General features: G+C 44.0%; 4 protein-coding genes across 8 annotated transcripts; 1 reads left to right on the top strand and 3 right to left on the bottom strand.

The window, feature by feature from the left end:
- Positions 1-18,640: 18,640 nt before the first annotated feature.
- Positions 18,641-21,148, top strand: Cxcr3 (C-X-C motif chemokine receptor 3). The gene is made up of 2 exons (XM_038316901.1): positions 18,641-18,714; positions 19,713-21,148. The coding sequence occupies exons 1-2, from the start codon at positions 18,703-18,705 to the stop codon at positions 20,799-20,801; spliced, it is 1,101 nt and encodes a 366-aa protein (XP_038172829.1). The 5' UTR covers positions 18,641-18,702; the 3' UTR covers positions 20,802-21,148.
- Positions 21,149-29,332: 8,184 nt separating this feature from the next.
- On the bottom strand, positions 29,333-37,038 carry Gcna (germ cell nuclear acidic peptidase). Its single transcript, XM_038317339.1, has 4 exons — positions 35,903-37,038; positions 33,218-33,356; positions 30,524-30,728; positions 29,333-29,696 (listed from the first exon to the last, which is right to left on the bottom strand). The coding sequence occupies exons 2-4, from the start codon at positions 33,318-33,320 to the stop codon at positions 29,447-29,449; spliced, it is 558 nt and encodes a 185-aa protein (XP_038173267.1). The 5' UTR covers positions 33,321-33,356; positions 35,903-37,038; the 3' UTR covers positions 29,333-29,446.
- A 4,912-nt stretch (positions 37,039-41,950) lies between these two features.
- On the bottom strand, positions 41,951-62,086 carry LOC119804288 (pinin-like). The gene is made up of 7 exons (XM_042054323.1): positions 62,075-62,086; positions 60,327-60,364; positions 49,143-49,264; positions 48,665-48,695; positions 45,295-45,515; positions 44,425-44,652; positions 41,951-43,150 (listed from the first exon to the last, which is right to left on the bottom strand). Exons 1-7 carry the CDS (start codon positions 62,084-62,086, stop codon positions 42,306-42,308), a joined length of 1,497 nt encoding a protein of 498 aa, XP_041910257.1. The 3' UTR covers positions 41,951-42,305.
- Ogt (O-linked N-acetylglucosamine (GlcNAc) transferase) lies at positions 61,026-104,541 on the bottom strand. 5 transcript variants are annotated; one of them, XM_038315976.2, is made up of 23 exons: positions 104,455-104,541; positions 104,242-104,347; positions 101,298-101,478; positions 100,285-100,528; positions 92,799-92,867; positions 89,281-89,397; positions 83,495-83,574; positions 81,263-81,458; positions 80,866-81,006; positions 80,317-80,417; positions 77,060-77,213; positions 76,875-76,976; positions 76,400-76,579; positions 74,488-74,646; positions 74,291-74,380; positions 72,176-72,301; positions 71,536-71,706; positions 71,311-71,427; positions 71,051-71,221; positions 68,445-68,597; positions 64,869-65,121; positions 64,492-64,615; positions 61,026-63,251 (listed from the first exon to the last, which is right to left on the bottom strand). In XM_038315976.2, the coding sequence occupies exons 2-23, from the start codon at positions 104,276-104,278 to the stop codon at positions 63,077-63,079; spliced, it is 3,141 nt and encodes a 1,046-aa protein (XP_038171904.1). In that variant the 5' UTR covers positions 104,279-104,347; positions 104,455-104,541; the 3' UTR covers positions 61,026-63,076. The 5 variants fall into 5 exon arrangements, with proteins under 5 accessions (XP_038171904.1, XP_038171907.1, XP_038171905.1 ...); XM_038315979.2 differs by having other exon boundaries at positions 101,298-101,448; XM_038315977.1 differs by having other exon boundaries at positions 104,242-104,505.
- Between the last annotated feature and the right edge of the window lie 39,301 nt (positions 104,542-143,842).

Genomic DNA, 143,842 nt, shown 5'->3' with positions numbered 1-143,842 from the left:
ATTTCCATGCGGGAGAGTTGCTGGATGCTTCTATTTATAACACGTACTCACTCACTTGTCCATTTTCAAACTCAATCAACAAAAACTCATTGAGCCCAGTGTGGAATCTCATACTCATAATCTCAGCACTTGAAAGACTGATGCATGAGAATTGCCACAATTTTAAGGCCAGTTGAGCCACATAGTAAGTTCTAGGTTAGCCTTGAATACAGAAAGAGGTCCTCTCTCAAATGAGCAACAAAATGGCTGGGGAGGTGGCATTCAACTGGCAAAGGACTTGTCTTTGCAAGCCTGAAGACCTTCTTTCCATCCCCAGAATGTACATGAAAAAATTGTCAGGTGTACCACATGATGGTGACACACGCCTTTAATCCCAGCACTTGGGAGGCAGAGGCAGATGGATCTCTGTGAGTACAAGGCCAACCTTGTCTGCAAAGCAAGTTCCAGAGAAACCCTGTCTCAAAAAACTAAAATAAAATAAAATGTCAGGTGTGGTGGTATGTACCTTGAGCACGGGGAAGCAGAGAGACTGATCCCCAGGGCTCACTGGCTAGCCAGCCTAGTTTATTTAGGTGAATTTTGGGTCAATAAGAGACCCTGTCTCAAACAAAGGTGGACAACACCTGGTAATGACACCTGAGGTTGACCTCTGGCTACCACATACATGGGCACATATATGCACATGTACCCAATCATAAACGTACACACACAGAAAGTGACAAAAAAATCTTCATTGAGTACATAAATAAATATTTATTTACTGAATGAGGACTTAAAAGTTGAGGCACTGACAGACAATGGGAGAGCTCCCAGAGAAAGAGAGTCACACCCCTGAGAGGGCGAGGGGGCTTTTACATCAGTTGAGAGAAGTGACTACATCTTATCTCCTGGACCACTTGTGGGGCCATTCATCTTTAAGTACATAAGAGGTGGACAGCTTATCTTGTTAGGTCAAAGTCTTCCTTCTTTCCTTCTTTCCTTCTTTCCTTCCTTCCTTCCTTCCTTTTTCTTCTTTATTTCTTTTTTTTCTGAAACAAAGTTTCGCTGTGTAGCCCTGGCTGTCCTAGAACTTGCCCTGTAGACTAGGCTGTCCTGGATCTCAGAGATCTGCCTACTTCTGCCTCCAGAGTACTGGGATTAAGGGCATGAACCACCACCATCTGGCAGTCAAAAGTTTCCTAATACTACTTGTGCTTCATGACACTGGCCCCTTGGGGTAAGGTGCTGTCGTGGTTCGAGTGAAATTTTCCCCCATAGTCTTAAGACTTTGAAGACTTGGTCCCCAGTTTTTAACACTGTTTAGGGGAGGTTCAGTTGATGCACAGCCTTGATGAAGGAAAACAAAAGTTGAGGCATTGGAAATATAGAAATTTAAAAGCCCTAAATCTTGGGTCAAGACTAGCCCAGCCACATAGTGTAGTCTTGTCTCAAAAACTAAAAACAAATAAAAACTCTAAATCATGGGTATCTGAAAGCAAGGCATGTATTTAAAATGTACAAGATCCTGTGTTTCATTCCCAGCACTAGACACACACACACACACACACACACACACACACACACACACACACATACACACAATAAAATTATAATCTTGTTGAGCAGTGGTGGTGCACACCTTTAATCCTAGCACTCGGGAGGCAGAGGCAGGTGGATCTCTGTGAGTTTGGGGCCAGCCTGGTCTACAAGAGCTAGTTCCAGGACAGGTTCCAAAGCTACAGAGAAACCCTGTCTTGAAAAAATAAGGAAAGGAAAGGGAGGGAAGGAAGGAAGGAAGGAAGGAAGGAAGGAAGGAAGGAAGGAAGGAAGGAAGAAAAGAAGCAGGGAAAAGTCAGGTACTGGTCAGGACCATAAACAGGGGCTATTGTTAGGCCACAGCAAATACAGCTTCGTAATTCTGTTCCAGGGAAGGTGTAGCAAGGAATGGCCTGGTCTCTTCAAGTCGTCAAGTCGTGGGATCTTACAAGAGTGAACCACTTTGTCCTTCTTCCCAATGCTGCCACATTGAATTCACCTCCTTTCTCAGCTTTCCCCTTTATTTGTCTGTGTTTTAGCAAGCAGAAGCTAGGGTTGTGGCTCACATCTGTAATGCCATCCCTCCAGATGCTGAAGCAGAAAAAGCACAAGTTCAAGCCCAACCTGGCCTAGATAGTGAGTTCAAGGCCCACTTAGGCTACAGCGTGAAACCAAACCAAACCAAAATCTAAATGATCTAAATAAGCGCAGCCAGCAGATGGTTAAGCAAGCTATGAGGGATATAAACCAGGTTGAAAGGATAGAGAGGGATGGGTTTTCCAGAGTGGGTGACCAGACAAGAGCAGATGCTTCACAAGCTGATTTACATTTGCAGGTGAGAGCAAGGACCACATAACTACTAACATGGGGACTGAATACCAGGCCGGACTCCAAAAATAGTCCATTAACTTACATGCCATACATGTCCTATGTTTGGCTTATTACTGGAGTTGTTAGGGTCAGAGCCTGAGCCCTGGCACCCCCAACAAGCTAGGCTGGGCCATGTATTTTAATAGGTTAATTAAACAGACAAAGTGTGAAGCAGAAAAGAAGGATCAATGTGGCACCACTGGAAAGAAGGACAAATAAAGAGGTTCAGTGACCCCCAATTTCACCTTCCGTGAAGTCTAGGTGTAAGTGGAGGCCAGAGGTATGAATAACTAAGAAGTCCTGGTCAAGGTGTGATCCTGCCCATCAGCACTTGCTGTGGAACAGTCTTTTTGTACACTGTGAATATGTGTTGCTCTCATTGGTTTAATAAAGGGCTAACTAGCCAATAAATAGGCAGGTGGAGGTTAGGTGGGACTTGAGGACAAAAGAGTGGGGATGAAGAAGAATGACATCACCAGCCAGATGCAGAGGAAGCAGGACATGCAGAAAATAAGGTAACAAACCATGACCCACATGGCAGTACATAAATTAAAAAATACGGGTTAATTTAAGCTGTAAGAGCTAGTTAGTCACAAGCCTAAGCTATTGACTAAGCATTTATAATTAATAAGTCTCTGTGTGGTTATTTGGGAACTGACTGGCAGAACAGAGAAAGTCTACAGACAAGCACTCACTTCGTTCCCTCCAACCTCCCCTGCAGGGTGATCTGAAGTCATCAGAACTGTGGGAAATCTCTGCCTACAAGACTATCTCCTCTTCCTTTGACTGGCTCCAGGCTTCAATCCTTTCCTTCTCCCATCATAAGATTCCTGGGGAAATTACAATTTCTAATAGTCAAAGGAAGAGGCACAGATGTCTCCATAGAATATCTTCATTCCTGCAAGGACAGAGTAATTCACAGATCCTGACTTAGTCTTTCTATTTTTGTTTGCTGATACCCAGAAGAATCAAGGAATAAGAGTGTTCAAAAGCTAGAAAGCAGAAAATCAGATGGCAAAGGCATTTCTAGTCAAGGGACTTGCCCCACAGTGCAGTACTGAAACTGCCTGTTCCTCCCCTGGGTCTCCTCACCTCTGGCCTACCCTATCACACTTGGCCCTTGAACAAAGCCACAGAGTCCATCTAAAGCAATTATTTGTGTCTTTGAGGCTCTGAACTGTATCTCTGAGTTCTGAGGAGCCGGTGGGACTGAAACAGACACCAACCAAGCAGTGGAATATAGGGACAGGTTTCCAATGCCATGGAGCCCAGTGTGAGTAGAATAGAAGGGGGAGAGAGCAGAGTGAGGAATTATGCTGGGCAGGCAGCTGGGGCCAGATCATGGAGGACCTTGATGGACAGGCCAGCAGCCAACCTCCATGTTCTGACTGGTGTTCACTGATGTCTGCTGAGATGTGTCCTGCAGACAGCTTGAATTTTGACATCGTGAAAAGAAGCAGAAATGGGCTTTGGTAAAAAAAAAAAAAAGAGAGAAAATGCTTTGCCAAATAAACTGGAGATTAACGCTGCGGGGATGCATTTTTCTGACAATAGCTCTTAACTCCAAAGAGACTGAACCATTACCAGACTGTAGTCAAGTTCATAATATGCCTTGAGATCATTTAAGGCTATATATTTAACCTGTTAGCCAACTGTGCACCCAGCCAGCTAAAGTTTAACCTGCCTTTAAGAGAACAATGTAACCAACCTGACTATGCCTGGGATTTCCCATGCAATCAGCTTTTACAACCTAAGCTAACACATAGCTGCAATCTTGAGTTATGTTCTCTTTTATGTCCCTGACCCAGAATATTACATATGTGTTGTAATCGTTTGCTAAAAGTAGCCAAGAGGTTGAAAAGCAACCTTGTCCAACAAATACACCAGGAATGTTGAGGCCCCCATGTGGACAGGCTGAAAGCATCAGTTTGTGTTCATGGATGCTATTCTGGGTAAGGTAAGGGTAACTTAGTCCTTTGTAAAAATTCTGTGAAAGATTTCTGTAAAGAATCTTTCATTCCCATGCCATGTTTTCTATGCTGGTCAATAAACACAGAGCAAAACCCTTTGTTCAGGACAGGTGCAGATTCAGACCAACAGGCACAACACAGAGAAACAGACAGATCTGGCGCTCAGAACAGACACACCAGAAACCACCAACTACAGAAAGATGGAAGACATAGGGAAAGACACGGAGAATTCAAATTTGGGTTCCCTCTTGGTCAAACCAACCCAGGAGGAAGTTACTTTGTTTTCATTCCTAATGTGCATAATGAGGCTAAAAATTTCTCTCTTTTTAACTTTTTTTATTGAAAATAGATTCTTCTCTCATACAATACACCCTGATCACAGTTTCCCCTCCCTGCATTCCTCCCATATACCCCCACCTCCCCTTTTCCCCAATCCACTCTCCCTCCATTTTCCTTCAGAAAGGAGCAGGCTTCCAAGAGAAACAAAACAAAATACAATAAGGCAAAGCAAAAGCCCTTACATTGAAGCTGGACAGGGCAACTGAACAAGCGAAAAATAGTCCCAAGAGCAGGCAAGAGTCAGAGACATACTCACATACCCGTTCCCACAGTTAGTAGTCCCACCATACACCAAACTAACAGCCACAACATATACCCAGAGGACCTGATGTAATGATCTGTTCTGTCTCTTTAAGAGACAAGCCATGCCCACTCCCTCCCCATCTGCTGAGGCAGGCAGATCTTCCTGCCTGCTTTCAGCCTGAGTCTCCTTCCTTTGCCCTCTCCCCCTCCCCCTCTCTGCTCTTTTCCTTCTCCCTCTTCCTTTCCATAACCCACTTAATAAATATCCAACCTCACTCTGCATGGCATGCTTATCCATCTGTCTCTCACCCGCTGCCCAGGACCAGCCACCTTTGGAGACCTGCCTGGGACTGGATGCTCTGGGGCCCACTGCCTGCCCCAACTCAGGGACCTGCAGTGTTTCTGATGCTGCAGCCAACAGGGATCCTGCAGCATGGCACGAATAAAATAGATTAATAAAAAATGCTGCAGCGTCGGGAGTAGCTGCAGCGGGCCATGTGGCGGCAGGCAGTGGGCAGAGGGTCCTTGAGAGCAGCCAGTCCCAGGCAGGGGTGGCTGCAGGTCCCCGAGCAGTGGCTGGTCCTGGGCAGGGAGACACATGGCCAGCGAGAGGCAGAGACATGGATAGGCACACCATGCAGAGTGAGGTTGGATATTTATTTAGTGGGTTATGGAGGGAGAAGGAAAAGGGGGAGAAGAGGAGAGAGAGAGAGAGAGAGAGAGAGAGAGAGAGAGAGAGAGAAACAGAAGGGGGAGGGGAGAAGTAGAAGCTGCCTCTTTGACAGGGAGAGGGGAAAGAGATTCAGGCTGCAAGCAGGAAGGAAAATCGGCCTGCCTCAGCGGATGGGGGAGGGAGTGGGCATGGCTTGTCTCTTAAAGAGACAGAACAGATCATTACACCTGGTACAGACCCATGCAGGCCCTGAGATTGCTACTTTAGTCTCTGAGCCCATATGAGCCCTACCTAGTTGATTAGGTAGGTCATGTTCTCCTGATGTTCTCCATCCCCTCTTACTCCTACAATCTTTCTTCCCCCTTTTCCACTGTGTTTCCAAACCTCCGAGGGGAGGGACCCAATGGCAACTTTCAATTTAGATTCCAATTTAGACATAATATCTGGCTGTGGGTCTCTGCATCTGCTCCCACCTGCTGCCAGAGGAAGCCTCTCTGATGACAACTGGACAAGGCACTGATCTGGTCTTCTGGCAGGTGTCAACATTGACTTTTCCTAATTGGTGAAGCTGGGGAATGAAGACAGATCCTGCATGGAGTGTGGCAGGAGCTACACTGCCATCCCTAAGGCAAACAGAAAGACTGAGAAAATAGCATGATACCGTGATGCTTATCTATATCTCCAGCACTTTGAAAGTGGAGGCAAGAACATCAGAAATTCAAGGTCATCTTTGGCTACATCAGGAGTTATAGTGGTATATTATTTGTGTTTTAATAAACAAAGCTTGTCTGAAGATCAGAGTGCAAAGCAGCCACACTAGTCAGCCGTACAGGCCAGGCAGTGGTGGCACACTCCTTTAATCCCAGCAGCCACACTAGTTAGCCATAGAGGCCAGGGGGTGGGTGGTTGTGGATACCTTTAATCCCAGCACTAGAGAGCAATATAAAATGGGAGGAGACAGCTCTCAGTCTCAGACTGAGTATTCATGGATGCAGGATGGCCCATTTTGGTCTAAGGTAGAGGTAAGAGCCAGTGGTTGGCTGCTTTGCTTTTCTGATCTTCAGATTGAACCCTAATATCTGTCTCTGAGTTTTTATTATTCCTGCTACAGGGAGTTTGAAGCCAGCCTGGGTTATGTGAGACTGTTGTGAGAATGGGGGTGGAGGAAGAAACAAACCAAAATAAAGGAAAGGCCCTTGGCCCTGGGATCTAGTTTGCATTTTTAAAAATTTTATTATTTATTTATATATATTATGTGTATGTCAGTGTATGAGGAGGAACTCAGAGGGACATCGGATCCTCAAGAACTGGAGTTACAGGTAGTTGTGAGCTGCCTGATGCATGCTGGTTTATCAAACCATCCTACGTGTCCTGTGCAGAACAATGTGTGCTCTTAACCAGTGAGTCATCTTTCCAGCCCGTCTAGCTTGCATTTCTGCTGGTACGAGTTGACTTCAACAGAACTGACGAAGGCAAATTTGTCCACTCCAGCCAGAGATGTATATTTTTCTAAAGACATTTGTGGCAATCAGTTTTAATTGTCAACTTGGCACACTCTAGAGTCACACTGAAGTCTCTCAATGAGCCTTTCTCTAGATAAGGTTGGTCTGTGGGTGTCTCTGGGGGCGGGGAATGTCTTGATTACTATCTTAATTGATGTGAGAAGATCCAGTCCATTGTGGGTGGTGCCATCCCCTAGCTTTGGCTTCTGGGTTGTATAAAAGCGGAGAAAGTGAGCTGAGTACTAGCGAGCATGCTTGCATTCATTCTCTCTGTTTCAAGCTCCTGTGACTCCCTGTTAGGATGGACTATGACCTGGAGTTATGAGCTAAAACTAAATTCCTTTCTCCCCTTCATTGCTTATGTCAAGGTATTTCATCACAGCAAATGAAACTTGGACAGCATCACAAAGGGATATTCAGAACAATAGAAGGACTGTGGTTTCTACTAATTTAAGTCCTCTCTCACACCAAAACCTAAACAAAGACCCTCATAAAACCACTTTAGGAGCTGGGCAGTGGTGGCTCATGCCTTTAATCCCAGCACTCAAGAGGCAGAGACAGGTGGATCTCTGTGAGTTTGAAGCCAGCCTGGTCTACAAGAGCTAGTTCCAGAACAGGCTCCAAAGCCACAGAGAAACCCTGTCTCAAAAAACAAAACAGAACAAAACAAACAAACAAAAAAACCTTACAATTTCACTTACAAAAGAAAAAGAATTGTTGCTGTTGTTGAGACAGGGTCTCTAATAGCCCAGGCTGGCCTTGAGTTTGTGACAGACTAGAAGATGATCTTGAACTTTTGATCCTCTTGCCTTTGCGTCCAGCGCTAGGATTACAGGCCTGAACCACCAGATCCAGTCTCTGCTGTCCTGACTGAACCCAGGGCTTCAAGCCTGTTACACAAGCTCTTATCAACTGAGCTCCATTCCCAGTCTTCAGAGTCCAGCAAGGCTGCAGGGACAGACCTGAAAAGATGGCAAGAGAATGAAGAAAAGACCAGACGGACACTCTGACAGAAAGCTAGGATTATGTGGTCTGGGTTCTCAGAGAAACCTCATCAAGCATGGGGTGTTTATTATAGACAGTTAAACAAGGAGACAAGGTTATTGCATACAGACAAACAAGGAGGCAGGGTTTGTGGTAGCCGGCTGGATCAAGGGGTAGGATTAGCTAATCAGTCTCAGTAGGAGCAGGCTCTGTAGGGGAGCTGTCTTCAGGCCATAAACATCTCTGCAGGGAGAAAGCTACTCTGGACATTTTCTGCACACACTATTAGCATTGGCACATGGAACCCAGCAGTGATGGCGCACACCTGTAATCCCAGCAGAGGCAGAGGCAGAGGCAGGCAGACCCCTGAGTACAAGGCCAGCCTGGTCTACAGAACAGCCTGCGCACTACGCAAGGAAACCCTGTCTTGAAAAAACAAACTTATCTGGAAAAACAACAACAACAGAAAATCCACACGTGGTCCAGAGGAAGCTTTTGCCATTTCCGTCTGGATTGGAGGCCAGGGTCCTGGTCGTGGTCATGCACTGATCAACAGTACACAGTCAGTACCTCACACACTCAGAACTTCCTACAGCAGCCTCAAGGAAATGGCTGTTTTTTATTTTTTAGTTGTTGTTTTTGGGGGGGAGGGGAGTTCAAGACAGAGTTTATCTAACAGCCATAGCTGTCCTAGAACTGGCTTTGTAGACCAGGCTGGCCTCGAACTCACAGGAATCCACTTATCTCTGGCTCCCAAGTGCTGGGATTAAAGGTGTGCGCCACCACCGCCTGGCTGGAAATGTTTTAAGATGGATGAAATAAGTAAACTACATCCATTTGAAAGGATTTATTTTATTTTTGAATCATATGTGTGTGTCATGTGCAAGTTTATGCCCTAGGAGGCCAGAGGAGGGTTTCGGATCCCCTGGAGCTGGAGTTGCAGGCAGCTATGAGCTGTCAGACATGGATGCTGGGAATCAAACTCAGGTCCTTTGCATTCTTAAACACTGAGTTATCTCTCTGGGCCGCTAGTAAACCATGTACTTTTACTTAACCTTTCAATTTTGCTTCATGCGTAACCCTTACTGTAAATCGTATCCTTTGAGTAATGTAACTTAGAAAGCCACATGAAGAGCCATTGTGAAACACAGAAGCATCACTCTCTGCTGTCGCTAGCTCCAAATGCCCATGCGTAAATCTGAAAAGGATGCTTTCTGTGGCTTTCCTTAGTTTGCTTCACTCGAAGAGCAAGATCATGGACCACAGTGGAGCCATCTCCACAGGGAATGGCAAGTGTGCCTGGAGACGGCTAAGGGCAGAGCGGAGCCGGAGTCAATCACCATCCTGTGGATTCATCCCTAAGTCAGCTTCTCTTCCTTCCCTTCTGCTCTTGATTCAGCTAACACCCCCAAAACTTACCTCCCTAGCCCTACCTCCCTCCAAGCTGGGCCATGTAACCTAGGCTGGCCTAGAACTTGAAATCGTCCTACCTCAGCCTCTTCAGTGCTAGAATTACAGGTGTACATCACCGCACCCAACTCACGTTTCTTCCTGACTGATGTTCTTCTTTTCTGGCGTGGGGTGTATCGCGGAGCCGGAGGAAGGGAGACCCAGGATGCGACCACGTGCGTGGGAGGATTATTTATTAAGGGAAGGGGGTGCTCCACAGTGCGGGTCAAGGGAGGGAGGAAAAAGAGAAGGGGATAGAGAGAAAGAGAGAGAGAGAGAGAGCAAGAGAGCAAGAGAGCACATGGCGGGGGGTTTTAAACTTAAAGGGGCACAGTGTTCTTGGGACTTGAGAGCTAGGTAAAAGAAAGCAGAGACATATATTAGTTCTTTACATCTGCTTGTGCGATGGCAGTGATTGGCTAACTCCCGTAAAATATCGGGGTCACAGTGTTTGATGAACACTTGGCATTAGAGCGTGGGGCTTGAGTGTTTCTAAGAGCTGCCCCAGTGGGGAGGCAGGGGGGATCGGTTTAGACTGCTTGGCTCCCATAGCTAGACCGTGAACACGCCCGCAAAGAAAAACCGTAGCACTTCAAACCTGAAGGACCACTCCTGGCAGGTGAAATGCATGCAGATGGAACGAACATTCAGGCGCGTGACCCAGCGTCCCGGTGCCACGCGCGGAATGTTATGCTTGGCTGGCTGAACCCACAAGTGTACGAGAACCGTTTCTCAGACAGGAGGGGTGCAGCAAGGCCAAGCCTCCGTCCTGGACGGGAGATCACACCGTAGTGATCACGTGGAGAGTCAGAAACAGGGAAGGAAGAAAAGAAAAGAAAAGAAAAGAAAAGAAAAGAAAAGAAAAGAGAGCCAGGAGCCCCGGGCCCCGGGTGCGAGCGGAGTGAGAGGCTTTCTTGCCGTCTCAATCACGGTCAGAGCTGGGAACACAAGCCGGATTGAAGGCCAGAGAAGGGGACCAGAGAAGTCCCCCCCCCGGACCCTAGAAACAGCCAGCAGGCCGGCGAGCGCTCAGTGGCGACCAGTGGGTAGACCAGGGTCGTTTGACCAGCTGGAAGGGAACTAACTCATGGTTGAAGCCGGTGTTCTCTCGCTCACTCCCTGCTTTTTTATCCCACTTCTTTCATTTTTTTTTTAAATTTCTGAGATAGGGTCTCAAAAACAATGACATCTTGAATTTTGCAGGCAAATGGATGGAAATAGAAAACACTATTCTGAGTGAGGTAACCCAGACCCAAAAAGATGAACATGGGATGTACTCACTCATAATCGGTTTTTAGCCATAAATAAAGGACATCGAGCCTATAATTCATGATCCTTGAGAAGACAATAAGAAGGTGAAACCAAAGAAAAACATATAGTTATCCTCCTGGATATTGGAAGTAGACAAGTTTGCCGAGCAAAAATTGGGAACTTGGGGGTGGGGTGGGTTGGGGGCAAGAGGAGATGGGGAGAGAAAAGCGTGAAGGGGAGGATGGGGAGAGCTTGGGGGAATGGGATGCTTGGGATATAGGAAGGGTGGATATGGGAGTAGGGAAGCATATATCCTAATTAAGGGAGCCATCTTAGGATTATTAAGAGGCTTGACTCTAGAGGGGTTCCCAGGTATCCAGGGAGATGCCCCCAGCTAGTTCCGTGGGCAGCTGAGGAGAGGGAGTCAGAAAAGGCCAGATCCTATAGCCATACTGATGATTATCTTGCATATCTCCATAGAACCTTCATCTGGCGATGGATGGAGATAGAGACAGAGCCCCACATTGGAGCACCAGACTGAGCTCCCAAGGTCCTGACGAGGAGCAGAAGGAGGGAGAACATGAGAAAGAAAGTCAGGACTGTGAGGGAACGTTCATCTGGCCATGGATGGAGATAGAAACAGAGCCACACATTGGTGCACCGAACTGAGCTCCCAAGGTCCAAATGAGGAGCAGGAGGGAAAACATGAGCAAGGAAGTCTGGACTGCGAGGAGTGCTCCCATCCACTGACATGGTGGGGCTGATCTATTCAGCGGGACTGGGACTGAAAAAGCATAAGATAAAACCAGTCTCCCTGAACATGGCGGACAATGAGGGCTGCTGAGAAGCCAAGGACAATGACACTGGATTTGGATCCTACTATGCATACTGGTTTTGGGGGGGCCTGGCCTGTTTGGATGCTCACCTTCCTGGACCTGGATGGAGGGGGAGGAACTTGAACTTCCCACAGGGCAGGGAACCCTTACTGCTCTCTGGACAGGAGAGGGAGGGGGGAGTGGAGGGGGGAGGGGGGGTAAATGGGAGAGGAGGAGGTGGAAATTTTTAATAAAAATTAAAAAAAGAGATAGGGTCTCATGGATCCCAGGCTAGCCTCAAACTTACTATGTAGCTGAGGGTGCCTTTGAATTCCTGAGCCTCCTGCCACCTCCCAAGTGCTGGGACTGCAGGCATGCCAGCAGCCAGCATGCCCTGCCTTCCTACTCGTCTTCCCATGTGAGCCCTTTCTCAGCTAGAGCAGAAGCCATTGTGATTTATAATATTCAGGGTAATTACATGAAATCACCGTTCTATTCACTAGCAAATAGCTGAAAATTAATCTGAGATCCACCAGGTGTGTGAGTGGGGGCAGGGGGGCTGTCCTAAGCCATCCTCCAAAGCAACTTGAATTTTAAATAATATAATTTCCTTTTTCTTTTCCGCCCCCTCCCCCAACCAGCCAGGCTCAGCTTTGAGCTTCACCACATTACTGGTTTCCTTGGTAACCACCTCCGGTTCCCACTCCAGCGTCTCTTGTTCTTCCTATTCTATCCTCTCTGTGAGTGTGGCAGTCAGGAGGAGCTCTCCTGATTCCAGAAGGGAATGGCTTTGGCTGTGGCCCAGGCCCCCGTTGGGGATTTGTGTAGTGAGCAGTAATGCCCCACCCAGCACCCCATGCCAGGCACAGCACTCAGGGCTTCTCTACTCATCCTAAATTCACACAAAAGGCCTTTCAAATCCTGTTGAATTTCAAAGCAAGTGTTCACCAGATGAAATGTGTTCCCTGGTCAGAACCAGACAGGCTGGGTAGGGGTGGATTTTGAAGCCAGCCTGGCTTGACATCTGGTTCTGAGATTTATTTGCTGTGGACCCTGCAACTTACTGAATCTTTGGGGCTTGCTTCCTATCTCTAAAGAACAGAACATATATTGAACTTTTCTGAAGACGTGTGTGTGTGTGTGTGTGTGTGTGTGTGTGTGTGTGTGCCTATATTCCCAAATATATAAGTACAACCTACTCTGTGTAATGTTACTTCCATGTTATGTTTGATATGTTTTCAGGGCTGACCAGTTAGTATTGGATAACCAATTGGTGTGCTCTGATGTCTCCCACACTCGGTATTCCTTGGTTGCCCTGCAGTTCTTTGTCTAGAGTTGAGGTCTCCTGGGCTTTCCCTCAAGTTCCTTTTTAGTCCTGAGTCCAGGGGCAAGGCCCAGTTTCTGGGCTTTGACTTTACTGCACTTGGCATCTAGCTGACCTGACATCTGTCAGGCACCCTGTCTGGAGGGACTGCCCACCCCATCACCTATAAACTTGGGTGTGGGAATTCAAGATGGCACTCAGGCCCCAAGGTCAAAGTCCTTCACACTTCCATAGAAGACCTAGGCTTTGATTCTTTAGCATATGGCGACTCAAGGCAAATGAAGCTGTTTTCTTGGCTGTGTTCAGTTCTGGTAGGAAGCTAAGCAGCCACAACCAGGTGAGGAGCCTGGGACTGACTGCCGGGCAACTGTCCCGAGTGCCTTTACACAGACAGTATATGTTTTTTTTTCAACCCAGAGGAAAAAAAATAAGACACAGGGAGACGAAATCTCCTATGTGTGGTTATGCAGCTAATAAATGGAAGAGCCAGTAAAACAACTCAGCCTGTTCCCGAATCTGTGGGCTAACTTACCATATACCTACCACACTGCCTCACAGGGACAGCTGGGCTCTGGCAGAGACAGCCCTGATGTCTGTGCCTATGCAGATGATTCCTGCCTGGATGAAGAAATATGAGCTCAATTGTGCTAGGAGGCAGAGCTAGTGCGGCAGCACCATGCACAGAGCCCCCGAGGCTAATACCCCACTCTGCTAGAATTGTAGGAAATTAGCTTTGATTACTCGAGTCATTTTCCAGCAGTTCAGAGAGTTCAAATGAGACAGGCTAGAAAGACAGGGAAGATTGAAAAGACGTGGGAAGGAAAATGAGTCCCTCACCACTGGTGAGAAAAAGAAAAGCTCACATACAGGATTACAAGCCAAGTTTTTGGCAAAAACATATGCCTTGAGCCAGCTAGGTGGTTGTACGTGAGGGCACGATGAAAACACCGAACGGAACCACTCCATGAGTGGAAAAAAGAAAGGGTGCTTGAGGAAGTCCAAAGCAGCCATGGCGACCTCGCATGGGAAAGAGACTAGCCAAAGGCATTTGGGGGTATCCAAAGTTACATGGCTACCTTTCAGAGACAGGGAAAGCAGCAAAAAGGTGGGGACAGCCTTGCCAGTTATAAAGGGTGAGTAGCTGCTTGGAGGGAGGTGTGCAAGCTAGAACAGCCAAGAAATTTAGAGCCGCTTGGGGGAGATGAGAAGAATCAGGAAGCTAGTGTGAGGACTTTCACGTGTGCTACAGGTGTGTGATAATAGGAACTCACGTGTGCTACAGGTGTGTAGTAACAGGAACTCACATGTGCTACAGGTGTGTGCTAATAGGGAATAACATGTGCCACAGGTGTATAGTAACAGGAACTCACGTGTGCTACAGGTGTGTGGTAATAGGGAATAACATGTGCTACAGGTGTGTAATAACAGGAACTCACGTGTGCTACAGGTGTGTGCTAATAGGGAATCACATATGCTACAGGTGTGTGGTAATAGGAACTCACGTGTGCTACAGGGTGTGGTAACAGGAACTCATGTGTGCTACAGGTGTGTGGTAACAGGGACTCAGATACCCCATTTGCAGAGGTTGCCAGAGGTAGCGAAGTACTGGCTCCTCCTGACAACAGAAATGGTTCTCCGAGGAATGTTGAGTACAAGCTTTTGACTACCCACCAGAAATTCTTCTGTTTACCCTGTCAGAGTCCAGCCTGAGCTGAGCCCAGACTGCTATTTGGGGACACAATCAGTGCCATTTTGGAGGGTTTGAGATCTAACAGTGGTGCGAAGCCAGCCTGGGCTACATAGACTTTATGTCAAACCTAACACAATAACAACAGCAAACCACTTAGCACAGCCCCTGAGAGAAAATTATCAACAAACGTCACATGTTTGTATCATCCTGCTGGGGTTCATCCACTCCCAAGGTAGCATCAGCCTTGGCACAGCTGCCAAATACCTGATCCACGCAGTCCCTGGGCCCTGCACTACTATGGGCAGAGGAAAGGACCCGGCACACACTCCACCCCTTGTCCTTGTCCCTGGGCCTCCTTGTGACTTGAGTGTTCCTTCCCTTGGGAAATTTGGGGTCAAGGGAAGAAAGCCTCAAGACCTAGGAGTATGAGAGAAAGGTGCCCAGACATTTCAACCATCTCTGGTCTTGCCTAGGCAGATTCTCATGGCGGCTTGGGGCTGGCAGCTGCGGCTACTCGGGAGCTTTTGGGAGCTTGGCTAGGGGTCTGTTGTGAGGACCTCAGGAGGCTGTGAAGCAGGAGGCTAGAGGACAGAAGGAAATGGCCCTTGTTCCTAGTGTAGGGGCCCTCTTTCCTGTGAGGGCCTGGGCACAAGGGTGTCTATCTCCCAGCCTCCTAGCTCCCCAAACCACAGCTCAGAGGTGTGAAAGAATGAAAAACAACAGGGGGAGGGGAGGCAGAGATGAGCCAGGTGCACAGTTCACACCTTGACCACTGCTGAGGCCCCAGGCAGCTTCGCTCTGACTAACTTCCTCCTAGGCTCTCCCTGCTGCAGAAGAAGGAGGGCCCAGAGACCAGAACACAGGCTGTGAGCTTTTGGTTAGGTAGCTGGCTCTGACCTAGTCTTGGGGCCAGGTGAGGGCTTGGTTCAGTTCTGTGACACAGGAACCTTCCAGGCTATCTAAGATGCAAACAATGGACAAAGCCCCCAGCTCTGCAATTTTGAGGCTTGGGAGTTGGTTTGGCACCAGAAGCGTAGGAGCGAGCTCCTAACTGGGCACCCACTTTTGGCACATACTTTCCACGCATAGGGTGTACAGTTCACAGGGAAGCCCCACCAAACGCATGCTATCCTTAGACCCACTCTTCAGACAAAGAAGCTGAAGCAGAAAGATGAACCGCTTTCCCGGAGTCGCACAGCTGAACAGCCAGGGAATCTGGCTAGAACTGGCAGGGCCCCCTCTGTCAACCAAGGCCAAGGACCACTTTTATGGAGGACTAACCCTCTGGCCCTGGATCAAGCCACACTTACATGCCTCATAAGCTACTACCCTCTATCATGGGCTTTCTTGGTATGGAAGGTTCCAGGCGGCTCTGGTATTCACGTGGAGCTCTCAGCCCTTGGCCCAGCGCTAGAGGACTAGCTGCGCAAGCCTGTGATTACCCCAGCTAATCTTAGAGCAACTCTGCTGAGGGCGCTGCCTGGGTTTGGTTCTGATCTCTCCAAGGTCACAGCAGTGGGATGGGACCTGGAATCCAGACAACTTCAGTCTTCTGCCCATTATACAGCAGTTGCACAGGTCTCTCAAGAATAGCGAGAGCCCCAGCTGGTCTATCAGGACCTGATCCCCATGCCTGGTAGCCGGGCCTCAGAAAGGAAGGCTCTCCACCCCTGACTGTCAGTCTGGCATCCCTCCCAGCAACCTGGGATGAGGATCATTTTCCCCTAGACAAATGAGACTGAGCCCCAGGAAGGAGACCAGGGATCCACAGACCAGCACACTGGTCCAGCTTCTGCCAACACAAGGTATTTCTAAAATGACCATCTATTTCCACCGCCACTTCCTTCATAAAGCAAAAGCCCCCTTTAATACCAAAACTGGGACAGGGAATACAATGGCAGACTAAGTCCTTGAAAATAAACAAGTAGCGGGGGCATACACCTTTTATCCGGGTTCTCAGGAGGCAGAGGCAGGCAGATCTCTGTGAGTTCGAGGCCAGCCTGGGCTATAGAATGAGTTCTGGAACAGCCAGGGATACACAGAGAAACCCTGCCTCAAAAAAAAAAGCAAAAAAGAAAGAACAAGTATATGATCTTTGCAGTTATGTTTCTCTTCTGTGTAAGTCACAAACAGGCATGGAAAAACTGTGGCCCTTGTAGGCACACAGGGATTTTGTGGTGTATCCCAGGCTTCTGTCTGTTCTGCCCCTACAGGTAGTCAAATGCCGGAGTCCTATACATCCTCACTGTCCTGGCCTCAGGAATCCTCCTACTCCCCTCTGTTCACACAGCTCCTGACCTCCTCTAAGACCTCAGTTCCCTTTGACTTGAGCCCTGCAGGTGACAGGTTAGTTCAGAAAAGTGTCTTGTCTGTTCACAGAAAGAGAATGGGCATTGATTCTTGACAGGTGCCATGTCATGTCAATACACTTGGACTGAATTGGTGGAGCGATTTGCTTGAAAACTGTAGGCACAGTGTGGTGGCTCACACCTGTAATCTCAGTATTCAGAAGGCTAACACAGGAGGGTCATGAATTCAAAGCTAGCCTGGGCTACATTGCAGTCCTTTTCTCAAAAAAAAAAAATCACGTTAAGCCAGACATGGTAGCCCACAACTTTAATCCCAGCACACAGAAGGCAGGGGTAGGCAGATCTCTGAGCTTGAGGCCAGCCTATTGAGTTCAGCCAGTATCACAAAGACCCTGAAAAAATTCTACAGTCCTTGCTTCCATTACCCAGCACTGATGCATGCAGACTGTTGCTTTGTGTGGCAATTTCAACAATGTACACAAGCAGTACCCAAGTATATACACTATTCTATGACTTGCCTCTTCCACCATGTAGGAACTGGTTCCTCTGCATTTAGCCTCGTGACAGCTATGTGGATCGCCACTTGTTTGCAGCTGGATGAATACATCAGTTTATTCATTTACAAGACAGTGGACTACCCCACCCTCCTGCCAAATGCTGTGTGCCATGGTACACACCAATAGTCCCAGTGTTCAGGAGGCTGAGCCAGGAAGACTGCTGTGAATTCAAAGCCAGGCTGGGCTACAGACCGAGGCTGTCGCAAAGGAACCAAAACACCAACAATTCTATGAGTGCTCACATCCTTCCCAGAGCACCCACTTTGAGATGGGTCTTGAAGAGCGGACACAACCCCAGACCGACCAGCACATGGATGTTGAGCAATGAGCGAGAAGCGTGATGCAGAAGCAGTCCCTGCACCTGGCAGCAGGGCTACCCTCCACTTCCCCATTGTGTGGCTTCAGACCTCTCCTCTCTCCTCCAAGAGCCTCCCCCCACCCAGCCACCCCAGACCCTTCCCTGGGGCCCAGCCTTTCTTGCTCTGTCACCAGATGGAACTCCAATGTTTCTGATAGCCTGTAGCCCTGTCAGCTGTTCTGCTGGTCTGCACCGCGCAGTCCCAGCTGCGAACCACTACATTATCATGTATTTCCCAGTTCCCGAGTGTGCTCTGACCGGCTCCACCTGATCCAGACACTATAGGGCATTCTGGATGACACAGCTCATTATAATCCATAATGGTTTTTTATATATCCACCCATGCCAGGTCAGAACCAGCCATCCCCAAATCATGCTGCTCCTGGAGACCTCCTCCCTTCCCATGCAGTGATGACAGCAGTATCCCCGTCACACCCCACTCTAACCCAGTCCTAGTGAGCCTCCAGTCCCAGACTTGCTGGGGAGAAGGTACCCTCGGAAGGTGGGCTTCCCCTCTCCAGTCACTGCCATCAAATGACACTTCCTGCGTGCTCCTAGACATGCTTAGTTGTTCGTGCGTGGTATTGAGTAGGACCAGAACTGCAGACTTGGTAGCAGTCTGAGGTTCCTGGCTAACTCCTTCCAGATGTATTCACCTGGCCACAGGAGTGGCAGCAGAGGGACCCTGTGGAGGGCTGATGTAGATAGATTACCCTTTGGAAGAGGTTGTGCTGAGCCGTGAAGTCTTCACTTCCTCTGTTCACTGTAAGTTCCCAACCACAAGTGCCAAAGCAGAGAAGCAGGCAGCACGCGACCTGACCCCAGCAGCCGCAGCCAGAGCACCAGCCTAGCCATGTACCTTGAGGTAAGTTCTGCTGCTCAGCTCAGCTACATTACAGTACCAAGTGGCCAAGCTTCTCTGCCAGGGACAAGTCTGGTCTGGTCTGCAGCCCAGGCAGGGGTACCAGAGAGTTGAGGAAGCCACATGGAATGCAGAGGTTATGAGAAGTACATTAGTGGGATTTAGGAACCCAGCCTGGCCACTAACCACAGGCATGTCTCCTGCCTCACCTGCAAATGTCACATTGGAGAGACTCGACATTGGTGATCTCTAGCTCTAGAACAGTTTGGGATGAGGTGAAGGGTGAAGAGGATTCAGGCTATCCAGTGAAGTGGTATACCCACATCGTTCTAGCTACTCAGGAGGCAGAGGCAGAAAGCTCACTTGAGCCCAAAAGGTTGAAATAAGCCTGGCCACCTTGGGGAGACCTTCTTACTGGGGAGCTCAGTGGGTGCCTGAATAGCTAGCTACACAAGCCTCTGGGTAGGGGATGGGGAGTGTACGTGTGTGCATGGTGTGCGTAGGGGTGCACAGTGGTTTGTAGGAAAGCCTTCCGTGAGTCCAGGAAGCTGGGGTCTCCAGATAAGGGCTGAGGGGGAAAAGGAGGGCCAGGGACCTGAAGATGAAGTGGGGAGGGGTCACCTGGGGAAGCAGGTGGTTTTGATCCCGGTGTGGCCACAATATTGAGGCAGACAAGCCACAAGAGGGAAGGGAAAGATAATAGAAGGCTCCAGACCTGGAAGGAAGTTCCTTCTGCTGCAAAGGACACCTGGCCTGTGTGATCATCCAGAAAGGGTCTGGGGGTTGCCAGCCTTTGAGACTAGGAGTCACCACCCCACTAGGTGGAGTTAAGGAGGAGTGGGCCTAGGAGAAAGAAAGCAACAGCTCAGGGTCTGACCCTGACAGAGCTATTGCTAAGGGAAACACTCATCAGAATAAATGACAAGGCACAAAGGGGCAAGACAGTTACCAGGCCTTTACAGAGAATGGCCTCCCTTCCCTCTTTCCCCTTCCTTGGGCAGGTTAGTGAACGTCAAGTGCTAGATGCCTCGGACTTTGCCTTTCTTCTGGAGAACAGTACCTCTCCTTATGATTATGGGGAAAACGAGAGCGTCTTTGACTCCCCGCCCTGCACACAGGACTTCAGTCTGAACTTTGACAGAGCCTTCCTGCCAGCCCTCTATAGCCTCCTCTTTTTGCTGGGACTGCTAGGCAACGGGGCTGTGGCTGCTGTGTTACTGAGCCAGCGCACTGCCCTGAGCAGCACAGACACCTTCCTGCTCCACCTGGCTGTGGCCGATGCACTGCTGGTATTGACCCTCCCGCTATGGGCAGTAGACGCTGCTGTCCAGTGGGTTTTTGGCTCTGGCCTCTGCAAAGTGGCAGGTGCCCTCTTTAACATCAACTTCTACGCAGGGGCCTTCCTGCTGGCCTGCATAAGCTTTGACCGCTATCTGAGCATAGTGCATGCCACCCAGATCTACCGCAGGGACCCCTGGCTACGCGTAGCCCTCACCTGCATAGTTGTCTGGGGACTCTGTCTGCTCTTTGCCCTCCCAGACTTCATCTTCCTGTCGGCCAGCTATGATCAGCGCCTCAATGCCACTCGCTGCCAGTACAACTTTCCCCAGGTGGGTCACACGGCTCTGCGCATCCTGCAGCTGGTGGCTGGTTTCCTGCTGCCCCTTGTAGTCATGGCCTACTGCTATGCCCATATCCTGGCTGTGCTGCTGGTCTCCAGAGGCCAGAGGCGCTTACGAGCCATAAGGCTAGTGGTGGTGGTGGTGGTGGCCTTTGCTGCCTGCTGGACCCCCTATCACCTGGTGGTATTGGTGGATATCCTCATGGACCTGGGAGTTTTGGCCCGAAACTGTGGTCGAGAAAGCCACGTGGACGTAGCCAAGTCAGTCACCTCGGGCATGGGCTACTTGCACTGCTGCCTCAACCCACTGCTCTATGCCTTTGTGGGGGTAAAGTTCAGAGAACAAATGTGTATGCTGCTCATGCGCCTGCGCCGCTCTGACCAGAGAGGACCCCAACGTCAGCCATCATCTTCACGGCGGGAATCATCCTGGTCCGAGACGACAGAGGCCTCCTACTTGGGCTTGTAACTCTGGAATGAAACTGTAGCCTGTGCCACCCAGGTCCTAACCCATGCAGGTTCTTCTCCTCCTTGTGGCTGGGCTAGCTCTGACTCACGCACAACATCACTGCTGGGACCCACTGGCAGGCAGCCCAGCACCTCCAGGTCTCAGGAGGACCACTCTCCCAGCTGCCTCAGCTGCCACACCCCAGCCTGCTATTTCAGAGCTAGCTGCCTGGAGCACCACTACCCTTCGAATTCAGCAAGGAGAACTCAGCCTTCCCTGTGTGAGGGGAGTGGGAGGTGACACACAGAGAGGGCCAGCCCTTGTTCGCCACTGAACGTGCCTGTGGTCCCCGACATGTCAATATCCGCACACTTTTATGCCTAAAACTCTGCTTAAACTTGCAATAAACAAGATAATGAGGACCAGGGTGTATTGCCAGTCATCATTTGGGCTGGGTCTGACTGGCTCAGGAGTGCACTTCCTGCCTCATCCTGCCTGACCTAGAGTCTATCTTTTTGCCCTCCTAGGCTCTGCTGTGCCCTCTGCTGGACCCCCTGTTGTCTAGTAGAGCTGCTAGACACCCTCATGGGCTTGGGTGATGGCAGTGAATAAGCAGCTAGTTGTCTAGGGACACTTTGGGGCTACTAGACATTAATAAGCCATAACTCCTGAATCCCAGCGGCTCAGGCCAGCAGGGAGGGCACAGTAACTATGAACAAATACCAAACAGTCTATGCTACAAAGCAAAGAGGTGGCACATGCTGAGTCCAGAACTGAGCTTAGTGGCAAGAGCTGTCTGGGGTGGCTTCCTGGAGGTTCAAGGGGCAAGTGGCATCTCCAGGCGTAAGAGACTGAAGGAGTGTTGTATTTCTAGGCAGAAGAGAGGGCAGCAGCAGAGGTGGAGATGCTGAAAACAGCCATGCTTTGGGGAGATTATAAGTGGTTTAGCTTTGCCAGATGTGGTGTTACATAACGGTATTTGGGAGTCAGAAGCAGGTGGATCTCCATGAATTCAAGGCCAGCCTGGTCTATAGAGAAAGTTCCAGGCCAGCCAGAGCTACACAGGACTGATGGTGATGAGGCTATAGGATAAGCCTGGGATAAGGCAATGGGATCATAGGCCAGTCAGAGAACCTTGTATTGGTTATTTGGATAATACAGGATCTTACTGGGGAGAAACTGTCTTGGGAAAAAGGTGGGGGAAATGGGGCTGAGGAAATGGTTTCGTTGGAAAGAATGCTTGCCGAGCAAACACAAAGACCCAAGTTCAGACCACCAACACCTTTGAAAAAGCTGGGCATGACCATGTGTGCCTGTAACCCCAACACTGTGGGGTAGGTTGGCTGCCTGCCAGCCTGGAGTTGGGGAAAGATATGAGCTCCGGGTTCATGAAGAAATATGGTGGAGAGCAATAGAGAACACCCAATATGCTCCTCTGACCTTCACATACATGTACATATGTATACACACACACACACACACACACATACACACACACACACACACCCCAGCAACAGAGCCTGATGGTTTGCTAGCAGTTGTTAGCACATAGCCACCAAGAAGAAATGGTCAACAGGAGCATTTTCCATGTCTAAAGCTGATGTAGGAGTGTTTTATATCTATCTGTTGTTTCATTGGTTAATTAATAAAGAAAACTGCTTGGTCTGATAAGTCAGAACATAGGTAGGCAGGGAAGACAGAACAGGATGCTGGGTAGAAGGCAGTGAGGCAGACGCCATGCCTCTCCTCTCTGAGAGAGAAGCAGGTTAAGATCTTTCCCGGTAAGCCACCACCTCGTGGTGCTACACAGATTAATAAATATGGGTTAAAGTAAGATGTGAGAATTAGCCAATAAAACGCTGAAACTAATGGGCCAGGCAGTGTTTAAAAGAATACAGTTTCCGTGTAATTATTTTGGGTAAAGCTAGCCATACAGAAGCCAGGTGGCAGGAAGCGGCCCACCGCTCCTATCACTACATAAAGCTAAGTGGAAAAAATAACCAGAGCAATGGATAAGGAAAATGTGGTACATTTACACAACGAAGTACTACACAACAGAAAAAAATAACGACAGCTTGAATTTTGCAGGAAAATGGATGTATCTAGAAACATATTGAAACCCAGAAAGACAAATATCATATTACTCACTCATAGGTTGTTTCTAAACATAAAGCAAAGAAAACCAGCCCACAAATCACAATCCTAGAGAACCTAGACAACAATGAGGACCCTAAGAGAGACATACATGGATCTAATCTCCATGGGAAGTAGAAAAAGAAAAGATCTCCTGAGTAAATTGGGAGCATGGAGACCATGGAAGAGGGTAGAAAGGGAAGGGGAGAGGAGGGAGGGGAGGGGAGAAAAATACATAGCTCAATAAAAACAATTGGAAAAAAATAACCAGAGCTTTCCAGAATGGCAGGTGACAGGGCTACTCACTGCACATCAATCCCAGTCAAGTCACAGATGTGCCATGACTCTCAGTGACAGGCTGGACTTTGTTTGAAGCTGCAGATATGCTAGAGCCCCTGAGAAAAGGAATGGAAGCAGTTAGCTGGGGAAGTTTGCCCTACCCTATATATACCTACAGTCACATCTAGTCTCAGTGCTCCAAAGACTACTCCATCCTTCTACAAAATGAAAAGCAAGAGGAAAATGTTAAAATAACATATCCTGCTTATTAAAGTATCAGTAATGGTAGACTGATAAAGATAAGCATTATTTGTAGCAGGCCTCAAAAACTGGACTCCTCAAGACATCCATGCTCTAATCACCAGAACATGTGATCAGGTCACTTTACATGGTAAAAGGGACTAGCTATGCATGGTGGTGCATGTCTGTAATCCAAGTACTTGGGGCAGGAAGAGCAATAATACGAAGCTAGCCTAGGATACATTGTGGGTTTGAGACTAGCCTGGGGTGACATAAGGAAAGTCCTGTCTCAATAACCAAACAGAAGGGTGTGATAGTATATACCAGCAATCTCAGCTTTGAGAGGCAGAAGCAGGAAGATGTCTGTGAGTCTGAAGTCAGCCTGATCTACCTAGTAATTTCCAGGCCAGCCAGGGCTACACAGTGAAACACCATCTCAAAAAAAAATCCAACAAACATGGCAAAGGGAAACTGAGGTCGCTAATCTGTGACCCAACTGATTTTAAAATAAGATTTTGGCAGGTCATAGTGGTGCATGCTATAATCCCCAGTATTTGGAAGGCAGAGACAGAACTGGGAGTTAATGACCTACCTAGGCTACATAGCGTCCAAGGTCAGAGCTGAGCCAGGTGGATAAGCAGATAAAGTTACTTGTCACCAAGTCTGACAACCTGAGTTCAATCCCTGGGATCCACAAGATAGAAGAGAACTGACTTCCAAAATTTGTCCTTTGACTTCTACATGTGTGCTATGACACAAACATGATTCCTCCCCCACAATAAATGTAATAAATTTTTTTAAAGAATTCAAGGGCAGCCTAGGCTATATGAGACCTATCAAAAATAGTAATAAATAATAAAAATAATAATGATAATGGGCTTGGAAGAGGGCTCAACTTGTGAAGTACTAATCATGTATGTACAAGAGCTGAATTTGGTCCTAGCAATCACATAAAAAGTTAAGCATGGTAGTGTGCACTTATAACCCCAGTCCTGGGGAGGTGCTGACAGGAAGAACACAGTAGCTTGCTGGTCAGCCAGTCTAGCCAAATTGGAAAGAACTACAACCACATGAGACACCGTCTCAAAAAACAAGGTGGACAGCTCTTGGAAACGAAACCAAAGATTTGTCACTGGCTTCCACGTGCATATCACATGTGCTCTAAGACAAGCGCATGCACACACACACACACACAGAGAGAGAGAGAGAGAGAGAGAGAGAGAGAGAGAGAGAGAGAGAGAGAGAGAGAGAGAGAGAAATTCTCTAAGTAGACCCCAAGTCTCTAGAAGTGAACAGAAAGTAAAAAGATGTTTTGTCTCAAAGAAACTGTAAGTCCAAGTCCCGGTTTCTTTTTTTTTAATTTTTATTTTTTGGTTTTTCGAGACAGGGTTTCTCTGCAGCTTTAGAGCCTGTCCTGGAGCTAGCTCTTGTAGACCAGGCTGGTCTCGAACTCACAGAGATCCGCCTGCCTCTGCCCTCCTGAGTGCTGGGATTAAAAGGTGTGCGCCACCATCGCCCGGCTCCAAGTCCTGGTTTCTGACCTCCATCTTTGGAGGCCCCGTCCCTGTGCCCGCCAAGCCTTGACCCCTCCCTGGAGGAGTGTCAAGACAGCCCACCAAAATCTTGACCACTCCCCCAATCTACTTAAATGCTTCCCCAGAAGGTCCCCTGGTGGTCTCTTGCCCCCCCCCCCACCGTGGTCGTGTTCACGGCCTCCTGGTCCCCCCAACCCCTCCCACCCCCGTGACCACCTGAGAGTGCAGGAATCCCATTAAAGCTGGATATTTTGAATTTGGCTTGTTGTTATTTGGCTTGATTGGGATTTTTGCATTGGCAGAGAGCTCACGTTAGGAAAAATTCCTAACATCTTGGAGGTTCCACTGAAATAGGGCGGCCTTTCCATGTGGCCCTAGGCCACTCATCGAAAGCCCCCTAGTCCACAATCTGAGCTCTCCATGCCATGCTAAAATCGACTCCTGGGCTACAGCAGCTGCATCTTGGTGAGTCCCTTTTTCTTGTCTATGTTATAGGGTGTTGGGGGGACCCAGTCATACTTACTTGTCGATTATTGGACTCTTGTTGAAGCTGCGAGTTCACACCAAGAGTTTGATCTCAGCAGCGGCTAAACCAGCAAGATGGGACCTGGCTGAGGTGGACTTTGTTTGCTCCCTGGCATTCAATTTCCATGATCCCGTTAGGCCTAAGAGCTATTTTAGCAGACGCACTGTAATAGACTTAGGCCATGTGGTTGGGCATAGACTTTAAAATGGACACTTGCAATTCAAAGCCAGATCCGCTGTCACCCCTGGGATGCCTCTTACAAAATACTTATAAATTGGGCCTGTCTGATAAAGACAAATGGGCAGAGCTTACATACGTCCATGGCTTTTGGGTTCTGCACTCCCACCCTTCCCTTAGTAGCCAGTGTCTCGCAGCACCATGCAGCCAGAGGCACTGGTCCCTCCCCCACTCCCTCAAGCCCACAGTACCCAAGCCCCTCCTGTGGAAGAACATTCTCCACATCCCTCTCCTTTCCTGTCTACCCCCTCTCTTCCCAATTCAGAGGTTCAAGGTCAACTTCCACCTTACCCACCTTCCTCTCCCCCTACCTCATTTCCCAACCCTTGGACCCCATCTGTGCACTGGGCTAGCCCCTCCCAATCCTCCCCAGTCTCCCCCCCCCCATACCCGATCCCACCATAGCTCCGCCCTTCTCTGTCATCTCCGGGAGGTGGCAGGAGTCAATGGCATTATAAAAGTTCATGTTCCCTTTTCTCTTCCAGATCTCTCTCAGATAAAAAAGCTAAAAAAGCAACTAGGTTCCTTTTCTACTAATCCTTCTGCCTACCCATTCTATTTCTCAGTGTGCACCAGATATTAGGAAAATGTTAAGAAAGGTTGAGGAGGGTCCCCAAACCCCAACACGAAAATTGGTGAAAATGGCCTTTAAAGTTTTTAATGCCTGGGAAGAATCAGCTGAGTCTTCCCAACAGACAAGGCTACAACAGGCAGCTACCCTACAGGCCCAGGCTTTAGCAGCTGCCCTAAGGTCACAGGAAGGGGGACGATGGAAGCCAACCACAAGGCTCTACCCTGGTAGAACCCAGCCTAAGTCAACCTCACAGGCAAGCTGTTTCAAGTGTGGCCTAAATGGTCAAGTGGCACAATATCCTCCAAGGTTATGCCCTATCTGCCAGCAACCTGGACACTGGAAATCACAATGCCCCCATGCGGGCTTGTCCTCTATGCCACATCACAGAGGTCTGGCCTCACCAACATCGGCAATCGAAACTGTGCCAGCCTTCAAACTTCTAAGCCTTGCAGAGGATTGACAATGCCCAGACTTGGTATATCACGTAACCCTATCTGAGCCTAGGGTAAAGGTGCAGGTAGCGGGTAAGTCCACTACTTTTATATTGGACACGAGAGCTACCTATTCTGTTCTAACATCTCACTTGGGCCTTACATTCCCCTCACCAATTTCAGTTATGGGAGTAGATGGGACCCATTCCTCCCCACTTAAAATTTTGCCACTGTCCTGAATTCTCACAGGACAATTTTTCTCTCATTCTTTCTTAGTGATACCTGCTTGCCCAGCACCTTTACTGAGTCAAGAAATCCTTAGCTGATTCCCCAAAGCTTTGTTCCGCTTCTTAGAGCCCCTTTTTGACCCCACCCATCTCTGAGATTGTATTTTACAGATTCACTCCTCCTGCCAGACGTGTGCCCAGGCCAACCCACAAGTGGCTCTTCACATATGTCAGTCTCTGTACAAGCTTCGTGGACACCAACTGAGCAAAGATTGGCAGGTTAATTTCACTCATATGCCTACTCATAAAAAACTCCGTTATCTCTTAACACTTGTGGACGCTTCTACAGGATGGATAGAAGCATTTCTGGTCTCCAGGGAAACAGCAGATGTGGTGGCTCAGGTACTCCTGGATTACATCATTCCTTGGTTTGGCATCCCATGGACCATCCAGATGGACAATGGGCCAACCTTCATGTCCAGAGTCATGGAGCTCGTGTCAGAAGCTCTCAACATCTCCTGGAAATTCCACACACACCCCGCCCCCACCATCCACAATCCTCGGGAAAGGTGGAGAGGGCCAATGGACTCATCAAACAGCAACTAACCAAGCTCTCCATTGAACTCAGGTTATCTTGGCCCTCCCTTCCCCCTATTGCCCTGACTCATCTCAGGGCCACCCCATGTTCCCCTACAGGTCTGAGCCTTTTTGAGCTGCTTCGTGGAAGGCCCTTTCTCCTTAACCATCACCTCCCAGTTCAAACTCCTTCACTGGCAGGGTACCTACCCTACCTCTCCCTTTTAAGGTCCCTTTTCCATTCACACGCTGACAGTTGTCTTCCTGCCATCACACCAGTGGACCTTAATGCCCCTAAACCTGCCCCACTCTCCCCAGGGGACAGAGTACTTCTCAAACAGTTAACTCCTAGGTCTCTTGAACCTCGATGGACAGGACCTCACACAGTAATCCTCACCACCCCCTCAGCTGCCAAGCTCCTGGGACACCCACGCTGGTACCATCTCTCCAGGCTCAAGCAGGCACCTACTCAGGACACTTGGCCTGTCCAGCAGACAGGACCTTCCACCCTTCGGTTTTCCAGGATGCCACAATGAAGGGCCTCATCCTCATCCTGGCACACTCATCTTTGATGATAACAATATTTTTTTCCTAGACACCTGCCTTCTCACCTCCCCCAAGGAACAGATGCCTGACGTCTCCGGGATGACAGTACATGGGATGCCTGTCCAGTCACACCTCTCGCTGAGCGTGGACCCACCAACACCTAGCTCTCCTCTTCCCCACGTCACCCTATGCCCACAGGAAGTAGCCAGACTTGAGTCAATGCCCCTTTTTCCTAAGAGAGTCTAAATGTTAGTCAAAATATCACCTCAGCTTCCTGTTACCCCTTATACAAACAGTCTGGAATGTAAGTCCCAACTCCAGGTCTCTGACCTCCATCTTTGGAAGCCCTGTCCCTGTGCCGGCCAAGCCTTGACCCTTCCCCAGAGGAGTGTCTAGACGAGCCCACCAAAATCTTGACCACTCCCTCATTCTACTTAAACTGCTTCCCTGGAAGGTCCCCTGGTGGTCCCCGCCCCCCATGGTCCCATTCAAGGCCTCCTGGTTCCCCTCAGGGCCACCGGAGAGCACGGGAATCCCATTAAACCTGGGTATTTTTAATTTGGCTTGTTGTGATTTGGCTTGTTTAGGATTTTTGCATTGGCAGAGAGCTTGCATTAGGAAAAATTCCTAACAGAAACCATGAAATGGGTTGTGGAAGGCCTCTAGGTACTGGAAAAGAAATGGATTTTCCAGAAGTTTCTGTCAATACCTTAATCATAATCTAAGTGACTCATCCTAGATTCATGACCTTCCAAACTCTAAAATAATATATCCGTGCTGCTCTAAGCCACAAGTTGGTGGTCATTTTCTGTGGCCTCCACAGGAATACACTAATACAATGTTGGGTCCTATCCACACCTTCAATAGCTCCCAGAGACAGGCAGTCTGCTCGAGCACTTGAATAGGAGAGCTGTAATGTGAGATGGAAACATTTCTTTTCTGAATGATTGCATGCCTCACTCAAATCCATGGGCAGCTGGGATTCATGAAGTAGGCTGGTTACTCACACACGAGGAGGCATAACAAGGTGGCAGAGAACTCACTACGAGCCGCTTACTCTGTTATGGCAATATTCTCATGTTCTCACTGCTCCCCATCCCAAGAAACATCCTTTTCTTCTGACTTATTCCACAGGTTAAAGCTACTCATCCCAAGTTAAAACCCAAGGTGGATCCAAAGGGCTTCAAGTATTGTCAAGAGCTGTATGGTTAGCAAAAAACTCTTTATTAAGAACAATCACCAAAAATAACAAATCAGAAAACACATTTAAACCCCAATACTTAAAACCTTACAGAAATAGAGTTTTCTAGAACTTCTTGCCAGTAAAGAATTTGGCTCACATAACTATATTCCAGGCAAACCTTAAGGATTTGCCTTTTGTTTACTGGCAAAATAATCCTTGCTGAGCCTTTTCATCACATTCCCATGGCTGATTCCTGCCGTCCCGTTAAACACTGCTCTATAATTCTCCTGCACATATTTGGCAAATGGTCTCACATAGGGCACAATGGGGGTTCCATCCTTCCGAAACAATGGCAGCAAGACCAGATGCCCTTTGCATCTGGCACAGATGAAGCGTTCAGTGTTCAACGATCTGGTGTAGCGGCCAATCCTGGGGAGAAAGGAGATACCACAGCACAATAACAAATCAATCATGACCCCTCAACAGCAGCTCCAACTCCTCAGCTTTATGCTCAAAGCAATTTTCTGTGGGTTCTGAGGAGCCCCAGGCAGCAGCAGAGTCAGGCCAGCTCAAATTCAGGGAGATAATGGAGAAAGAGAATGCAGAAATAGTGAGCTTGACTCCTTAAATTGGTCCACAGACTTACTAAAGATCGACTTGGTCCTGCCATAGTTCAAGGCTACAAAGCTAGCTCAAGACTAGCTTATAAAACTTGCCAGGAGCCTGTTTCAAAAAGACAAAAACAAAAATCATAAGAAAGATGGCTGGCCAGGCAGTGGCAGCACATGCACACCTTTAATCCCAGCACTTGGGAGGCTAAAGCAGATGGATCTCTGTGAGTTCAAGGCCAGCCTGGTCCACAAGAGCTAGTTCCAGGACAGGCTCCAAAGCCACAGAAAAACCCCGTCTCAAAAAAAAAACAAAAAAAGAAGGAGGAAGAGGAGGAGGAGGAGGAAGAGGAAGAGGAGGAGGAGGAGGAGGAAGAGGAGGAGGAGGAGGAGGAGGAGCTGAGAGAGATCTTACTCTCCCCTCTCCCCACCTCCTCCCTCCCTCCCATCCCTCCCCCCTCCCTCCCCCATACCACACCCGACCTCCCCAGGGACTTGACTGGCTGATGATATGGCAGGAGAGCTATGTAGTGTTTGCCTGGCACCCATGAGTCCCTTGGCTCAATTCCCAGTACCAGAAAAAAAAAAAAACAGCTACTGGAGGCTGGAATAACAAAAGAATTGAGAAAAAATCTGAAAAGGCCTTACCTGTATTTGCACAGCATGCATTCATAATAGATCTTGTAGTGAATTGTGTAGTTGTGGCAACGGGTGATCTTAGGCAGTTCTGGATGTACTGAATTGCATTTTTGAGCATAATATTGCCATGAGATACCATGAGAATCCCGGATGCCATCAAGCAGCCAGGAGGCTGCATGGCATATTTCATGGATCAAGGTGTCCCGGATTCGATCTTGAGAGAGAAATGAAAAGGAACTGTCAGCACTAAAATGAATTTTCTTCTGATCTATTGCCTCACAAGCCCTTGACTTTCACCCCTACCAAACACAAGGCTGTCTCACAGAAACACAGTCAGCTGCAATTGTTGCCTTCCCAGGATTTGGAGAGTAAAATTTCTTTTTTTTTTTTTTTTTTTCTCATGGTTTATTTTTTTTTATATTTAAAAATTTCCATCTCCTTCCCTCCTCCTCCCCCCGAGAGTAAAATTTCTACTCACAAACAAGCTAGTTTTGGTTTTGACTGCTGTAGTAATGAGCTGTGGGCTGCGTTCCCGCTGCCCTGCTCCAGGCCACCAGCTAGCTTAGCCCCAGAAATAACAACACACAAATTGTATTCTTTTAAACACTGCCTGGCCCATTATTTTCAGCCTCTTACTCACATCTTGACTAACCCTTATCGAATAATCTGTGTAACACCACAAAGGTGTCTTACCGGGAAAGATTCAGCATGTCTGACCTGATGGCTGGCTTCATCGCATCTGTCTCCCTCAGGAGAGGCATGGCGGTCTGGCTCAGAGAGCAGAGGCACGGTGATTTATTAACTTAGGAGAGGCATGGCACCTGACTGAGCCATCTACCTCACTTCCTTCTTCCTGTTCTGTCTACTCCACCCACCTAAGGGCTGGCCAAGGCAGTTTCTTTATTAAAACAGAAGACCCTCCCACATCAGACTGCTTCTTAAGTGGTCAGGTTTTGGGGGAGCAGCTCCAGCATGTTCATCCTTTTGTGGGGCATTGCTCGAAATGTACCTGGATGAGGCTTGGTTTCTTCACTCTTGGAACAAAGGTGGGCTCAGGAGGTATGTATGGCCATGAGATTTGGTAAGCAGAAGTTTGGGGTAAGATAGAGATCTGAGCTGGGTTCTTTTATGAAAAAATTAATTACATTTATTTATTCTGTGTGTATGTCCGCACACATACATGCACATGCATGTGGAGACCAGAGGATAACTTGTGGAAGTCAGTTCTTCCCTTCTACTACGCAAGTCCTGGAGAGCAAACTCAGATCAGCAGGCTGGATGGCCCTGAGCTTTCTCACCCCCCACCCCCACACCCCCACATCCCCCCACACCCCCACCCCCACACACCCCCACCCCCAAGCCCCCCACCCCACCCCCCACACCCCCACACCCCTACACCCCACCCCCGTGAGCTAGACTCTTAACAACTGACTGAATTTAGAATTAGAAAGTCTATTTAAGTCTATACATGACCTTTAACCCCAGCACTTAAGAGGATGAAACAGGTGGATGACCCTGGGTTAGAGATCATTCAGCATTACATAGCGAGACCCTATCTCAAAACAACTTTGCTTTGTTTAAGTATTTTTTCTTACTGATTTTTTTTGTTTCTTTGTTTTGATTTTAGTTTTTGTTTTTTTGTTGGTTTTTGGAGAGAGAGAGAGAGAGAGAGAGAGAGAGAGAGAACACAGGCAAACATACATAGAGTTGGGGGAGGGGAAAGAACATGATCAAAATATATTGTATGAAAAATATTTTTTAATTAAAAACAAAAAACTAGCAGCCCACTTCTGTAATCCCAGCATTGAAAGGCTAAGGCAAGAGGACTATACAAGTTCATGGTCATCTTGAGCTATATAGTATGAGGCCAGCCAAGGCTACACTAACCTGTACCCTCACCCTCCCTACCAAAAGGCAGCCATTCAAAGCTGAGTTGGGGGGCAGACACCTGTATGTAGTTCCAGTTACTCAGAAAGCTGAGACGAGAGGTCTGCTTGAGTCCAGGGGTTCAAGACCAGCCTGGACAACATAGCAAGACACCATATCAGAAACAAGACAAAACACTTGATTCTAAAAATCTGTTGTCGCTGCTATTCGATGGCATACTATTTACATGGCATGTGTGAGGCTCTAGTCTCCAATATGGTGGGAGCATTCGGGAGAAGTCAAACAAAATGTAAGTAATGATTGGATCTAGAAAACCATGGGCTGCATTTTGAGAGCCAATGGGCAAAGAATGGATGAACCATGGGCTAGCAGCGAGCAGTGAGAAGCCAGATAAACCATATGAAGCAGGAGCAGACTACAACATCTTGAAAACCAGGCTCTGGGCAGGAAAGCAACATAGTGGCACACACAAAAAAACTGAGGGAACAGAAGGAGGGGATAAGTAACCAGACTTTGACAAATGAAAAACTGGAGGAGGGGTTAATGTCTGGCTAGAGCGGGCATCTTGACCCTTGGCAATTGAGAGAATGGAGACGCTGGCTTTGGCAAAGGAAGTGTGCAGATGGGCCTGGAAAATACGTTGGATTCCGAGGAATGGTGAGACATCTAATAATGATGTACTCTAAGCAACAGACAGAAGGCCTACCCACATGGAAATGACAGTTCAAAGTTGTGACATAGGTTGTCATGGATGAGTAATTTAACAGATCAGAAGGACAGGGTGCTAGGGTAAAGCCACCATATTCCTGGAGTCACCTGCAGAGTCGCAGACTTTCGGAGAAATTGAAATCTTAGCACAGCGCTGCCTCTTGGGTTGTTGTATCTCATTGGTAGTGCATAAACCAGCAGTCCGCAGCATCTTTTTATTCCAAATAATTTCTATTTTCTCTGGCAACTGAAAATGAAAAGCAAATAAAAGTATCAGAAAGCAGTTCTAAAGGTTTACTTTTTAAAAAAATGTATGTGTATGTGTATAAGCCTCAGTTTATATGTACCACATGTGTACCAAAAGAGAGTGTCAGATCCCCTGGATCTGGAGTTATAGAGTTGTTGCGAGCTTCCAAGTGCATGCTGGGAACTAAACTGGGTCCGTTGCCAGAGCATAAAGTGCTCTTAACTGCTAAGCTATCTCCCTAGAAACAACTCATACCAGAAAATAAGAACAAGAGTTTTTCTCCCTCTGATAAAAAGTAAGAGGACATGCCAATATGGATGATGAAAATTTCACAAGGCGCCACCCCTAGATGAAAAGCCATAGGCAATAGCTGCCCTGCAGAAATAATCAGTTTTTTTTTCCAGTGATGAACTCTTATCGGCTATACCCAAGAGGTCTGCTCTAAACAGATGTACACACAACACTAAATGGACTCAGGTTTTACACATATTACACACACACACACACACACACACAAAGAGGTCATTAATTTGAGAGGTGAAGATATAGGAAGAACAGGGGGTGGTAGAAATGATACAAAGATAGTATTCACATATGAAATTCTCAAAAAATAAAAACAAAGTAAGAGGAACTGTCTCCTACATTCTTGGCTCTGAGTACATGAGTTGCAGAGAAATTTATGCAAATAAAAAACAAATCTAAACATTGAAGTCCTGGGAATGACAATTAATAGGTTAATTAGGACACAAGGAAGGAGATTTTTAAGGCCACACAAATGTAAGGATTTTGTGCACAAATACATGGATCCAAGAAGGGGACAGTCAAGGAGAGAAGTACAAGCCTATTGAGGTAGGCAAGCATCTGCTCAACTCAGAAGGCTTTTGGGTTCCACACATGTGCTACAACATCGCTGGCATGAGGGAGGGTAGTAAAGGCTACAGGCCCTTCGGGATATAAGAACTTCCCTCTACAAAGCCTCTTCAGCAGAAGACTATAAACAACAAACGATCTACGGGTGATGGTACAGCTCAGGGGCAGGGTGCTTTCCTCACATGCAGGAAGCATGGCAAGAAATAAATGAGCCCAAAATGAACAAACAAGAGAAGTGGCCAGAAAGTCTCTACCTCTGGATCTTCTAATCCAGTCCATACCACCAAGCTATTGGCAGATGGATGTCATTCAGCAGTAGCTTCCTGTCACACATTCCTGTGCACTGGTACCTACCAATTTAAACTTAACTTCTCCTGACCTTACTTGCCAAGGCCATCTAAGACCAGCAAACAAGAGCTTGCTGTGCATAGGCTCTGTTCTAAGCACTTTATGATTATGGAAATATTGCCGTCTAATAGTGATTCTGAGGTAGTAAGTACAATGGGCCTTGTAACCCTGAGGTCTGTACCACGGAGTCAACAAACTGCAGATCAAAAATGACTACAATTTATTACATAAGTGTACAAACCTGTCAAATAATAAAAAAAAATGACAAAAGCCTGCATCTGCTAGAAATATACACAGAGGAGGATGAGCAGAGGACATTTTATATAAGGGATTTGAGCACCTGTAGATTTTGCCATTTGTTGAGACATACCAGAACCCGTTCCCTGCAGGCATAGAAAGATGACCGTACTATTCTTAGCCTCATTTTCCAGGAGATGTGGGTGAAATGAGGCTAAGCAACTCGTCCAGCTCCTTCTCATCATCTTCTTCACCTTACCACATGTCCTTTCCCTACTGCCGTTCTCAGTACAAACCAGTTTTTAAGGAGCAGGAGCCTCATCTCTTTGAGGAAATCCTATTATCTGACTTCTCAGACTTTTCAGTCATTCTCCCTGCGCTAATCCCCTACTGTAATAGCTGTCTGTTCATATATACAACCAAAAACAAGTTCTCTTTCACAGAAGCATTCTCTCTCATGTTTGCTAAGTCCAAAGTGGGCCCCCCCAAATACGGCAGTGCTGGTGACCATGTCCTAAACAGAAGGACTCTAACTGGGTAAACGGAAGATTATTGGGGGGCTGGAGAGATGGCTCAGCGGTTAAGAGCAGTGCCTGCTCTTCCAAAGGTCCTGAGTTCAATTCCCAACAACCACATGGTGGCTCACAACCATCTGTAATGAGGTCTGGTGCCCTCTTCTGGCCTACAGGCATACACGCAGAAAGAATATTGTATACATAATAAATAAATAAATATAAAAAATATTATTGGGTAAGGGCATCTAGTTCCTGATTAATCTGAACAGCCTATATCAGCACAAAGACTCCTACCTGCTGACTATCATAAAATCTGCTTGCTTTCCCACTGTTTTGCTTCTCTCTGTCCCTCTGAGAGAGAGCCTTTGCAGTTTGACCCCCAATAAGTCTTTCTTTTCTACCCATGGAGTGGTCCAGGTCTACTCAAACTAGCACAGCTCCAAGACATGAAGTAGACATGGTTAGTGCAGCAGCCAAGCATGCTGGTGTACAAGAGGTATTCAATAGATACTTATTCATTGATTCTACCTTTCCTGTATAAGAGGTATTCAATAGATACTTATTCGTTGATTCTACCTTTCCATCAAAGACAGTGTGGTTAAGTAGCGTGTAGATTTTCTGAGCCAGTTCTTCCTTATTATGCTTGAAATTCCTTCCAGAATACTCTTTTAACTTCTCAATGTTATTCAAGAAACATCCAGGAATTTTGCAGATACGTTTCCTACAAAAGTAGATTCAAGTGAATTTTTCATGGCTAAAGAAATAGGAGAAGACATGCATAAAGGTCTAAAAACTTGCTGTTCTTTCCTTCCGGCTCATTATATATGAACATTTATTTCTCAGACTTCCAGTCATAATGTTTCTCTTTACTCTAGGCACACATTCTCAAACGTATGAGGCCAGGTTTCAACCTCAAGGCTGATAACCACACCTACACCTTCAGTCTTTGATGTTTCTGATTTTACAGTTATTCAATGTAAATTCCCAACAGATTTATGAGTCTATCTTTAGCCTAAAATTAAAATTCTGTCACAACTGACAGAAAACCTTGGAGGCATTTTAAATCCATTTTCCCTTACCCTGTGTTCAACTTGGATGTGACCTGCTATCTTCCGACTGTGGGCTCTCCCGGGCAGCATCTGCTTTGCACCTCAGGTTCACCTCTCTCATCAAGTCCTGCCTTCCCCTTCATACAAGAGCACTCTCTAACTACCAGGCTCTTTTCATTCTAACCCAGTACCTACTCACCTCCAGATTCATTTTGTTTCCTTCTGGCTTTTCCTTGACCAGTTGGCCCGGTATTCAAGGCCTGAGTCAATGTGGTTCTAGCCACTGTTTCCAGCTACCACTTCTACTCTGCTGAAAGTAGGCAACTCAAACATTCCCTGGAGTGAATGGTGATTTCCCATTTTTGTGCTTCGGCATCAACTCTTTCCCGTGCTACAGAGTGACCCATCTCTGCCTTTACTGAGAACCACCAGTGGCATTTTAGTATTTGCAAAGAACCTCTCTTTGCATCATATTTAATCCTCACAACCACTCATCCAAGAAGTTATCATTCCCATCTCTGTCTTGCAAATGAGGACACTAAAGCTCGGGTGTCTAACCCAAAAGTCAGAGACAATGGATCTTCTGACCCAAATCCTCAGTCTTTCCATTAAACCATGATTGGGCCAATGCTCAATCACTACTTATGTAAATAGAAGTGGTTTTTTTTTTTAATTTGCTTTTTAGTGTTTGGTTTGTTTGTGGGTTTTTTGTTTTGTTTTGTTTTGTTTTCGAGACAGGGTTTCTCTGTAGCTTTGGAGCCTGTCCTGGAACTAGCTCTTGTAGACCAGGCTGGCCTCAAACTCACAGAGATCCGCCTGCCTCTGCATGCACCACCACCACCCGGCTTTTTAGTGCTTTTTTAAAATTTATTTTACAGCCCGACTGAAGTTTCCCCTCCCTCTTCTCCTCTTCCCCTCTGCCCCAATCTACTCCTCCTCTATTTCTGTTCAAAAGGGGCAGGACTCCTATGGGTATCAACAAATCATGGCATATCAAGGTAAGGTAAGACTAAGCACCTCCCCTTGTATGAAGTATGAAGAACAGGCTCCCAAGAGCCGGCCAAAGTGTTAGGGACAGGCCCTGCTCCAATTGTTAGGAATCCCAGAAGTAGAGCAAGCTACACTGCTGTGGAATATGCCTTTACACTGTGTGAATATATGTCACTGTGATTGATTTAATAAGAAAGCAGACTGGCCAATAGCTGGGCAGAGATTGGGCTAGAGAGCCAGACTAGGAGACTGCTGGAAGAAGGGGAAAGTCTGGAGTCTTCAGCAGAGACAAAGAGAAACAACCATACTGAGAAAAGGTACCAAGCCATGTGGCAGAGCAGAGATAAGAAATACAGGTTAATTTAAATGTTAAGAGTTAGCTAGTAACAAGTCAAGTGCTTACAACTAATATTGGGTCTCCGCATCAGTTATTTGGGAAACAGCTATGAGACAGGAAACTCCACCTATACTACACAACTGTAACATATATGTAGAGGGCCTAGGTCACTCCCATATAGGCTTCCTGGTTGTCAGTTCAGACTCTTCAAACTCTTTTGAGTCCCTATGAGCCCAGGTTAGTTGTTTTTTGAGTTTTCTTGTGATGTCATTGACCCCTCTGGTGTCTACAATCCTTCCTCTGGAAGTTTTTTTTTTTTTTTTTTTTTTTTTTTTTGGAGATAGGCTTTTGTCACATAGGCAAGGCTGGCCCCAAACTCATGGAAATCATTCTGCCTTTTCCTTCCAGTTGCTAGGATTTACCATATATGCCATCATACCTGGAGGAGGCTTTTTAAAAATCATGGTTAGAGCAAACCACAACCAGATAGAGAAGTCCACAGAGCTAGAAAAATGAACTGCAACACAGTGAGTTTGGCTTCACAAGCTCACATTTTTGCATTAACACTAGATATGTATCAGCAAAGGCAGATGACAACCAGTACCATCTGTCAGATGCAGCATAGAATGGGACCTCCGTGTCTACTCAGAAAAAAGCTAGCCTTTAGACTTCTTAGCAAACTTTCCCTCAAAGTTTGTGCACCCCACCTCCAAACTAACAACAAGCAGCCTAGACAAAAACTATGGGCGGCACTGCAGGAGGCCCTCAGAGAAATGAAGTACAGTAAGATAGTGGTAAAAATTCAAACAGGCTAGTCACCTTCAGATAGGGCAGTGACAAGGACACCAAGAGGCAGCTTCTCCTTTCTTCTGTCAGTCTCTAGCAAAGCAACCTGGCTATTATCAAAACAAGCATCCCTACAGACAAAGCAGCTTAAACAAGTATATAGAAGCTGGGTGTGGTGGTGCACGCCTTTAATCCCTGAATTTGGGAAGCAGAGGCAGGCAGATTTTTGTGAGTTCAAGACCAGCCTGGTCTACAGAGAGTTACAGGACAAGTTCCAAAACTACAGAGAAACCCTGTCTCAAACGCTCCCCAACCCCCCGCCAAAAAAAGTATATAGAATCTAGAGATGAAGACTTGTTGATGGGGGGGTCCAAGAGCACATGGTAAACTGTCTCAATAACCTCAGCCACCAAAAAGCAAAGGGACACAGTCTTTTTTCTCAGATCTAAGTCCCCTACCCAACGCCTGGCATACCTTTTCCCCTTCCCCTCCCTGAAGACAATTTTTCTCCCAAAATATAAGCTTAAGAGTATCACCAAGCTGAAGTAGTCAGTTCCATCCCCAAGCACCACAAAACAAAAAACCCACAAAAAATCAAAATGCTTACACACACACAAAGATGCTTCTTCAGATATACTCTTTTTTCTTTTTTTTCCACCAAGACAGTGTTTCTCTGTGTGTGGCTCTGGCTGACCTGGAACTCTTTTTAGACCAGGCTGGCCTTGAACTCAGAGATCTGCCTTCCTTCTCTTAAAAATAATTCAGATGTAGCCAGGCAGTGGTGGTGCACACCTTTAATCCTAGCACTCAGGAGGCAGAGACAGGCGGATCTCTGAGTTTGAGGCCAGGCTGGCCTACAGAGTGAGTTCCAGGACAGCCAGGGCTACACAAAAAAACCCTGTCTTGAAAAACAAAAACAAGATAATTCAGATATAAGTGTGCATTATGCTTGAATGGAAGTAAAGCAGGAGATAAAAATGGAAAATCCTATTTTGAGGGAAAAAGTGAGATTTTTAAGAATCTAAATGAGAAAACATAACAACTTCTAGCTTAAGTATTAACATGTCTTTGACTCATGCAATCACTTGTTTTGTTTTTTTGGGGTTTTTTTTTTTTTTGGTTTTTCGAGACAGGGTTTCCCTGTAGTTTCTAGAGCCTGTCCTGGAGCTAGCTCTTGTAGACCAGGCTGGCCTCAAACTCACAGATCCGCCTGCCTCTGCCTCCCAAGTGCTGGGATTAAAGGCATGCGCCACCACCGCCCGGCTGCAATCACTTGTTTTTAAGAGCTTCCTGTAACTCTTTAAAAACTCCAAATAATTGAAGGGCATTTAGGTTGGAGCCTGAAATGGCCCGATCCTATAGCCATAATGATGAATATCTTGCATATCACCATAGAACCTTCATCTGGCAATGGATGGAGATAGAGACAGAGCCCCACATTGGAGCACCGGACTGAGATCCCAAGGTCCAAAGGAGAAGCAGAAGGAGGGAGAACATGAGCAAGGAAGTCAGGACTGCAAGGGGTGCACCCACCCACTGAGATGATGGAGCTGATCTAATCAGAGCTCACCAAAGCCAGTTGGACTGGGACTGAAAAAGCATGGGATAAAACCGGACTCCCTGAACATGGCAGACAATGAGGGCTGCTGAGAAGCCAAGGACAATGGCACTGGGTTTTGATCCTACTGCATGTACTGGCTTTGGAGGGGCCTAGCCTGTGTGGATGCTCACCTTCCTAGACCTGAATGGAGGGGGACTGTGGACTTCCCACAGGGCAGGGAACCCTTACTGCTTTTCGGGCTGGAGAGGGAGAGTTGAGGGGAGTAGGGGGAGAGGGAGGGAAATGGGAGGCGGGGAGGAGGCAGAAGTTTTTAATTAAAAAAAAACTCCAAATAAGCCTGGCGGTGGTGGCACATGCCTTTAAACCCAGCACTCGGGAGGCAGAGGCAGGTGGATCTCTGTGAGTTCGAGACCAGCCTGGTCTACAAGAGCTAGTTCCAGGACAGGCTCCAAAGCTAGAGAAACCCTGTCTCGAAAAAAAAAAAAAAAAAAAAAAAACTTCCAAATAATCTACTTCACCCTAACCTTTTTTTCTGAGTCAAGGACCCTTTGAAATTTTAAAGGGTAGCATTGATGCAGCTCAGTGGCACAGTGCTTCACAGCATGTTCAAATCTAAGGATTCTAACCCCAATCCTGCCAAACAAAATTCAAGAATACACACAAAAATAAGAGGAAATGTGTTCATGGAAAAACCTTGCAGTCAACTACCTTCCCTCCAATCCCAAATCAGAACATGTAGGCTCTTTCTCCACTATAATTACTTTCTTCGTTGCTTTTTGAGGTAAGAGTATCAGGTAGCTCAGTCTGGCCTTGAACTTGATTTGTAGAGGGTGACCTAGAACTAATTGTCCTGCCTCTGCCTGCCAAGTGCTGGTATTAATGTGCCATCACATCAACTATATTGGCTTATTAAGTACAAACTGATGACCATCAGGCTGTGTCCAGCCTAATACATACTTTGGCTACATATCCATCTTTGTCCTGATTTTAAGGACAAATGAAACTTTAGAGGCCAGAGCTGCTGTGAGGGTGAAGGAAGCACACTCTGCCAGGTAATTGCTAGAATTTAAGTAGAGCACACAGGCCTGGTCCTTTGGCTGGATGGCTGGGGGTAGAGGGGGACACCGTGACCACACACAGGACCAGAAGATGACCTCATCACTCTGCATGTACATGCCCACTTAGGGTCAGAAACTCTCATCTAGCCAGACTCCTGTTCATCCCCTTGGAGTCTCCAGTAGCTCCTGGATGCTGGAGTCAAATCCCGTGCAAGTGAGTACTCGAGCAGTGCACATGTCCAGTCTTTGCAATTTTCAACTTTTGCTGCAATGGGTTTCTTCTGGAAGGCCCCCAAATTTTTTGTCCACTATCAATTAAAAAGATAATAGTTGATTGTACCCTGAACATCAGTACCATCAAGCAGCTGACAGAAAGGGAAGCTCAAAAAGAGCTCTTCTAGTGGGGTGATGGTAGAGGAGCAGGCCTTTAATCCTAGCACTCAGGAAGCAGAGGCAGTGGGATCTCCAAATCTGAGGCAACATGGTTTACAGAGTTAGTTTCAGGACAACCAGGGCTAAACAGAAAAAAAAAACCCTGTCTCAAAAAACCAGAAAGAAAAAAAGGCTCTCACAGGCAAGCACATGGCAGTTACCTACCAACAAGACTGTGGACAGGCTGCATACCTTCTGAGTGACTCCAACTAGGGTCACCAACCACCAGCAGAGCTAAGATACTGTCTTGCTAGTTACATAAGCAACTATGATGCCTGTAGTCTAAAGGTTAGTATGGTGTACCCCATATATCCCCAGCAGCACCTTCACCCAATTTGCATGTCTAACCTTGCCTTTTGCCTTCTTCCAGAACCCACGCACGGCGCCAGTAACTCCAGCCAGAGACTTCACTCATTTTATTTAACAAATTTATTAAACATCTGTCACATGCCACTCACAAGGCTCAAGAGAATAAATCACTAAGAGTCCTCTTATGAACAAACTATCAAGAGGCAACATGTTACAACACGAGAAAAACTCTAAAACTGGGAACGCAAGATGGAGGAGTTATTCTAACTTGTGGCTGCATAGAGGACTTGATAATTAGAGTTGTGGGGGCATGTCAAGGATGATGACCCAAGATATCATAGGGACGGGAATTTAGGGAAAAAGCACTCCACGGAGACTGAACAGTAAATGCTAAATTATTGGAGCATAAGAAAGATGGACATGGGAGCCCCCACCCCCATTTGCAGAAAGATCCTTTTTACTCGTGGGTACGTGCCCTTTTGCCTCTACGCTTCTTCAATGGCATGCATTTGGCAGGTTGGTCTGATGATGTGGGATCATCAGGACTAGGCTCTGCAGAGGCACTTGGCAGGCTGGGCACATCCTGTGAGACTACCTGACGCCGTTTCCTATGTGATTTAGGGGGTGCCATGCATATAAATCTGTTCCTTCTCTTCTTTCTCCTTTGTTGTGCCAGCAGAGCAGCAGCCTTTCTCTCCTTAGACTCTTGGGCTGTAACATTTTGCTGGAGCTCTGGCTCAAGTTCGGGCATGGGCTCAAGCTCAAGCTCCTGCTCTAGCTCCTGCTCTGGCTCCTGCTCTGGCTCCTGCTCTGGCTCCTGCTCTGGCTCCTGCTCTGGCTCCTGCTCTGGCTCCTGCTCGGGCCCAGCCTCGGGCCCAGCCTCAGGCCCCGGCTCGGGCCCAGCCTCGGGCCCCAATTCGGGCCCGGGCTCAGGATCCCGCTCTGGCTCGAGCTCCGGCCCGGGTTCAGGCTCGGGTTCGGGCCCGGGTTCAGGCTCAGGCCCGGGTTCGGGCCCGGGTTCGGGCCCGGGTTCGGGTTCCAGTGGTGGTTGTTTGGAACTTTTTCCAGGGGCCCCTATTTCACAAACATCATCAGGTGAAGTAGCCCCAAGAGCAATACAATCAATTTCTTTCTCAAGAACAGGCATTTGGCACTCATCACTAGCAACATCTTTTTTCTGCTCAGAACCCTTTAAACTGGGACTGTCATCTTCATCATCGATAACAATTACTTGAGGCTTCTGATCGCTGGAGCCCTTAATGTTAGAAGACTCATCAGAAGAAGACTTGTCAGAAGACTCATCTGAAATTCAAGAGACATCTATAAATATACTCCTTCTATCCAACCCACTCTGTATATACAGACATCAGCAGGTTATTGAGCACAAATTAAACAAACTGGTTGAGTGTTTGGACATTCTGAATCACAGTTAAAAATCATACTTGTAAATTGTTTTCCCTGTATTTTGTGTCCTACTAAGAGTAATGACAGATAAATTAGCAATGAAAGTATTATGTACGCTATGCCCACTTTAAAATCACATTGTCTAAACAACATGAAGTACTTGCTCAGTTGTTCCTAAACACAAACCTGTCTTGTGGTTCACAGCAAAATGTGGGCAATTGCATCAATAAAGTGGTATTTCATTTATATCAAGTTATAAAGTTCTCTAGCTTAAAAAACTTCTTCATTTAGTCCTAATGACCTGGCTGGACTTTTCGTGATTTCTACCTTATACAAATAGTGTAGATAGTAGTTGGCACCTCCCCCAACTCCGGTCTCCACCAAGCTGGAAAGAGGGCTGAGCCATGTCTCTCACCCTCTCCTCTTCCTTGTCATACCCACCTATAAAGGATGGAAGGAAGAGGAAGAGGGAGGAGCAGAGTCTAGGCAAATAAAACCCTAAGGCAGCAGAAGAGTTGCAATTGTGTTAGGAATTGTGTCAAGGTGAGGAACCCAGCCATAGCTGGGCAGTGGTGGCTCATGCCTTTAATCTCAGCACTTGAGAGACAGAGGCAGGTGGATCTCTGAGTTCTAAGCCAACCAGGACTGTTACACAGAGAAACCCTGTCTCAAAAAAAGAAAGAAAGAAAGAAAGAGAGAGAGAGAGAGAGAGAAGGAAGGAAGGAAGAAAGGAAGGGAAAGGAAGAGAGAAGGAAGGAAGGGAAGGGAAGGGAAGGGAAGGGAAGGGAAGGGAAGGGAAGGAAGGAAGGAAGGAAGGAAGGAAGGAAGGAAAGGAAGGAAGGGAAAGGAAGAGAGAAAGAAGTAAGGAAAGGAAGGAAGGAAGGAAGGGAAGGGAAGGAAAGGGAGGAAGGGAAAGGAAGAGAGAAAGAAGGAAAGGAAGGAAGGACGGAAGAAAGAAAGAAAGAAAGAAAGAAAGAAAGAAAGAAAGAAAGGAAGGAAGGAAAGAGAAAAAGAAAGAAAGAAAAAGAGAAGGAACCCAGCCATATTGACATCCAGCACATAATGAAAAAAGAAAGGGTGGCACTGGCCTCAAGGTCATCATAAACTAAGAATGTGCAGTCAGATCCTAAAGCTGCCACACGTGCCAAGGCTTCAGCAGAGATGATACTTGCCTTCACTGCTTATCTCACAGATCTTAGAGCTCTTCTCCTCACAGAGAGAGTCAGAGTCTGAGTCAATCACCACACAGCTAAGTAATAAGGTGGGGAAAAAACAAAAGAAAAATATCAGCATAATATTCTTCCCTTCTGGGCAGTTCCCATATTTTCTACAATAAGCAGGATTACTTGTTAAGTTTTGGTTGTTTCCTACTACACTAACGCTGTTCCCCTTTATTGGAACTACAACCTTTCAATTATTCCAATTACTCTATACACCTTTCCCCTTTTTTACAACCTTCCTAAAGAAGGCGTCTGTCAGAGTAAACAGGGTCTTGTCAGAGTGCAAGTACTCAAAATAGTTTTGGTGGCAGGGAAAAATTCATTGGGAGCTTATCACTCTTCAACTCTGAGATGAATTTGTGTAAGAGAAGAGCGCCAGAGAGCAAAAGTTCCCACTGACCCCTTGTCAACTTGACACAAAGATGTCACTGATAAGATATAACCTTTCCTTTCTTGTTCATCAACAAGATCACACATTAATAAACATTACAATATAAACATTACAAAATTTACAAGTCCCGCAGTATTTAAAATTCCAAACACTTAAAAAAATTTTAGTATCTTTAACATATAGAGTCTCTTAAAATCCAAAGTCTTTGTAAATTTTCAAAATCTCTTTAAAAGTTCAAAGTCTCTCAACTGTGGCCTTCTGTAAAATCAAAACTAAGCACTATCTTACTTCAAGAGGGAAGAACCAGGGCACAGTCACAATCTGAATAAAGCAAAACCAAACTCCAACTGTGTAAAGAATTCAATGTTCAATATCTGGGTTTGAGTCACGATCTTCTTAGCTTCTCCAAAGTATCACTTTTCTGGTTCTACCCACTACAGCCCACACAGATTGTCTCCTAAGATCAGGATGACTCCACTCCACTGCTGTTGTTCTTGGTAGTTGTCCTATGGTACTGGCATCTCCAAAATGCTGAGGTCTCTTGCTGCGATTGGGCTGTACTTTCACCAATAGCCTCTCCTGGGCTCTCTTCAGGGTCTTCAGCCCTGCCACACAGTGCCAACTCTCAGCAGTCTCCATGATACCTTCATGACTTCAAAACCAGTACCACCTGGGTGACTCTTACACTACTACCAGGTTCTGCTGCCAGCACAAGGTACAACCTAGGTCACCTCTGGAGTACCACTTCTGTGTGCTAATTCTGAGAAAAACATTCCCACAGGATTTCACCTCAACGATGGTGTGTTCTTCTTAATCACTACTGATTTCTCAGCTCTAGTTGTCCAGCATCAATTATCCCAGCAAAGCAAAGGTTTTATTTTCTTCACTTTAGTGGTTTTGGTATCTTGATAATCACAACCAATTCTTACACACACATTTTTTTTTTTTTTTTTTTTTTGGTTTTTCGAGACAGGGTTTCTCTGCAACTCTTTTAGAGCCTGTCCTGGACCTAGCTCTTGTAGACCAGGCTGGCCTCGAACTCACAGAGATCCGCCTGCCTCTGCCTCCCGAGTGCTGGGATTAAAGGCGTGCGCCACCACCGCCCGGCTCACACACAGATTCTTAACACAAGATAACAGCCCTAATGAGAGTCATTAAGTGATTTCCAATCTTCCCTCTGGAACTTCAAAAACCACACCTCCATCATCTGCATTTCTCTCAACACTTATCTTCCAAGTTCCCATAGAACATTTCACCAGGCTTTGAACACTCAATGGATTTTCTGGCCCCAAAGTTCCAAAGTACTTTCACAATCGACCCCAAATGACATGGTCAGGTCTGTCATAGAAATGCCCTCTCCTGGCACCAATTTCTGTCTTACTGCTGTGATGAAACACCATAACCAAAGCAACTTGGGGAGGAAATGATTGATTTGGTCTATACTTCCACATCAACGAAAGAAGTCAGGAGCTAATGCAGAGGACATGGAGGAGTGCTGCTTACTGGCTCATCATGGTTTTCTCAGCCTGCTTTTTATAGAACATCCCAACAGCCCAGGGATGGCACCACCCACAATGAGCTGTGCCCTCCCATATCAATCAGCCAAGAAATGTCCTACAGGCTTGCCTGCTGCCCAATCTTATGGAGCTATTTTCTTAGTTGAGGTTCCCCCTCAAATGATTCTAGCCTGTGTCAAGATGACATAAAATTAGCTAGCAAATACTCTTTATCCCAAGATATATTGGAACTCGGAGAAACTCTGCCTCAGCCTTCCAAGGGCTCTGATTATAGCCACAAACCCTCTGCATGATATACTTTTTTAAAAAAATCATCATTGTAGGGGAAGTATATAGTGTGTGTGGGTGTGCATGTGCCACAGAACACAATTGGAGGTTACAAGACAACTTTGTGAAGTCACTTCTCTTCTTTCACCTTTACATGGATTCTGATGATCAAACTCAAGTCATCAGGCTTCTGTGGCAAGTACCTTAACCCAGTGATCCATCTCCTGAACGTGAAACATTTTTATGATGAAAAGCACTCCAAATACTTGTTCCTATATTTTCCTGTATCCATTATAGATACCAAGGCTAATCTATTTCTACTGTACATGATCTCTTAAGCTGCCAAGTTGATGGGCCTTTGCTATCCTATTTACTACTCTAACCTTAAAGAATCTTTCTTCTAGGCTGTGTGGTGGCACATGCTTTCAATCCCAGCACTCAGGAGTCAGAAGCAGGCAGATCTCTGTGAGTTCAAGGTAAGTCTGGTCTACAGAGTAAAGTTCCAGGACAGCCAAGAAACCCTGTCTCAAAAAAAGCAAGTGTGTCTTCTATGGGCTGGAGAGATGGCTCATCAGTTAAGAACACTTGCTCTTTTTAAAAACAGAATTTTCATTTTTTTATGTATATAGATGTTTAGCCTGTAAGTATGGCTAATCCATACAGTGCATTTGGAGTCCAGAAGAGGGCATCAGGTGCTCTGGGACTGGAGGTACAGGCAGTTGTGAGCCATCATGTGGGTGCTGGGAATCAAACCTTGGGCTTCTGGAAGATCAGCCAATGTTCTTAACCACCAAACCATTTCCAGTTCCACACTTGTTGCTCTTGAAGACAACCCTAGTTTGGTTTCCAGCACTCACGTGGTAGCCTATAACTGGTTGTAATTCTGATTCCAGAGGGTCCAACAACCCTCTTCTAGCCTTCATAGGTATAAGGCACACATACATAAAAACAGGCAAATGCTTATACACATAAAGATAACTAAGTATTTTTCTTCTTAGAGTCTTTTTGTTGGGCATGGTGGCACGTCTTTAATCCCAGAATTCAAAAGGCAGAGACAGGTGGATCTCTCTTAGTTTGATGTCAGTCTGGTCTACATAGTGAATTATAGGACAGTCAGAGATACATAGACTGTCTCAAAAAAAATTAAAAACTAAAAGGCTTCTATTAATTTCTTGCACATGGTCATCTTTTGGTTCTCACCTGATTTCTATGCATTCCTTACTTCTTTTCCTATAACTTACTGGGCCAGATCATTGAAAGCTCTAACTGCTAGGTTAAAAACCTTGATTTTTATATGATGAGCTATTTAAATTGGGTATCAATATAATTTCAGTATACTCAGCATATTCACCTAGAGGCAGGATGCAGACTAGATCACAGACAAAACGTCTTTTTGACTGATGGAGACTAAAAAATCATGGTTCAAAGACATTTTGAAAATCAAACTAACTGAGCATGCATTTAATCCTAGCACTTAGGAAGCAGAGGCCACAAGTTCAAAGTCTACCTTATCTATATAGTAAGTTCCAGGTTAGCCAGGGCTACATAGTGAGGCCCTATCTCAAAAAGCCAAAAACTAGCCATGTGTGGTGGTGCATATCTTTAATCCCAGCACTCAGGAGGCAGAGGCAGGCAGATCTCTATGAGTTAAAAGCCAGCCTGGTCTACATAGAGTGTTTCTGGAAAACCAGGACTACACAGTGAGATCAAGTCTCAAATAAGCTAAAACCTATAAATAAATAAAACCAACCAACAGCTAAACAGTTAAAAAATGGCCCAAGACAAGAATCAGATATTTTAAAACTGGTTATAAACTCAAACAACCATCGTGATTCTGTCAGTACCATATAGTGTTTATTCTCAGAGAAAATGAAATGTTTACTCTTAAATTTTCTTACCCAGAATAGTGGGTGCTTCCTATAGATAGATAGATAGATAGATAGATAGATAGATAGATAGATAGATAGATGATAGAAAATAGATAAATAAATGGTCATGTTTCAACAATTCTCCTTACCTGGTGTCTTTCTGTGGCAATTTAGTCACAGCTAAATCAAAGAAAGAAAAAGCATTAGGAAGCATGATAAAAACCTAGTAGTTCATGTCTTCTACTCCTGAAAAACAATTTATAAATTAGAGCTAGTAAAATTTACATTTTTCCAAAACTGGGACATAGGTCAGTGGTAGAACATTTGCCTACTACACCTTGGGCTCTTTGTCCAGCAATGGAAAGTCAAAGAAAGGAAGAAAGGGAGGGAAACAGAAAAAAATAAAAGAATTTATGCCCCCAAGAACCAAAAAGGAGTAAACAAGACATTACCCCCCACCCCACCCCCCCACACACGAAGATCGGCTCTTGACATCAGGGAAATAAACTCAACAACCCAAAGAGAACAAACCTAGAACCAAATCAAGCCAAGTGTCCCAAACCTCATTTCAGTCATCTCTACAAAGATGCTTGATGTGCATTACTGTTGAAAGAGGGGGCTACTTACAATTTTTGCTGCTGCTGCTGTCACTGCTGCTGCTGCTACTGTTGCTGCTGCTGCTGCCACTGCCACTGCTGCTGCTGCCACTGCCACTGCTGCTGCTGCTTGAATCCATGTTAAGAATATAACTGGGGGGGAAAAAGAGGCTTTTAAAGTGAGGGCTAGGGATGCAGAGGCAAGAGGATCTCTGTGAGTTCACAACCAGCCTGGTCTACAAGAGCTAGTTCCAGGACAGGCACTAAAGCTACAGAGAAACCCTGTCTCAAAAAACAAAAACAAAAACAAAAATAAGTAAATAAATACAAAACCCCTGAACCTAATCTGGGGGGGGGGGGGAGGGGAAAAAAAGAAAAGAAAAAAAAATAAAGTGAGGGCTACCAATAACACAGGTCATAGAATATCAAAACTCTCCAATAAATGCTAAAAACAAGCAACTTCTGAAATGCAAGGGCAGAAGATACTTTAAGAGCTTATATGCTCTGGATGTGGTGGCGCATACCTTTAATCTCAGCACTCAGGAGGCAGAGGCAGGCAGATTTTTGAGTTTGAGGCCAGCCTGATCTACAGAGCAAGTTTCAGGACTGGCTCCATAGTTTACTGAGAACCTCTGTCTCAAAAAAAACAAACAAAAACAAAAAAAGCTTACATGTGTCCAGGTTTGTAGTGGTAGCTGCGGGCTGCTTTCCCACCCAGCTCCCAGCCGCCTGGCTAGCTTATGCCCCGAAATAACAACACACAAACTGCATTCACTTAAACACTGCCTGGCCCATTAGTTCCAAACTCTTACTCACATCTTGATTAACCCATATCTAATAAGCTATGTAGCACCACGAGGTGGTGGCTTACCTGGAAGATTCTAGCATACGTCCATCTTGGGCCGGAGCTTCATCGCATCTGACCCAGAGAGGAGAGGCATGTCGATTGACTAACTTCCCTTTTTCCCAGCATTCTGTTCTGTCTACTCCACCCACCTATGTTCTAACCTATTAGGCCAAGCAGTTTATTAATTAACCAATGAAATCATCAGATAGAAGACACACCTACATCACAGGTTAGCTTCAATAGCAAAATAACAATCTATTACATTAGATACCAAAGTGGCTTTAAATCCCATGTAATATAGAACAAGACCTTGAAGTTTTTATCCTCCTGCCTCCTCCCTCTTGAGGACTGGGATTATAGTAGTATGCCTGCCATGCTCAAGTTTATGCAATGCTGGTGACTGAACCCAGAGTTTCATGCATGTTAAGGTAAATACTCTACCAACTGAACTAGATCACAGCCCCTACATGCACTTCTTTTTAAAAAGATTTTTTTAATTGTATCTGTCTGTCTATGTGACTATACGTGCCTGTAGTGACCAAAGATATTAGAACCCTCTAGAGCTAGAGTTACAGGTGGTTGTGAGCCACCCAACATGAGTTCTGGCAACCAAATTTGGGATCCTTTAAAGAGCAACAGGCACTTCTAACTGCCACAACATCCTTCTCAAGTCCCTAAATGTATGTATAACTGCCATCAAATGTAAGATGTGCAAATTTCAGAAATATGGAGAAGTTTCAGAACTGAACGGTGAGATAGCTTGATTCAGACCTCTCCAACTATGTTAATAACAGTCTGCTGTAAGCCAGCTCACCTAGACTTTCACAAGACAGGCTCTTGAGCAGTAGTTATAAAAGAACTGTTTCTTTCATAGGGCTACTGTAAAAAGTAAACCAGAAAATGGCTGTCCTCTCTCTTCTCTACCCCTATGATACCATCACATTTTCTTAATCACAATTCACTGTAAATGCTTATATACGTATAAATCTGCTACCCTAAACGGGAAGCAACATAATTAGGAAGTATTATGTGTTTACTTTTGGTCACTACAAAGTCAGAATAACTGATGCATGAATATCAAGGAGTGGTTCTAAAATCAGGTGGCTCATGTATATAGTCTCAACACTTGGGAGGCTTAAGGAGGAGACTGTCACAAGTTCCAAGTTCCAGCCCAGTCATAGCCATCAGAGAGTTCCAGGTCATTTTTAGTTATGGAGAAGGAATATTGTCACAAGTTCCAGGCCAGCCTTTAGCTATGGAATGAGACTCAAAGAAAAAAAAAACTTAAAACTTTTTTTTTAAAGTGATTAAAAAATTTTAAAGTCTAAAAAGAAAAATAAAAGTGATCCCCCCCTTTTTATTTGTGATCTTCTAATCTTCATCACAAAACCTCAAGGTTTGAAAGGTTGCTTTCAAGGTTTTTAAATTTTTATTTATGTCTCTGTTTGCCTATGCCACAGTTGTACTGCTGCCCACAAAGGCCAAAAGAGCAGGTTGGATTCCCTGGGGCTGGAGTTAAAGTGGTTATGAGCTACCCAATTCTGGGAATGTAACTCTAGAAAAGTAGCAAGTGCCCTTAGCCACTGAACCATCTCTCTATCCCTGAAAGAATCTTTGCCTACTAGATTCTGCTGAGTACTCATTTTCTCCAGGTGAATCTTTGCACTTCTCACTTCAAAAACCCAGATCATCAATCCTTCATCAAATGCTGGAGGTATGCCTGGTGTGGTAGCACACACCTTTCATCTTAGCACTCAGGAAGCTGAGCCAAGAACTCAGTTGAGGTCAGTGTAATCTAAGTACTAAGTTCCAAGATAGCCAGGCTATACAGAGACCATCACAAAAAATAGAAGAAGTTGAACCTATCCCAGCACTCAGGCAGAAGCAGGCAAATTTCTCTTAAGTTTGAGGTCAGTGTAGCCTACAAAGTGAGTTCCAGGCCAGCCAGTGAGACCCTGTCCCAAAAATACAAACACACACAAAAATCCCAGGGTTTCTCTGTAGCTTTTTGGAGGCTGACCCCTGGAACTTGCTCTATAGACCAGGCTGGCCTCAAACTCACAGAGATCCACCTGATTCTGCCTCCCAAATGCTGAGATTAAAGGCATGCACCATCACAGCCCAACATAAATACAAATTTTTTAAAATAAAAAAGAAATGAGATAAAATAGCTTTTTGAGTTTAAGAAAAAGTACCAGTAGTGGAATTGCTGAAGAAGATTGTGAATATTTAAAGTGGGGTATGGTGGCCCTCATCATTAATCCTAGAAATGACGCAAAGGCAGGTAGATATCTGTGTTGAGGCCTGAGAGTTCCGGACCATCCAGCACTACATAGTGAGATCCTTTACCAAAAATTGGGTAGAGGTATGAGTATTTAAGATACTGGAACTGCTGGACTATCCTCTAAAAAGCTCAGTTTATATTCCACTCAATTCTATGGCTATAGACTGCACGATGAGACTCTTAAGCCTAACCTGGGCTACAGAGTTGAAATTCTCCAAAACAAAATTCCCCAAATTATTGATTTTAAAAGTTTTTGTATTTTAGGAAAATAGCCTATTATAATATATAATACAAAATTCACCTATCTTTAAATTTCTCTTTTAAGACAAGGTCTCGCACAAGTTCCAGGCTGGCCTGAACTCCCTGTGTAAGTCAGACTGGCTTCAACTACTTTAACAAGCTTCCCATCAACATAGCCTTCCCAGTGCTATTAATTACACCATACCCATTTCCTTAAAGTTTTAGGGTTTTTGTTGTTTGTTTCTTAATATCTGTGTGAAACTTATTTTGGTATAAGGAGTGAATCAGGTAAGAATTGCAACTTTGACAACTTCATACACAGAAATTAATGCACTTAGACCACATTCCCTCTATTATCCTCTTATCTCCTTCCTCCTCACACAGAATCCATTCTTTCCCTCTCCTACCTCCACATCTTTTGGGGGCACTGTATTTCGTTAGGGTTACTTGAAAGAGCATGAGTGTACTTCAAGTTAGCAGTACTAACTCCCCAATTCCAACTTTGGGTTGCTTTATTTTTCTAACGCTAGTGATTAAACCTAGGGCCTTGAATATGTTCTAATTGTTTTTTTCCCCAGTTCGTAGACTATCAAACTGCCTGCTGACTTATCTACTGCCTCCACTCCTTTCAAATATCATTTTCACCATGAACTAAACTTTCTTTGTATTTTATCTATTTCCCACCACTCTGCTCTGTACCTCCCTCCATATTTTACCCCCACAGATTGACATACTGCAGTATTTCAAGTAAGAGGGAATGCTGAAAAGACATAGCTATTTTAAGTACCTCTGTGATCATGATGAAAATCATTTTGCCTGGGTCTCTTATCTCTGGGGGCAGCACTATCAACAATGGAGTGAAAAATCATACAACATTAGATATGAATTTCAGAGTGACTTTGCAATAATGTGTTTGTATGAGCCACGTAGTGGTGGCCCACACCTTTAATCCCAGCACTAAGGAAGGATAGGCAGATCTCTGTGAGTTCAGGGCCAGCCTGATCTATAAGAGCTAGTTCCAGGACAGGCTCCAAAGCCAGAGAAAGCCGGTCTCAAAAAATAAAAAAATAATAAAATAAAAGCAAAAAACTGTTGTATGCTTCACAGAATTATGAGTTTCTGACCACTGACAAAGATATGTAAAAATCTGAAATTATAAAACCCAAGATTCTTATTTCTTTACAATTTTAAGGCTAATCAAGTCCAGGAAAGTGAAATGGCCCAGCAGTAAATGGTGCTTACCACGAAATTTAACAACCTGAATTTAATCCTAGGGGCCTACATAGTAGAAGAAAATGAACTCCTGTAAGTTGTCTATCTTCTGCTCTCCATACGTCCACCATAGCACATGCATGTCTACACAAAAATAAATAAATGCAAGTTTTTAAGATTAACTGAGTGGTTCGGTGGTAGCACACACCTTTAATTTCACCACTGGGAGGCAGAGGCAGGAGGATCTCTCTGAGTTAAAGGCCAGTCTGATCTGCAGAATGAGTTCTGGCACAGCCAGGGCTAGCAGTGAAACCCTGCGTCAAACAAAAACTAAAATAAAAATTAAAAATATTGAGATAGTAGGGTATGGTGACTCAAACCTGCAACCTCAGTACTCAGGAAAAAAAAGGCAGAAAGATCCCAAGTTCAAGGTCAGCCTAATCTACAAAGCAAATTCCAGGACAGCCAGGGTTACACAGAGAAATCTTGTCTTGAAATAACAAAACAAGACAAAAAAACACAAACAAAACCCTACACAGCCCCTCCCCCCCCAAAAGCCAGGGCAGGCACACAGCCTGGTCTATACTGTTGAGTTTCAGGACATACAAGGGCTACAGAGAGGCCTTGCCTCCAAAAACAATAAATAATTCAGAAGGCAGAAGCAGGCCAATCTCTGGCCTGGTCTACAGAGTAAGTTTCAATGAAACCCTGAACTACACAGAAAAGCCTTACCTAGAAAAAAAAATTTAAAAATAAATTTAAAAAGCCAAAAGCATTTAGTAGTTAGCCCCTTAATCTACTTCAAGTGCCACTTTAATGAGGTATAAAGAGGAAGACAAACCTCAATTTAACCTAGTTTTACTTCAATACGGGTCGTCTTTAATTATTAATTGCTCAACCCCTAGTCTCTCATAAGCTGCTGTCAAGGCCTCTCATTCGCAGGGTCAGAACTCGGCGTCTCTGGCTGCGAGGCTTCCTAGTCCTCACTAGGGTCTGGTCCTGTGGAGTGAGCCACACCAGATCACAGGAGGCCACAGGGTCGCTCCCGCTCCCACCTGCCCCTCCCACCCAGGCCAGTCGCTTCCGCGCCCCCCCCCAAATCAGTCGCTCTGTTCCCCGCTATTCGCCCCTTCCCACCCACTCCCTCAGGGGAGTCCCATCCCCGCCATCCACTCCCACTCCCCTCTCCCGGTGTTGCGCCCTCTCTGGGCCGCCGCCCGCCCGCCAGCCCTGACCCCACTACCCCCTCCCCTCGCAGGAAACGCGCCGCCTGCAGCCCCCACCCCTGCTTTGGTGCCGCCAGTCCCCGTGCCTCACCAGCCAGCCCCGCCCCCGATCCCCCAACCCATTGCAGCGATGGGCTTTGGTCCCTCCAACCCCGCCCCCGTACCTTACCAGCCAGTCCCGCCCCCGCTCCCCCTCCCCTTGCAGGGTTCGGCTTTGGTCCCTCCAGCCCCGCCCCCGTGCCTTACCAGCCAGCCCCGCCCCCGCTCCCCCTCCCCTTGCAGCGATCGGCTTTGGTCCCTCCAGCCCCGCCCCCGTGCCTTACCAGCCAGCCCCGCCCCCGCTCCCCCTCTCCTTGCAGCGATCGGCTTTAGTCCCTCCAGCCCCGCCCCCGCTTCCCCCTACCCTGGCAGCGATCCTGCTTTGGTCCCTCCAGCCCCCCCCCCCTGCCCCTCTCTTGCAGAGCTCTGTTCCCTCCAGCCCCACCCCCTTGCAGTCCCAGGAGGCACGCGCCCTCAGCCCTAACTCTGCTCCTGCTGACCCAAACCCTGCTCCGTTCCCACCAGCCAGTCCAGTCCTCCCCCACCCCCCACCCCCGCTTTCCAATGCCAGTGCCCTTGCCCCCTCCCCCAACCCGCTCTAGTTCCCCGCCCATAAATCGACCACGCCTCGCTCGGCCCGGGTACCCTCCGCAACTATTGGACCCTGTCCTGTCCCCACTCAGGTCCGCCAGCTGACTCCCCCCAGCTCCAGTGCTGTCCCTTTAGTCCCCTCCCACTCCCGCCAGCAGCTTCTGCCACTCAATGTCCCCCCACTAGGCTTCCGCAGCTTCCTATTGGCTGCGCAGCCAGGGGTTCTATCAGGCTCCTCCCCCAACCCGCACACGGGCCTGTTTTTTGAAAAATTCTAGAAACATAATAGCTTCCCATTGGCTGGGCAGCCAGGGGTTCTCAGGCTCCTCCCCCAACTCACCCGATGGCCTGCCTAAGTTTTGTGGAAAAGCCTAGAAACACGATAGCTTCCCATTGGCTGAGCAGCCAGAGGCTCTCAGGCTCCTCCCCCTAACCCACCCAATGGCCTGCCTAGTATTTGTGGAAAATTCTAGAAACACAATAGCTTCCCATTGGCTGAGCAGCCAGGGGCTCTCTCAGGCTCCTCCCCCTAACCCACCCAATGGCCTGCCTAGTATTTGTGGAAAATTCTAGAAACACAATAGCTTCCCATTGGCTGAGCAGCCAGGGGCTCTCTCAGGCTCCTCCCCCAACCCACCCACCAGCCAGCCTAAGTATTGTGGAAAATTCCAGAAACAGAATTGGCGCTCTTCTAGTTCTAGAAGCTTCCAAAGAGACTTCTTTGACCCCTCCATCTCTTCCCTACCTGCTAGGCCACCTGTCCACTGCCCATGGTCCTCAAACCTCTCCCCTCAACTAACTAGTTCCCCAGCAGAGCAACACCCCCCTACCAACTTGGGACACCTCCAAGTGGGTGTGCGGCCATAACACTATGTGTAGAGAGCTGCGCCATTTCTACCACAGCATAAAAACTCTAGGCCTATGCCGCTGTTGTCCCACCTGTCCCAGACCCGACCTCCTACTACCTGAAACGGCCACCAAGGCACCTGTTTGGAGCCAGAACTGCCCTCTTCCCACTACTCACTTGTCCCTCCATCCTCCCACTCTGAGACCTTCTCCTCAAATCCCCTCAGAGGTTTCGGTCGAGGTATCTGCACCACACCCCCACCGCCATGCCGGTAACCGCTTTAATGGGCGGGGCCGGTAACCGCTTTGGTAACCGCTTTAACGGGCCGGGGGACCGGAGGTCCTTTATGGCAGTGCCAGGGATGGTCGGTGACCACCTCAGCTACATTACCACCCACTCGACCCCTCTGCCCTTTTTCTGAGTGGAAAGGGTCTAAAGGAACCTCAGTTCCACAGTTCCCGTGTTCACACACAGAAGCCGAGGTGAACTGCCGCGGTGGTGCTTTTAACATCCACCACACTAAATAAAGCCGCTGCCCGACCTAGGCAGCCTTCTCCGTACCTGCTCCAACGGTGTCTGGCACACCTCACAGCAGACCCTCAAAGCAATGGCCCGGTCCTGAGTGGATGAAATGGCCAATGGCCGCCGGCACCAATGGCGCCGGCGCTCCGGCGCTCGGGCGCTCCCGTTCTGGCTCCCGCTGCTGCTGCTCCTGCTCCTCTGGCGCGTTTGTAACGGCCGCCCAGACACAGTGCCTTTTATAAGGCACAACCCTCCCCCACAGGAACTGACGTTTTCCCGCCTTCCTGTGCCCACCTATCACAGCTCATCGTAGAGCAAATTTGCATGTTACTATGGAATTCCGGCACACCAGCTTCCGGAATCCGGTACTCCGTCCGAGATAGCGCTTGTAGAGATAGCACAGCACTTGTCATATAAGTACACAGCACTCGTCATATAAGCACACTATCTATTCTCAAACAATTCCCCCCCCCACCACCACTCCAGCCCCCATTTTGTTTTTGCGATCTGGTCTATGTAGTACAGGCTAGAGTGCTGAAATTACAAATGTATAGCTACCATGCCTGGCTTCTAATAACTTTCTGAGTGCTAAGAAAAACCAAAATTAATTCTTTAAAAAGTGAGAATTTGAAGGCTGGTTCTACTTACCTTGCTTAAATTGCCGAAAAAAATTTTTTTGGTTGTTTGAGACAAGGTTTCTCTGTATAGTCCCAGCTGCACCCGAACTCGCTGCCCTCTAACTCACTGCCTCCACCTCCTGAATGCTAGGATTAAATGTGCCACCACTACCGGGCTGCCCAAATCTTTTAAACATTTGTCTACCTGGTTGGTCCTCCAACTACTCTGAGCACTGGCTGGCAGAAAGGACCATCTATTTCCCTCAATAAAAGCAAGAGGGAGCAACGCAAAAACATCTAGCAACAGAGAACTGTGGTGCTGGCATCCAGAATTGTCAGACCCTGAAGAAAAAAAAATGGAGTACGGTTACTTTAAGCTTTTTGGTACCCATTCAAAACACAACAAGAAAAACAACTGCTCCAAAGCTACACAGAGAAACCCTATCCTGAAAAAATAAAAATAAATAAAATAAATAAGCAAATAAACAAACAAAAAACAAAAAGTGCACCAAGGGGCCAGGTACAGTGGTGCACACCTTTAAGCCCAGCCCATGGGAAGCAGAGGCAGGCAGATCTCTGCTGAGTTCGAAGACAGCCTGGTCTACAGAGTGAGGTCCAGAACAGCCATATAGTGATACTGTGTCCTGAAAAGGGCTGGAGAGATGGTTGCTTCAGTGGTTAAGAGCACTATTCTTGCAGAGAATCTGGGTTTAATTCCTAGCACCCGTACAGCGGCTCACAACCACCCAAAACTCCAATTCCAGAGAATTTAAGGCCCTCTTCTGACCTTATCAGGCACCAGTGCACACATATGGTACACTGACATACATGCAAACAAAACCTCATACATGTAAAATAAATTATAAATATAAAAAATTAAAATCTTAAAAAAAATGTGTACATAAGCCTCCTAGACATTGGCTTGCCACACCCTCGTTGCAGCTACTCAGGAAGTGAGACTGAAGAACCCCTTGGGGAACCCAGGAGCGTACCTAAACAACAAAGGGAAACTATTGTCTCTAAATAATTAAAAATTCAACATTAGAGCCCAGGAAGATTGTTCAGTAAGCAAAATGCATGCTGGACCAGCATGAACATAGAGCACAGGTGTCTCTTTAATCTCAGTGCTTGGAGATAGGGCCAGGTAGGTAAGGGATGGAAGATGGAAATAGTGAACTAGAAATAAGATGGAGCATTCCAGAGAGAGAAACAACTGACATCCACACAGAAACAAACATATACTACACACCCAAATTTTTAAAAATAAAAATATAGGGCTGGAGAGATGGCTTAACTGCTAAGAGCACTCACTGGCTGCTCTTCCAGAGGACCCAGGTTCAATTCCCAGCACTGGCATGGCTGCATGCAACCATCTGTAACTCCAATTCCAGGAGATTCAACACCCTCTTCTGGGCTCTGTCTCCTCACGAACATGCAGGCTTATGGACATGCAAGCAAAGTACCCATATAACACCTAAAAAGAAATATTAAAAGGCAGTATCAATACTCTCATTTTAAGAGGCTAAACAACTAGAAAGTAGCAAAGCTAGAACTCAATTGTAACACCTCTAGTTAGTTCCAAAGTGCACAATAGATAGATAGATGGATGGATGGATAGATAGATAGATAGATAGATAGATAGATAGATAGATAGATAGATAGATAGACAGACAGACAGATAGACAGACACTAAGTAGATGAGTAAATGAATAAGCAAACAAGCAGGCTCCTTGAACTGAAAAACAGAGTAATACTAACTCTCCTCCATAAAAATGAAGATTGCTTGACGATGTGGATTAGAAGTATAGACCAAGAATCTAAACAATAGGTATAAGAAACATAAGCCAAGAGTGTCAGTACACGCTATACTCCCAGCACTTGAAAGGGAGAGGAGAGGTTCAAGGCCAGCCTGAGAAATGTTGTGAAACTACCTCAACAACAAAAAGCTTCAAATAAAAGTTAGGATTCAAATTAAACCTTCAAACAATTCAGCCAGGTACAAAGACACATACCTGTAATTCCATATCAGGAAGCTGAGGCAAAAGGATAAATGTGAAGAAAAATTTGAAGCCAGTCCGTATTTAGTGATATCTTGTCAAATACAAAATATCAGTAGGACGAGGAGGCACATGTTTATAATCTCTTTAACATCAGCACCCGGGAAGCAAAAGCAGGAGAACCTGAAGTTCAAGGCCAGTCTTGGCTACACAAAATCCTCTCTAAAACTGCAAAAGAAGTTAAAATTCAGGCTGCTCAGCAATTACACAAATTTAGTCTGTTCAAGGAATTTAGACTGAATGCAGGAGCCACCGAAGAAGAGATAAATGAAGCAATCTTAACGATGAGGGTGAAAGACAGACTTACGACTAGTTGACTTCATCCCACACTACAGAGTGGTGAGGCCAACCTTTTTCCCATACCATCTTTTTTGTTTGAGACAGGGCTTCACTGGATAGCCTGGGATGCCCTTGAATCTCTAGTGCCTACCAGTTCTGTCTCAGCCTACCAGTGCTAGGATTTACAGCTCTGAGTCAGAACACACACTCCAATACTATTAATCATTATGACCCAAAGTACCCAGATTCCAACAAACATAAGTCTCATTAGGGCTTTGGAGGTACAATAAAATTGTTAAGTAAATTATATGAAAATTTACTTAATATTATTTGAACATTTAAAGTATCTTATGTGTATGGGTTATGCCTGCATGTATGTCTATGCACCATGTTAATATATATGTTTTTAAGTGTTTTGCCTGTATGTATATCCATCTGTGCATCACATGCATACCTGGTACCCAAGGATGCCAAAAGAGGGTATCGGATCCCCTGGAACAGAGAGTTACAGATTACCAAGTAGGTGTTGAGAATCAAACATGAAGCCTCTGAAAGTGCACCCAGAATTCTCAACTACTGAGACATCTCCAACCCCAAACATTTCCCTTTTATCTCTGAAAAAACTAGAAGCCCAACTTGTGACTGAGTTCAACCATTGTCCAGAGTAAAGGGGGAAAAAAACTGTAAATACCATATTAAGAAATGAGATTATATGGGCTGTACCTGTAGCTCAGTTATTTATGTACTTGTTTGACATGCATAGGGAACTCTGCTCAGTCCCCAGAATGGAATGTAAACAAAGAATGACCCACAAAAGCGTATATGGATATTTGGGGCTCTGCTGATCCCTTAAAGAATTATTTAGTATCTCCAATCCTCCCATCAGACTTGGCAAAGAAAACAAAGTTAATTCTTAACATCATACATAAAGTAAGGAAATACTAGCCGGGCGGTGGTGGCGCATGCCTTTAATCCCAGCACTTGGGAGGCAGAGGCAGGCGGATCTCTGTGAGTTCGAGACCAGCCTCGAAAAACCAAAAAAAAAAAAAAAAAAAAAAAAGGAAATACTTCCTGGTCATGCTGTTTTGAGCTATTCAAGCATAGGTTTCACCAGTAATACTTAACATAATGAGACAAAATACACCAAGCCACATTAAGGGGAAATCATCCATTTATTGTTTAAAGATCGCAAGACAACATCTGAATTTCTGGAGCACAATTTAAATGCTTTACTTTTTCAATAAAGCAGAGTATAATAGAAAAAAACAAATTAGTTTCCAGTAATATCTACAACTATCAGAAGAATTAAGTCTTCCACAGACATGTTACCTGGAAATAAAAGCCTGTTACAATATGCAAAAGCTTCAACCAGAGCAGCTACTTTTCGTGCCAGAAAAAGTTCATCCCTATAGGAGGAATGATGTGCTGTGTAGAATGGCCACAGATCACAGCCTTAGCGGCACTGGACGTCTATCACCCAATCCCACATTTAGCAGTTCAGTGGATTTTGAAAGTCAGTTTACCTGTAACCATGCTGGCAACCTTTAACTGATATTTATTCAGTTAAAAAATAAATTAAGAAATCCCTTAACTGTTTTCCTTGATTTACATTACTAAAGGTACACAGTTCATTACAATGTAATTCTGCTTCAGAATTACACGAGACTCCTTGCTTAGGTTTTAACTAGCAGTAAAAATCACAAATTCAAGTTCTTAATTAACAACAACTTGTCAGCTAAGGTACATTCAGGCAACAGCTGCAACTACAGAATAGGTGCACTGCCTAGGTGCTTTGGAAAGACATAATCTAGAGCGCTAACAGACAAAACTGGTCGGTGGCTGGAGTCTGAGTGCAGGGGAGCAGCACACAGTCCTGTGGCCGCCTGTTTGTTTAAGCCTCAAGCCCTCTACCCTTTTATTAAAATGCAACTGTCCTTTTATCACCAAGAACTCAAGCTCCAGGAAGGCAAATGAATGTCTAACTTGTCCTCTAAACCAAGTAGTGACACAAATTCACTACTATCAAGGCTGAATCCACAAACTTAAGAGACTAAGAAGATATACACTAACAGTCTGAAAAATAACTGCTTGTATAGAGATGGTCCTTTCAGAGCTTTTACCTTGAAATCTGTCAGTGAACAGTATTTAATATACAGAAATAACTGCAACTTACTAATCAAATATTTGAATACTTATACTTACCTGGAATTTCATTTCTGCTGAAAGAAATAGGAAGAACAGGACTCACTTTAAAAACAAACAAACTTTAGAAAGGAAAGTAAAAATCTCATCACACACTAACACTTTTGGAAGCAGCATAGGAGGGGCAGTCAAGGGCTTAAACACTGGTGAAATAGCTAAAAATTAAGCAAAAAAATCTACATTATTATCAATAACAGTACCACAACTGTGCCCTTCATGATTAATATTCACTCCTTAAGAATTTTCATTTGGCACCAGATGGCGTGTTTAAGAGAAACACTCTGGGATGTTTGAAACAAGACTTAGTTTTGTTAGCAGTCACAGGAGAATTTAAAGGAAGTAGAGAAAAGAAATGGGAAAGAGGCTGAAAAAATCCTAAGTCACTGTCTAAATCAACAAAGCACTGACAGTATCAAGCATTAGGTCAGACACTAAAACGACTGATATAGGCTCAAGTGGTTTATAAAACCTATAAAAAGACTACACCAGCACGGTCCCTGTCACCCTGTCAGAGTTCAGACACTAAAACAGGAAGCAACATTTTAGTTTAAAACCTTATCTCAGAAGAATCAAGATCACTTCACATAAGTAAAAATACCTGAAAGCAAACATTTTTAAAAGCTCCAATACCCAAAATATAAAGAAAAAAAGGATCAGAAGACTCAATCAATCCATGGAATCACAAAATGGCTGGTCAATCTCTATCTCCCTCCACATTAAGCATCCCATGGAAGACCAAGGGAGACCAGACCTTCCAGACCTTTGCACCACCTGCTTGCTGCAAAACTCTACAGAAGATTCCTTGTGGAGTAGCAGTGTCTTATCTCTTGTATCTCCCTATCATGCAGGAAGCGAGTCTGGCTGTGCTATTCTATTATCGTTATATACCCATCTGCAACAAAGTACTGTACAGATAAGCACAAAGCATGTTATCTAGTTCCCTTTCCCCCAGGAGGTTGAGGCTCAGGTATAGGGGTAATTCTCCTGTGCGCAGTCTTTTATTCAGGCCGACTCAGTGACTTCAACAGGCTTAATCATGTGGTCAGGTTTGTTGCCGGCTGCATAATGCTCCCACATCTGCAGATAGAGCCGCTCTAATTCCATTGTGTACTGTTTGGTGTTGAACAGAGGACTAGATATTCTCTGTTTCCAGACTTTGCCACGAACTTTCTTCAGGCTAGGTAATAAAAACAAAGAGAACCTATTTTACAAATCAGAACAAAAACTCAGAACTAGACTCTATAAATAGCCATTTTTGTGGCATAATAATATAAAAAAAATAATTTTTTTCTGCTTTGCCTGGCAACTTAACACACATCTCTGGGAAGAGGGAACCTCAAGTATTCATAAGAATGGTCTATGGACATGTCTGTAGGTCATTTTCTTGATTCTTGATTAATGAGCCAGGCCAATATGGCCAGTACCACCTCTAGCAAACTAGCGGGGATCAAGCCAATAAGCAGTGTTTCTCCATTTCTACACTTCAATTCTTGCTTTCAGGTTCTTGTCATGGCATCCATTCATGAAGAACATATGGATGTGCAAGGCAAATAAACCCTTTCCTCTCCAAGTTGATTTCACTCATGGATTTTACCATATCAGAAATATACTGAGGTGGGTGGTGGCACACGCCCATATTCCCAGTACTCGGGAGGCAGAGGCAGGTGGATCTCTGTGAGTTCGAGGCCAGTCTGCTCTACAAGAGCTAGTTCCAGAACAGCTAGAGCTGTCTCAAAAAGCAAAAAGAAAAGCAAACAAAACAAAAAAAAGGAAATATATTGAAAGTGAAAGTGGGCTGTCCATTGATTAGGCTCAACTCAACTGTATTCATAGTAATACCAACGCTTCCTTTCAAACAAAACAAAACAAAAAGACCCTATGGACTATGTGTATTTGGGTATATATGCTTGTGTTTGTGTGTGCATGTAAAGTCCAGAGGACAACAGCTGGCCTTGAACTCAGAGATCGCCTGCCTCTTCCTCCCAAGTGTTAGGATTAAAGGCATGTGCCTCTACCACACAGGAAAAAAAAATTAATGCTTTACACAAACACCATAAAACAAAAGGACAAATTAAAACACTATTTCATTGAATGGGTGAAGCTCCGTTTACCTTAGCATGATCCCTCTAATTTCCACTCATTTTCAGTCAACTAAGCTTTTTTTGTGATTTTTGTTGGTGGTGGTGGTGGTGGTGGTGGTTTTTTAAAATACTACTATGAAGAAGTGGATACTAGGCTAAAACATCTGATGCTTTGAAAGTTCTTTATTAAAGTCTAGCGATTACTTGAGAGTTTAGATTATGCCCCTTTCTATCCAGAGAGCACACAACTTAATTCATCTATTTTATATTATCCTTAATTTATGACTTTATTTTGCCACATTTTCACATACACTTTGTTCCTGGCAGTTTACTTACTATTCTAGATCAGTTCCTAGTTTCACAGCTATGTCTTCATATTCTTGTCTGCTTTTAGCAATGAGCTCAAGACATCCTAGGCAAGTGAGCTGAGAAGCCGCAACTCGAGAGGCAAGAGTCTCTCCTAGAAGGTAAAAATAGTAATTGCTCATCTTAGAACTGTAGGTCACATAGTCATCATTGTTAATTGCATTTAAGTATCCACATAGTAAAGACGAGAAGGATGGTGCCAAGTATTCAGGCTTGAGTAAGTCCCATTTTCTATCATCCTGCCTTAATTATTTCTAATACATATAATTTCACTTTCAAGTACCCCTCAACCCAAAAGAAAAATGTTAACGAATAAAGAAGGATTCAGTGATTTGTCGGCCACTTACCTGGCATAGTCACCATGGGTGTTCCTGCCCAGAGAACATCCATTCCTGTGGTGTGTCCATTACATAAGGGAGTGTCCAGACAGACATCAGCCAGCTGACCTCTCCTGACATGCTCCTCTTTAGGAGCCACAGGTGAAAAAATGATACGGTTCTGGGGAAGACCCATATTTTGTGCATATTGTTGAATATTGGGTTCTCCTACTGCTGGAAAACGCAACAGCCAAAGCACGCTATTAGGTACACGTTTCAGAATCTAAAAAAAAAAAAAAAGGAAAAAAGAAAAGATTAATAGCACATATGACCTTTCCCAAAACCACTCAGAAAGTGCGACTGACCCCCAACACCACCTAATCTGGGCACTGTGGCACACACCTATAATCCTGGCAGAACTGAAGCAGGGGGTTTCTAAATTCAAGAAGACTCTGCCATAAACAAGTGAAGAAGCCTGCTTGGGGCCTAGGTCTTTTCTTTAAAAAGACGAATTAAAATCATCTGAGTTACTTCTTTTCTCTTAGCTGTCCCCAGAGAGTTTGAGGACAGAGAAAAGAATTAGAAGACAAAAGTCAAGTTACTAACGGGTACAATCTGAGGCAACAATATCTGGCAGGAACTAATATAGGAAGTGGTCTTTGTTAAAGATGGGAATGTGGGTGTCTGTCTTTATGTTTACTTTTTAAACTTACATTTCTTTAAAAAAAATCTTTTGACAATTTCCATTACATATTTTTGGAGTCATTTTCACCCTCCACTATTCATCCCTTCCATTTTTACTGAACCCCTCTTACCTTCACCTTTACTGTTGTTATTTTGTGTTTATGAGCCACTGAAATTAGTTGGGATTGTGTGCATGAAAATGGGTGAGGTGAGTTACTGGAGGATGGGCAAATGCCCACCACAGAAAAGAACTCTCCCTCCGCAAGTAGCCACCAGGGAGCGCTGAGGCTGTGTAAGCCTCTACCCCTATTTTGTTTTTAAAGAACATGGTCTCATTAAGTTTTCCAGGCTGGCCACAAACTCAGACTCTAGCAACTCTCTTATCTCAGCCTCCAGAGTAGCTTGAAGTACCAGCACATTTTACCATATACAGTACTTCAAATTTTAAATCCCCCACCGCACCACATTAGAAGAATAACTCGAGAATTTGCCCAAATTGCCTAATGTCGACCAGAAGGCAGCACAGACTTCTATAAATGACCAGGGAGAAAATAGTACTGGCTTTTTAGTCATTGCCTGTTTTCTAGCTTGAAAGCAGCCATAGATAGTAAGTGTATAAACACATGTATGTGGCCATGTGTCAAAGTTTTGTTTATAAAAATAAGCAACGAGAGGCTGGGAATGTAGCTCAACGGTAGAGTACTTGCCTAGCATGTGCAAGGACCTGGGTTCCACCCCAGCATCAAAAAGTACCAAGCAACGAGCCAAGCAGTGGATTTGGCCTCCAGACCAGTTTACCTACTCCTGATTCAGAAGTGCATTTATTCAATATATCACAGAACTTCACACTTCCTTCTCTGAAAAATGTGAGAATAGACAAATTTCCAAATTCAGACTATTTCACATTTTTAAACGTAAAATGTACATACATTTATGTAACACTCTTGGAAGCAACTCCTTGTTTTTTTTTTAAACACATTAGTATCTCTATATTGAGATGCAGGAATATTCATAAACAGAATTTTAAAAAAAGAAAAACTAGCCTACTGGTAGGTAAGTTTTGCTTTCAGAGTTTTGACTAAAGCGAGGATTCAGGGAAAATAGAGGCTTACTCATCCACTTTCTTTCTACATTATCCTTCCCTTTCAGACAAATAGAATAGATATTGGGGGGGGGGGGGGGAATCAAGCAAGGAACGATTTCTAACAACGTTAAGGTAAAATACAGCATTTCAGTTATACAAACTCAGGGCCAAGCCGGGCGGTGGTGGCGCACGCCTTTAATCCCAGCACTCGGGAGGCAGAGGCAGGCGGATCTCTGTGAGTTCGAGACCAGCCTGGTCTACAAGAGCTAGTTCCAGGACAGGCTCCAAAGCCACAGAGAAACCTTGTCTCGAAAAACCAAAAAAAAAAAAAAAACAAAAACAAAAACAAACAAACAAAAAAAAAACAAACAAACAAACTCAGGGCCAGCTGGCCACATACACTCAGTATTGTACTTCTACAAGCCAGGCTCACAAGCTGATTGTAAAATAGCGTTATTGACCAACTCTATTCTGGTTAACGCCATAGAATTTCAAGCATGTTAAATACGGGTGTCCACACAGCAAGTTTTACTATCAGTTCAGGCCAGGGGTTGGGAAACTATGGCCTGTAAACCAAGTATGGCATACAGCCAGTGTTTAGAAATAAAATTTGATATGCTAAGCCATGGGTTCATTTATATAATATCTAAAGTGTTTTCATTATACATACTATAAATAAATAGGAGAGATGACTAGATTACTTATCAAAAAACTGAAAATTTCATTTAGTTAACTCTTTAAGAAGAAAAAGTTCGCTGACATCAGGTTTGGACAAAACACTTTGAATAAATAAATGTTTATAGCATGAAATTTAAAAAAAAAAAAACACAAGACTGAAACCAGGTTTGGTGGTACACAACTTTAAACCTAGAACTCAAGAGGCAGAGCAGGTGATCTAAGTTTGAAGCCAGCCTGGACTACATAGTGAGTTCTAGAACATTCAGGGCTATATAGAGACACTGTCTTAAAAAATGAAAATAAATACACCAAAAGACTGGGGATACAGCTCACTGGTACAGAGCTTGCCTACTGTGTATCACACCCTGACCTTGATCCCCACATACTGAAGGAAAATACAACAGTAGAGGTAAAATAAAAACTGAAGATGACTGTGGACATAGCTCAGCTGATAGAGTTACTTGTCTAGCATGAAGTAATTATTCTCTGCTATGTAACAAAGCCAGCCTGGGATACATTGAGAACTCATCTCAAAAACAATACAAGTAGCATTATACAGAATGAGTATGCTTCATTTATGCATTTAGGAATACACATGAATACACAAACCACCAACAATTACTACTACTAAAAAAAGAAGCACTGGGCGGTGTTGGTGCACACCTTTAATCCCAGAGCTTGGAAGGCAGAGACAAGTGAATCTCTGAGTTCGAGGCCAGTCTGGTCTACAAAACAAGTTACAGGACAGTTAGGGCTGCTACAGAGAAAACGAGAGGGGGGGGGGGGGGAGAAGAGAGAGAGAGAGAGAGAGAGAGAGAGAGAGAGAGAGAGAGAGAGAGAGAGAGAGAGAGAGAGAGAGGGGGGGGGGGGCAAACAAGGAAAGAAGCAAACAACAACTAAGGAAAAGAAAGCCGTGAATTTGAAAAAGAGAAAAAGGAATGGACCTGGGGAACTTGGGAGAGAAGAAAGGGGGGATATTATATTGGTTATATTATAACCTCAAAAAATAAAAATGATTTAAAACAGGTGAAAATGTCACAACTCTTGGAGCTAAGAAATGAGCATAATAGTCCATAAATAAAAGAAGCTTCAGCAAGGTAGCCCAAATACATAATCTTTGCTCATCAATAGGCATTAATAACAAATCTTCACATACTCACATTTGCCCACATCTGCAGGGTAGAAGGGTCGATTTTATATAACTGATTAAAGTTACAGTACACAATGGCATCTTCTGGTAGCCCGTACTGGGAACGGGTGGTTACAATAATGGTACGGGGAACCTCCTCTCCAGTTGCAGCCTTATTATTGATCTAGAATAGCAAAAAGAACATGATTAAATTTAGAGTTAGCACTGGCCAAAGGGAATTGCAGATGTGGTTCAGCTGGTCAAGATGTAAGAAGCCCTGGTTTTGATTCAAGTGCTGCATAAACCAAGGCATAGCAGTACCGAATTATAATTCTAGTACTCAGGAGATGGGGAAAGAAGGCTCAGAGATCAAGATTGGAGGCTAGCCTGGGCTATATGAAAGCCATACTCCAACAAGCCAAGAAATGGGAGTACATCTACATGGCAGAGTGTTTATCTGGAATGCACAAGGTCCTGGGGTTTCATCCAACACACACACACACACACACACACACACACACACACACGTCCAGGAAGGCCTCACACTATGTACAGGTCTCGGTCAACAGTAAGGCTTCCCAAATGCTAAGATTAGAGTGTTGTGTGTGCCCCTATGCCTGGCCTGCTTTTTGTTTTTGTTTGTTTAAGACAGGGTCTCAATATGTAGCTTTGGCTGACCTGGAACTTGCTATGTAGACCAGGCTGGCATTAAATTTGTAGGCAGGCAGATTTCTTATGACTCTGAGGCCTGCCTGGTTTAACATAATTCATGGCTAGCCAGGGCAACATAGTGAGAGACAGATGAAGAGAGAATGAAAAGAGTGTCATGAGTCAGTGAGCTAGAGATGGTTCAGTTCTGTAAGAACACTAGCTATTCTTACAGAGGACCTAGGTTAGAGTCTCAGCACCCGTATGGTGAGCAGCTCGCAAGCATCTAATTCCAGGAGACCTGATGCTGTCTTCTGACCTCCCTAGGCACAAGGCACGCACATAGTACATAGACATACATTCAGGCAATATCCATACACATGAAAAAAGAATCAATTCAAAATATATAAAATGGTATAAAGATTTTAACTTCTGTCCCTAAACTGTAATGAGAAAATGTTTTGATATAGTTTACTTTTTTAAAAAAAGATTTATTTATTTACTTATTGTGTATACAGTATTCTGCCTACATGCATGCCTGCAGGCCAGAAGGGGGCACCAGATTTCATTACAGATGGTTGTAAGCCACTATGTTGTTGCTGGGAATTGAACTCAGGACCTTTAGATGAGCAGGCAATGCTCTTAACCACTGAGCCCTATAGTTTACTTTTAAGACATAAAAAGTTACACCATTACTTTGACTTAAGAGTAACTGCCCTAAGAAAAGACACTGAAAAGAGGCCGGGCCGGGCAGTGGTGGCGCACACCTTTAATCCCAGCACTCAGGAGGCAGAGGCAGGCAGATCTGTGAGTTCGAGGCCAGCCTGGTCTACAAGAGCTAGTTCCAGGACAGGCTCCAAAAACTATGCAGAAACCCTGTCTTGAAAAACAAAAAAAAAGGGGGGGGGGCTGCCAAGTTTGAGAACAGCCTGGGTTACATAGCCAGATCCTGTCTCAAAAATAACCAGACAAGGCTGGTGGTGGTAGCCTTTAATGCCAGCAATTAGAAGGCAGAGGCAGGTAAATTTCTCAGCCCAAGGTCAGTTTATTCTATAGAATTCCAAGACAGTCAGGGCTCCAGAGAAAAACTCGTCTCATAAAACAACAACAGCAACAAAAATAAAGTACTAAAATCCCCATAACCAACAGTAATTGCTTTTTTACTCTGTTCTTCATGGATGAAATAAATGCTCTTCTCCAAATCATATCCTTTCTCCAAGGCAAATTTCAATTACTCCTCCCCAAAGGGCCTCTTCTCCCCAAGACTCAAGACTCTCCCTTACACTGATGGTCAACTCCTTCAACTACAGTTTTATTTGCAAATCCCATACTTGTTGAACACTGCCTTATGCTGTTACATGAGTATGGACATCGCAATAAAGTTGTCAGCACCTAAGAAGTCTAAGATTCCTGCCTTCTTAGACTCTTATTGACAGAGCTATCTATATATTTACCTCTTCTAGTATCCAACTCTCTCTCCCTCTCTCTGAATGCATACTATATTATTGGGGCTAAGACATGAGTTCTAAAATAATTCCATTTGCTGAAGGATACAAATACAAGCATTACACTGCACTATGTTGAATGTAACAATATACCCCCAAAACAACAGAAGCACAGGAGACAAGTACCAATGAGTATGGAAAGAGAGGCAAAAGATCAGTTCAGAAACTGGTTCCCATAAGAACTATCTGAACTGAAAGGCGAGACTGGATTTGGCCAGGAAAAGGGTGAGTTTACAGAAGCAAGCAACCATATGGCGCCTAGAGGTAAGAGAATAATAAAGGCACAGACAGGCAAAAATAAGTATTAGCACAGTAGGCACTCACTAAGGAGCCTGATGGTTGAAGCCAGATGACTTTCAAGACCAGACACAGCTACAAGAGCAAGTTTCCAAGAAGCTTATTTCCTCCTCTGTAGAACAGAGTGGTTATAAGACTTCAAGGAAATGATGCATGTATGGTGGCACATAGTTAAGGTCTTTCCCACCTGTGTAGTTGCCAGTCCATTGCTAATACTGAATCCATTAATTGTTATCTGAATCTGTCCTCTGTTAATCATTTCAATAACTGCTTCTGCAATTGTATTCATGGGAATGACAGGCATATTAAGAGCTGTGTTACTGCTGTCTACATTGTCACCTCCATCAGGACATTTCATCTGAAAACAAAATCCAAACAGAAATGCATTATAAGAAAAAATTAACAAATTCAGTTCATTTCAGTAACAAATGCCGACTGGGTTCTGACCTTGACAATCTTCACATCTGGTAGACTATCAAGAAATGCTTTGAGATCGATGCCATTCAGAACTATGCGATTGTCGTAAATGTGCCCATTGGATTTAAAATCGATGACTGCTTTTTTCTAATGGAAGAAAAGTTTGACATGTCTGTCAGGGTGCATATGAACAATCCAAGGGGAAAAATGAACACAGTTCTCTGAATTACCTCCACAGCATTATTTTCTGCCTACCTTCAGGTGAGGAAACATATTAGCATGATCACCAATAAAAAAAGTATGAGGCATGTAAGCCAGTTTCTCAGAATACTGTTCTGCAACTTCAGCTGGGGAAGTTTCCTGATCAGTGATGATATAATCCATAAACAGTGCACCACTAGTCCCAGGGTATCCCAGCCACATTGCCTAAAAAACAATCAGACCGAAAACTAAGAACTTTTATTCATCTGTAAACCCACCAAATTACTGCAGTTTTTGTGTAGCAATCATTTCCCAAAGGTTTTTCAAAAGAGGATCTTCATCTAAAGGCTCCCAAATCACTTATGTACATATATATAAATATATATAAAAAGAAGGCTGACTTCTTTAGCCAAGAGCAATCCAGCAGCTTTTCAGACTAACCTTGTAAGTGGTAAGGTGTTCTTCAAATATATTAGACAAAGGAGCTATTTATTATAAAACCATGAAATGCTAGTCTCCATTGACATTTTACCTGTGGGCACTGGGTCTACACCCAAAAATCTATCCTAGTGCATTACAAGAACACTCAAGAATGTCTATCCTCTTGTTTTCAAGGGTAGTTAGCCAGATGGAAGAAAACCAAAAACCATTGTCTTTTTAGTCCAATAAACATTGTGAATGATTATTCTCTTACCTGAATAGGAGCTGGCCTGAGAGCAAAGAGCTCATTTCGAGCCCCCTTGGTGTACCCATTCATATTTACAAGGATGTGAATTCCATCTTGGTGGATGCGGTCAGCTGCTTTTCCATTGCATGGAATCTACAGGATAAACAGTAAGAACTATGTAGAATCTCAAGATTAACTCAATTGGTTTTAATAGCATTAAACAGAATTCAGACCTAGATGCAAAAGAGATGAGTAAACTGGGTATAGTGGCTCACTCTTATAATCCCAGCACTTGGGAGGTAGAAGTAGAGTTCAAGGCTAGCCTAGGCTACACTGGGAGTTTACAGGCAGTTCTGATCACATAGAGTTCTGCCTCAGAAAAATAAAAATCAAAGCTGTAAATGCAGCTCACTGGGTAGAATACTGGCCTAGTTAGTATGTACTAGAAGTGTATGAGACTGCTCACAGTAAGAAGGCCAGCCTGGGGTACCATGAGACCCTGTCTCAAAAATCAAAAGCAGACCAGACATATTTTTAAAGTAGTAACCATGCTACAAAAGATACTGGTATGTAAACTTTATTAAATAGGATAACTCTCCCAACCCATCTAAGAAAATGTCTATTATTTACTCATTCAGTTAGTTATTTATTGGTTATTTGAAACTGGGTCTCCCTATGTAGTCTGGCTGGCCGGGAACTGCTAAGTTTATCAAGCTGGCCTCAAACTCAGAGAGATCTATCTGCTAGGAGCTACACCATCCCTAGCCGTAATTGTTTTTGAGACAGGGTCTCTAGCCCAGGCAGACCTTGAACTCTATGTAGCCAAGGATGACCTTTAACCCTGATCCTTCTGTCTGTCTCCACCTCCAAAATGGTGAGATTATAGGTATGAGTCACAACACCCAATTTATGCAGTGCTAGGAATCAAACCCAGAGTCTTGTGTATAATAAGCAAGCCCTGTACCAATTGAGCTATGTCCCCAATCCCATTATTTACATTTAGATGTGTGTCTACATGCAAACATAAACATACTTATTCATATTCATATCTAAATGTGTGTATTTCCTTACTAGTCACCAATGTGAATAGATCCCATAGCAAATTTAATTCTCCCATAGGTTTCAACTTTAACTCATCATAAAATTTACTGAGGGAAAAAAATAGAAACAAAGACAACCAGTAGGGTGTGGAGGCTGAAGAAGGATTACCAAAAGTTCAAGGGCAACTTCGTGAATTGCAAAAGAACACACACACACATACGCAAAAACACCACACACACACACACACACACACACACACACACACACACACACGCAAAAACACCACACACACACATGCAAAAACTCAGAAATACATGGGCTTTTTGCTGTAGCCCCCTCCCTGTTTTTTAAAAAATGAGATGGGGGTCTCAAATAGCCTAGTCTGTCTTTAAACTAGCTATTTAGCCAAGGCTGGCTTTTGAAAAGAAATCCTCATCTTCCTTTTTTTTTTTTGGTTTTTCGAGACAGGGTTTCTCTGTAGCTTTGAAGCCTATCCTGGAACTAGCTCTTGTAGACCAGGCTGGTCTTGAACTCACAGAGATCCACCTGCCTCTGCCTCCCGAGTGCTGGGATTAAAGGCGTGCGCCACCACCGCCCGGCTAAATCCTCATCTTCTTGACTATTTACCCTTCTTGATTTTGTTCAGTATGTATTAAAAGTATCTAGAAAAGTTATATATCAGAGTTATATCACATATCTATTTTATGTACAACTTAAAAGTCATGCCAAATATAAATGTAAACGACCAAGGAAAGAAGGGCAAATTGCCCAAATACAGTAGGTACTCCTTTTAATACCCATCATCAAAAACTACAAGCATTCAATTCCTAATACAAAAAAAAACCCACTTTGTACCAAAAGGGTTATTTTCAAATTTACTCAAAATTTAAAATTGGAGACATAAAGGCACTTGCTGTACTTGCAGAGGACCTGCACTTGCTCCAGCACCCATGTGACACCTCTGGAACTGCATGTCTGGGCGCCTGTCTTCATACAGGTACATCCCCACATACATACCAAACACATATACTTCATTCAGTATGAAATCTGAAAAGGAATCAGTATGAAATCTGAAAAGAAAAGGATCAGTGTTTTGCCTACCTGAGAAAGATCAATGAAATGATTGGCTTCTGCCATGACCTTCACTCGGAAGTTTGTACCGTCATCTGGGCTCAGGGCATAGCAGAATACCTAAAAGACAGAGGAGGGCGTATTTAATAACCTTGGCTCCAAGCCTCTCAAAACACTGGGCTTAACATAAAAAATGACAGAAGAAAGTCACCAGAACCTACTCTTACCTCAAATTTATCAGGATTGTGCATGCCTGGAATAGACTGCATAAGGTGAGAAGTAGGGTGATTCCCAAAGTCAGAACTCACATACCCTACACGCAACCGGCCATCACTGAGCTTCAAGTCTTTTGGATGCTCGTATGGTGGTTTATGAAGGACATTAATCTACCAACAGAATACAATGGTCGTTAGCAAAGTCAAGTCATGTGCAAATTTTTATCTAAAAGAAAAAACCGGTAACAGGGACTGGTGATTAGTAGTGTGTTTTGACTAGCATGTATAATGACCTAAGGATTCTGTCCCCAGAACTACATAAAGAACAGGCGTGATAGTACCCATCATTGATCCCAACCATCAGGAGGTGAGGCATAGTTTGAAGGCTGAGTTTGAAGTCAGCCTGGTCTATGCACTGAGTTACAGGAAAGCCAGTCTGACATAGTGAGCAAAACAGAACAAACAACAAAAAAATAAATGGACATGTTGGTGCACTTTTGTGACCCCTGCAATTGGGAGGTGGAAGCAAAAAGGATCAGAAGAAGTTCAAGGTAATCCTCAGCTACATAGAGAGTTTAAGGCCAACCTGATATACATAAGACCTGTCTCAAAAAGAAAATTAAGTAAAATAAATGAAGGTAGAATCAAAAATTATATAGACTCATAATTATGAAAAAAACTTCAGTGGCCGGGCAGTGGTGGCAGCACATGACTTTAATCCCAGCACTCAGGAGGCAGAGGCAGGCGGATCTCTGTGAGTTCGAGGCCAGCCTGGTCTACAAGAGCTAGTTCCAGGACAGGCTCCAAAGCTACAGAGAAACCCTGTCTCGAAAAACCAAAAACTTTAGACGGCAAACTTCATTTATGTGGCCAGTTTAATGGCGCCTTCAAAGATCAACAGTTGTGTGTGATGGCTGCATAGTGCTAATGCTTTATATCTGACCTGTTCTGAAGCGTAGAAAATATGCCTGAACAGACTCCAACATGAAATGTGGATAGAGTATGATTATTTTAGGAAATTCGACAAAGAAGCATTTTTGTATTTAAAAGGGGGGGGGGCTGGAGAGATGGCTCAGCGGTTAAGAGCATTGCCTGCTCTTCCAAAGGTCCTGAGTTCAACTCCCAGCAACCACATGGTGGCTCACAACCATCTATAATGAGGTCTGGTGCCCTCTTTTGGCCTGCAGGCATACACACAAACAGAATATTGTATACATAGTAAGTAAATATTTACAAAAAGAAAAAAAAGAAAAAAGAAATCTTAATCTACCACTGTTTCCTAGAACAGACCCCAAACTCTATCAATTCATATTCTAATTCTGAAAGTTGAGTGTATAATACCATATACTCTGTATTTAAACCCTATTGGGGCTTTTGCTGTTGTTGCCTTTAGTTTGGTTTTTAGATGTTCCTATTAGGTGGAGGTTTTTGTTGAGATTATTATAATCTCAACTGGGTTATTATAGGTTTGCATCATCATGTGTAGCTGTGATTTTTACCTTAAGAAAAAATACCACCATTAAACTTGTTCAGAGTTTGAAATGAAAAGTCTCTCTAGGCAGTGGTGATACATGCCTTTAATCCCAGTGCTTGGGAGGCAGAGCAGGCGGATCTCTGTGAGTTCAAGGCCTGCCAGGAGGTCTACAGAGAGAGTTCCAGGACAGGCTTCAAAGCTACAGAGAAACCCTATTTTAGGGGGAAAAAGAAGAAATAAAAGTCTCCATCCTTTGGATTGAAGGGAGTTCAGTTGAAGACAGGACACATTAGAGAGTGACTTCTGGGATAGCTAAGAAAGCTTTATTTCTCAACTTGGGTGATATTGACCACATGCTGATTGGCAAAACCATACTGTATGTTTGATCTGTACAATGTTTTTATTATTTGCATTTGAGTTTGTAACAGGAAAAATGAAAGGACAAGTCACCTTATCCAAGCAGAGATTCCCATGCCTCTCTGCAATAGCCTTCCTGAAGCCATGAGAAAGAGGGTACAGCATGCTGTGATGAGGATGCACAGAAGGCAGCCTATTCTTCTCTAGCTGCTCAGCTACAATACTAACCAATTTCTTCATTCTCTCATCATAGTCTGTCCAATCACAGACAATCTAGAGGAAGCAAAAAGAAATGATCACACTTCCTAAAAGTGTTAGATAACCTACTAAAAATACGATCTTGGGGCTGGCTCAGTGAATAAAAGACAAGAATAAAAGGCAAGCCAGACAATTGGAGTTCAATGCCTGGGACCCAAGTATTATGAGAGAAATGACTCCTGAAAACTGCCCTCTGACCTCCACTTGCTAAAAAACAACAATCTCCAGCCAGGCTTGGATTATTATGACATATAAAAATTAAAAAGTGGTAACAATACAGAAAGAAAAACACTAGACTATTATTCCTTACCTGTAGGCAATGAGCCAAATTACAATAGGCATCAGGAAAATCAGGCTTAAGTTTCAGAGCTGTGCGGTAAGAAGCTATTGCTTCTGGGATATTCCCTGAATCCTGGAAAGAAAGCAAGCTTGTAAGAAGTTTCCTATGATGAAACTTCAGTGCTAAGGTGCCCATGTCACAATAAGCAGCAGTACCTTGTGAATGGAAGCCAGATTGCTGTGTGCATCTGCAAAGGCAGGATTAATCTGGATGGCACGAGTATAGCATTGCAAGGCTCCCTGAACATCCTGCATCTCCTTTAGAGTGTTTCCCATATTAGAGTAAGCATCAGCAAATGTAGGACTGATTCTGAAGGAAAAGACAAGGTTTGATTATCTCGTGTAAAATCCTTGTTGTTGTTAAAGAATTGGAGGGGGGAGGGGGTTTGACGTGGTTTGGTGGCACAGTACTTGCCTACCAAGCATGAGGCCTAGCTTGAATCCCTAGCACCAAAGGCAGGGAATCATTTCGGCAGCTGCCAAATGCCAACCTTTAATTATTAATAGGAATAAATTATTAAATAAGAATTATTTAATAGTTGAGACTCAGCAGTTAAGAGCTCTTAACATTCTTTTAGAACTGAGTTCTCTTCCCAACAAAAATGTCCAGCTATAGAGAATCTAACACCTTCTGAATTCTAAAGGGACTTTATATACACACTTAAAAGTAAAATAAGCCTAATCACAGCACTCAGAAAGCAGAGACAGGCAGATCTCTGAGTTCAAGGTGAGCCTGGTTTACAGAGTAAGTTCTAGGATAGCCAGGGTTACACAGAAGAAACCTCGTCTTGAAAAACAAACAAAAAAGTAAGACAAGTCTTTTTCAAAGATGACAATAAAATTTTAAACCACAAAAGAGATGGCTCAGCAGGTAAAGATACCTGAAATCAAGCCTGACATGAGTTCAAACCCCAGAACCTATAACAAAGGATAGAAACAATGCCAGTAAGTTGTTCTCTGACCTTCACATGGGTACCACAGTATATGCCCACATTGCTTCCATGAACACAAAATAAATAAAATATATTAAATAATGTAAACCAGGAGCCAGGCAGTGGTGGAATCCCAGCACCTGGAAAGCAGAGGCAGGCAAATCTCTTGTGAGTTTGAGAACAGCCTGGTCTACAAGAGCTAGTTCCAGGACAGCCAGGGCTGTTACATAGAGAAACCCTGTCTCAAAACAAACAAACAACAACAACAAAAAAAAAACCAGATAGATAGGAAGGAATCAATGGGTAGATGAATGGATATGGAAGAATGAATGAATAAGGAAATTATACACGCCTTTAATCCCAGTACTTGGGAGGTAGAGGTAGAAGGATTTCTGTGAGTTCTAGGCCAGCCTGGTCTACAGAACAAGTGAGTTCTAGGACAGTCAGGGCTATGAAGAGACCCTGTCTCGAAAAAATTAAAAATAAGTATAAGTAAGTGAATAAACAAATAACAAAGGGCTAGAGAGGTGGCTCAACACTTCCAGGGGACCTGAGTTTTTTTTCCCCAGAACCTACATAGTGCAGCTCACAACTACCTTTACTCCAGCTCCAAGGTTTCTAATGCCCTCTTCTAGCCTCTGCAGTAGGTATCTACATGCACTACAGAAACCAGGCATTGAAGGGCTGGAGAGATGGCTCCGGAGTTAGGAGCACTGGCTGCTCTTCCAGAGGTCCTGAGTTTAATTCCCAGCAACCACATGGTGGCTCACAACCATCTATAGTAGAATCTGGGGCTGGAGAGATGGCTCAGAGGTTAAGAGCATTGCCTGCTCTTCCAAAGTTCCTGAGTTCAATTCCCAGCAACCACATGGTGGCTCACAACCATCTGTAATGGGGTCTGCTGCCCTCTTCTGGCCTGCAGGCATATACACAAACAGAATATTGTATATATATATATAGTAGAATCTGATGTCCTCTTCTGGCATAAGGCCAGATATGCAAACAGAGCACTCATATACATAAAATAAAGAAATCTTTGCCAAGTGGTGGTGGCGCATGCCTTTAATCCCAGCACTTGGGAGGCAGAAGCAAGTGGATCTCTGTGAGTTCGAGGCCAGCCTGGTCTAAGAGAGCTAGTTCAGGACAGGCTCCAAAGCTACAGAAAAACCAAGTCTCAAACAAAAAACAAAAAACAAAAAAAAAAGGGAGAGAAAAAAATCTTTTTTTAAAAAAAAAGAAGAAGAAAAAGAAAAAGAAACCAGCAGGCATTGAAGTGCATACCTTTAATCTCAGCATCTGGAAGGCAGAAGCAGGTGGATCTCTTTTTGGAGTTCAAGGCAAGCCTGGTCTACAAAGTGAGTTCCAGAACACCAAGAGAGCTACATAATGAAACCCTGTCCCAAAATAAAAAGTTTAAAATAAATAAATATTTTTCATTATTTTATGTGTATGGATGTTTGATCCACATGTAATTCCGGATAATCTGAAAAAGCAGTCAATGCTGTTAATCCCTGAGCCATCTCTTCAGCTTCTAAATTTTGTTTTTTTAAGACAGTGTCCTGGGGCTGGAGAGACGGCTCAGTGGTTAAGAGCATTGCTTGCTCTTCCAAAGGTCCTGAGTTCAATTCCCAGCAACCACATGGTGGCTCACAACCATCTGGCCTGCAGACATGAACACAGAATATTGCATAATGAATGAATGAATGAATGAATGAATGAATGAATGAATGAAGACAGTGTCCTACCATGTAGCCCTGGCTGGCCTTGCTCTTTTTCTATGCAAACCAGGCTGGCCTCCAACTCACAGAGATCCACCTACATCTGTCTCCTGAGTGCTGGGATTAAAGCATGTGCCACCATGTGCCAACCTTTAAAAAATAAGAGATGCCAGGCAGTGGTGGCATATGCCTTTAATCCCAGTATTTGAGTTCAAGGCCAGCCTGGTCACAGAGTGAGTTCAGGACAGCTAGGGCTATTACACAGAGAAACACTATCTCAAAAACAAGAGGAAAAGGGGGATGGGAGGAAAGAAGAGAGGAGAGGAAAGAAGAGAGCAAAAGGGAGGGAAGGGGAAAGGAGGAGAAGGGAGGGGGGAGGTAGAAGAGAGGAGGGGATAGGATGCTGAAGTGGATTAGGGAAAGCCCATGAAGCCTCAATCCAACACAGGGCATCTAAGGAAAGCTGAGAGCAGGAGAAATAGTCTTCCCCAGGGAAGAGTACACCAATTGGTTATCCAACACCAAATGGTCAGACCTGAATATATATATCTGAGTAACATTATACATAACAAATTATGCTTGGAAACATATCTGCATATAAATACATACATATGCATCTCACAACAATTAATGGCAGAGGAGGTCATGAATTTGAGAGCAAGAAGTATATGGGAGGGTTTTGCAGGGAAGGGAAGGGGAAATGATGTAATTATACTATAATCTCAAAACTGAAAATAGAAAAAAGAAGCTATAAACTTCTTACCGTATGGCTTCCTTATAATGCATCAGTGCTTCCTGCAGCTTCCCCTGTTGTTGCAGTACACTTGCTAAGTTGGAATGCGCAGCAGCAAACTCTGGGAAGACCTAGAGAGTCACGATCACGGCTGACATTAAATAGCAGAATCTCCCAATTATCTCCCACAACTCTTTTTCCAAGTTTATTCATTCTTCGGGTCTAGTAGCTTAAATTCTACTGCTTCCTCCATTTTATACCTATCTTCATTTCAAACGTCAAGTAGGCCTCTTTTCCTGTTACTCACACTGAGTAATGCAGCCTCTTTTTTAAACTCCTACCACACCTACCAATCACTAGACACTGACCTGAGCCCTTCATTGTAATAGCTTTACTCAGTTTACTAGTCATTGGCTTTGTCCAGATCTCATTTATGCATAAAATAATGAACTCAATGTAGGGACGTCTGGCATTGTCATAGGACCTTACATAGGTAATGGAGGTGAACGGCAGGCAAACTTAATTGCTTTCCCTCTACCATCAAACAAGCTAGACACCCAGTCACAGTATCCAACATACTTCTAATGCTTTGCGATATAGGCGGACCGCCTCTTCAATATTGCCCTGTTCCCGTTTGATATTGGCGAGGTTATTCAAAGAGTCTGCATGGGTAGGACACAGACGAAGAGCTGTGTTATAACAATCTTCTGCTTCAGCAACCTGGAAAATAAAACAAATCATTCAGATACTACAGAGAAGAATCAGAGAAACCACTGATGTTCTAGTAATTTAAGTAACTGCATCATTGAGCCTAATGGCTGGTAAATACACCACAAAATGGATACTTTTCAGTATTCGCCTTCCCATCAACCAAAACTCCAAAGAAAACCAATATAACTACCTCAATACTTAATATGTACAATGAAGACTTTTCTACCACGTAACAAAGAAATAAAAATAGACTGAAAATCCTTACGCTGCCCTTCTCTTTGAGTGCATTTGCTAGGTTGCAGTAAGCATCTGGGAAATGTGGCTGCAGTTCTATAGCTCGCCTGTAGGTATCGATGGCCAAGTCTATTAGGCCTTGCTCGTAGTACACACAAGCCAGGTTGCCATGCACCACCGCATGATTTGGGCTCAAACTTAAGGCACGAAGATAAGCTGCTACAGCTCTGTGAAAAGCAAAAACATACAAACACATATACACAAATGCCACTAATATTAAATATATTATTATGATAAGTTTGTCTGTGACATGTACAGATTGGCAAATGGCAAAAACCATGGTACACATGTGGAAGTCAGAAGACAACTTTCTTAAGTTGGTTCTCTCCTTCCATTATGGGTTCCAGGGATCAAACTCAGGTCAATATGATTGCATGCCAGGCACTTTTACCCACTGAACCATCTCACCTGCCCAAATCCAACTAACTTGAATGTATATTTTATTAGAATTCCAGATACACTATACCAAAAATGCCATTAACTAATAACAATTAACTTATATTTTACTGCATAACAAAAATCTCACCTTTATAAAATATACTTTTTGGGGTACCAAGAACTGAAGCTAGGGCCTCGTCCATGCTAAACAAGGGTTTTATCACTGAGCAAATTCCTCGGCCCTCCACTTTTATTTTGAGTGTGTGGTTTGGTTTGTTTTTGTTGTTGTTTGGTTTTTCGAGACAGGGTTTCTCTGTATAGCTTTGGAACCTGTTCTGGAACTCGCTGGAGACCAGGCTGGCCTTGAACTCAGAGATCCACCTGCCTCTGGGATTAAAGGCATGCGCCACCAAGAGCCACTTTTTAAGACAAGGGAGATCCACCTGCCTCTGGGATTAAAGGCATGCGCCACCAAGAGCCACTTTTTAAGACAAGGTTTACCCTAGAGCTTAGGCTGGCTTGAAAGTCTGAGCAACCCCTTCTTCCCGTGGCCTCTCAAGAGCTGGTATTACAGGAGAAAGCAACTACAGCCAGGCAGGCCCCTGTTAAGTTTTTAAAGAGAGAGTATTGCTCTATAGCCCAGTCAGGCCTTGAACACACAGCAGTCCTTCTGTTTCAGACTCCCAAGTGCCAGGCTATAAAACATTTTCACAGAAAAACAGTTGTCTATTCCCACTCAAGAAGTAGATTTTCCTTTGACAAAAAAAAGTTAAAAGTCGGGGCTGGAGAGATGGCTCAGAGGTTAAGAGCACTGGCTGTTCTTCCAGGGGTCCTGAGTTTAATTCCCAGCAACCACATGGTGGCTCACAACTACCTATGAGATCTGGTGTCCTCTTCTGTCATGCAGGCAGAACACTGCATACACAACAAATAAAATCTTAAAAAAAAAAAAGTTAAAAGTCAAGTGCTAGAAAAAATGGCTCAGAGGACAAGACCATTGGCTGCTCTTCCAGAAGACCACGATTTGAATCCTAGAACCCAAATGGTAGCTAACAGCCATCTGCAACTCCAGTTCTAGAGGATTTGATACCTCTTCCAACTTCCGCACATAGTTCATGGACATACATGCAGGCAAAACACCCATACACATAAAATAAAATTTTAAAATCACGGGGCTGGGAAGCTGATCAGTGATCAAAGTGCTTGGTGTGTAATTATGAGGACCTGAGTTTGGATTCCTGCCCCCATCTACCAAACTTAATGGTCATGTACATTATGCAACCTCAACACTGGGCGGAGGGGCTGTGACAAGAGGACCACTGAGGCTTACTGACTGCTAACCTAGCCCAGATGTGAGCCCCAGGCTCAAGGAGAAACTGCCTCAAAGGTAGAAGGTGGCAAAGTAACAGGACTGAGAAGGACACCCAATGTCTTCTTCTGGATGGACTCCAATGTGCATATAGTCCCTCTCACAAACACAAACACACACAATTAGAAAAGCAGTTTCTTCAACAACACAGTTAAAAGTTTTACTTAGCTTTCTGAATCAAAAACAAAACAAAAAAACAAACTTAGCCCAAAAGGTAATCATCATTTCTAACAGTTTTACAATAAAGGAAATTTCAACAGAACTAAGTGGAAGGATAAAAGCATTCAGGAAAACCAACAAGGAAAAGTCAGCCAACAACATCTATAAGTAAACTGAAGCAAACAGCTATCAGGAGGGAAAAGTATACTCTAGGAAAATGTACTTCAAGAAGCTGCTGTCACATTTTAGTTCAAACTCTGAAAAGACAAGAAAATTCATCAAACAGAACATTCTCACCTGTCAAAAATGCGTGCCTCTTTCAAGACATTTCCTAAATTGATATAAGCATCCAGAAAATTTGGATCAAGGGTGACAGCCTAAAAATTACAAGACAATTACTTAGAAAAAGATAGGCTTTTGACAGATTAACTTTTCATTTCGCTTTTATTCTGAAGTCATTTTAGATATCTACATTTTCTAGAATAAAACTCATTTTGTTTTTAAAAACAGTCCTCATTTCCCTTTCATTGATAAGCCTCATTAATATCAAAATAACTGGAGAAAGGGCTAGGCGTGTAGCCCAGTGACAAAGCACTTGCCCAGCACACTTCATACTAGGCTCCATTCCCTGCATCATAAGAAAGGGAACACAAAAGCAAAACCTCATGAGCAAAATAAATCCAACTTAACTAAGCACAGTACTTCCTTCCTTTTATTTGGTTTTTTTTGTTTCTTTGGTTGGTTTTTCGAGACAGGGCTTCTCTGTGTAACAGTCCTAGCTGTCCTGGAACTAGCTCTTGTAGACCAGGCTGGCCTCGAACTCACAGAGATCCGCCTGCCTCTGCCTCCCGAGTGCTGGGATTAAAGGCGTGCGCCACCACTGCCTGGCCCCTTTTATCTGTTCTTTGAGACAGGGTTTCACTATGTAGCTCTGGCCAGGCTGGCCTCAAACAGAGATCCACCTGCCTCTGCCTCCCAAATGCTGGAATTAAAGGAATGAACCAGCATACAAACAGATTATTTCTAATGATTGGCCCTATTTTATTCAGTAAGTCAGGTTAACATTTCTAAAAGACGGGACAGAAACAAGCAATGAGCTCTTAAGTATGTAACTCTGTTACATAAACACAACCCAGCAAGTCCTTAGTAAGATATGTAATTAGAGCTGTAACATTAAACCAAGCATGGCACAGCCTATAATCCAAGCAGTTGGAAGGTGGAGGTAGGAAGAGGCAGCGTTCAGGTCATCTTCAAAGACAAAGTGAGTCTCAAGGCAGCCTGGGGCTATATGAGACACTTTCTCCAAATAGGCAAATGATAGTCTGGTCCAAATAAGCAAATGATAGTCTGGTGCTCACTGGTAGAATGCTAGCCTAGTATACCTATACCAACAGCCCTAGAAAGATATCCCTCTAGGCTAGTAAATGTAAATTTAACCAAAACACTGAAAAGATAAATGTAATAATTTTAAATATTTTAAAGATTCCTAGAAACAGTTCTTTACATAAATAAACAAGTCTCTACCAGATAATGACATGACACACTTAGTTTAGATTATCTGCAGTCATTGATAGCTAACCTGAAAACTTTAACTTTTGCTTTGAGGAAAGGTCTAACTCTATTACTATCCTAGAATTTACTATGTAGCCCAATGTGGCCCAGAACTCACAACAATCCTCCTGCCTCAGCCTCCCAAGTGCTAAGATTAATAGGCATAAATCATACCTGGCCCTCTTAAAAATTTCTTGTAGGCAACAAACACATGTCATGGCTCATCATCTTTATAAATTCAACAATCATGCTGGCTTTCATTTATTATGTATCTACTCCTCTTTCCTCCAGATAATTTTGAAGCAAATCTCAAACATCTCATCCCATTTAAAATTATAAATTCTAGGGAGGTGACAAGAATGTTTTCTCACTCCAACATACCACACTATCATTATTTTATCTTAAAAAAATGAACTTGAAGTATTAAAATGCTAACCATTTATTCTAAAGTCTTAACACTTAATTTTTACTGTTAAATGGTTTAGAAAATATGTCTTTGCTGTTAGAGAAACATCTTCATATTAAATTCTAATCTAAAGGAATTTGTGGAAGATATGGGAAGCAGAAGATAAGCATTTTACTTTTGCCTTAGGTTTTTCATTTAAAAACTTTTAAAGGTATAAGCAGTTTTAAAGTAATAGGCCAATAATGTGGTTTTTGATTGACAAGGAAATAATTTTGAAGGTTTTCATACCAGTGATTGAAAATCATTAATTAAAAGATTAAAAATATTTTCTTCAGGACACTTAATTTTATGAAAGAAATTTCAGCTGGAAGTTTTAACGATAAATGTATATTTCTGTAAAAAGAGAAAAAAAAATGAACTGGACATGGTGGCACAAGTCTTTAATCCCAGCACTAGGGAGGCAAGAGACAGGCATGTAGGTGGGGTGAAGAGACAGCTCAGAAGTTAAGAGGACCAGAGTTCAATTCTTAAATTCCTAGCAGGAGGCTCAACAACCACCTATAACTTCAGGTATGGGAAAACACAACACTTTTTTCTGGCCTCCAATGGCACCTGCACATTCAAACAACCACACACAAACACATAATTAAAAAGTAAAGCAAAGCAGTGGTGGTGCATGCCTCTAATGCCAGAACATCAGAGGCCAGCCTGGTTGACAGAGCTAGTTCTAGGAGAGCCAAGACTACTCAAAAGAAATGCTGTCTGCAGCATGATTAAGAGACGGGGGGGGGGGGGGGGGGGGGGGGGGGGGGAGCGCTAATAGGGTTCACCCAGAAGGTTAGAAAAGCAAAACAGAGCTGGGCGGTGGTGGCGCACGCCTTTAATCCCAGCACTCAGGAGGCAGAGGCAGGCGGATCTCTGAGTTGGAGCCAGCCTGATCTACAAGAGCTAGTTCCAGGACAGGCTCTAGAAACTACAGGGAAACCCTGTCTCGAAAAACCAAAACCAAAAAAGAAAAAAAGAAAAAAGCAGAGCCGGGCGGTGGTGGTGCATGCCTTTAATCCCTGCACTTGGGAGGCAGAGGCAAGCAGATCTCTGTGAGTTCAAGGCCAGCCTGGTCTACAAGAGCTAGTTCCAGGACAGGCTCTAAAACTACAGCAAAACCCTGTCTCGAAAAAACATTAAAAAAAGAAAAAGGAGGAGGAGGAAGAAGAAGGAAGGAGGAGGAAGAAGAAAAAGGAAGAAGGAGGAGGAGGAGGAAGAAAAGAAGAAGGAGGAGGAGAAGGAGAAGAGGAAGAGCAAGAGCAAGAGCAAGAAGAGGAAGAGGAAGAGGAAGAGCAAAACAGCCAGCCACTGGCATTCATCTCTACCTCAGTCTGAAAATGGCGATCCTGCCTCCAGGAATCTCAGAATGAGATTGTGTGTGAGAGCTGTTTCCTCCCATCTTATATTCCTCTCTGGAGCTGGGATTAAAGTCGGTCCCCTACTATACCACCTGGCAAACTAGTGTGGATACTGAGATTAAAGGTGTATGTCACTACTATCACTGTCTGGTCTGTAAGGCAGGCCAGTGGCTGGCTATTTTGCTTTTCTGACCTTCAGGCAAGCTTTATTTATTAAAATACAAATGAAATATCATCACACCTGTCTCAAAAAACAAAATTAAAAATTAAGGATCTTAAATAAAGACAATTCTAACACCAAATATTCACTCAGTGGCCCCATTTTTTATTGACTTCAGTGGGTACATAACTAGGACCAATACAAGATAACAACAAATTATAAATCATTTGTTTTTTGTTTTTTTTTTTATTTATTTAGACTTTTTTTTTGAGACAGGATCCTCATCTTGGAACACACTATATAAACCAAACAGGACTATACATATACCTGAACTCACACAGATGATTGCCTCTGCCTTCTGAATGCTTGGACTAAAGTCATATGGCACCTGGTTATTTTTTTAAATGCTTAGAAAAAAGAAAACTCAGGGAGATAGGTCGATGGTTAAGGGTGCTTGTTGGTCTTTCAGAAAACTGAGTTTGGTTCCCATGACCCATGTTAGGTGGCACACAAGAGCTTATTAACTCCAGCCAGGGGATCCCACACCCCTCGTCTAGCCTCCATGAGTAGTATCTGCACACATGTGCAGGCAAGTACACAAATACATCACCAAATAAATCTTTTTGTAGGCCGGGCGGTGGGGTGGGCACACCCTTAATCCCAGTACTCAGGAGGCAGAGGCAGGTGGATCTCTTTGAGTTCGAGACCAGCCTGGTGTACAACAGCTAGTTCCAGGACAGGCTCCAAAAGCTACAGAAAAACCCTGTCTCGAAGAACCAAAAAAAATTTTTTTTTCTTGTAAAAACAAAAAAGCAGCAAGCTGGGTGGTGGTAGCACACGACTTTAATCCCAGCACTTGGGAGGCTGAGACAGGTGGATCTCTGTGAGTTCGAGGCCAGCCTCGTCTACACAGCAAGTTCCAGGACAGGCTGCAAAGCTACAGAGAAACCCTGTCTCGAAAGAAAAAAAACAAAACAAAAAAGAATAAAAGCAACTTATTTAGAATAATGTAAAAAGAGCAGTAGGCAATGTACTAAAAGAAGTACCTATCTCTTTCAATCATCCAGATTTAATTTAAATCTTTTAGTCCTGCACCTTGCTGAAAAGAAAACTCAGATCAGTGTCCTATCAGTTCATAGTTGACATTTTTGCTGATGAAACCCCTCAGCTATCTTTTAACATGTTTATCTGCTCCATACATATACTAGAAACTTTTGGTTAGTTTGTTCATTTCTTGTTTTTGTTTTATAGAGAGACAGGGTCTCACTATGTGACTCTGGTTGTCCTGGAACTCACTATGTAGACCAGGGCAGACTCGAACTCATAGAGATCTGCCTGCCTCTGCAGGATTAAAGGCATGCGCCATTAAGACCAGCTCAACTTTTTTTTAAAATATGTATGGGTGTTTTGTCTGCATGTACATCTCTCTACTTACATATGTGCTTGGTATACTCGGAAGCCAGAGAGGGCTTCAGATCCCCTGAAACTGGAGTTACAAGAGGTCATATACTATCATGTGGGTGTTAATAATTGAACCTGGACCCTCTGGAACAACAGCTAATGCTCTTAAACCCCTTAGCTATCAAGTTAGTTTCAAAGACTATAGTTCCAGGGCAGGTTCCAAAGCTACAGAGAAATCCTGTCTTGAACCACCCCCCAAAAAAAACCAACCCTGTTTCAGCTCACAGCACCCACATGGTGGCTCACAATCTGTAACTCCAGCTCCAGTGCCTCTGCAGTGCAACACATGGTAACAGACATACTTCCACTCACACACATAAAAATAAATGAGTCTTTAAAGAGTTAAACTCAAAGCCTTCCTTAGCTATTGGACCCATTTTAAAAAATAAAAATAAAGATAGCCGGGCAGTGGTGGCACACGTCTTTAATCCCAGCACTTGGGAAGCAGAGACAGGCGGATCTCTGTGAGTTTGAGGCCAGCTTGGTCTACAGAGTGAGTTCCAGGACAGGCTCCAAAGCTACAGAGAGAAACCTTATCTCGCAAAAAAAGAGAAAGTCAAGTGTACAAATAATAAGTGAATAGATACTTCCTTGCCTTCTGGTATGACAAGTTATTCCAGACAATGCTGCAGTGTGTCCTATTCTAGACTTGGAAAGAGCTTTTTCAGCAGGATACTCTGAACCCTCCAGTATTCTCCCTCATGTGGCAAACTGTGTCTCCCTCTATAAGCCATACTATCGCTTCACTCTGAGGAAAAACAGAATCATTTTAAAGCCAGATATGATAGTTCACTTGTGCACTCAGGTGTCTTAAGAGGATTGCCACTATGTTGAACGCCAACCTGAGCCACAAAGTAAGTTCCAAGCCATTCTATACAGAGTGAAACCTACTCTCGAAAGAAAAATTATAATAAATAAAAAAGCATTTTCAATATAAATCTCAAAAACCTGTCATATTATATATATGCCACCCGCAAATGCTGAAATACTATCAAGGAAACAAAACTTACACAGCTGGTTAAGCAAATGCCTACTGTTTTATTCTAGTAAGAACATTCTGTACACATAAACATTTCATAAATATCAATTATTAATGACTAACCTTTTCAAAGTGATGAATTGCCAGCCAAATCTCCCCTTGTGCATTGAAAACACAGCCGAGATTACTCCAAGCTACTGCAAAGTTTGGTTGCGTCTCAATTGCTTTCAAATAACATGCCTTAGGAGGGTTTAATGAAAGAAGACGAGAAGGGAAGGAGATAAGGGGAAAGGGGGAAATTTGTAAAGGGGAAAAAAAAAAAGATTGGGGAGGGGGAAGAAGGTGATATCATTATTTCTTCTCTGACCAGCCAAAAGTGACCCTGCAGCATAGGCTCGCTTGCGCCAAAACTAATGCGCTGCCACAGCTGGCTGCTCCTGCGCCTGCGCCACCAGAACCCAAGTGCAAACCACCATGTTCAGTTCTGCCAACCAAAGAGTAATCCTAACAGGACTCATCTGGGAGGTTGGGTGCTGCTAAACACTAATGCTATACTCCTCTTATCTGAACACCTATGGGCTCTAGAGATTGATGATACTTGACAGGGCACCATGAAGTCTAGGCTTCCCCAAGCCACATTTCCCAAAATGTGTTCTGCGAAATGCTAAGACACATCACAGAAAAAACCAACAAACAAACACCAAAAAAGGCACCCAATTTCATAATCAAATAAAACAGGAAAATAGAAAACAGGTTTCTTAAAACTGGGTATGGGGGGCACAGACTTGTAATCTGAGCGCTCGGAAGATAGAGGCAGGAGATCATGAATTTGAGATCATCCTCAGCTACAAAGTGAGTTGGAGGGTGGGGGAGGAGACAAAGCAAACAACAAAAAGTTTCCTACAGAACTTCCCAAAGCCTTCAACCTCTAATCAAGCATTAGAAAACCAAAAGTTGAGGGAAATGCTTCTCAAAACAATAATGCTCTCCTTCCTTAAGATTAAATTAAGCTCCTGAGCCACACAAGTCAGTCATCATTTAGACTTCAAGTTTCCGAATCTACAGACTCACAGCACGCGCCTCTCTGAGGAGGAAGAAAATAAAACCTCACATGACAGGATTGCACCTAGGTTGAGGTCCCTGTAATGCAAGCGCAAACATCGCTGGCGCCACCTAACAGCATCGCACTGCGCAATCGCTGCGAACTGCTGCGCTCCATAGATCACCCCTAGACGCAGCAAACGGCCAACCAGATCCATTAATCTACTAGACAGGCCCGTAGAGAATATTTGCTTAATGAGATTAGTTGGACTTGAGGTACGTTAAAACCCAATTTTATCCAAAAAGGCTACAGAATAGGACTGAGAGAGCCAGTCAATCAGATTACTCATCTAGTCAACCGTTCACAGGGGCTCATTCGCACGCAATGCGCATTAACGCTGCGCAGCCTTTGCGCTACTGCAGGGTCACAGCGCATCATCAGAAGAGCAGAATGCTGCAATCCAAACAAAGAAGAAAAGGAAAAAAAATGAACAACAAGAAGAGTTAGAAGCTTTTACTAGTAAATTATCTAATAATTTTAATATCTTAATTAAGTTTTACTTATTTTTGACAGAATTGTGGCTATAGTATAAAACATTCTTTTACATAACTTGCTTGTAAATAAAATTATTTTAAGCTGTTTCTGAAGCCACAAGACAGAAGATTCAGGCATGGAGGCAAATTGTTTTGCTGTGGCAGTTACAAACCCGTTACCATATTTCTCATCATGTGACTTTTCGGTGCGTTCCTTGCTGGAAGAGGAGGAGGAGGAGGTTGTGTGTCTGCCCTAGATCCAGGCCTCGAGCTCCCTTCAGCGAGGCACCTTACGCATGGAATAGGAGGTTTCACCCACCTGAAACCTTCTAAATACAATATCAATGGTGAAAAACCAAAAACAAGAGAGAAAATAAAAACAAGATCATTAGTAAAAGTTCAACAAAGCAATTGAAATTCTTTGGATGTCTATTACATATGGGAATGAGGACAGTCTCAAGTCTGTAACATGGGAAACATGCAGAAGGGAAAGGGTTAATCAGGGCTATTGCATACAGCAGGGATTTTTGCTGGAAGAAAGGCTCTTCATTTTCTACAAAGACAACTTAATTTTGCTGCCATCTACTAGGAATGTATGCTGGCTTGAATTTTCAAATGCACTGATTACAAAAGAAACACATTGCATTTCACTCAAGAGTATTTTCTGGTTTACTAAGTTCTCACAAAAACAAAAACAAAAACAAAAATAAAAACCAAAAAAAAAAAACCAGAATAACATTTTTCAAACTAGGTGTCTCCAGAGCTCTGAAATAAAGAAGTCAGCAACCTAAGGCAGGCGCAATGTCTCAGCCTAAACCCATGTCTAAAGCTGCAGTGAAGTGCAATTCATGTTAGCTGTCCGCTTGGTGGGGTGACAATTGATAGGAGCTTATCAGATATTTGTTCTAGAAATTACCAATTGCTTTATCAGCTAAGATTGAAATCAACATAGTTAATCAGCTGGAAACCTACAGAAGGTTCATCCATAGTGTTGGTAGAATTTATGAGTTTTGCACTTAAAACTAGTGCTTTTAACATTAAGTGGTGTTGCAAAGCCTTCTCCCTCCCTGGATGAGCAAACAGACAGCTACGCTGCGCATACACTCCACACATTAGCATGCGCGTGGGGCTTAGAGCAACAGGTGGGAGTTTCAGAAGCATTCTGGTTTCTCCCCACTCCTCACCCCTGCAGCGCGATTGCGTAAGGTGGCTTGTAACAAGACAACTGCATTTATAAATTTAATTGTAAATTATACCAAAAGCTTTAATTAACCCAACCTAGAGTTCAAATTCATTATTTGAAAACACAGAATGCTAAAAGCCACCTTTCCACTTTGGCAAGTTTTCTTTCGATCAGTCCATTTCCAAACAAACCAGCTTTGTCCTCTTTTTTTTTTTTTTTTTTTGAGGTGGGTGGGGAGGAATAAAAGAAGGAAGTGAGGAAGAAAAAGAAGGTAGACAACTAGGATTGGGGAAAGAAGAGAAAGGAATTTGGGGAGGAAGTGGGGACAAGAGGAGCAGGAGGTTCCAATTATTAATTTGCAATATTTTAACAGCCTTTCTTCCACTGTAAAAAGGGTGAGGAAAATGAAGGGAGGAAGGTTAAATAAGAATTTTAAATGCCAGTATTACAGGGTAACATTGGATGAAATTCTTCTCCACTTACAAGCCACAAAGGACTTAGAAGAGCAGCGTTTTCAATGGCACCTGCATCATATAGGCGTCTTGAGCCAAAATCACAGGCACTCTGCTTGTCACTAGCAGGCAAGCCTCAGATTTGAAGGAATGTTATTGATGCCCACATAGGTCATGACGGAGCCCATTGTTATAAAGATGATCTAGCTCAGCAGAAAGGCTCCACAATGCTCATGTTCTTGCTTTACCCCCAGATTTACAACAGATATGCCAAAGCCTGGTCCTGCTCTAGTCTGAGGCAAGTCATGCCGACAGTTTTCCTCAGTTTCATAGGACTATTTTGTGAAGATAGCTCAATGAAGAGTTGAAGACTTGGCAAAAGGTACAGGTTTTCATAACTAATGCTTAAGTGTGTTCTAGCGAACACCTACCTTGGCTTCTTCCAAGCGACCCAGGGCTTTGAGCAGGTTCCCCAGGTCACTACGAACACAGTACAAATCCTATAAACCCAGAGATAGTAGCATTAATTATATTGTTTTCTCAAAAAAAAAAAAATCCCAACATCACTCTACACATCTAGTGCTGCCATTTTCTTGTCAGTTTAATGCAGCACTTAAACTCAGCACAGGTCCCCCAATTCCTCCTCTAATTCCCAGAAAATACAAAAGGAGCCTGAGGGGGACAAATCCAACCAGAACTTATAAGATATTTACAGAATTTATTGCTCTCCTTAGTCTGAATACTATCTTTGGCTGCACAGATCTGTGTTTTGTTATCAGCTACACTCCAGTTCTGGCTGGGAGATCTGTGACACCATTGTCTAACATCCTTTCAAATGCATTTGGCCTCATCAGTTTCAAACACAAGACTACAAGACCTTTCTAGAGCCTCTCTCCTCTCCAAATGTCACCCATCGGAAAAAATATGATTGAATATTTATTCAACTGTTTTATTCAAGGTTATGATGAATCATTCCTGTATCAAGGACCAGAAATTTTCCACAGCAGGAAAAACAGCGCTGCACTTAGCAAGTGATTACCTGTCAACAAACCTACCCTTTGGCTTTCAGGCTTATTTAGAAACCTTGATTTCATTTCATGCCTAGGCAGAAGGATTACCATCCAACCACAGCCTCAATCCTGCCACCTGCCACTAGCTTACTCATTAGTAGTAAGTACCATCAGAGCTGAGTGGGTGAACAATGAAAAGCGGCTGACTCTGCGTTTTATTAGCAGCTCAACTGTGCTGCTAGTCCGACTCACCAGTCCGTTCAGCAGGACATGCTCAACAGACAGTAAGAATCTATCAGTCAATAACAAGCAGAGATAATGGCAATATGAGGCATGTTTATCATCCCAAACTGTTATGTGGGTGAAAGAACCTTAAATTAAATCCTACAAAGTAAAATTTTATTAAATATTCCAAAGAATTATCGTATTATTCTTCTAGCAACTGTATATTGGTTTCCAGAATTAGTAGTTAATTTTACTGATAAACTGATAAACTGACTTTGTATAGTTTTTTCTTAAATATTTATTTATTTATTATGTATACACTATTCTGTCTGTGTGTATGCCTGAAGGCCAGAAGAGGGCACCAGACCTCATTGTAGATGCTTGTGAGCCACCATGTGGTTGCTGGGAATTGAACTCAGGACCTTTGGAAGAGCAAGCAATACTCTTAACCACTGAGCCATCTCTCCAGTCCACTGACTCTGTATTGTTTACTGGCATTCACTGGATGAACTGAAAGGTCTGCCAATAAGGTAATGACTGGCTAAACTGGGACAGTTCCACGATCTACCTGAGTTAGTGCTGTCCCTCAATCAGTGACTGATGCTTTGGAAAAGTATGGTTATCTTCTAGTGGCCTAAAGCACAGGCTGATAGTAATCCTCAAAGCCTCTCATGTAGCAGGCACAGTAACACACACCTGTAATCCTAGCACCTGGGAAACTGAGGCAGGAAGATGGGCCTAAATTCAAGTCCTCACCCCCACCCCAGTTATATCATAGTGAGTTCTAGGCCAACTTGCACTACAAAATCAAGACTAACAATGAATGAATGAATGGATGGATGGATGGATGGATGGATGGATGGACAGATAAATATAGTGCATGAATAAATAAAAAAGCAAAACAAAAACAATTCACAGGTACCAATAATCTTATTACCGACTAATCGCCTTTTGTAATTAGTCTAAGTACTTTGGAATACTATTTGTATTTTGAGAAATAATGAACTTTATAATCTTGCTATCTACTTTGTATAGGTTTCCTCCTCTGAACCTTAACAAGGTAGCCCTCTGTCTGGTGGGCTATGTCTAAAAAACCTAATCTGCTTACCCCAGCTCCCTCTACCACTTTTTAGTGGGTAGTATATATCTTTAGACCTTCACCAATTTCTATGGCTGTGCTGTTCAAAAATCAGAAACACAATAACTGACTAAAAGCTGCATTTTTAAAGATATGTTTTATTATTTTTAATTTCAAATATGGGGTGTGCACGTCAGTGCAGGTACCTTCAGAGTCTAGAGGTTTACTGCATTCTCCTAGAGCTGGAGTTACAGGTGGCTGTGAACTGCCTGACATTGGTACTGGAATTTGAAATTGGGTCCTCTGGAAGAGCTGAGCCATCTCTCATGCCCCACCTATATATTTTTACCCACCATTACATAATTTTACCAGCTAGTTTCCATGAACTCTTAGATGGATGACTATATTTAGTTATATCTAGATTCACCATTATCTTATAGACTGGCAATGTAGGTCAGTTGGTAGAAAAAAATTAACCAGTATGTCAAAAGCCCTAGGTTTGATCTCCAGAGCTGATCTCCAGAAAATGATAATATAAATAAATATCTTCAAGATTACAATGAAATAATTAGTCCACTTTAGGAAAAGGCAAAACATATCCTATTAAGTGGACTAGTAGAGTGGCTGAGAGTGGAGCTCTAAGGCAGAACACTTGCCCGGGATACAATAAGGCCTTGAGTACCTAGTACCACAAAAACAAACAAAACAACTTTCAGCTGGCACGTGGCACATGTCAATAATGCCACCACTTGGGAGGTGGGAACAAGATAATCAAGAATTCAAGGTCATTCTCAGCTACTCCGTCAGTTCAAGGTCAGCCTAGACTGAGACTCAGTCTCAAAAACGCCAAAATAGGGCTGGAGAAATGGCTAACTGGTTAAGAGCACATGCTACTCTTCTAGAGGACTTGAGTTCAATTCCTGGTACCCATATTAGGCAACTGTAAGCTGTCTATAACTCCAGCTCCAGGGGATCTGACATCTCCTCCGGGCCTCCATGTGCAGATACAACACAAATACATAACAACAATATTTAACACACCAAAATAATAAACAAAAATCATGAGATCCAGCCGGGCGATGGTGGCTCACGCCTTTAATCCCAGCACTCTGGGAGGCAGAGGCAGGCGGATCTCTGAGTTCGGATCTCTGAGTTCGAGGCCAGCCTGGTCTTCAAGAGCTAGTTCCAGGACAGGCTCTAGAAACTACAGGGAAACCCTGTCTCAAAAAACCAAAAAAAAAAAAAAAAAAAAAAAAAAAAAAAGAACCTTGTGTCAAATTCTGCTTCATCTGTCAAATCAAAATGGTATCTAAGAGAATTACGTTGCTTAAACCTGGCTCTTTCTGTTCATCCCTATTTAATATTTATGAAAACATTAACTTAATAATAGACCTAAAACCAAGGAAAACAAATTAGACATACACACTCAAAGGACAGATTTAAGCTGGGCCTTCATAGCTGAGTAGACTTAATAAAGGAATAGGGCATCAAATCAAAAACAAGGAAAAAACAGTATGATTAAAGTAACCAAAAGGTGTTTCTATGTAACTATCCCTCCTCCCCTAGTCTAACAACTGCTTCCCGACTTTCCTCTTAATGTTCCACCTCTGGACCCCCTTAACATCACTCTACATATGCATACATTGAGGAAAATCAGGCCAAAACAAACCTACAGTGGTTCTCAACTGCCTCTCAAATTAACTTCAAAATCCGCAGCCTCTATTCTTCTGAAATCTTCCAATTGACTCTGCCCTGCTCCACTCACTCCTCACTACTACTTGACTCACCACTTCAGTATGCTAAGTCTACTTGCTGTTTACCTTCCTACCGAATGCTGAGGTCCTAAGCACCCTCTCAAGGGAGTCTTCTGATTAATACTCTCCAACAATAATCACCCGAGGAGCTTACATTTTTTTTCCCTTATGGACCAGGTCTGTCTCATGATAACCCCTCCAGAACACATTCTTCACCTCCTCACCAAGCACTGGACACAACAATGAGCACTTGAATATTTAAATGTGACACTTGCCAGACAACCTTAACAAAAAAGAGGAGTGGAGAGAAGTAGATAGAAACGGAAGGTTTTCTCATACTTCAGCTATCTGGGACTCTCAAAACAACAAAATCAACATGACAGTAACACATGATGGGATGTCAGCCGCTCTCAGCACTGTTATCTACCATTCAAGCAGAAACAACTTCTCAACAACTTTCGCACTCAGGCTCACGGCTATCACACAAAGGAGAACTGTATGCATAATTTGTAAAGGGATTGCCAAGTATGGGCAATTCTAACAAGCCAACATGAGAAAGAACACCAGAAGAAATAGCACCTTAAAATATGACAAGCTAAAGTTTCAGCAAATGTATTAAGCTATATAACATTACAGAAGGCAGCTCCAAATAGAAAAATATGAAGCAGCTCTGTCTCCTGGCAGGGCAGTGATGGTGCACACCTTTAATCCCAGCACTCAGGAGGCAGAGGCAGGCGGATCTCTGTGAGTTTGAAGCCAGCCTGGTCTACAAGAGCTAGTTCCAGGACAGAGAAACCCTGTCTTGAAAAACCAAAAAAAGGGGGGCTGGAGAGATGGCTCAGAGGTTAAGAGCACTGACTGCTCTTCCAAAGGTCCTGAGTTCAATTCCCAGCAGCCACATGGTGGCTCACAACCATCTGTAATGAGATCTGGTGCCCTCTTCTGGCATGCAAGCATACATGGAAGGAATGTTGTATACATAATAAATAAATAAATCTTTAAAAAAAAAAAGAAAAACCAAAAAAAGAAAAGAGAAAGTAGCATCTCTACCTACAAAAAAGAGAGCCAGGTGGGAACACACCAATGTCATTAAGAAGTAAATTCATTGTTTTAGTGCTATCTTGCTTTGAAAGTACATGATGCTAAGTTTCCTGTTAATAGGTTAGATATTTAACAATACAAACTATGCACAGTATATATTTAGATAGTAGCATGGCTTTGTCTATCATTTTAATTTTCCCTTCACAATATAATGCTATGGTATACTGTCTGCAGAGGTAACGCTCTACTACACAGACAGTCAACTAAAAACCTGAGCCAGAGCTGGGGATCTAGCTCAGGTGAAGAGTGCTTATCTACCATGCACAACGTCTGGGTTCTATCTACAGTACTACATAAACTGGGCATAGTGGTACATCCTATAATATAATCTCAGCACTGGGAAAATCAGAAGTTGAAGGTCATTCTCAGCTACTTAATAAGTTAGAGGCCAGCCTAGGCTACACAAGACCCAATGTCAAAATAAATTAAAATTAACCAAGATTACAAGTATGCAAGAGAGACAAGCTGAATTTACAAGTCAGCAAGTAAAGGATAAACCTAGCCCTAATTACTAAAGGAAAAGAATGTACTATCCTGGCCCTTAGAAGAATCAAGTTCGAGCCTTGCAGGTAGACCTTTCAAAGTTAGCCGCCTAAAACTATTAGTAACTAGATAGGACAGCAATAAAAATTACAAATGCACTCTAATTTCTTTTTTCCTTTTCTTTTTTCTTTTTTTTCTTTTTTTCTTTTTTTTTGGTTTTTGAGACAGGGTTTCTCTGTGTAACAGCCCTAGCGTGGAACTCGCTCTATAGACCAGGCTAGCCTCGAACCTCGAACTCACAAAGATCCACTTGCCTCTGCTTCCTAAATGCTGGGATTAAAGGCATGCACCACCACTGCCTGGCATCACTATAATTTCAAATATACACTGAGTACCTCTGAAAGAATATGTAAGAAATTACTTTCATTATCTGCAAGTCTATGTAATTTCTCACTAGATTAAATACAATGAATAAAAATCATTTATTATAATGAACTCACAAATAAAAGCAACATGTAGCTAAACTAAGGTAGTCATTCCAATGAGCAACTGGCCCAGATCTAAACTCTATACATCGAAATGAACAATTAAAACAGCCATTACATATAGTGGGTTTTTTTTTAATCTTTTTTAAAAACTAAATAGAAAAATTTATTTTATTTTATTTTTATTTTTTTTTTTTTTTTTTGGTTTTTCGAGACAGGGTTTCTCTGTGGCTTTGGAGCCTGTCCTGGAACTAGCTCTTGTAGACCAGGCTGGTCTCGAACTCACAGAGATCCGCCTGCCTCTGCCTCCCGAGTGCTGGGATTAAAGGCGTGCGCCACCACCGCCCGGCTTAAATAGAAAAATTTAAACTTTCAAAATTAAACTTTAAAATTGTTTAAACCGGGTGGTGTTAGCACACGCCTTTAATCCGAGCACTCAGGAGGCAGAGGCTATGGATGTCTGTGAGTTCAAGGCCAGCCTGGTCCACAGAGCGAATTCCAGGACAGCTAGGACTGTCACTAGAAAAACCCTGTCTCTGGGGGGGGGGGACCTCTTTAAAAGATATTATGATAAAAAATACTTACAAGGCTTTGGCAAACTACTAAAATAAGCTTCAATTTGCTAAATTATAAAATTGGAGTTAAGAGCCAGGCAGATAATGCAAAATGATTTCCAGGCTGTGCACAAGGGCGGCCTTTGGCCACAGAAGGTCCTTTTCAGCTTTCATTTCTTGTTCATGTTAACATTTGCTTCAATAATTCAACTTTAAGTTTCAACATCCAGCTCACATTGCTAGGCTACGTGATCTCAAGAAAATTACATAAACCTGAGTCTGTTGGGATTTTATATTAGTAAAACTGGAAACACTGTCCTCTTCGTGGAAGGATCATGGTAAAGATTCAGAAAGACTTATCTGAAGCAGCAGTGTCAGAGCCTGTAGACTTTCGCTAATGGCAACTGTAGGAGTTAATCATTAAGCGCTTCCCTAGGGTGGCTGCAAAGTCAATGTTGATGGAGCTCAAGTATATGCTGATGCTGCCAAGACCCACCCCCCATCCCTAACACTTATCTCTTAAAAGTTTACAGCCACTTTCCCTTAATTACATCAACAGTTTCCAGGGCAAGTTTTACATCCCTGTATTTTACTTAAAATTTTTTTGTTCTGCATTTTGATCTTTCCCAGACTCTAATACAGTATGAACTTATTGTCTGTCGCCCAGGATACACTTGCTCCCTGAAAACTCAAATTAACGAAGAATTGAAGGACTAATGCAAAGTCTGGTCTGGACATGCAATTGCCTTAATTCTACTACTTCTAACTTGATCGAGGGAGAGGCTATATTGAGATCATTCTGTACTCTAGTTTTCATGTCACTAATATACTAGCAACAACTTTTAAAAACCATTTTATACTACAGATTAAGATCTTTAACCCATCATTCCTTGAAAATCAAGAATTGTTATAAATGCCCATCAGAATTTTCCCAAAGTTCACTAAAATAGCATAAAAAAAGTGTCTTGTGCTTTATTAGTATTACCAAAAGAATTGATGGGAGTTTTTTGGTAAGGATAATTTTATGCTATTTAAATAACTTTTGAAATAGGGCAGACCTTTATGCAGACCAAGTCAAACTAATTTCATCATTTCAAGTGCATAAGCATATTAAACATCTCAACTATTGACTTTCTTTCATTAAAAAAAGTGTCTAAAGTATCGAACGATGTTTGCTTGTTTGTTGGATTGCTGTAAAAGGAAAACAACTGATAAACTTTTACTTACAGGATTGTACTGAAGAGCAGAGACGTAAGCTTGTACTGCTCCTTCCATGTCACCTGCTGCTACCAAGGCTGCTGCCAGGTTAATATAACCATCAATGAAATCAGGCTTGAGCCGCAAGGCATGTCGATAATGCTCAATTGCTTCCTGCAACTGCCCTCTTTCCTTGTACACATTCCCCAAATTCGAATAGGCTTCTGCTAGAAGGGGATTCTGTTTAATTGCCAAGGTGCTAAAGTGAGCAGATCTGGAAAAGTGCAAGCGTTGACACATGGATATGCAGGTTAGAAAAAAGGAGGCATGGCTCATATGCAATCGTTAACAGTTCCCGGAACCCTGTGCTATGGAACATAATCTTTTAACCAGCAAACACCAGCAAAGTTTGAAAACTAAAACTTTTCTGAGAATATCCAGATTTCAAAAAGGAAAGTTGGTTCTTATGTAAGAAAATTCTTATTAGACTATTACCAAACTGCCACATTGTATAATGTGATCATTAAGATCAAGAATAAAATCTATGTACATGAATCTCATTTTCCATTTGTTGTTAAGATGTAATGACACACATCTTCAATGCCTAAGTGTGCCAAAATGATAATTTACTAAAAGATCTAAAGCACAAATTCTTTTCATTAATTCAACTGATTAGCTAAAAGCAATAATTTAATGAGGGTATTTCCAACTTGAACTACATATGCCCCTCCTTTTTACCAGTCTCTCAAGCTGACATGTCTGGATGCCCAGATTTATACCAAGACTAATTATCTGAAAAGAATTAATAAAGCAGCAGCCCCAAATGATAAAATCTAGGGGAAAAATCTAGCCATACTAATATGCTCACCCCCACAAAACGGGGGAGAAACACTAGCAACTAGGCATATCAAAAGGGAGCAAAAGAGCACCTGTGTGTTGGTGGCTCAGATGAAACCCAGCACTGGAAAGCTCTGAAGTTCAAATATTTAGTAATCACTTTTTAAGCTCAGCACCCAAAGGCAGGTTACCCCGACATCTCCTACCTGTCCAGCCTTCGACACTGGAAGTGTATAGATGAAAGTAATAAAAGGACACCAGTATTGTCAGGCTCTTGTCTCCAGAGCTGCATGCAGTGTCTCTCAGCTGCCTCAAAATCTCCTGCCTGATATTCTCGATGTGCCAACTCAGCTAACCCTTGGAAGGAAAGCATACGTTTCGTTGGTTCTGGAGAATCATCAAAACATTTGAGGGAGGGAGGGGGGAAAACAAAAAGTTAGAAATGCAAACCAAAAAAATGTAAAACTATGGTAAATTAAACTTAAAGATGAAAATGCTTGAAACTATGTAAAGCACTAGAGTGTTCTGCCTATTATTAAAGCCACATCTACAGAATCCATCTCTTCAAATTCATCCATTCCTAAAGCTTCCTTTTCTAAACCACAGTAATAGTTACTTCCAAATGAGGCTCTTAATTTTGTAGTTTTAAACTATAAATCATAGGCATAGTCATTAACTAAGTTAACACAAAACATTAAACATGAAACCTGCAAAAGTTTTGTGCAGATTTGTGAGAATAACCTAGTGCTAACAATACTTCATTAAACTACATGTCACACTGGGTTTGTAAGGGCTGGGGTATTCTTAACACTTTCTCAGTGGATAGGACACCAGGTGTCTCCAGAACTCTTTATATTCATGTTTTTGAGTTTTACAGCTTTAACTTTTTAGGAGCACCAATTAAAAACAAGCCTAAGGAAAACAACTCCAAGTGCTGCTTTCACTTTTAAGGCAGCTGATAAACAAGAGTATCTGTCGAGGGCTAAAGTTTAGAACAGATTCACCATACATTTTAATTAAACAAAGACCCAAAGGTTGCTCCTTTACTGAAGACCACTCCGGAGAAGACCAAATTAGCTAAACCCACCCCCAGCTGCCTTAGCGCTATCAGTTTCCGCTCTTTTCCTTGCTCTCACCAAAGGACTGGGACATTGAAAACAACCCTGTACAATATCCAGGCAACCAACCATTTCAGTAGTTTAAAAATGCTATAATACTGAGTAAAATATAACATAATAAATGACAAAACTTATTTTGTTCTATGGGGCTTGGTTTGGATACATAATGAAACGCTGAAGCCCAGGGTACAGTTCTAGGGGCTCTGCTGTAAGCATTTCTCTTGTCAGTGACACAGTAGGAATTCAACCAGAACGAACACCCTCTAGTCTAGAGGGTTAGAATGGGAAACCACAGAGTACATCATATTACCAAGGTCATGGGGACAGGCTCAAATTTAAGGCAGGCTCCCCATATCAGAGCTGACGAGTGCTCTGGATACTCTAGAAAGCAATTTCCTGACAGAATGCAGCTGACCACAAAAACAAAGACCGGGAAGATTTGTGTCCAAATCCGAGGTCGGAGTTTTAAGATAAACTAGAAAATTACATTTGAGACAAGAATGCTGCACTTGCTAGCTCCTAAATTTAGCACAGTATTTGTCGGCACTTTTCCAAGCCTCTTATCTGCTCTTTTAAAACTGGAAATGGCCATTTCCTCAAAAATAGTTAACAGTCAGAAAAGGGCAAGCTCTTACAAAAATCTAACACGGAATCTTCAATCTTTGAAAACCACTGTGGGAAAATGGGAAGGCGGAGATCGGACTAATTATTAATCCTACTCCCGTCAATTATGGATGAGATATTACTGAAGATTCATCCATTTATTGCAGTGTCCAAAGCCAGTAACTAAAACCTTGACATACCGCAACTACGAAACAACAACAAAAATATATATATATATATATATTTTTTTTTTTTCTCGGAAACCTCAGAGCCGCAACCCAGTTCCTCACTCCATCCCTCCCCAAATAGCCTCAATCCGGAAAGGCAGTTGAAGGACACTCCTACAATTTAGTTGTTTTCTTATTTTTCAGTAGCGAAGGCTCGGGAATGAATTGTCGAAAAAAAGGGGCAACCGCTTTTCACTTGTGCAGCTACACTCCAGGTGCTTTACAAACTCTTCAAGCAAGGATGGAAACTTAAAAAAAAAAAACACACACACACACCCTATGAATAAAGAGATAACTGGGCTAAAGAATGGGGATGAAAACCCAGAGGCGGCGGCGGAGGAATACATTCAGAAAGTAACACAAAGAGAAACGGGCGGGCAGGGTGGTCAACGCCAAGCAACGCACCGAGGTGGTTTCTTCTCCAAGAATAGGAAACGACCGTCGGGCTGGCACAGTTGCAGAGGAAGGGTGTGGTTGCCACCAGCGGGGAGGGCCGACGGGGTGGGAAACTCAGGACGGGGCAGCGGGTGCAACTGGGCGATGGCTAAGAGAACCCCTGGAATTTTCCAACCTAAACCGGGGCCGCTCAACCCAAGAACACCAGAAGGCGCTGGCCCGCAGGCGTGCGGGCTCAAGGTCCCCTCTTCTTGAGGTTACTTGGAAGCACATCGACGAGCTTTCGCTAGTCTTTGCCTATGCCTGATGCAAAGTGAGGTTAGAATTACATCAAAATAGCACCCGCCCCAGACTGGCAGAGGGCGACTAAAAGTGGCCAAGGGAAAAAGGCTGGCGAGGGAGAGGTGGGAGGGCGTGCACGGGGGGGGGGGGGTTTACAATGAGCTGCAATTGAGGGAGAAAGCAGTTGCAATGGAGACAGAAAGAGTAGGGATTCCAATGCAGCCCATTCCAAGACACTCTAGGCGCGCACGTGGACTGGAAGCGTCCCGAGAGAGAAAGCTAGAACACTGGTGGGATAAAACAACGAAAAAGCCCAAAAGCAAGCAAAATGCAAGCAAGCAACGAGGAAATGTTTACGGAACGGACGACAGCACCAAACCCGATCAGATGGCAGTAGAACTCAAGAGAGTTCAGCAGTGCCACTGATGTAATGGGGATGGTTAGTGGGAAGGGAGTGATGAGCAATACAAGACGGCGCCAGACCCCAAAGGGACGTCTGCCAAAGTAGAATGGGACACTGGTACCTGTGCTGTCGGCCACGTTGCCCACGGAAGACGCCATCTGGAGCTTCTTGAAATAGAGCAAGGGGGTAATTGACTTCTACTGCCGCCACTACTGGCAAGAATGTTTCTAGAGGTAGCAGAAAAAGGGCAGCAGCCGTATCAGTGTTTTGGAAGGCTTAAGGGACGGCAGCAGATACTGGACTCGAATCTTAGCAACTCTTGTTAGACATCTACCTCTCACTGTCTTGAAATGGCGGCGACTGCTCCTCGACCGAAACAACACAGGCCGGAACTACTTTCGGTTACAATCAAGTGCCCCGCGTAGGTAGCGCGTAACAAGACTACCGACGAAATGACTGTAATCAAAGTCACTTGCTCTTACATAACCTTCCGCCCAAGGTCCATTGCGACAAACACGACTATAGAGAGCGCATGCGACAACCCTGTCAAGGCAACTCCGGGTTAAGGGCACCCTGTGGGGTAAGAGGCTGCAAGTTTTTAAGAGTGAGGCGGAAAGGCAAAAAATGCACGTCGATTACATTTTTTCTTTTGCAAGCGCTGAACTAGGAGTCTAGTGTACCTGGTCATTGATGGCAGTAATGCCAGAGACGTCTAGAAAAGTTTAATCAACTCCATTCGTAAGAAAATGGGTAGTTTACGTGGCCAGTTTGTCAGTTCTAGACAAACAAATAAATGCGAATAATTGTATTTCCGAGTCGGAACTGTTGAAAACGATGAGGGAGCCGGTTCCGATTTGAATACTTCTTGATTCGGACTCCACCCATGAATTTAAGTACTTTGATGAGAAAGAATGATACTTTCCCTGGACTGAGTGAAACCCAAACGTGTCCGATATAAGCCATATAGCCCGAAAATTCAAAATCGTTGTGGTATTCGGGAGAGTAATAGTCTACAGTAACAGGGTAAATGCTCAATTACTCAGGGACCTGCTGCGAGTTTGCATGCCAAAAGCAACCATAGAGATGTTAAAGATGATTCATTTTCGTAAAAATTCCTGATTCTGAGTTGTGACTTCGTTTAGCCAAACAGCTCAGCCAATCGTTACGGTCCGCGAATACCTTTGAGCTTAAGGCAATTCAACAAAGCGAAATGCGTTCATTTGCCATCTGCCTAAACTACACATCTACGTTGACTCCCGAATTGCCTTCCTTTGACAAAAGAGCTCTTAGGAGCCTCCTGCGGTTCCAAGTGCCGCGTTCGGACATTTTGTCATATTGTTATTAATTTATATTTCGTGCATCAGCAAGCAATTATTACAAGCCATTAGAAGCTATAGATAGATCTTTTAGTCTTTAAAAAAAACTCTTTGACCTAAAAAAAAAGCAGTGAGCTTGTGTAAAAATGTTTGCTGGCTAGTCTCTTGGCGACTTAAATAAATAAATCCTCAAATATTGCTTCAATTTCTTGAAATCACTGACCAAACTGTGAACTTTGGATATGAGTGCACAGAAAGTTGATAATATTTCTTTCATCCCAAAGAATCATAGCATGTAATGCTAAAGTTCACCACACAAACTCTCCTAAGCACCGGCCTTATCTTTTCATTTGATTTACCTGGCAAGCCTCTCCCCCGCCAAGTGCGCCGCCTTCGGTGAAAGCGCTCAGCTTTTCCGCTTTAAGAACAGGCGGCTCAGATCCCTTCTATCAGCAGATGTTTAGGCCTTCCTGATTAGTGTAAGTTAGTTCAGTAAGTAAAGCTTGCTAAACGTCCCAGTCGGACAGCTATTTGACTCATAGAAAGCTGGTCCGTGTTTCCCTCATCTGAGAGAGAAGTCTCAGGCTGTTATTAGGCATTTTGCTGCTATAGGAAAAAAAATGTTTTGTGCGGCTCATGTGGCTCAGCAAAGAAAACCCTTTCAAAGACTCTGCCCAGGAGCCGGCCCAGAATAGCACCTGGGTGGCTTGGTTCCGGGAATTTAGCAGTCAAGCATACCTTCTCCAGCCAATAAAGTAACATTTACTAAAATCTCTATATTCGAGGCACTGTTTGAAACAAAGTGGAAAAGACAAAAATCTTTGCCCTCAAGGAACTTCAAGTCTGGTTAGCTAAACCCCAAAAGTCACTTAACAGTGATACTGAGGATTGTTTTAATGACTACATTTGACTCTGCTGTCGGAAAAGGGAACCTACACCTCAGACTAGAGGGGTCCAAGGATGAAGGCTGGCGCTGGGCATTGCGCTGAAGGTGGTGGTTTTGTACTCTGACTTTCACTTTTTTCCCCTTTTCTTCCTTTTATATGCAGAAATTCTAAATTTGGAGTCATTTGTAAATATATCAGCTGCTTCAATTCTAATTCCAGACACCGCCACGCCAACACCAATGATGGTGAATTACTTTCCTATCCCTTGTAACAGCTCCAGAAATCTACTGGCTTAAAATCCACTTTTTGCAGCAATACCATAGTTGGAGGAGGGAGCCCAGAGAAGCCCTACCATTTGCAATCACTGGAAGAGTGTTCCAAAGGTTCAATGAAACTGAATAAAATGCATTGATGAAGCACCCCAGGCTCTCCGGATGTCTGGGGATACTATTCTAGAGCCCCTTGGATTCTGCAACCAGTCACAGTAAAGAAAACTGGTCTTGAAACCTTCCAGAAACGAAAAAAGAAAATCTTCCAAAATCTTTTTTTGTTGTTTTGTTTTGTTTTGTTTGTTTTTCGAGACAGGGTTTCTCTGTAGCTTTGGAGCCTGCCCTGGAACTAGCTCTTGTAGACCAGGCTGGCCTGGAACTCACAGAGATCCGCCTGCCTCTGCCTCCCAGAGTTCTGGGATTAAAGGCGTGCGCCACCGTGCCCAGCCAAAAATCTTTTTTAATGTATTATTGTTGTTGCATGTATGGTGTGTGAGGGAGTGTGTGCCACAGTGTGTGTGCAACGGTATGCTAGTGGAAGTCAAAGAAAACCTTCGTGGAGTTTTCTCCACGTTTGGGGATTGAACTCAGGCCATTGGGCTTGCATCGTCACCATCTTCACTATTTCACTGGTCTCCCCAGTTTTATAAAATTGGAATAAGATTAAAGGAAAACAAACTGGTTTTATGGTAGTATGGCCATCATTAGAGAGTGAACTTGGGAAGTGAGGATTTCTGATTTGGTGGGTGCTGTGTTGAAAACAGTGACCAGCTGGAATAACAACAGGAATGGAGGGAAAACAGCACAACTGTTAACAATGGAGCCTAAGAGATATATTATGAAAGGCAACAACCTGCGAAACAAAAGCTGAAAGGCCTGGGGAAGGCACCCTGCTGAGCTCCGCCTAGGGAAGTTTTCCTTGGGGCCAGGAGTCTTTAAAGACGTGAGAAAAATAAGAACTTCAGGGCTCAGAAGGCCAGTTAGGCTCACGTACTTCTTCAAGGATCACTTGGTTTCCTTCTTGACCTAAAAATTCTACGGAAATGCACATTAAAATGAAGGTAAAGCTGAGCCTGATCTTGGTCCTTCAGGCCTGGAATCCCAGCACTTGAGAACTGAGATGATCCTCCTGCCTCCGTGCAGGGCTATATGAATGTGTTCCAAGTTAGGCAGAACTACAGTGTGGAACACCTTCTCAATGAAAAGCAACAACAACAAAAAGCACAAAACAAAAATAAAATGGGAAGCCAAAACCTTGGTTTATCCTTCCAACCCAAGTCTACCATGTAGTGTGGTCTGAAAAGAGGTTCACAGTCTACAGCCTGAAACCATTTGCAAAGGGTGGGAGCAAAAGACTAAATAAATCAATCCACGGAAGAGCTCGGGATTTCAGAATAAAGACTTGCTTCTTCTCCTGTGACTACGTGCCTTGTAGCACTATTTTCTGTGCTTGTAGATGAGAGGCTATTGTCTGCTCAGTTCTCTTCCTATTCTTCTCAAGTGGGAGCAAACTCTTCCCCAGAGAAGAGAATCGTGCTTTACTTATTGGCACCAACAAGACTCACTGCAGAGCCCTGGAATGAGTCACGCTGTCCCACTAGTTTGCCCATTGCTACCTCCAACGCAGAAAAAAAAAAAACCAAAACCTCCCAAGGAGTTCTGAGGGCTCTCCAGCCCAATCTGTCTGAAAGGACTAGCTGTCCTCGCCCTGTGGCTTCGGTGACAAGCAGTCATATGGCACTGAGAAGCCCTCCAGAGGGGCTGAACGACACTTGTAGAGAACAAGGATGGTAGTGGGGACAAATCAATCTAGAAGACAGAGGATACAATAGCACAGGTGCTAGATGGTGCTTTTGTTGTTGTTCTTTCTGGGTGGCTCTGATGACCACTATTTTTTAAGCGTGAGCTTTTGTGTCCGTGCTAAGCACTTCACAGTAGAATTGAACACTCAAAGGGCGGATTTAGCTTTTATGAATAACCAGATGTAGAAGGACAATGGCTGGTCTAATTGAACATTCAACAAGGGGCTCTGGAAATAGAGCTTTTTGTTATTCAAGGTGTCCTTTGTCTGAAGATGCAATTTCCTCTGTTAGATTGACCAATCCAGTATCATCGTTCCTGTGCCATTCACATTATGTCAGCATATCCTAATAGACATTATTTCCAAAGCTGTCTTACCAAAGTGGAGAATTTTTTGGCATTGCTGAGAGATTATGAAAAGTGCACCTTGCCCTTTGTAATAAAAAAAAAAAAAAGAGGCTAAAGCACAAGTTAACAGACTACTTTTTTGTTTTTGGTTTGTTTTTTTGTTTTTTTTTTTTTGTTTGTTTTTTTGAGACAGTGTTTCTCTGTAGCTTTGGAGCCTGTCCTGGAACTAGCCCTTGTAGACCAGGCTGGCCTCGAACTCACAGAGATCCGCCTGCCTCTACCTCCCCCGAGTGCTGGGATTAAAGGCGTGCACCACCACCGCCCAGCAAATTAACAGACTTTCAGTGCTATAGAAATCTTTTGCTAGCTGGGCGGTGGTGGTGCACATCTTTAATCCCAGCACTCGGGAGGTAGAGGCAGGCAGATCTGAGTCCAGCCTGGTTTACAGAGGTCCAGGATAGCCACGGCTACACAGAGAATCTCTATCTTGAAAAACCAAAAAAGAGGGCTGGAGAGATGGCTCAGAGGTCTGCTCTTCCAGAGATCCTGAGTTCAATTCCTAGCAACCACATGGTAGCTCACAATCATCATATAATGAGATATGGTCCCCTCTTCTGGCCTGCATGGATAAATGCAGGCAGAACACTGTCTACGTAATAAATAAATCTTTAAAAAAAAAAAAAAAAGAGCCGGGTGGCAGTGGCGCATGCCTTTAATGCCAGCAGAGGCACATGGATCTCCATGAACTCCACGTGGCTGCACAGAGAAACCCTGTCTCAAAAAAAACAATCCTGGAACTTACCTTGAACTCGCAGAGATCTTCCACAGTACTGAGATTAAAGGTATCTGCCACCACACCCAGGCCATAGCCTGTTTTGTTTTGTTTTGTTTCCTTGTCTTTTTTGTTTGTTTTTGAGATGGGGTTTCTCTGTGTAACAGGCCTGGCTGTCCTGGAACTCGCTCTGTAGACTAGGCTGGCCTCAAACTCACAGAGATTTGACTATGTCTACTTCCTGAGTGCTGGAAATAAAGGCGTACACTACCACTGCCCAGTTGAGCCTTCTTCTTATACTGGCAAGATTTTAAAATGTAAAGCTACTTTTAAAAATACACAAAGCAGCTGGGCAGTGGTGGCGCACACCTTTATTCCCAGCACTCAGGAGGCAGAGGTAGAAAGATCTCTGTGAATTTGAGGCCAGCCTGGTCTACAAGAGCAGGTGGGCCTGGGTTACACAATGAGACCCTGTTTCAAAAAAAAAAAAAAAGGGGGGGGGGGAGTGGCCTGTAGGGATGGCTCAGTGATTAAGAGCACGTGCTGCTTTTCCAGAGGCCCAGAATTCAATTGCCAGCACCCATACCAAATGGCTCTGTGTAGCGCCTGCCCCAGGGCAGTCAACTCCTCTGGCCTTCATGGATACCCACACACACATGCAGATGCAGTGCAGGCTCACACACACTCAGGCGCTCTCTCTCTCTCTCTCTCTCTCTCTCTCTCTCTCTCTCTCTCTCTCTCTCTCCCTCTCTCTCTCTTTCACACACACACACACACACACACACAGTTTACATAGATTAAAAAGTGAAAAACTAGTTCTCGATTCTTTTTAAACTAGTAATTTGGGATCTTTTCTTCCTGTGACAGTCTCCCCCACCCCCAACCCCCAACCCCACACCCCCAGCAGTTATTTTCAAAAGCGCAGCCTTGCAATTTAGCGCTTTGGGAGGCCTCACCCAGAAATTGTTCTAGTTCCCCCAGCTTTAAAGGCAAATGTTTCCTTTTCAGATGAATAAGTAACTCTGACATCCTCTCCCTCCTCCCTGTCCAATTGCTCCCACCCCCTCACTCCCAAATCCCAACAAAAAAAAGACTGTGAAGAGGCTGGCTTCCATGAAATGGGATAAAAAAAATAATTACCAAAAAAAAAGCAGCCCAGCACTCCGAGCTCTGCCTTATTCTCCAGCAAGCCTCAGGACGAGGACAAGCAGCTGCTGCAGCTGCTGCAGCTGCACGGCATTGCTGATTTTCCCAAAAGCTGTTTAGTATTCCTAGCAATTAATTTGGATAGCCCTTAAGTGAAGAGTCTGAACCACACTCAGGTGGTCCTATTTATTGGCGACAAAAGGAATTTTCTACCAGAAGCCTACTTCTCCTTTTATTGTTGTCTGTTATAATACTTTAATTGTATATCTGACAATACGGCCTCTTTTATGTTATGCTTGGAAATTAGCCCACTTACAAAATTAAGATTGAATAGCCAAATGTGAATTCTAGCTTTAAAAGCGACTGTGGGTTTTAGTTTTCAGATATTTATGATTTCTGCACCTTAGCTAGGAGAAAAAGGTTTGGATTGTATGTCGCCCACAGTCTCTGGTTATTTAAACAGAAAGGTGCGGGTCAATCTTTGGCGTATTTGTAACTTCTAACTTTTAGAACGTCTCAGGAATTCCAACGCTTGTTCTTTTGGTTTGTTTGCATAAAAAACAGCCCACAAGCTTAGGGTTTTTTCTTGGGAAACAACCTTGCCATCTTTCAAAAAAAAAAAAAAAGGGAAATAGTAAAAAAACAGAAAAAAATATTACCCCAACCATTTTTTAAGGTTTAGTTCTATTTTATTTTTGGTTTTTCAAGACAGGGTTTCTCTTCTCTTTGTAACAGATCTGGTTGTCCTGGAACTAGATCTATAGACCAGGCTGGCCTGGAACTCCCAGAGATCCGAGTGCTGGGATTAAAGGTGTGCGCCGCCACCACCAGCTTTAGTCTTATTTATAATTGTGTGTATCTGTGTGCATGTGACTGTGTCGGCTCCCCTTAGAGCTGGGGTTACAAGTGCTTATGAGCCACTATGTGGGTGCTAAGAATCAAACCCAGGTGTAACTCCTGATCTCCCAGCGGGGCCTCCAACTGCAACTCCTGATATCCCAGCGGTGTCTCCAACGGTAATGCCTGTGCTTGCATTACTCTCGGTACAGTTCGCACGCCACTGTACTGTAACCACCACTGTAGCATACACGAGCCGCGCAAGGGCCTGGAGATTGAAAGAACACACAAAAGACCTGGGTCATTCAAAAGGAGATCAGTCCAACGCCGTTAATTCAAATTTAGGAAAAACCTTAAATACCTAGCTGCTGCACAATGGAATACCCCCCAGGCAAGTGGAAAATTAACACGCCCAAAGTGGAGTCAACAATGCCCTATAGCTAAACACCCGGCAGGGTCGGCAGGGTCGAGGGAGCACAGGAACAAACAGGAAACGCTGGCTGGCCAGAAACTGTTCTCAAAATGAACCCTGGGAGCAGGGGTAGACCCATGGGCCCTACACCCAGGTCCTCCAAACTCCAGTCCTCTCAAGAGCAGTTTGTAGTCTTTCGACTGCTGAGACATCTTTCTGCATCCAAAACAAAACTTTTTTTTTTTTTTTTTTTTTTTTTTGAGGCAGATTCCTGGCACTCATTACGTAGACCAGGCTGTCCTTGAACTCAGAAACATCCAACCTGCTTCTGCGTCCCAAGTGCTGGGATTAAAAGGGTGTACCACCACTCCTGGCTCAACCATTTTTAATACATCGACTCGTAAATTACCCCTGACATTTGCAAGCACCCTGGTACAGGCTCCTGTCCCGTCTCTCCATTTCTACCCCCAAACACACACACACACACACACACACACACACACACACACTGGAGGTCTGGTCTGGGCCCCTTTCCAGGTTGTTGGCCTCTTTATCTAAAGAACTGAAAATAAAGGTTCACCCAGACTTAGAGAAAAAACAAAATAGCTTCATTCAGAGCAAACCTATAGCGCAGATTATAGAGGGCCACCAGGTTCCAGCACCCTCTCCTCTACTGCTTAGGTTCTTAGCTGGCATCATCCTTGTGGATTCCTGGGAATTTCTCTAGAGCCAGGTTTCTTGTCAGCCTCAAAATGGCTCTGTCAATCAAGATATCTCTTTCCTTGCTCTCTGTCTCTGTCCTTCCTCCACCTCAGTTAAACTGCATTGCCGCATTTCCCAAATACTGTATCAGTCCAGCTATGAGTAACGTTTTTGGGAAGTAACTTCTGTGATAAACCAAAGGTGGTATGAACACGCAGAGTTTAAGCATTATTAAATTCCTACATTTCATTAATAAATAGTAACTGGAATTTAAAAAGACAGCAACAAATCCTCTCCAAGACAGGTGTGGCGCCAACCAATAATCTCAGTAGTCAAGAGGTGGAAACAAGAAGATCTCCAAAATGTTGAGGCCAGCCTATATAGTGACACTCTGTCAAATAATAACTGCATCTCTGTTCATAGCCCTTTGTAATGACCCTTCTACTTTCTGGGCTCTTCTTATTATTTTGATTTATTAGATACCATGTGTGTGCACACGTGCTTGTATGTGTGGGTGAGAGAGAGAGAGGGAGAGAGAAAAAAAAAAGAGAGAGAGCTTCTAGTCCTTCTGCCTCCTGAGTTAATAGGCACGTCACTACGTTAGACTTTATGGTTTTATGTGGTGCTGGCATTGAAGAGGACGGACTCCATGCATGTTGGACATACACTCTTTTTATTTTTCAAGACAGGGTTTCTCTGTACCTTTGGAATCTGTCCTGGAACTAGTTTTTGTAGACCAGGCTGGCCTCGAACTCACAGAGATCTGCCTGTCTCTGCCTCCCAAGAGCTGGGATTAAAGGTGTGCGCCACCACTGCACAGCCTAGACATACACTCTTAACAACTGAGCTATCCGCAGCCCCAGTATTTATATATTTATATCTCTACAGTCTCATCCTATGAATTACCCAAGTTGGGGCTGAGGAGATGGCTTAACAGTTAGGAGTTCTGATTGCTCTTCCAGAGGACCTGGGGTTTGATCCCCAGCACCCACAAATGTAGCACACAACCATCTCTAATTCCAGTTCTAGGGAATCTGATACCTTCTTCTGACCTCAGCAGGTAGCAGGCGTGCAAGCAGTGCACAAACATACATGCAGGCAACATACCCCATATCAGATCCCTTGAAACTCAAGTTACAGGTGGTTGTGAGCCACCATGTGGATACTGGGAATTGAACTTGAGCCTTCTGGAAAAGCAGCATGTGCTTTTAACCATTGAGCCATCTCTTCAGCCCCCACATATGGAACTTCAGGTGATATAGAACTAAAATAGATAAAAATAGCTTGACTCGACAATATTCAGGGCATTGAGGGTTTTTTTTTTTTTTGGTTTTTTTTTTTTGGTTTCTCGAGACAGGGTTTCTCTGCAGCTTTAGAGCCTGTCCTGGAGCTAGCTCTTGTAGACCAGGCTGGTCTCCAACTCACAGAGATCCGCCTGCCTCTGCCTCCCAGGTGCTGGGATTAAAGGCGTGCACCACCACCGCCTGGCTAGGACATTGAGTTTTTAACTCAAGAATTTAAAAGAGAGAAACAGAAAGCAAGTTCAGAAAATGCAATTACCTGACGCCTGAAGGCCTTTGATATTTGTAGACCAGCAATATTAGTAATAGAGACCCCCATTCCCAAAGATCCTAACAGCTACTTCGGGGTGAAGAGCTGGACCATAAAATAGCACCTATGGAAAAAAAAACAGGCCAGGCCTCATATTACATGCTGAAAATAGGTGACAGGGTGTGGAGCCAAAAGAACACATGCAGGGTATCAAAATAGCTCTGGAATCCAGCCTGCGCCTCCTTGTTCCCTGTAGTCTTAACCAACTACAACTGCTCGCGCTCTCCTTCCCTCCCTCCCTCCCTCCCTCCCTCCCTCCTCCCTCCCCCTCCCCCTCCCTCCCTCCCTCCCTCTCCCTCTCCCCTCTCCCTCTCCCTCTCCCTCTCCCTCTCCCTCTCCCTCTCTCTCTCTCTCTCTCTCTCTCTCTCTCTCTCTCTGCACTCCCTGACTGCTCTTCCACATTTGACCTTAGGCTACCTAAAAGGCAGGATGAAGTCAATACCCTGCATAAAAGCCGTTGGTGGTCATATATCATCCAGTTTCCCCGCACAGGGCCTTCCATATGCCAGCACCGCCTACTAATCCAGCGGCATCTGCTGCCACATCTCCTTGTGCTCACACTTGGTATTGCTCATGCAGATTGCACTTCCCCAAAAAGATCTTGCTACTTCACATATCCAGCCGTGCCTTTTCCCTAGCTTCTCCTCAAGCCAGAATGCCCATCCCCTCCATCCTAGACAGCTTAACATTTTTTTTTTTTTTTTTTGGTTTTTCGAGACAGGGTTTCTCTGTGGCTTTGGAGCCTGTCCTGGAACTAGCTCTTGTAGACCAGGCTGGTCTCGAACTCAAAGAGATCCGCCTGCCTCTAACATTTTTATTTTTATTTTTTATTTTTGGTCTTTCAAGATAGGGGTTTTCTGTAGCTTTAAAGCCTGTCCTGAACTCAAAGGTGTGGGCCACTATTCTCTCTCTCTCTCTCTCTCTCTCTCTCTCTCTCTCTCTCTCTCTCTCTGTGTGTGTGTGTGTGTGTGTGTGTGTGTGTGTGTTTTCTTTTAAGTTTTATTATTTTGTGTGTATGGGTGATTTGTTTATTTATTTACTTATGTTTTTCAAGACAGGGTTTCTCTGTGTAGCCCTAGTTGTCTTGGAACTAGCTCTTGTAGATCAGGCTGACCTTGAACTCACAGAGCTCTGCCTACCTCTGCCTCCGGAGTGCTGGGATTAAAGGCGTGCACCACCACAGCTCGGCTTATTACCTGTTTTTTTTTTTTTTAAAAATATTTATTTATTTATTTATTATGTATACAATATTCTATCTGTGTGTGTGCCTGCAGGCCAGAAGAGGGCACCAGACCCCATTACAGATGGTTGTGAGCCACCATGTGGTTGCTGGGAATTGAACTCAGGACCTTTGGAAGAGCAGGCGATGCTCTTAACCTCTGAGCCATCTCTCCAGCCCCCCTTATTACCTGTTTTATAGTGTTTTTTATTTGTTTTGTTTTGAGACAAGATCTCAATGTGTATCCCTGGGTAGCCTAGAACTAGCTATGTCGACCAGGCTGGCCTGGAACTTAGAGATCCACCTGCTTCTGCCTCCTAGGTGCTGGTACTAAAGATGAGCGCCACCACATATGACCAGTTTTTATGGTTGTGTTAGTCATTTTTCTTGTTGCTTGAGAAAAAAAATTGCTGACAAAAGCAACAGTTTGAACTTAAGGAAGGAAGAGTCTAGTTGGCTCGTGGTTTGAAGATACGGTCCATAGTGCTAGGCAGGATGTGCTGGTGAGAACAGGCTAGGGCTGCAGCAGCAGCAGCAGGAACAGTTGTCACACTTCCTCCATAGTCAGGAAGCCGAGACAGACGAGTGCAGGTGCTCTGGCTTCTTGTTTCCTCTCCTTTCTTTTATTGTGTGCATTTTTCTGCACTTTTGTTGAAAAGTTTCTGCAAGAAAATGCCCCACAGACATGCCCACAGGCCAATCTGATGGAGGGGCAATTCCTCAAGTGAGTGTATCTCTTCCCATATATCTCGACTTTGTGTCAAATTGACAAGGAAATGAACCAGATATGTAAGTATGTATTTAGCATATCCCTCTTCATATAGGTATGCATATATGTGCATGTGGGGGGGGGGTAACATGTGCTGATATGTGCATATGTGTATGGAGGCCTGAGATGGATGGCAGGTATCTTCTTCCTCCACTACTCTCCACCTCACGCTTTGAGGCAGGGTCTCTCACTTGAATCCAGGGTGCCCTAATTTAGCTCGTCAAGCTAGGCACCTTGAATCCCATACACTGGGATGACAGGTGGCCACCAAGCTCAGCTGGCTTTTACATGGGTTCTGGAGATCTGCATCCAGTGTTCACACTTGCAGAGCAAGCACTTTACCCACCAGGGTATCTCCCCATGCCTCCCACCCTGTTTTTGAGACAAGGTCTCACGGTACAGTAGACTGGCCTTGAATTCCTATCCCCCTACCTCCATTTCTCCAGTGCTGGGATTACAGGTGTGCATCCCACACCCCATTTATGTGCTATTGGGGATCGAGGCTAGGCCTTTGTATATGTTAGGTCAACTGAGTTTCATCACCAGCTCTTTTCTTTTGGGCTTTTTCAAGATAGGGTTTCTCTGTGTAACAATCCTAGCTGTCCTGGAACTAGCTCTGTAGACCAGGCTGGTCTCGAACTCACAGAGATCCGCCTGCCTCTGCCTCCTGAGTGCTGGGATTAAAGGCGTGCGCCACCACCATCTGGCCACCAGCTCTTTTTATTCTTTCTTTCTTTCTTTCTTTCTTTCTTTCTTTCTTTCTTTCTTTCTTTATTTATTTTTTCTGTTTTGGTTTTTCAAGATAGGGTTTCTCTGTGTAGCCCTGGCTGTCCTGGAACTCTTTCTGTAAGACCAAGCTGGCCTTAACTCAGAACTAGAGATCCACCTGGCTGCCACCCTAGTGCTGGTATTAAAGGTGTGCACCACCACCACCCTGCTCCTTTTGTCCTTTCCACTATTCGGTCTGGTGCCTGAGCCCATCGGATGGGTGCTGCCCACATTCACAAGGCATTCTTTTTCTCAGTTAAATCTCTCTGGAGACAAATTCAAGGCAGGTCAGGAGATGTGTCTCCTAGGTGATTCTATTATTGAAAGATTTTTTCTATATAATTGCGTGTGTGTGCATGCACGTGTGTGTGCATGCACGTGTGTGTGCATGCACGTGTGTGGTGTGTGTGTGTGTGTCTGTGGGCACGTGCATGTGTGAATGCAGCTGCCCAGGAGTCCAGCAGAGGATGTTGGCTCTCCTGGAGCTGGAGTAACAGGAGGTTGTAAGCTGCCTGATATGGGTACTGGGAACCCAAATTGGGTCCTCTGCAAGAGCGGTATGTTCTCTTAGCTGCTAAACTACCTCTCCACCCACTCCTTGAGGGATCTAAATCCAGTCATTGACAATAAAGGTCCTTTACAGCTGTCCCTTTAGATCTGGACAAATCATTCGAAACAGGACTAGAGATGCTGTTCCTATGGTCTATGAAAATGAAACAGTGAGCCGGGCGGTGGTGGCGCACGCCTTTAATCCCAGCACTCGGGAGGCAGAGGCAGGTGGATCTCTGTGAGTTCGAGGCCAGCCTGGTCTACAGGAGCTAGTTCCAGGACAGGCTCCAAAGGTACACAGAAACCCTGTCTCAAAAACCAAAAAGAAAAAAAAAAAAAGAAAAAGAAAAAAAATGAAATGTACCTACGAAAAGTGAAAGATAACATTCTCTAGCTTATGCATGTAGACAACTAGGTCTTCTTCCAGGGGCACAGAGAATTCCAGGCAAGTTTTCTTCCCAAACGCAGGACTCTTTTTTCTGTCTTCCCATCTCGCGTGTTGTGCTAGCTTTGCCCCACCCTTGTCTTAACTGCTCTCTGAAACGCTAGCATTCAGATATCCACCTACTAGACATCTGCATTCCTTCTCCAGACACTGGAAAGGGTACATGCCTCAAATGGAACTCTCTCCACACACACACACACACACACACACACACACACACACACACACCTATTCTGTATGGAACTTTTCCCCATCCGCCTCATGCTCTCTTTCTCTCTGTCTCTGTCTGTCTCTCTCTCTCTGTCTCTCTCTCTGTCTCTCTCTCTCTCTCTCTCTCTCTCTCTCTCTTCCCCATCCGCCTCATGCTCTCTTTCTCTCTGTCTCTGTCTGTCTGTCTGTCTGTCTGTCTCTCTCTCTCTTTCTTTCTTTCTTTCTTTCTCTTTTCGGTTTTTTGAGACAGGGTTTCTCTGTAGCCCTAGCTGTCCTGGGAACTAGCTCTTGTAGACCAGGCTGGCCTTGAACTCACAGAGATCTGCGTGTCTCTGCCTCCCGAGTGCTGGGATTAAAGGTGTGTGCCACCACAGCCCAGCTTCCCCCTCTCATCTTCTTTTCAGACAGGGAATTTCCAATGTTTTCAAGGCTGCCTTCTTGAAGCAACAGAAGCAGTTTCTTTCCTGCTATCATCTGTGTGGGTGAATGTGTACCGTTCATTCTGCCACTTCTGTGATGCTGGGGGGCAGTCTTCCTGGAAGCTGAGCCTCCAATATGGTTCTTCTCCACATCTCCCTGCATTCTGAGAGCCCACTGAACACTTTTTTTTAAATGTCTTTTCTGCTTAGTCAGCCTTATTTTTGCTGCTGTCCTCAAGCAGCTGTGGCGAGTGTAGATCTCATCATGAACCAGGAATGTGGACTCATTGTCACCTGTCCAGAGACACAAGGGACCAGTCAGTCCTGGGGTCCTGTTACTTTTGTCTTCCAGGCATTTGATTCTTATCCTCCCTCTTTATGCCAGTTACCATTTCCCTGACATTTTTTTTTTCAGTACTAGGGATTCAGTGTAGGTATTTGGACATGCTAAGAAAGATCTCTAAGCTATATATAGAGATCTTTCGTTATTTTATTTGTGCTGTGTGTATGCGTGTGCTTGAATGTGCATATGTGTGAGAGTGCACCTGCTATGGTGCACATGTGTAAGCAAAAGGACAACTTGCAAGAGTTGGTTCTCATCAGGCAGTGGTGGCACACCCCTTGAATCCCAGTACTTCAGAGACAGAGGCAGGTGGATCTCAGTTCGAGGCCAGCTTGGTCTACACAGCAAGTTCCAGGACAGCCAGAGCTTATTTTTTCTTTTGCTTGCTTGCTTGTTTGTTTGTTTGTTTGTTTGTTTTTCAAGACAGGGTTTCTCTGTAGCTTTGGTGTCTGTCCTGGAACTAGCTCTTGTAGACCAGGCTGGCCTCGAACTCACAGAGATCCACCTGCCTCTGCCTCCCGAGTGCTGGGATTAAAGGCGTGCACCACCAACTCCAGGCTGAGAAACCCTTTCTTGAAAAAACAAAACAAAACAAAAACAAACAAACAAACGAAAAACAGAGGCAGAGGCAGGCGGATCTCTGTGAGTTCGAGACCAGCCTGGTCTACAGAGCGAGTTTCAAGACAGGCTCCAAAGCTGCAGAGAAAACCTGTCTCGAAAAATGAAAACAAAACAAAAGAGTTGGTTCTCTCCATCCACCACGTGAGTCATCCCAGGGGATGAACTCAAATCATCAGGTAGATCGGTAACACTTCTATTGCTGTGACAAAGCAGCATGAACTGGGCAATTTACAGAAGGAAGGCTTTATTTGGGGTTACGATTTCAGAAGGCTAGGAGCCTGTGACCACCGTGGCAGGGAGCACACAGCAGACAGGCATGGCCCGGAAGTGGCAGCTGAGAGCTCACCTTCTCATTCACAAACAGGAAGCAGAGAGCACACTGGAAATAACTCATTTCTTTTGAAACTTCAAAACCCCTACTCCCAGAACTGGAATTACAGATGGTTGTGAGCCACCATGTGGGTGCTAGGAATCAAAACCAGTTCCTCTGGAAAAACAGCCTGCGCTCTTAATCTCTGAGCCATCTCACCTGGCCTCTAGGATTACAGATTCCTTTGTTGAGGTCTGTGTCTGGCTTTACCTGCATTCTTTGGATACTAGCTCAGGTCATCAGACTCTAGTGCCATTTACTCACTGACTCATCTCCCCAGCCCAGGGATTTACAGTCTTTCTTACAGTCCCTCTCCCCCACCCCCCCACTTCCATACTGCTTTCTCCAGAGATCATGTCTTCTTACCGATCTCTGCAGTGAAGTATGAGGGCAGCCGTTGCTCCACACCCTCACCCACACTCTTTAGTTTTCTCTTCTCCTGTTTGCTTTTTGCTTTGTTTGCTATGTAACCCTGGCCTGATTTGAACTCTTGACGATTCTACTGTCTCAGCCTCTTCTTTCTTCCTTCCTTCTTTTCTTTTCTAAGATTTACTTGTTTATTATGTATACAGGGTTCTGTCTGCATGTGTCCCTGCAGGCCAGAGAGGACATTAAATCTCTTTATAGATTGTTGTGAGCCACCATGTGGGTGCTGGGAAATGAACACAGGACCTCTGGAAAAGCAGCCAGTGCTCTTAACCTCTAAGCCATCTCTCCAGCCCCTGAATGTTTCTTTTTTAAATTACGTCTTAAAATTTACTTTGTGGCCGGGCAGTAGTGGTACATGTCTTTAATTCTGGCACTGGGGAGGCAGAGGCAGAGAGATCTCTGCGAGTTTGAGGCCAGGCTGGTCTACAAGAATGAGTTCCAGGGCAGACAAGGCTACACAGAGAAACCCTGTCTCTAAAACAAAAAGCAAATTCTGTCTGTCTCTCTCTGTGTGTGTCACATTCATATGTAGGTCAGAGGACAGGGTCTGTTCTCTCCTTCCTTCTGGGTCCTCTGCAAGAATAACAAGGACTCTTAACTCCTAAACCATATCTCCAGCCCCTCTGGATTTTTTTTGAGTTTTTGTTTGTTTTACAGTTTTGGGGCCTAAATCTTGATCCTTGTGCTTGCTAGGCATCTGCTCTACTACTGAGCTACACCCCAACCCTTGTTTCTGATTTTGTTGTTGTTGTTGTTTGTTTATTTTGAGATTGGCATCTTAACTGTGGTGCTCAATTTGGCCTCAAACTCCTAGGCTCAAGTGATGATCCTGCTGTAGTTGCTCGCTCGCTCTCTCTCTCTCTCTCTCTCTCTCTCTCTCTCTCGTTTTTCAAGACAGGGTTTTTCTGTGTAACAGTCCTAGCTGTCCTGGAGCTAGCTCTTGTAGACCAGGCTGGCCTCGAACTCACGGAGATCCAACTTCCAACTGCCTTTGCCTCTGGAGTGCTGGGATTAAAGGCGTGCACCACCACTGTCCGGCTCTGCCTTAGTCTCTTGAACAGCTGGACTTCAGGCATGTGCCACACACCCAGCTCAGTGATGTTAATCATCTTTTCATGTGCTTGTTGATTGTCTGTCTTCTTTGGAGAAATGTCTAATTAGTCCTTTACATATTTATTACATGTATTTTTTTTTTAGTACAGCTTTAGACTTACAAAAATAACAAAAGCAGATGTTATATAGACTTCAGTATACCCAAATAGTACAGTATGGGGCAAAGGGAGACTTTATAGAAGAGAAACTTTCCTTCATTAAAAAAGCAAACATGCCGGGCGGTGGTGGCGCACGCCTTTAATCCCAGCACTTGGGAGGCAGAGGCAGGCGGATCTCTGTGAGTTCGAGACCAGCCTGATCTACAAGAGCTAGTTCCAGGACAGGCTCTAAAAAAGCTGCAGAGAAACCCTGTCTCGAAAAACCAAAAAAAAAAAAAAAAAAAAAAAAAAAAAAAAAAAAAAAAAAAAAGCAAACATTTATTTATTGAAGCTGGAGCTATGACTTGGAACCCACATGTTGGCTCACAACCATCTGTAACTACAGATCCAGGGGATCTGACACCCTCTTCTGGTATCTGTGAGCACTGCATGCACATAGTACATAGACATGTAGACAGAACAACCATATACATAAAAATAAATCCTTTTTTAAGTTACACACACACACACACACACACACACACACAGAAGCATTTCAGCTATGGTGGCTCACACTCATGACCCCAGCACTTGAGAGGCTTAGACAGGAGAATTGTTTCAAATTCAAGATCTATCTGGGCTAAATAGTGAGTTCCAGGCCAACCTTGGCTATGGAATAAGACCCTAGATCACCCTAGATCAAAAACAAAAGAAATAAGACCACTGCCCCTAGGGTCGGGCATATTGTTGCGCTCTTTTAATCCTACACTCAGGAAGCCTAGACAGGTGAATCTCTGTGAGTTTGATGCCAGTGTAGAGTATATAGACGGTTCCAGGCCAGACAGACCTACAAAGTGAGAACCTGGCTCAAAACAAAGAAAAAGAGCCTATTGTGGTGCTCTTAAATGCTGAGTCATCTTTCCAGCCTCAATAAATGTGGTATTTTTTTGTTTTGTTTGGTTTTGGTTTTTTTTTTTTTTTTTTTTTGGTTTTTCGAGACAGGGTTTCTCTGTGGCTTTGGAGCCTGTCCTGGAACTAGCTCTTGTAGACCAGGCTGGTCTCGAACTCACAGAGATCCGCCTGCCTCTGCCTCCCGAGTGCTGGGATTCAAGGCGTGCGCCACCACCGCCCGGCTTTGGTTTTGGTTTTTTGAGACAGGGTTTCTCTGTGTAGTTTTGGAGCCTGTCCTGGAACTCACTCTATACACCAGACTGGCCTCAAACTCACAGAGATCCACCTGCCTCTGCCTCCCGAGTGCTGGGATTAAAGGTGTGTGTCACCAGCGCCTGGCTACAAATGTCTTATTTTGAATGCAGGAACGTCCCCCCTCCCCCGTAAATGTCCCCTTGCAGAGCACTGTTCTAAGGGGAGTCACAGTGTGCAGCCCACACCCAAAGATTAGAGAGTAATGTCCAGCTCTCTGAGGTGAGTGTCTGGTCTCCAGTTACTTGGAATGCCTCAGAGCCGGAGACTGTTTCTGTCATTTGTTTATCTATTTCTTCGATCGCTATTTCTATTAGTTAGGACTCAGGTGTATATTTTTTATCCATTGTTTACTCTCATCAAGCATCCAGCAATCCCTGACCTTGGGAAATCCTTCGCCGGACCTCCGTCGAGCTTTCCTCCTAGTCGAGGCCCTGAGAGCTCAAGTATCCCTAAGGACTCACTGGAACTGAGAGCAGATAAACTGAGCAGGTGACACAGACTGCCTCCAGTGCTTATCAGGAGAATGAAGTCCTGGCTTGGATGGAGCAAAGACTTTGAAAGATGTGTCAGGGGTCATTCTGAGAAATAGAACTAGCAGAAGACACATAACACACATGATCCATCCCAAGAAATGAGTTCACACAGCTGTAGGGGCTAGCAGGGCAAGTTTACACAGGGCAAAGCATGAGAAGGGCAAGCTAGAGTTCACAGGAGCAGGGTAATGAGGCCATTTACAGGGAAAATTTATCTCTGTCTCTGTCTCTATCTCTCTCTTTATTAGTAGGAGGAAAGGGTTTATTTGGCTTACATTTCCAGATCATAGTCTGGGAGAATATCTCTTATAAGTGAAACCTCAGCTGGGGATAGTGGCTCAAATTTGTAATCCTAGTATTTAGGAGGCTAAGGCAGGAGGCTTGCCATTAGTTTGGGGCTAACCTGAGCTACAATGTTGATACCCTGTCTCAAGAAAGGAAGGGAAGGAGGGAGGAAGGCCTCTACTTTTTAGATTGAATCAGACATACAATCTTGTTTACTTAAAATGAACTAGGTTAGGGACTTCAAAAAACACCTGAAAGCGGTTTGGAGGTGTAGCTCGGTGATAGAGGGCAGTACTGCAATGTTAACGACCAGCAACTTCAGTGATGGATAGTGAGACCTTGTATTAACAAACCTAAACAAGCAAAGGAACTTCATAGCAATGCCTAGATTCAATTGAGTGACCAGCCTCAACAAGCTGAAACCAAAAAGTATAATGAAAGGTGAAGGGAGTGGGGGATGTAAAGAAAGTGTGTAGGCAGAAGAGAAAAAGAAAAAAGGAAGAAAGGAAGGAGGAAGAAAGGGAAGATGAAGGGACCTAGTAGGAGGTTGGGCAGGCAGCAGGGTGAGGACTAGTAAGTACAAGAACAGCTGAGCCTGAACACTGCACAACACACACAAAGCATTCTGTTCAAGGATTTGGATAGCCCCACTAGACAAGATGCTGATCACACTGCAGAGAGAGAGGGTGTGTTCTCCAAGTGGAGACACTTGCCTTCTGCTGCCGGGAAGCGCAAGTTAAAAGTGGATGGTTTGTGACAATGTCTAAGAGGTTACTGGAGGGGCTGAAGAGATGGCTCATCCATTGAGAGCACTTGCTGCTTTTGTAAAGGAAACAGGGCTCAGTTTCTAGCACCCACGTATTCGCTCATATCTATCCATAGCTGCAGTTCCAGAAGATCTGATGCCTTCTTTTGACTCCTGCCAGCACCCAGCTCCAAAATGCATGATACATAGACATACATACAAGCAGGCAAAACTATTCATCCATACAAAATTAAAATTTAAAACTTTTAAGGACCCTGGGCAGTGGTGGCGCATGCCTTTAATCCAGCACTCGGGAGGGAGAGGCAGGTGGATCTCTGTGAGTTCGAGGCCAGCCTGGGTTACAAAGCGAGTTCCAGGACAGGCTCCAAAGCTAAACAGAAAAACCCTATCTCGGAAAACCAAAGGAAAATAAAATTGAGAGGAGTCCAATGAGCAATGAAAAGTGAATTCATGTCAGTGCTGGGAAAATGGGTCCACAGTTAGGAACTTTTACTTTTTTTTTTTCTCTTGCAAAGGACCCAAGTTTGAAGCCCAGCATCCACATTAGGCAATTTTTCATCACTGGCTGTAACTTTGGCTCCAGAGGATCCAACACCCTCTTCTGGATTCTGCAGCCATCTGTACTCACATGTGTACATACGGCCCCCCAAATGGATGCAGTTAAAAGTAAAGTAATGGTGCTATATTCTTGAATCTAGAAATTCTACATTAAATGGATTTTAGCCGGGGGTGGTGGTGCATGTCTTTAATCCCAGCACTCAGGAGGCAGAGGCAGGAGCATCTCTGTGAGTTTGAGGCTGACCAGCCTGGTCTACAGAGCAACTTTCAGGACAGTCAAGGATATACAGACAAACCCTGTCTCAAAATAAACAAATAAAAAAAGTGAAAAATAAAATTAAAAAAGAAAGAAGGCAGTTTGTTAGCATGACCTCTATTGTAACAACAGTAGGTTCTCCCTAGGGCATATGACCTCCTCAGTCATGGTAAGCCTAGAATTTTAAAAAACGATTTACATGTTTATGTGTGTCCTCCTGAGTTTATGTGCACCATATGCATGTAGGTGCTCTTGGATGACAGAGAGGGTATTAGATTTCCTGAGATGGAGCCAGAAGCAATTGTAAGCTACCTGATGTGGGTGTTGAGGATTTGTAAGTCACATCCTCTGTGGGGCGGTATACAAGTGCTCTTAACTGCTGAGACATCACTCCAGCCCCTAAGCCCCAGATTTGCAACATTTTTCTTCTTTCTTTATTGGAGAGTTTGGAGGGAGGACAGGGAAGGGAGATATACTGTGACTGTATTATAATCTCAAAAATAAAATTTGAAAAATTTTAATATACTTATTGTGTGTGTGCGCTGGTCTTGAACTTGGTTTATTAGAGTAAAATGTTAGCCGAAAGATGGTGGTATACACCTTTAATTCCAGCACTCAGGAGGCAGAGACAGGTGCATCTCTGAGTTTGAGGACAGCCTGGTCTACAGACTGAGTTCCAGGACATCTCAGATTACACTAAAAAAAAAAAAAAAAACCTCTCTTGAAAAACCAAAAAAATAAAAGTTGTTTATTTAAAAATTTTCAATTTGCTTTTTTTTTTCAGGTTGCATGGCTGTTTTTTGTGTACATATGTGTATGCACCGTGTGGATGCTTGGTGTCCTTGGTGGTCAGAAGAGGGGACTGGGTCCTCTGGAACTGAAGTTATAAATGTTTGTGAAACACCATGTGGGTGCTGGGAATTGAACATGAGTCATTTGCAAAAGCAACAAGTGTTCTTAACCACTGAGCAGTCTCTCTAGCACCACCTCATTATTTCTTGCCTCTCAATAACATTAGTCAATAAAGGTGTGCAAATCTACCTCCTCAAATCTCCCAAATCCATCCCATCCTCTCCAACTCCACTGCCATCACTTCAGCCATGTCCTTGTCAGGCTTTCATCTGGACTAACTCTAGGGACACATTTCCTTTCCTCAAGCCTGATTTCTTTGCTGCATCACCAATTCAATACATACTCTAAAGCCAGTTAATCTCTCTAAGCCTAATGGCAGCCTACATCTGTTTACAATTCTGGATAATCCAGCAAGATCAAGACAAATTCCAGACTCCTCATCATGGCCTCTGGGGACTTGTGGCATGCTGTGCTTGCTCTGAATTCCTTCCCACCTTGCTCTGAATTCCTTCCCACCCCTCTTTGCCCTTGCTCATTCAAACATTCAACACTTTAGCTACAATGGGCTACTTGCACTGTGCACACATTCCATGCTGGGTCCTGGCTCTGAGTTTTGCAAATGTATTATCTGTCTGGCTTTATGTGTGCTGGGGTTAAACCAATCGTTTCTGACTTGCTAAAGAAGCTTAACCAGTAAAACTACATGCCCAGCCCTGTAAAGTCAACTTGACAGAAGCAAAAATTATGGGAAAAAAAGCTATATTCTTGGAAGACATTACTGTATTATCTAAAATTGGAAGCTCAGCATGATGGCTCAGACCTGTAATGCTAAGCACTTTCAAAGGAGGACGAGGCAGGGCTCCCATGATTTTGAGGCTATCTGGAATTAACAGTGAGTTTCATATATATATATATATATATATATATATATATACACACTTTTTTTTTGAGACAAGGTTTCTCTTTAGCTTTGGTGCCTGTCCTGGAACTCGCAGACCAGGTTGGCCTCGAACTCAAAGAGATCTGCCTGCCTCTGCCTCCCAAGTGCTGGAGAGTTTCTTATATTTATTTATATATATATTTCTTATATTTATTATCATGTGGAGGTTAGCAGACAAGTTTATGGAGTTAGTTACAGGGATTGAATTAAGGTCATCAGGCTTGCAAGGCAAGTGCCCTTACCCACTGAGCCATCTCACCAGCCTTTAAGTAACTAGTAAAAGTGACCATTGGGAGACAGGAGAGATGGCTCAGCAGTTAAGAGCACTGGCTTCTTGTGCAAAGGACCAGTGTTCACCTCCCAACACCAACATGGCGGCTCACAAAGCATCAGTTCCAGAGATCAGAAGCCCTCTTCTGACCTCCATGGGCACTGCACTCAGGCGGTACATTCAGGAACAACAGTCATGTGTAACTTTTGAAGGAGGGGATGATTATATAGCCTTGGTTAGCCTGAAGCTTACAATAAAGATCAGGCTGGACTTAAACTCACAGATCACAGAGATCTACCTGCCTCTGCCCCACAAGTAAGTACCTGGTGGAGGTTTTGTTTTTTAGAACAGGTATATGGCACAGGCTATCTTTCAACTCAAAGTAGTCCTCCTGCCTTAGCCTTAAGAGTGTTGGAATTAGACAGGTGGTGGTGGCAGTGCTCCCCTTTAATCCCAGCATTCCTGAGGCAGAGGCAGAGAGATGTCTGTGAGTTCAAGGCCAGCCTGGTCTACAAAGTAAGTTCCAGGACAGGCTCCAAAGCTACAGAGACCCCTATCTCAAAAAAAAGTGTGTTGGGATTACACATATGCACTATAACAACATCTGGGTCACGGGAAGCTTTTAGTACTAGTTTCTGGGCAGATGAGATGCCTCACCAGGTAAAGGTGCTTGCTGCCAAAGCCTGATGACCTGAGTTTAATCCCCAGGACTTACTTTGTGGAAGGAGGGAACCAACTCTCAAATTCCTTCCTTTGACTTCCACAAGTGTGCCACTGAATGCATGTACACCCCCCCACAAGATCAGTAACTGTAAAGTTTCCAAGATCACATGCCAGACACACTAAATAACCATGGTGGGCTGTTTTTTTTGTTTTTTTGTTTTTTTTAAGATTTACTTTTATGTGTACTGGTGTTTTACCTGCATGTATGTCTGTGTACAATATACACACAGGTGCCAGCAGAGAGCAGAAGAGGACATTAGATCTCCTGGAACTTGAGTTATAGATGGTTTTGAGCTGCCAAGTGGGTGCTTGGAACCAAACCCGCACCCTCTCAGCCACTGGTCTTAACTATTGAGCCATTTCTCCAGTCCTACCATGTTTGGTTTAACATATGTCTAACACCTTCTTTTAGGAGGTTGACCTTAATTTTGCTTCCTAAATGTGACCTGTACTTAGTCACATGCTTCTAAAGAACTGAGTATTCTAGGCTGGGGTTGTAGCTTAGTCAGTGACAGAGCATTAAGCTAGCACATGCAAGGTCCTAGGTTCAATCAATTCTTAGTACTGTGTGTATGTGTGTGTGTGTGTGTGTGTGTGTATGAAGCAATGAGAAACATACTTCAGCTCTGATAGTCACTAAAATGTATAACTCCAGTGTGATAATATGGACAGCATCAGACAAATCTATAAAATACTTGATATGTACTCTTCCACAATAAACTAGTTATGAAAGACACAATATTAGGCTGGGCAGTGGTGGTGGCGCAAACCTTTAATCCCAGCACTCAGTGTAATGGTCTGCTCTGTCCCTTTAAGAGACAAGCCATGCCCACTCCCTCCCCCATCAGCCAAGGCAAGCTGATCTTCAGCTTCCAGACTGAGTCCTTCCTTTTCAGTCTCCTTCTCAAAGAGGCAGCTTCTGTCTTTCCCTTCTCCCCACTTCTCTCCTCCCCCCCTTCGGTTTCTCTCTCTCTCTCTCTGCCCCTCTCTCTGCTCTTTTCCCCTTCTTCCCTTTCGCCTCCATAACCCACTAAATAAATATCCAACCTCACTTTGCATGGCATTCCTATCCATGTCTCTGTCTCTTGCCAGCCATGTGGCTCCCTGCCTGGGACCAGCTGCCTTTGGAGACCTGAGGTATAGTCTCATGGCATGCCTGTCTGTCTGTCTCTCCTCATGGGACTGGCTGCCCCATTGAAGTCTCTCACCCACCATGTAGCTCCCTGCCTGGGACTCATGACCCACTGCAGCCACTCCAGGAACTGGGTAAGCTGTGCCATCCCTGCCTGGAACTGGCTGCTCTCGGGATCTGCTACCCACTGCCTGCAGCCACTTTGGGGATCTGCAGCATTTTTACCTAATCCATTACACTCAGAAGGCATCTCTGTGAATTCAAGGCCAGCCTGGTCTACAAGAGCTAGTTCCAAGATAGGCACCAAGGCTATATAGAAAAATCCTGTCTCAAAAAAATGTTTCCCCCACCCAACCCCAGACAAGGTTTCACCGAAATGTGCGTAGCCCAGGCTGTCCTCCTGCCTCCACCTCCTTCAGCAAATTCTGCTGGCATGCACCACCACAGCCATAAATCTTTACTGTGAACCAAACATTATGCTAAGCACTGAACAATGCATTTTTATTTTTTCTTTCTTCCTTTCTTTCCTTCTTTTTTTCTCTCTTCCTTCTCTTTCCTTCCTCCCTTTCTCAACCCCCTCCCTCCTTTCTTTTTTTTTTTTTTTTTGAGACAGGGTCTCCCTTGTTGCCTGAGCTGACTTCAATGCCTAGACTCAATCACTTACGACTCAGCCTTCCAAGAAGCTAGAACTACAGACACTAGTCAAAGTGCCTTGGGTGTTCATGTTTACAATGATCTTATCATCTTACACTTACAGATGATAAACTAAAGCCCAGGGGATTTGCCAGAAGGGCAGAGTGTGAACGAGGAGCTTCCCTCCAGGGACGTGGCCTCCAGCACAGAAAGCTCCAGGGCTTTTAAAACTTGTTCACTTTTTTTTTTTTAAAAGACAGGCTCACTCCTGCCTGTCCTGGAACTCCATTTTAGATTAGGCTATAACTCACAGAGATCTGCTAGCCTCTGCCTCCCCCAAAACTCCTACTAAAATAAAGGATGCAAGGAGTACTAAGAGAAAAGGTGCACAGCATTACACCAGGATGTATTCTCTTATGTTTCAGTGTTTTGCTTGCATGTATATGTGTGCACTGTATTTGAAAGATTTACGGCAACACAACTCTGGCAGGTCCCCTGGTGGGTGGGAGACCTGGGTGGGTGGAAAGAGTATGCTATGCAGAGAGAGTTTGGGTATAGTATATTTAGTGGGTATTGGGAAGGGTATAAGGGTAAGGGGTTATGGGAGGGGGAGAAAAAGGGGGAAGGGAAAGAAAGGAAAAAGAAAGGGGAAAGGGAGAGGCAGAGACTGTCTTCAGAAGAAAGATAGAGGAAAGAAGACAGGAGATCAGCTTGCCTCGGGGGAATGGGGGGGAGATTGGGGGTGGGCAAAGCTTGTCTCTTAAAGGGACAGGGTACCCAGGTGACAGGGAAGGCCAGCAGAATTACAACACTATTCATACATGGTATGGTGCCCGTGGAGGCAAGAGGGTGTCACTGGAACTAGAATTAGACAGCTGGGAGCTGCCCTATGGGTGCTGGGAACCAAATTTAAGTCCTCTAACAGGAAACAGGAACAGCAAGTGCTTCCTTCCCTTCTTTTTTTCTTTCTTTCTTGTTTTTTTGGTTTTTCAAGACAGGGTTTCTCTGTAGCTTTGGAGCCTGTCCTGGAACTAGCTCTGTAGACCAGGCTGGCCTCGAACTCATAGAGGTCCACCTGCCTTTGCCTTCTGAGTGATGGGATTAAAGGTATGTGCTACCCTTAACCAGTAATTTTTTTTTCGAGACAGGGTTTCTTTGTAGCCTTGGAACATGTACTGGAATTAGTTCTTGTGGACTAGGCTGGCCTCGAACTCAGAGATCTGCCTGTCTCTGCCTCCTGAGTGCTGGGATTAAAGGCATGTGCTACCACTGTGTAATAGCAAAAATAAAATGCCACAGGTCCCTGAGTGGCAGCCATGGGCAGTGGGCATAAAACCACAGTGGGCCACAAAGGCAACCATCCCAGGCAGGGAGCCCCCGAGTGTTGCGTGGGCCATGAGGGCCAGCGGACCCTAGACAGGGAGCCGTGTGGTGTGGCAGGTAAGAGACTGAGACAGAGGAGCCAGTCCCATGAGGAGCTGGAGCCGCAGCTGTTGCAGGTGAGAGACAGATAGGCATGCCATGCAGAGTAAGGTTGGATATTTATTTAGTGGGTTATGGAAGGGAAAGGGGAGAAGGGGAGAAGGGGAAAGAGCAGAGTGGCAGAGAAAGAGAGAGAGAGAGAGAGAGGGAGGGAGGGAGGGAGGGAGGGAGGGAGAGAGGGGGAGCCATGGCAGCAGCTACTTCTTTGGGAGAGATATGGAAAGGAAGAGACTCACAGGCTGGAAGCAGAAGGAAGTCTGCTTGCCTCAGTGGATGGGGGAGTGGGAGGGGCTTGTCTCTTAAAGGGACAGGACAGACCATTACATTCCCATCTCTCTTTTTTTATAATAAAAGGCAGGAGATTAGGCACAACAGGTTAAAGGAATTGGGACAGCGGATTCTCAAGACTGCTTCCTGCTTATTTGTGGGTGTCTTCTTGAGGGGGGGGATCCTGAGAAAGCTGAGTGCTGGTTACATCCTGGGGTAGCTGGTCTCTTTGCTCCTGTTTAGTGTTTGTGGTATGAAATTGTCTGGTGTCTCTTACACCTGTTTATGGCATTGGCAGAACAGAGTACAAAGTTAAGTTTAGGAAAAAAATTCAGGGAATTGAGAGGGGTGTATCTGACCTGTTTAAGGTGGATCCTTCAATTTGGCTCCCTGGAACTTACAAGAATTTTTTGGGTTTGTGAAAACATAAGTTCTAAACAGCAGCAGAGTGATTGTGACAGATGTTTTTGCACAATGCAAAGTTATTTTTAAGACTATGGAAAGCAGCGTGAGAGAGATTTGATAACTTGTACTTGTTGAAATTTGTTTGGTGAGGTTGTTCTTTTAAACTGACAAAACCTCTCAGCTGTGAAAATACATCAGAGATCTTTGAGAAGGATAAAATTTTACTTGAGTTATTGATTAAAAAACAACAGAGCACTTACTTGGTTGGCACCTAGAGCTACTCCTCAGGGTCCTCCATGGTCGCCTTTTGCTGTTTAGCGCAGGGCCTGCCAGGCTCCAGGAGATCCTGTGGGCTAAGAAATATGTAGGAAGACAAGCCTACCTTGACCCGAGCAGCTAAGCTGTCGATTCCAGTGATTCTGTCCACTGCCTGGAGATCTTCAGTTTAGATGAAAGGCAGTTTTTCCCAGTGGTCAGCACTTGGCAGTTGAAATGAACTGCAGATGGACGTTGTTTTGTGCCCATCTGTCTTCTGTCTTCTTTGAAGGAAGTAGAGTGCTGCTGCTAGGATCCAACCTGTCTCTTTTTGTTATGAAAGTTTTTAATAATTAAGCATTTAAATGCCATAGCAGTTGAAGGCTGTTTACCGAGTTATAACTATACCGAGTTATAACTACAGTATAGAATCTGCCTGGAGAGCTGGGGACCAGGCAGGGAATACCTCAGCAAAGATGGTGGGACTTGATCACCTGACCTGGCTCTCAGTTAAGATGGTAGTGAAGTCATCTGACCTTAGTGAATGATGCAGTAAGGCCACCTGACCTCAGTCAAAATAGCAGCGGTCACGTTTTATATGGAGAAGCCACATTTTTTTTGAGCCATGGGGGATTTAAACTCAATAACAAGAGAGACCTAGAGGCGTGATTCACCCTGTTGCTGAGCTGTGGTGCCATGAGCTGCTGTGGGGAGCAAAGAATGGAATTAAAAACAGCTGCCTCGTGGATCCAACCAATCTGGTAGGCAGTGGTGGCAGGGGCAGTTTGAGGAAAAGTGGAGCTGGCAGGACACCAGTGGAACATAGTTTGAGGGTTTATAGCATAGCTGAAAATGTGAAAACCCACAAAAAAACACCACAGGGCCTATAGAAGAGTGTCCTCTCTCTATAGGCGGGGTGTGAAATGATGGCGAACACCACAGAGCCTGTAGGAGAGTGTCCTCTCTCTACAGGCAGGGTGTTAAAGCCAGACTAGTTCTGGTGGGGCAACTCAGAAGCCAGAGAGGCTAGAGGCCGCTCCAAGTGGTTTCTCATGGCAGAGACCACTTACAAGTGGTCCAAAAGAAAATAAAAAAAAAAAAAGAAAAATCCGAAGGACACTGGGGCCCCAAATTGAATGCACTGCATTTTGCTAGTATGATAGGACCAACCCTGGGTTGTCTGGTCATGTTTTTAGCTATGGAAAGCAACCAGAGATAAATGTCAATGAAGGGCTCAACCAAGGCTGTGAACGCTGTGGTTGGGAACTGGAAAGGGAAAACTCACCACTGAAGCTGCTGGTGTGCATAGAGTTCGGCACTGAGGCAGATAGGATGCAGACCTGTTGTAAAGAAACCTAGTTCCAAAGTCCAGGGTTTCACTTGTCCTCAGCCAGCCTGCCCATGGGCAGGAGGGAACATGGAGAGCCTGGCTGAGTCACAAGTACCAATGTAATGGTAAAAATAAAATGCTGCAGGTCCCTGAGTGGCGGCCATGGGCAGTGGGCATGAGACTACGGTGGGCCACGAAGGCAACCGTCCCAGGCAGGGAGCCCCCAAGTGGTGCATGGGCCATGAGGACCAGCGGGCCCTAGACAGGGAGCCAGCTGTGTGGTGGGTGAGAGACCGAGACAGAGCAGCCAGTCTCACGAGGAGCTGGAGCCGCAACTGCAGCGGACAAGAAACAGACAGATAAGTATGCCATGCAGAGTGAGGTTGGATATTTATTTAGTGGGTTATGAAAGGGAAATGGAAGAAGGGGAAAGAGCAGAGAGAGGCAGAGAGAGACAGAAAGAGAACGGGGGAAGGGAGGAGACAGACTATTATTACATACTGTCTGGCATAACTTGTAATTTTTTAAAGACTTATCTATGTATTTTATGTATATGAGTGCTATATTTGCATGTACTCATTTGTATGCCAGAAGAAGGCATCAGATCCCATTTTAGATGGTTGTGAGCCACCATATGGGTGCTGGGAATTAAACTGAGGACCTCTGGAAGAACAGTCAGTGCTCTTAAGCACTGAGCCACCTCTCTAGCTCTTCCTTTCTTTTTTGTATTTTGCTTTTTGGCACAAGGTCTCTACATAGTCCTGGCTGACCTGAAACTCACTATGGAGACCAGGCTGGCCTTGAACTCAGAGTCCTCTGGCCTCTGCCTCCCAAGTGCTGAGTATGCCACCATCCTTGACTTAAAATAAACCTTAAAAAAGATTTCATGTTAGCTGGGCAGTGGTGGCACATTCCTTTAATCCCTCACTCAGGAGGCAGAGGCAGGCAGTTCTCTGTGAGTTCGAGGCCAACCTGGTCTACAAGAGCTAGTTTCAGGATGGGCTCTAAAGCTACAGAGAAATCCTCTCTCAGAAAAAAAAGATTTCATGTTGAGAATAGAATAAATCCAAGTAAGACATTATGGTATACACCTGTCATCACAACACTTGGAAGGTGAAAGCAGGAGGAAGGAATTCAAGGCTTCAGCTACATGACCTCCTGTCTCAAAGAAAACAAAATATGGAAAAACAAGAGCAGAGTAACTTCAAGCACAAAAGTGTGTGAACTTCTGCTTATCTTGAAGAGCTGTAATAGTTGACATTTACTTGCTATTACACTAACAAAATATACAAAGCTACATAGTTTTCAAAGAAAACAAGTTTATTTAGTTCATAATTTTGGAAGAAAGCTCAAGTTTGGGTAACTATATGAACTCAGCCTCTGGTAAGGATCTCCTTGGCTGTGCCACATTAGAGAGGATGGCATCATGGTGACAGCTCATGTGAGGGGTAGAGATCATGTCATAAGGTAGGAAATCTAAGAGTGGGGAGCAGTTAGTCTCACTCTTTTATAATAATTCACCTTCTCAAGAACTGCCTGGGAGCTGGAGAGATGGCTTAGAGGTTAAGAGCACTGGCTGCGGGGGCTGGAGAGGTGGCTCAGCAGTTAAGAGCACTGACTCTTGGCATAAGAACAGACAGGAGGACCAATGGAACCGAATAGAAGACCTGGATATCAATCCATACATCTTCGAACACCTGATATTTGATAAAGAAGCAAAAATTATCAAATGGAAAAGAGAAAGCATATTTAACAAGTGGTGCTGGCATAACTGGACATCAACATGTAGAAAAATGAAAATAGACCCATATCTATCACCATGCACAAAACTCAAGTCCAAATGGATCAAAGACCTCAACATAAAGCCAGCTACACTGAACCTTATAGAAGAGAAGGTGGGAAGTACACTTGAACGTATTGGCACATTTAACCCCAGTAGCACAGTCAATGACAATTAAAAAATGGGATCTCCTGAAACTGAAAAGCTTCTGTAAAGCAAAGGACACAGTCAACAAAACAACAGCCTACAAAATGGGAAAAGATCTTCACCAACCCCCACATCAGACAAAGGTCTGATCTCCAAAATATACAAAGAACTCAAGAAATCGGACACCAAAAGATCACATACTCCAATAAAAAAAGATGGAGTACAGACCTAAACAGAGAACTCTCAACAGAGGAATCTAAAATGGCTGAAAGACACTTAAGGAAAAGTTCAACATCCTTAGTCATCAGAGAAAGGCAAATCAAAACAATTCTGAGATTCCATCTTACACCTGTAAGAATGGCCAAGATCAAAATCACTGATGACAACTTATGCTGGAGAGGTTGTGGGGAAAAGGGAACACTTCTGCATTGCTGGTGGGAATGCAAGCTGGTACAACCCCTTTGGATATCAGTTTGGCGATTTCTCAGAAAATTAGGAAACAACCTTTCTCAAGACCCAGTAATACCACTTTTGGGTATATATCCAAAGGATGCTCAATCGTGCTACAAGGACATGTGCTCAACTATGCTCATAGCAGCTTTGTTTGTCATAGCCAGAACCTGGAAACAACCTAAATGCCCCTCGACTGAAGAATGGATAAGGAAAATGTGGTACCTTTACACAATGGAGTACTACACAGCAGAAAAAAATAATGACAGCTTGAATTTTGCAGGAAAACTGGATGGAGCTAGAAAACATTATTTTGAGTGAGGTAACCCAGACACAGAAAGACAATTATCACATGTACTCACTCACAGGTGGTTTTTAAACATAAAGCAAAGAAAGCCAGCCTACAAATCACAATCCCAGAGAACTTAGACAACAATGAGGACACTGAGACTTACATAGATCTAATCTACATGGGAAGTAGAAAGTAGAAAAAGACAAGATCTCCTGAGTAAATTGGGAGCATGGGGACCTTGAGGGGGGAGGGTTGGAGGGGGGAGAGAAGAGTCAGGGAGGGGAGCAGAGAAAAATGTAGCGCTTAATAAATATCAATTTAAAAAAGGAAAAAAAGAGCACTGACTCTTCTTCTAGCGGTCCTGAGTTCAATTCCCAGCCATCTATAATGAAATCTGGTGCCCTCTTCTGGGGTGCAGGCACACATGCATGCAGAATATTGTATACGTATTAAATAAATAATCTTAAAAAAGAGAGAGAGAGAGCACTGGGTGCTCTTCCAGAGGTCCTGGGTTCAATTCCTATCAACCACATGGTGGCTTACAACCATCTGTAATAAGATAAGATCTGGTGCCCTCTTCTGGTATACAGGTAGACATGCAGTCAGAACACTACATATAATAAATAACTAAATCATTTAAAAAAATAAAAGAGCCAGGTAATGGCGGTGCGCACACCTTTAATTCCAGTACTCGGGAGGCAGAGGCTGGTGGATCTCTGTGAGTTCGAGGCCAGCCTGAGCTACAGAGTTAGTTCCAGGATAGGAGTGTTACACAGAAGAAACCCTGTCTCAAAAACAAAAACAAAAAACAAAACAAAAAACCCCAAAACTGCGTGGGGTTTCAGGGCAGGGCCCCTAATGAACTAGTAAGCCTTGTCACAATACCCATGCCACACTGAGAATCAAGCTTACAAGTGAGCTCTTTGGGAGCAAGTTCAACTCACATCCAATCCCAGCGGCCGTATACTATTCCCTCCACCCCCCGAGACGGGTTTTTCTTTTGTAGCTTTGGAGCCTGTACAAGCCTGTCCTGGAACTAGTTCTTGTAGACCAGGCTGGCCTTCTAGCCTTGAACTCACAGAGATCCACCTGCTTCTGCCTCCAGAGTGCTGGGATTAAAGGCACGCACCACCATTGCCTGGCAAAATCCCCTATGAAACTCTAACTTGGCCAGAAAACTGAAGAAAGGGAACCCGAGGGAACTGCTCAAGGTCCCTAACAGTGAAAGCTATTCAGTACGACAAGACTGCAACATCCCAAACCCCACATTACAATTCTAAGGCCCTTGGATCTGAAATGTGGATTTTTGCTAAAATGTTTTCTTCCTTCTGGTCCAGAAAGCTCTTCAGCCGGAATCTGGAGTCCCAGCTGGCATTTCACTTAGAAGGCTGTAGGAGGTAGAAAGAATAGAAAATTTACGTCAAGCAAGGAAAATGTGTTGGCCTAAATCATCTGTTATAAATTGGCAAGCTCAGCCTGAAAATGGCTTATGATTCTTAATCTCAAACTATAGGTCAATTTAACTACGGATGTGTGTGTTTCTGTTACCATGACTACCTAATACTTGTTTTTATGGTCACCTAGAACATTTGTTCTTTTGGTTTGTTTTTGTTTTCTGAGACAGGCAAATATCTTTGAGTTTAAGGCCAGCCTAGTCTAATTTCAGGTCAGCTAGGGCTACACAAAGAATCCCTGTCTCAGAAAAAACAAACAATAACAAAACTTTGACATGAACAAGAAACAAAAGGGTCAATCTGCAATAAAATGCATCTTACAATTTCAAATTAAGAGTTTTAATGATCTATTTAATTTTATTTTATGTACATTGGCATGAGGATTTCAGATCCCCTGGAACTGGAGTTACAAACAATTGTGAGCTGCCATGTGGGTGCTGAGAGTTGTGAGCTCAGGTCCTCTGGAACAGCAGCCAGTGTTCTCAACTGCTGAGCCATCTCTCCAAGCCCTCAAATTATGATTCTACAGTACTAGAGAGATGACTCAGTGGTTAACTGTATAGATTGCTCTTCTGAAGATCTCAGTTCAATTTCTTCCTCCCACATCAGGCAGCTTACAGTTTATACCTGCTAACTTCAGTTCCAGGTACATCTAACACCCCCCTGTCCACACACAGACACATACATATAATTTAAAAAATAAACTAAAAAGTGGGCCTTGAGAGATGGCTCAGCAGTTAAGAGCACTGGCTGCTCTTCCAGAGATCCTGAGTTCAATTTCCAGCAACTACACATAGTGGCTCACAATCATCCATAGAGATCTGGGGCCCTCTTCTGGCATGGAGGTATATAGGCAGGATGCACATTGTATGCATAATAAGTAAATAAATCTTTAAAAAAGAATATTAATTTTAAAAGCTTTTACTTGTTTTTGGTTTTTCAAGACAGGGTTTCTCTGTTTAACAGCCCTGGCTGTCCTGGAACTTAATCCATGCTGAACTCAAACTCATAGAGATCACCTGCCTCTGTCTCCAGAGTGCTGGTATTAAAGGAGTGCACCACCATTGCCCGGCTTTCACAACACTTTTGAAAACATATTTTGGGGGGTGGAGTTAGCAGGTAAAGGTGCTCGAAGTCAAACCTGACAACTTGAATTGGACCCCTGGGATCCATGTGATAGAAGGAGGGACTCCTACAAGTTTTCAGAACACACACGTATACATGTGCGTGCGCGCGCGCACACACACACACAAATTTCTCTCACATACACCAAAGTGTGTGTATACACACACATAAAAGTACAAAATTATTTAAACAATTTTTGAAGACAGGGTATTGCTAATATACCTCAGAGTGGCCTCAAAACTGGTATCACAGGGCTGGAGAGATAGTTCAATAAATCAAGAGAATTTATTGCTCTTGCAGAGAACCTTGGTTTGGTTTCCATCACTCATATGGTGGCTCACAACCTTATCACATACCTACAGTTATAGGTGATCTGATGCCCTCTTCTGGACTCTGCAGTCATCAGGTACACTTACATGCATGGAGATAAAATATTCACATAAAATAAAAGTGGTGCACTCCTTTAATCTCAGCACTCAGGAGAGGCTCTCTGTGAGTTCAAGGCCAGCCTGGATTACATAGTGAGTTCAGGTCTGCCACAGCTATACAGTGAGACCTCATCTCAAAAAAGGCAGAACCAAAGGTCATACTGTAATCCTCCTGCCTCAAGACAGATTTCTAAGTGCTGAATTACGGTAAGCAACACCATGGAGGTTTTTCAAACTATCTCTTGTAACCAGGTCCTCACATTATGGGCTTGTTTTGTGTGTTTTTTAAAATATTTATTTATGTGTTCTGCCTGCATGTATGTCTGCACACCAGAAGAGGACACCAGATCTCATTATGGATGGTTGTGAGCCATTATATGGTGGGAAATGAACTTAGAACCTCTTGAACTGCAACCTTCTTTAACCTCTGAGCCATCTCTCCAGCCCTGTTTTTATTTATTTATTTATTTATTTATTTATTTATTTATTTATTTATTTTTTCTTTTTTTGGTTTTTCGAGACAGGGTTTCTCTGTGGCTTTGGAGCCTGTCCTGGAACTAGCTCTTTTAGACCAGGCTGGTCTCAAACTCACAGAGATCCGCCTGCCTCTGCCTCCCGAGTGCTGGGATTAAAGGCGTGCGCCACCACCGCCCGGCTTTGTTTTATTTATTTTTGACAAAGTCTCACTCTGTAGCCCTGGCTGGCCTTGAACTCAGAACCACCTGCCTCTAACTCCTGGGTGCTAGGATCAAAGATGTATACCATTTAGCCTAACACACAATGTATTTTCCACTTCTATGCCTTAACAACTGTGTTGCTAAGAACCTCTGGAGAAAAAAATTCACAAATAAATTGGTACCACTTAAAATGAACACTGAGCTGACACTGGTGGCAAACATCTGAAATCCCAGCACTCAAGAAGTTGGGGCAGGAGGGCCAATCAAAGTTCGAGACCAGTTTTGGCTACTTAGTGAGTTTAGAACAGCCTAGGAGTAGCAATAAAGTTCCTATCTCTTCCAAAACCAAAAGACACTAAAATAGGTGGTGCATGCCTTTAATCCCAGTACTCAGGAGGCAGAGGCAGGCAGATCTCTGTGAGTTCGGGGCCAGCCTGGTCTATAAGAGCTAGTTCCAGGACAGGCTCCATAGCTATAGAGAAACCCTGCCTTGAAAAAAAAAGAAATAGTATTTCTCTTGTATATTAAATGCATATTAACTCTTAGGTGGAACTCTAGTCAGCTCTAGCTTCCCTTATCATTGATGATCATTAAAAAAATAGCAACAACAGTCAGGCAGTGGTGGTGCATGCTTTTAATCCCAGCACTTGGGAGGCAGAGGCAGGAGGATCTCTGTGAGTTCAAGGCCAGCCTGGTCTATGGCTGTTATACAGAGAAACTCTGTCTCGAAAAACAAAAATCAAACAAACAAAAAAGAACAGGTCTCAATCATGAGGACCTGAGTTTGGATCCCCATAACCCATGCTTATCTCACTGGTGTTCTCTTTCTTGATCATGTGTGAGCATACACGTGGAGGTCAGAGAACAACTGCAGGAAGTAGTTTTCTCCAACCTGTTTGGTATCAGGGATTGGATTTAGTCTTCAGGCTTGGCAGCAATCACTTTTACCCTCTGACCATCTGACATATCCCAGAACCCATGTAAAAAGCCAGGCACAGGGGTGCACACCTTTAACTGTGGTGAAGGTAGGGAATAGGGTAAACACAGGAAGTCTAGAGAAATCAATGAGCCTCTCATTCACTGAGACACCTTGTCTCAAAGAAGAATAATGGTTGAGTGTGATTAGTTAAAGACATCTGACATCAACCTCTGGCCTCCATATGAATTTGTACCTACAAGTACATATAGCACACCATACACTAAATAAAAAAAAACTTGAACAGAAAGGTTTAGAGTCAAGAGTAAACCATGCCCATTCCATCTCAGTTCAAGCTATCAGCAGTTCAAAGGGCATATTACTCAGTAATTTTCATACTCTGTAAGTACATGAGCATAAACTAATAACCACCTTTGCTCCTCAAATGAAATCAAACCCTGCATACTATTGTATGAATTATTTTTTCAAGGGTATCTTTCCATACTAGCACATAATAGATTTTCCTTATTAACAGAAGTGCATTTTTTTTCATTGAATAGGCATATTATCATTCAATTCTCTTTGCTACTGATGGAAATTCTATTTTTTTTTAAAAATTTGTTAGACTACTGCTAGGTAATTAAATCAGTGCCTTTTTGAGCCATCATCAGAGAAACTTCCTCCTACAGTGGATGGAAAAAAATATAGATACCCACAGCCAAACACACACACACACACACACACACACACACACACACACACACACACGGGTTGGGGAGAAGAGAGAGAGAGAGATTGGAACACACAGCTCTAAATGGGATGGGATGCCTCCATCAAATTCCTCCCCTTGGAGCTCAGAGAACCCCAAGGAAGAGGAGTTGGAAAGAGTCTAAGAGCCAGATGGGATGGAGGACCCCAGGAGAACAAGGTTCTCTAAAACAACTGAGCAAAGTTCATATTAACTCATGGAGACTAAAGCAGAAATTACAGGGCCTACAATGGGTCAGCACCAGGTCCTCTGTGTACATATGATAGCTTTCAGGTTTTTTTGTTGTTTTTTGTTTTGGTTTGAGACAGGGTTTCTCTGTGGCTTTGGAGCCTGTCCTGGAACTAGCTCTTGTAGACCAGGCTGACCTCAAACTCACAGAAATCTGCCTGCCTCTGCCTCCTGAGTGCTGGGATTAAAGGCGTGAGCCACCACCGCCTGGTCAGTTTAGTATTTCTTAAAATTATTTTTCAAGACAGTGTTTCTCTGTGTAGCTTTGGGGCCTGTCCTGTAACTCACTCTGTAGACCAGGTTAGCCTTGAACTCACAGGGATCCAATTGCCTCTACCACTGCCTGGCTAGTAACTAAAAACTGAAGTCAGAAACACAGGTTCCATTCTCTTTACTTCCTATTATCCAGTCATTAAGTCTCACTTCATCCCTGCTACCAGTGACTCAGTTATGGCTTATGTTGCAATCATCTACCATCTGGTACCCTTCCTCTCTATCCAAAATCATACTGCTACCAAAATAATTGTTCTAAAATAACCATCTGATCCTGAAATTGAAATTCTTATCTACAGCTATGTTCTTTCTCTGTATCCCAACTCAACTGGAACTACCTATAGTTCGAATATGTTGTTTAATGTCCAAGCATTCCTTCTGCTTATAGCATTTCCCCACTCATGGCCCTACAGCTAATGGCTAAATTCCTGCCTATTTATCAACTGTTGTTTTCTCCTAAGTTAGAGTCTTGTAGCCCAGGCTGACCCAACTCCAAAGCATCCTTTGCCTCAGCCTCCAAAGCGCTGGGATTATAGGTATAACCACCACGCCTGCCTTCATGATCTAGCTTTTCAGTTTTCCCTGTGGAGGATTCCTATACTTTCATGGCAAGCAGAGTTCAGTCTTCTCATTGTAAATATATTCTCTTTTTTGGTTTTTCAAGACAGGGTTTCTTTGTGTAACATTTCTGGCTGTCCTGGGACTCGCTTTGTAGACCAGGCTGGCTCTGAACTCACAAAAATCCACCTGCCTGAAGGATCACTTTTTAAAAAAAAAATTAACTTATTTTATGTGCATTGGTGTCAAATCCCTTGAAACTGGAGTTACAGACAATTGTGAGCTGTCATGTGGGTGTTGAGAATTGAACCCAGGTCCTCTGGAAGAGCAGTCAATGCTCTCAAACACTGAACCATCTCACTAGCCCTTGGATCATTTCTTTAAAAAAAGATTTACTTATTTATTTATTATGTATACAGTGTTCTGTCTGCATGTATGCATTCACAACAGAAGAGGGCACCAGATCTCCTCTGAGTCATCTCTCTAGCCTGAATATTACTTTTTAATACACTGGTATTTAGAAGTTTCTTACTCCTATTAGTTTTTAATTTTATTTTTCTTTTTCAGGTCAGGGTTTCTCTGTGTAGCCCTGGAATTTGTTCTATAGACCAGGTTGGCCTTGAATTCAGAATTTGCCTGGGGTCAAAGGCATGCACCACCACACTCAGCTAAATCTCACACTGCTTAATAGAAATAAATAGGTAGTGGTGGTGCATGCCTTTAATCCCAGCACTCAGGAGGCAGAGGCAAATGGATTGTGACTTTGAGACTAGTCTGGTCTACAGAGTGAGTTCCAGGACAGGCTCCAAAGCTACACAAAAAAACTGTCTCAAAAATAACCAAAAAGAGACGGGGCTAGAGTGATGGCTCAGTGGGTTAAGAGCCCAGGCTGCTCTTCCAGAGGACTTGGGTTCAATTCCCAGCACCCACATGGCAGTTCATAGCTGACTATAGCTCCAGTTCCAGGGGATCTGACACCCTCACACAGACAGACATGCAGGCAGACAAAACACCAATGCACACAAAATAAAAATAAATAAATCATTAAAAAAACTAAAAAGAGAAGAAAAAAAAAGAAAAAGGAAGAAAGAAATGTATAATAAATATAAAAAGAGGCCATGAATTTGAAAGAGTGGGGGTTATGTTACAGGTTTGTGGGAGAAGGTGGAGAGAAGAAATTATGTAACTACAGTTTAATAAAGATAAAAATAAATTTAAGCCTGCTGGTGGTGGCACACTCCTTTAATCCCAGCACCAGAAAAGCAGAAATAGGAGGATCTCTGTGAGTTTGAAGCCAAC

The sequence above is a fragment of the Arvicola amphibius genome, chromosome X, assembly GCF_903992535.2.
Source record: "Arvicola amphibius chromosome X, mArvAmp1.2, whole genome shotgun sequence".
Lineage (NCBI taxonomy): Eukaryota > Metazoa > Chordata > Mammalia > Rodentia > Cricetidae > Arvicola > Arvicola amphibius.
Note: the sequence above shows the minus strand (reverse complement) of the source record. Positions and strands in the feature narration are given on the sequence as shown.

What these genes read in the sequence shown, in the direction of transcription:
- LOC119804288 (XM_042054323.1), bottom strand. An exon ending in TTGGCATCCTTGGGTACCAG is followed by an intron (nt 49,265 to 60,326) that starts GTATGCATGTGA and finishes TTTCCCCCCCAG; the next exon opens with TTATATTCTTAACATGGATT. An exon ending in CTGTGAGATAAGCAGTGAAG is followed by an intron (nt 43,151 to 44,424) that starts GCAAGTATCATC and finishes CTTGAATTTCAG; the next exon opens with ATGAGTCTTCTGACAAGTCT.
- Gcna (XM_038317339.1), bottom strand. Translation starts at nt 33,320, where the DNA reads ATGCTGCGGACTGCTGGTTTATGCACTACCAATGAGATACAACAACCC. An exon ending in GAAAGTCTGCGACTCTGCAG is followed by an intron (nt 30,729 to 33,217) that starts GTGACTCCAGGA and finishes TTCTCTCTCAAG; the next exon opens with ATCGAATCCGGGACACCTTG. An exon ending in TGCATGCTGTGCAAATACAG is followed by an intron (nt 29,697 to 30,523) that starts GTAAGGCCTTTT and finishes CTTTCTCCCCAG; the next exon opens with GATTGGCCGCTACACCAGAT.
- Ogt (XM_038315976.2), bottom strand. Translation starts at nt 104,278, where the DNA reads ATGGCGTCTTCCGTGGGCAACGTGGCCGACAGCACAG. An exon ending in CATTATAAGGAAGCCATACG is followed by an intron (nt 77,214 to 80,316) that starts GTAAGAAGTTTA and finishes CTTTTCCTTCAG; the next exon opens with AATCAGTCCTACATTTGCTG. An exon ending in CAGATGTGAAGATTGTCAAG is followed by an intron (nt 71,222 to 71,310) that starts GTCAGAACCCAG and finishes TTTTGTTTTCAG; the next exon opens with ATGAAATGTCCTGATGGAGG.